General features: G+C 37.9%; 1 protein-coding gene across 2 annotated transcripts; it reads left to right on the top strand.

Annotated features, from left to right (window-relative positions):
* Positions 1–16966: 16966 nt before the first annotated feature.
* Positions 16967–129537, top strand: POLQ (DNA polymerase theta). 2 transcript variants are annotated; one of them, XM_055436418.2, is made up of 30 exons: positions 16967–17453; positions 17904–18083; positions 20237–20367; positions 21834–21990; positions 24339–24447; positions 34722–34941; positions 40922–41069; positions 43126–43272; positions 45705–45917; positions 54011–54153; positions 55163–55367; positions 55655–55797; positions 64809–65002; positions 65879–66003; positions 67249–67492; positions 77219–80274; positions 82702–82845; positions 85421–85617; positions 88573–88813; positions 94855–95048; positions 96963–97100; positions 98387–98561; positions 101507–101633; positions 102569–102690; positions 107515–107699; positions 112243–112354; positions 117438–117562; positions 125367–125520; positions 127845–127960; positions 128433–129537. In XM_055436418.2, exons 1-30 carry the CDS (start codon positions 17273–17275, stop codon positions 128544–128546), a joined length of 7740 nt encoding a protein of 2579 aa, XP_055292393.2. In that variant the 5' UTR covers positions 16967–17272; the 3' UTR covers positions 128547–129537. The 2 variants fall into 2 exon arrangements, with proteins under 2 accessions (XP_055292393.2, XP_088693519.1); XM_088837393.1 differs by lacking the exons at positions 101507–101633; positions 102569–102690; positions 107515–107699; ... (3 more) ...; positions 127845–127960; positions 128433–129537 and having other exon boundaries at positions 96963–97095; positions 98387–98530.
* The last annotated feature ends 1225 nt before the right edge of the window (positions 129538–130762 follow it).

The following is a 130762-nucleotide window of genomic DNA, read 5'->3' as shown; positions in this document are numbered from 1 at the left end:
ATGACATTCTCAGATTAAGAGAAACTATCAGGTCTGTGCCCATTAGTCCTGTTCTTTAGAAATATAAAGCAAGTTCTTCAAGCTAAAGGGAAACTTGGAACTTTAGGAGTGAAGAGCCACAGAAATAGTAAATATCTGATTAATATAATAATATTTAGAGATGTTTTCCATGTCAGACATCTAAATGCTTCATATACATGATTCATTTAAACCTCAACAAACACATGGGGAGAAGTACAGTTGTTAGCATGCTCTTATAAATGAAGGAAAATTAAGATCTTAAAGTCTGTGCAGTTAGACAAACTGGAAAAGGTTTTATTAACTCCTGTGTACAGAATATAAATCCCCACACACTTCCCCAAGAAGAGCATCCTGAGAGTCTACACCTTATACGTTCTAAGTTGCCTCAATCATGTCTGACTCTTTGCGACCCCAGGGACTATGGCCTGACAGGCTCCTCTGTCCATGGGATTCTCCAGGTAAGAATACTGGGGTGGGTTGTCATTTCCTTCTCCAAGGGATCGTCCCGACTCAGGGATTGAACCCACATCTCTTGAGTCTCCTGCATTGGCAAGCACGTTCTTTACTACTAGCGCCACATGGGAAGCCCGAGTTTTAAGCCTGAGCTTAAACTGGCATATTAAACAAAGAAGCATAGGTTTCATCAGGGCTTCCCCTGGTGGCTCAGTGATAAAGAATCTGCTTGCCAATGAGGGAGATATGGGTCCAATTCTTGGGTTGGGAAGATTCCCTGGAGAAGAAAATGGCAATACACTCCAGTATTTTTGCCTGAATGCCATGGACAGCACTTACTCAGGAAATATTTATTGCCTGCCTTCTACAGCCTGTTCTTATCAGCCTGGTGATTCTGCAGTGAACAAAACATACAAAAACTGCTTCTATGATGGAGCTTCTGATGATGAACAGTCTAATGATGTGAGCCCTGTGAAGCAGACACCAACCTTCATAACAAGGAGTCTCACATTTACTCCCTGAGTTTCAGAAAGCAATCAGGCCACCAGATCTTCCCTCTGTCCTTAACTTACAATGCTGTATCAGTCCCCTCCAATGGGGATGGAGCTGAGTGATTTGCATTTTTATCTTTGGGTGCTCTGGTCTTCATTGCTGCCCGCAGGCTTTCTCTAGTTGTGGCGAGTGGGAGTTACTGTCTAGCTCCAATGCTTGGGCTTCTCATTGCTGTGGCTTTAGGCACGTGGGCTTCAGTAGTTGTGGTTCCCTGGGCTCTAGAGAGAGGGTTCAACAGTTGTGGTGCTTGGGTTTTGCTGCTCCACTGTATGTGAGACTGAACCTGCATTCCTGGTATTGGAAGGCCAATTCCCATCCACTGTGCCACCAGGGAAGTTCCCGATTTGCATCCTTAATCTTGCTCCTTTGGTCGTTTAAATTCTTTTTGACCACTTAAACCCCACATTTTTGGAGCCCTCCCCTCCACCCGTTCCCGTGCTCACCTGTCATGAATTTCCTTGGAGTGCCCATTTTCAAGACGATTTATGTGCCTCTTTATGCAGTTCCTTAAGTGTGTTCTTATGGTGAAATACCCTGTATTTAAACATAACTTGATATCATCAGACCCTTGCACCACCCGGACACATCCCTATTGTCCCACCCTTCTTTCATTCCATCATTTATTTATTCAATAAAAGTCTGCTTGGAGACTAATTAACTGTTGCTGGAAATAGTAATTATTCTCTTTATACTCAGACTACCTACCTTTGACCAACCCTTTAAGCTGGCTCCTGTGTCCTTTGATACCACTATTTCCTTACTTTTACACTTGCATTATTTAAAGTTATAGGTCTGTCTCTTTAAAACAGCAGTTCAACTGGAGACTTTTAACTTGGATTAAGTCCATTAATGTTTGATAGGATAATGATTAGTAATGTATGTGGACAGATTTCTACTTCCTTATCTTTGTTGTTTTTTGTTTTCTTTTTTTTTTTTTTTACTTTTCCTGCCTTCTATTGGATTGATTACATGTATTCCCCACCCCCTCCCACAATGGTGTATAAGTTATATACAGGGCTTAAAATTAACATTCATTTTTTCACATAAATACTTAAGATATTTTGACTTAAAAATTCAAACATTAATCTGTTTCTATATATTTCTTCCAAACAATAAAATGCTCTTTGAATTTTTAACAGTGAATTCCCCATCTTCAGTCTTTTGTATTATTTTTGTCTACTATTTTGCCTCCTTTTAAAAAATTTTGTTTAAATATAGTTGATTTACAGTGTTACATTAATTTCTTCTATACAGCAAAGTGACCCAGTTACCAAATTTGCTTTTATACCCTTAGAAGTCATCATTATTATTTTTGTCATAAATATTTATTTGGATTTAACCATAGATTTATCAAGTTCTTTGGTCATTATTGCTTTTTTTCATCCTCCTTTTTCCTTTTGGGCACAGTTTTATTTTTTCTGGAGTAGCATCATTAGTAGCTTTTTTGTGATGGTTTATTAATTGTAAATATTTTAAAACTTCCTTTGCCTGAAAATATATTGACTACATTGCCAATCTTGCATAATAAATTAGATGACTATAGAACTCATTTGGGATGTCTGTTGGAAGGCAAACTTTTATTCTTTTATAGGTAATTTTTCTCTACTCTCTGCTGCTGCTGCTAAGTCGCTTCAGTCCTGTCCAACTCTCTAGTTGCTTTTAAAAGAATTATGCTTTGTCTATAGTTCATATTTTTACCTCACAGTGTCTAGGTTGGATTTATATTTATCCTGTCCATATCTCACTATATGTCTTCAATCTAAACAGTCTTGAGTTTCTTCAATTATGGAAATTTCTGAGTGATTAATTCTTTGAATATTGGCTTTTTCTGTTATCTCTACTAGCTTCTTCTGGGATTGCCATTAGATTTATACTAGACCTTGTCTTTCTTAATATTTTTTAACTGCTATCATCTCCTTAACTGTCTGAGCTCTAGTTTAGCCATAATGCTCTATATTTTATAACTCTGGCTGATGCTTACTGTTGACCTTTAATTTTGATTTCTCTGTTGTGCTTTGCCCACCCACCCCTGCCACCATTTTCTTCAAAATGATTGAAGGTGTACTCGTTCTTTAGTTTTTTTCATTCATCCACTCATCACTTATTTTCCCCTCAAATTTATTAATTTATTATTGACATAATAACATATTAGTTTCAGGTATAGACATAATGATTCAGTATTTGTAAATATTTTGAAATGATCACCACAAATCTAGTTAACATCCTTCACCACACATAGTTACAAAACTTTTTTTTCTTGGGATGAGAATTTTTAGATTTACTCCCTTGAAAAGTGAAAGTGAAAGTTAGTCACTTAGTTGTGTCTGACTCTTTGTGACCCCATGGACTGTAGCCCACCAGGCTCTTCTGTCCATGGAATTCTCCAGGCAAGAATACTGGAGTGGGTTGCCATTTCCTTCTCTAGGGGATCTTCCTGACCCAGGGATTGAACCCAGTTCTCCCACATTGCAGGCAGACTCTTTACAGACTGAGCCACCAATAGCTTAGCAAGTTTCAAATATGCAATACAGTATTACTAACTATAATAATGAATAATGTATATTCTGTACATTATTCATCACTTGTTTATAGAGTGCCTACTGGGTGACAAACACTATTCTGGCATTGGGTTCCGTTCTGTTCCGTCGCTCAGTCGTGTCCGACTCTTTGCGACCCTGTGGACTGTAGCCTACCATCTCCGTCCATGGGATTCTCTAGGCAAGAATACTGGAGTGGGTTACCGTTTCCTTCTCCAGGGGATCTTCCCGACCCAGGGATCGAACCGGGTCTCCCGCATTGGAGGCAGATGCTTTAACCTCTGAGTGGGGGGAGTTAATTAGGACTTTAATAGACTTGACTTCTACTTCAAATCATAGTAGCTATCACTGGCTTGTTAGTCTATGCTTCTTTATACTGGGGAGGAGTTCTGACCATGGCCCTTCCCACTCCTCCCATCAACTATCCCAGAGGGCATAGGTTTTAGATTAAGCCACTGATCTAGAAACAGAAGACTAGATTCATATCTTGCATTGTGCCAGAAATAGAAGACAAGAAATTCACCATGTGACAAAAGAAATGTACCCAAAGTAAAGCAAGACAAAATAGGAAAGAAAAGATTTAGGCATTAAAGAGATAACCCAGGAAATGGGATAAAAATTGATGCTCCAGAAAGTGAATACAATACAGAGAAATCTCACAATTTATGCCAGCATCTTCCTCAAAATCTCTTATTCCCTCTCAGGACCTCATTCTTACTTTCAGTATCTCTCAGTTATCTATATTTACCAATTTCTGTTTTTCTTCTCATTCTCTTGTACTCCTTACCTTATATCCATTCAGTACCTAAGAACTGAGCTCAACTACAGTTTGCTTAACATTTATTTCTGTATATTATTTATCATGCTCCATGTTGTGTGCAGCGTGCTGAGTGACAAGCAAGAATTAAAATGTTTCTGCCAAGAAAGAATTTGCTATCTAGTGATTTGATTGGCTAATAAGAATATAAAAAAATAATTAAAAGGAAATGCCATTCAATACAGGAATTCAACTGTTTTTTCCTTTTCCTCCCCCCCGTTCAGTTATAATATGAATAAAACTCAGGAGTCACAGTGCAAGGTTAAACACTAGCACTTTCACTCACTTGAGGAGAATGTTAATTTCTTTAATTTTTTGGAAACTATTATAGGTTACTGTCATTAAAATTATAAATATTTTAAAATATTTATATGGCATTCAAAATGTCATATAAGCTTTTAGCCCATTTTTCATATTTAAGAGAGTTTATAAAAATATGTAAAAGATGTTGTGAAAAAGAGAATATACAATGATACTTATTATGTTTTATTGTCAAAATTTTAAAGTGAATCAGAATGTTTATTAGTAGAATAGATAAATTGTGATACATTTACTATATGTATCACAGCAATAAAAAATGAATTTGGAAAACCTACCTTAAAGTATAAGAAATTAACATATCTAAGTTTCTTTATCTCCTTCAAGTGAATGCAAACTTTTTTTCCTTTCTTTCATGTTTGTGGGATCTTAGGTCTCTGACCAGGAATTGAACTCATGCCCCTGCATTGGAAGCACACCACTGGTCGGCCAGGGAGGGTCCTGCAAGCCTCTTATATGTAGTATTTTGTTTACTGCTATATCCCCAGAGTCAAGCCCTTGATTTGGAACAAAGTTAAAAAAGCAGTTATTTAATGAATGAATAGATGGATGAGTTAATAGGTACTGATTGGGATGATTCTATCAGAGCTTTTATTTTTAACAATATATTATACTTAAGCAAATTGTTAATAGGGATTATTTTAAAAGAATGGGATTCCTATGAACATTCACTTTCTTCATTATATTTTCATTATTTACAATAATGAGAAAAAATGAAAGTTAAAAAAAAAATCTCATTTGCTGAACCCTTCCCCATCTCTCTCCCATTTTCCAGCCTTCCTGGTTCTATTCTGGGTTTTACCTCAAGTGGATCCAGAGCAGAGCCTATCCCAGCCCTCCCTCAGGCAGCTCCTCCCTCCTTTTCTCTACCCCTCTTCTTGGCTGGATGAGAAATGCAGATACCTCCTTTGCAGACAGAGGCCTGTCTATGAAGAGGTAAGGCTGCAAAGTTGCCCTGGAGCATTGAGAGGAAAAGAATGTGCTGGGTGATGGTGCCATCCAGGACATTAGCAAGGATTTCTAGCCTCAGAAGTGAGCGAGGAGAAAATTGTTGGCAGGCATGGAAACACATGGCATGTGCTGAAAGGATGGAAAATTGTCTGGAAGGAGCAGTGTTGCTTGTTCTCTACTCTTATCCTGGAAAGAACCTGTGCAAGTTCTGTGGCATTGTTTTCAGTCACTAAGTTGCGTCCAACTCTGCAACCCCATGGACTGCAGTACAGCAGGCTCCTCTGTCTTCCACTCTCTCCCAGAGTTTACTTAATTTCATGTCCATTGAGTCTGTCATGCTATCTAACCATCTCATCCTCTGCTGCCCCCTTCTTTTGCCTTCAATCTTTCCCAGCTTCAGGGTTTTTCACAATGAACAGGCTCTTTGCTTTCATTGTGTATTGAAGTATTGGAGCTTCAGCTTCAGCATCAGTCTTTCCAATGAATATTCAGGGTTGATTTTGTTTGGGATTGACTGGTTTGATCTCCTTGCATTCCAAGGGACTCTCAAGAGTCTTTTCCAGCACCAGAATTCAAAAGCATCAATTCTTAGGCCCAAGCCTTCTATATGGTCTAACCCTCACATCCATATGTGACTATTGGAAAAGCCATAGCTTTAACTATGTGGACCTTTGTTGACAAGGTCTCTGTTTTGTGTGGCATGGTTGTTGAGGACATTATGCCTTCATTCCATTTAATCCATTTATTTATTCTAGGTGGCTGGTTCTCCAGGGACACACCCTTATCCTCTGGGCAAGTCCTGTTTTTGAAGGTCTGTTTGGCTCATTCTTCCTCCTTAATCCCAGGGTGGCTCTTTTCCATCTTTCTTCTTAGCTGGGCGGAAGTCTAAGACTCCTGTTAGTCTAAGACTCTAAGACTAAATGTTGCCTGTTGTTGCTCTTGGTAAGTCAAGTCCAAATCTTTTGGGAACCCACTGACTGTATGCACCCCTCCAGGCTCCTCTCTGACAGGGTCCTTTTTCAAATATGAAAAAAGAGAAGGCAAAGATATAAAACAGGAATTTTGGCACTACTCCCAGGAATCAAAATTGTCTGTAAAGTGCTGGGGGAGAGGGCGTGGAGAAGGGGGAGCAGAAAGAGAAGGAAAAGGAGAGTGGGAACATGTAGAGAAAAGGAGAATGGATTCTGGAACCAGACTGTGAGCATCTAGGCTGCACTATAAATGTGTGTGTGTGTGTGTGTGTGTGTGTGTTAGTCGCTCAGTCATGTGTGACTCTTTGCAACCCCACGGAGCCCGCCAAACTCCTCTGTCCATTGGATTTCCAAGGCAAGAATACTGGAGTGGGTTGCCATACCCTTATCCAGGGAATCTTCCTGACCTAGGGATCAAACCCAGGTCTCCTGCATTGCAGACAGATTCTTTACTGTCTGAGCCACCAGGGAAGTCCATAAATCTGTGACCTTGGGCAAGTTACAAGGTCTCAGGGTGGTTATAACATTAAACCAATTCATATCAGTAAAACAGTTAAACGATTGTTTTTATTGTTTATTTAATACTGCGTTCTCCCTTGGTGAATGAAATCCTCTTTATCTTTAAAGTTTTTATTGCTATTCCCACTCTCATCCCAGGAGGAAGAAAAAAAAAACAAATCAGTTTGAGGAGATCAGGGCCCAAATATGAAACTCTAGGAGATTTAAAGTTCAGGAACCCTTCTCAAATGCTCACAGTTGATGTCCCTGGTGTAAGGAATTAAATTTGCATCTCAGAGAACATAGTATACTCAATAAAGACTTCCTTAGACTAGTTTCCAGATCAAATAGCAAAACTGAACAATTTCAGAAAAGGAGGATGATTGGGTTGAAATTCAGATACACAGGAGAGGATAGGTGTTTCTTTCCTTCATTATTGTGTTCCAGGCCCCAACAAAATGCTTGACACACAGCTATTTTACCCATCTCACAAATAATTGAGTGTCTGCTATGTGTAACACATTGTACTAAGTTCTGAAGATAAAACAAGAAAATATTCCTGCCTTCATGGATTTACATTCTGATGAGGAAGTCAGTCTATAAACATATGAACAAATAATACATTTCAGAGAGTTACAGGTATTATGAAGGAAATAGAGCCAAGGAAGGGAAAAGACAGTGCTGAGATAGAGGATGATATTTAGAAAGAAAACTTCCTCTGAGAAGGTCACTGTTAAAGCGGATTTGTTCAATAATTGCATGGATTGATACAATCTTTTTATTCCCTCTCATTTAATGAAAGAGATGGGTGGGCCTCCATCAACCAAATTTTGGGGATGACAAAATATTTTAGGAAAACCCTAAATCAGTGTTTAAAGATGGTCTTACATAACTGTATGAGTCAAAAAAAATTCCAAGTTCAAAGAGTTCCCTGAAAATCTGTCTTAAAATAAACAAGTTAGTCTATGGGAAGAGGACATTTCAAAATCTTTTGGTGCCATCTCAGCTGCTGGGAATACCCTTTTTCCAGTGAGGGATGGAGGGAAGGACTAAGAGACAGGGATAATAGAGTGGGAAAGTCTAACATACTTCTAACCGAAGATCTGGAAGAGAGAGACAGACAGAATATGGTTGAGCAAATTTTCCAGAGTGGATTAATCCAATACTTAGATTCTAGGAGCCTGTTAAATCTCAAAAGATTAATAAAAAATCCTCATCTAGACACACCATGAAAACTAAAATGCTCACATATCTGAATTCAAGGAAGGAAAAGAAATATAAGCTGTATGGTAGATTAAAAATGGCTACTTTTTTTTTTTGCTATTTTTTCAATTGAGAGGAGGAGACTGTGAGATGAGAGCAGTTTCTCATTTGTAGTTATGGACTCCCAATTTGTCTTGGCAGGTTTCAGTTTGTTCTGATGCTTCCCTGTTTCACATCCAGGCTTTCTTCCCAACTACTGGCCCTGCTGACTTATCGGGACTGCTGACCTCAGCCTCCAGAAGCAGAAGTAAAGCAGTTTTCACCATATCTCACTTTTTAAAGGTCTAATCTCTGCAATAAATCTCTTATTCTATATCACTCATACAGTTAAGCCTTCCTGATGAAACCCTCATTGATATTCCATGTTTTGGATGATCATCGGCCAGATAAAATTTCGGCTTTCTGTTATCATGCTAGAAGATGTGAACAGCTGCTACTGCTGCTGCTAAGTCACTTCACTAGAGGTTGACTATTGGTGGGTTTTGCCACATACAATGTCCAAGGAAGAAAACGAGTTTTTCACAGTCCCCATTCATTTCAGTTTACTCATTTATGTTACTTTTTTTTTTGGCCTTTGTGGGCATGGAAATGTTTACATGTAAAGAAATTAATGTAAAATGTTAACAGCTATGGAGACATTGCAAGATTGAAATGCTATGGTCAGTTGAATTATGCCAAAGGGGCTTTTTTTGGTCGTCCCTGATCTCTCTTTCTTTTGCACCCTACATTGACTCCATAAGCAATCTACTTTCAGTATAAATGCACAATCTTATAATTTTCACTATTTCCGCTATTACTAAAAAGGCACCAATATTTATTTAATGGAGAAGTACAACAGTCTTATAATTCATTTCCTTCATTCTGCTTTTGCTCCTGTACATTTTTCTTCTTTTCTCTTTATATCTTTTTCATGTAAGACCCATGTCATCTTTTAACATAAATTGTTGTTGTTCAATCTGTAAGTCCTGTCTGACTGTGCAAACTCCACTGACTGCACAACACCAGTCTCCCCTGTCCTCTACAATCATGCAGAGTTTGCTCACATTCAGGCCTATTGAGTTGGTGATGTCATCTAACCATCTCATTCTCTGCTGCCCGCTTCTCCTTTTGCCATCAATCTTTCCCAGCATCAAGGTATTTTCCACTGAGTCTGCACTTTGCATTAGGTGGCCAAAGTATTGGAGCTTCAGTTTCAGCATCAATCCTTCCAATGAATATTAAGGGTTGATTTCCTTTAGGATTGACTGGTTTGATTTCCTTGCAATCCAAGGGATTCTCAAGAGTCTTCTTCAGCACCACAATTTGAAAGTAGAAATTCGGAGAATGGCCTCCAGAAGTCTCCACGGTAAGACTCTCCAAACCTGTCCCTGTGTCTTGTCAGGTCTGTGACCTGAGAGGCAGGGCGTGATGAATAGTGACTTCCAGATTTCTGGATGGATGCTAAGGCTATGAATGTGTGGAAAACATTCTGCAATTCCTGGTGATTTATGTCCAACACATCCAGGAATTCAAGAGAAAGAAACTCTTGCTAGTGGAGGTCATTAGCAACTGCTGAAGAAGGAACTGACCCATCTCAAAAAGGAGAACCCCAAATCATTGAAGTATGGAAAATGATAAAACCAAAGTTAGAACTGCAGGAAATCTTAAAAGAATGAGATTTTTCACTGATATTTTTACATTGTGTAAATTTAATATTATAATATGTGGATTTGATACATTATATAATATGATTGTCATTGTACCTATAATACACCCCTATCATATCACATAATTATCATTTTTGTGTGTGGTGGGAATAATTAAGATCTAGTCTTTTAGCCAGCTTGAAGATTATAATAAAATACTGCTGTCTGTGTTCCCTTATAAATTTATTTAAAAAAAAATGAAAGTAGCAATTCTTTACTACTTAGCCTTCTTTGTGGTCCGGCTCTCACATACATGATTACTGGAAAAATCATAGTTTTGACTATACAGGCGTTTATCGGCAAAGTGATGTCTCTGCTTTTTAATACACTGTCTAGGTTTGTCATAGCTTTTCTTTCAAGGAGCAAGTGTCTTTTAATTTTATGGCTGCAGCCACCATCCACAGTGACTTTTGAGCCCCCCCAAATAAAGTCTGTCACTGTTTCCATTTTCTCTTTATCTATTTGCTATGAAGTGATGGGACTGCATGCCATGATTTTAGTTTTCTGAATGCTGAGTTTTAAGCCAGCTTCTTCACTCTCTTCTTTCACACTCATCAAAAGACTCTTTAGTTCCTCTTTGCTTTCTGCCATAAGAGTGGTGTCATCTTCATATCTGAGGTTATTGATATTTCTCCCAGCAATTTTGATTCTAACATGGCCTCATCCTGCCTGGCATTTTACAAGATGTACTTTGCATGTAAGTTAAATAAGCAGGGTGACAATATACAGCCTTGACGTACTCCTTTCTCAATTTTGAACCAGTCATTGTTCCATGTCCAGTTCTAATTGTTGCTTCTTGACCTGCACACAGGTTTCTCAGGAGGCAGGGAACGTGGTCTGGTATTCCCAACTCTTGAAGAATTTTCCTGTTCGTAGTGATCTATACAATCAAAGGCTTTAGCATATTCAATGAAGCAGAAATAGATGCTTTTTTGGAATACTCTTGCTTTTTCTATGATCCAATAAACTGATGCATGTTTTTTCCTAGTTCTTCAATTGTATATGTGTGTGTGTTTTTCACAGCTGAGTGGCTTGTGGGATCTTAGTTCCCTAACCAGGGAATGAACCCCTGACTCATGCAGTGGAAACACTGAGTCCTAACCACTGTACCACCAGGGAATTCCCTTTCAAAATTTTTATTTCTTTGAATTAAAGAAAAATTAAAATATACGAATTTTTTGGAAGGGGAAATTTTTTTTTTTAATGTGTACATTTCTTGCATTGCAGCCAGAGAATGAGATCAGTATATATTTACTTTGGTATTTGTTGACCTTCCTCCTAGGATTAATTTATAGTTAATTTTAATAAATATTACATTGTTGCATGCATGTTTGAAATGAGAGTGTTTTGTTATTTGGGTACAGAATTACATATAAAAGCTACATACATACAGCTCATTCACTCACTGTATTACTCAAAATTTTATATCATAGTTATTTTGCCTGATTGTTCTATCAGTTTCTTGGTTGTATTAAACTCTATTATGTTGGTAGATGTTTTTCTTTCTCCTTTTAATTCTATTTTTGTTTTAAATATTTTGAGTCTTTGTTTAAAGGTTATACTTTTCTAGAAATTAATAAAAATAGCTCTCAGCTTCCCTCTCTCTCTCTCCAAGTCTCCCAGGCTGCCTGTGTGTCAAGATAGTCCACAAGAGAGACTTTCATTATTTCACTGCATGTGCTGCTCAATCCTCTCTCCAATTTTTAATTCACACCTGGTCTGAGAGTGTGCTCTTGCCTGAGAAGATCTGAGCATTTTTCCACAGGAGACCAGGACAGAGGCAGGGACTCTGATGCAAAAGGAACCGTAAGAAAGGTGGCCGAGAAAGGTGCAGGAGAGACACAAAGATGGCAGTAGAAAGGAGTGAGATGCGCTCTGAACTGAGACAGACCAGGAGCAGAGGAGTGAGACAAGATGAAGGGGCTTGAGGGACCAATGGAGGGTTGGCAATTCTTGGCTGTGCTGGGAATAGTATTTGAACAGAGAAAGTAATGTATAATTTTAAAAACCTGAAACATAAAATAGAGGTGGAGGATAGGTAACACACAAGATCCTGGGACAACTGAATTATAGATAAAAAAAAAAAACCTTGCTCCTTCTGATTGCTTCTCATTAGGTTTTAAACCCTGTGCCAGTGTGTGTAAGTGCCTATTTTCATGGAACCCCTCCGCTAACACGTGAGATTACCCCCCTCTTTGCTGATTATATCACTGAATCTCAGAGAGCTGAAGTGAGTTGGGACTAGCTCTCTTTTCTTTGACATTACAGAAATAAATTTAGAGAAATGGAAGGGTAAGATGGAAAGCAGGGAATTAAGTCACAAGTCCCACACCAGTGTTCTTGCCTGGAGAATCCCAGGGGCGGCGAGCCTGGTGGGCTGCCATCTATGGGGTTGCACAGAGTCGGACATGACTGAAGTGACTTAGCAGCAGCAGCAGCAGCGTAAGTTCCAATACCTTGGCCACCTGATGAGAAAAGGCAATTCTGGGAGAGATTGAGGACAGGAGGAGAAGGGGACGACAGAGGTTGGATAGCATCACCAACTCAATGAACTTGAGTTTGAACAAAACCGGGAGATAGTGAAGGACAGGGAAGCCTGGTATGCTACAGTCCAAGAGGTCATAAAGAATCAGACATGACTTAATGACTGAACAACACCACCATGAAAAGATTATCACAGTAAGTTTAGTAAACATCCATCTTCTCATGTAAATGCAAACTTAAAGAAATAGAAAAAGTTTTATTTTCTTGTAGTGAGAACTCTTAGGATTTAATAACTTTTGGATATAATATACAGCAATATTCATTAGATTTATTATGTTGTATGCTACATCCCTGAGAAGCACAGAATTTATTCAGTCTGGAAGATTCTGTTTTAGTTAATTCACCAGTTTAGTTTGTGTAAATTTCATTATTTTTCATATAACCTCAGCAATTTCAATAGGTAAATCACTCTTCATTATTTGTGCAAACTTATTAAAATAATCAGATGACATCTTTAAAAATATACAAATTGCTACTGCATTTCCCTTACTTCTGTGTTTAGCAGTATCAGTCCAAACGACTGTCAAACAGCACAGTTTCCTTAAAATTTTGGATATTTTTATGAAATATAAAAACATCTTTTAAAATTCGAGACTAAATTGGTAAAATCAGATAATTCCTTATCAGACAGAAATGTCAAATAATCATGGAACTAAGTAGAGAAGTAAGTGAAGCATTAGAATCAAAACTTTGCATAGTGATGTCTGCTGATCCCTGGTGGTCTGGAGTGTGGATTTCAATAGATTATGTGTTCTGGGGGATAGGAATCTGAGGTTACTAGAAGGTCCTGGGGTAAGATCTAAAATCCCCCATGTAGAGCCAAACCCCAGAAAGGACAGCCCCCTCAGAAAGAGAGATGAGAAATATCTGTACTGAAGACTGAGATGGTGAGTGTGGAAGCTGTGCAAATTTGGCTCTGGATGTCAAACAGTATGCTAGTGATCGTGCTTAGTTGATCACTTATGTCCTACTCTTTGTGAACTTTTGCACTGTAGCCCACCAGGCTCCTCTGTCCATGGAATCTTCAAGGGATCTTCCCTACCCAGGGGATTACTCCTGCCCTGTACAAAACATAATAGAGGTTCAAAGATTAAGGTCTGGCCTTAGGCAAGGTTGAAGACTTTCTTCTCTGGTATTTGGAATTTAGGCTGCAGTTCTTGTTTTTTAAACCAGATTTGAACAGGAGAATGGCCACTTGGCTCAGGTAGAAGGAGATGAAGTGTTTGGTTTCATGTGTCACATGACTTCTACTATGTGGTGTCAGCTGGGGTTGTACTTCTTGTCAAACTCCTTCTTGATATGGGCTGCAGTGTCCTTCTCTATATTTAAAATTGGCCGTAATTGATATGTCTCCTAGGTATCTGTCAGAAATACACGCAAAAAACTTTTCAAGTGCTTTAAGGCAGACCTTGGAGATTTATCACAGATAAAATTCAAGGAACCCAAGCTCAGACACAGTTAAAAGACAAGGGGGAAATACTTCAGGTGTATTAATTAGCATTAATTATTATGGTAACAGCACACAAATATTTAACATTTTTGAGAAGTAAACTTCTCTTTTCTATTTTCTAAGAGCTTTAAAAATATTTATTTTTAATTGTTTGATGATTGCTTTACAATATTGGTTTGATTTCTGTCATACAACTTGAATTAACCATAGGTGTACATATGTCCCCTCTGTCTTGAATTTTCTAAGAGTTTTTAAAATTAGAAATTTATGTTGAATGTTTGAAATAAACTATACATTTTAAAATATTCTCCAGACTTTTCAGAAAGATGACACAAATCATGCCTTTCAATTTCTTCCACGTTATTTTTCTCAGTTGATCATAGTTCACCTAATAAGAATAGAATAACTTCGTGACAGATTTCTTTTGTTTATTCTTTTTACATCAAAGTGCTGGATTTATACTGGGAGCAATATTAGAACATTTATAAAGCATTTTCTCTGAACAGTACTTGTATGTAGTGAGGACTGTTCTAAGCAGTTTACACCTATTAACTTAGTGCTCAAAATAACCAAATATTAATAGTTGTTATTCTTATTATCTCCATCATAAAGAAAGAAAGTGAAGAAAGAAGTCTCTCAGTCGTGTCTGACTCTTTGTGACCCCATGGACTGTAGCCTACCAGGCTCCTCTGTCCATGGGATTTTCCAGGTAAGAGTACTAGAATGGGTTGCCATTCCCTTCTCCAGGGGATCTTCCTGACCCAGGGATCAAACCTGGATCTCCCACATTGCAGGCAGATGCTTTACCTTCTGAGCCACCAGGTAAGGTAAAGGTAAAGGTAAGGTAACCTTCTGAGCCCCGTTTTCATCATATAGATGAGGAAAAGGAAGCTCAAGGAGTTAAGCAAGGATCACACAGCTACTAAGTCTTCAAACACAGACTGACTGTCTTCAGAGTTACACTCTGGACCCTTTTGCTACACTGCATCTCAGAAAGATCTTCCATGACTATATCTAAATTCAGTTCAGTCGCTCAGTCGTGTCCGACTCTTTGTGACGCTATGGACTGCAGCACACCAGGCCTCCCTGTCCATCACCAGCTCCTGGAGCTCACTCAAACTCATGTCCATCGAGTCGGTGATGCCATCCAGCCATCTCATCCTCTGTCGTCCCCTTCTCCTCCCACCTTCAATCTTTCACAGCAGATTTAACATCTAAATTCAGTTCAGTTCAGTCGCTCAGTCGTGTCCGACTGTCCGCGACCCCATGAATCACAGCACGCCAGGCCTCCCTGTCCATCACCAACTCCCGGAGTTCACTCAAACTCATGTCCATCGAGTCGGTGATGCCATCCAGCCATCTCATTCTCTGTCGTCCCCTTCTCCTCCCCCACCAACCTTTCCCAGCATCAGAGTCTTTTCCAGTGAGTCAACTCGTCGCATGAGGTGGCCAAAGAATTGCAGTTTCAGCTTTAGCATCAGGGATCCCTTTTATTTGATAGTACTCTTTTTTTTTCCTCCTGAGCATTAGTACGATTTTAAATTATCAATTAATTTTTCAATTAGTCTAATATCTGTCTCCTTTAGTTTGTTTCTCTTTGAGAGCAGGAACCATTTCTTGCCATTTCCCTGTATATACCCAGTGCCTGGCACAGCAGACTCAACAGTAGATGCTCAGTAACTAGTTGAGTAAATGAATGAAAGCATAAAAGGTAACGAAGAAAAATGTTTCCTTCATGGAGTAATGACTCCATCGTGTGGAATTTTAGAATATTGTCCAAAAATTTTTTTTTAACAAGATGCTGCTGCTAAGTCACTTCAGTCGTGTCCGACTCTGTGTGACCCCATAGACGGAAGCCCACCAGGCTCCCCCATCCCTGGGATTCTCCAGGCAAGAAAACTGGAGTGGGTTGCCATTTCCTTCTCCAATGTGTGAAAGTGAAAACTGAAAGTGAAGTCGCTCAGCCGTGTCCGACCCTTAGCGACCCCATGGACTGCAGCCTACCAGGCTGCTCCATCCATGGTATTTTCTAGACAAGAGTACTGGAGAGGCTTGCCATTGCCTTCTCCTTTCATAGAACTGATTCTCCTATTGCCCAGGCTTGTATTAGAGGCTTTGCTGTTGTTTGACTGGTCCTTTGAGATTTTTAGAGCTATAGGAAAGCACCGTCTCTTCAGGGCAGGCTTTCCCTTACTAGATTTGCTTAGTGAAATAAATTGTGCAATTAGGTGAATAGCAGGTATCAGCTTAAGTCCAGAGCTCACTTAATTCTATCTTGCCAAAAGGTAAAGCATAGATCCACCAGTAAGCTCTTGGTTCCGAATGATCACTCTGGCACATCCAGAGCCCCTTCCATGCAGCGTTCTACTATCTAAGAAGTCTATCGGTGGCAGTACCATACTCTCCATCACATATTCCTGACAGTGTATAATGACTAAAGTAGAAATTTGTGTACAGAAATAGCTTCTGCCCTACAATCATACACCAGGAGAAAGTAAATTGCACTCCATTCTAAATCCTAAATTTTACTGGTATAATGTTTTGCACATATTGTTGTTCAGTGGCCAAGTCGTGTCCCACTCCTTGCTACCCCATGAACTACAGCATGCCAGGCTTCCCTGTCCTTCACTATCCCCTGGAGTTTGCTCAAATTAGTCGATGATGCCATCTAATCATCTCATCTTTTGTTGACTACTTATCCTGCATCAGGGTGTTTTCCAATGAGTCAGCTCTTCGCACATACAACCTATAATAATTATTTTTAAAATACCAATATGTTAAATAGAACTACGTCTCTAATCTTATGGGCAGTTCATTTTATGAAGTTAGCATAACCTTGCTATTTAAACTAGAATTGGACAAAAAGAAAAGTAAAAATTTTAAGCCAGTATGATCATAGTTGGAGATTAAATATACTGAGCCTGTTTTTTCCCCCGTTCAAACTAGGTCCAACTCCGTTTCTATCACACTAACCATCAACAAGAGAGACGCAGGAGGTCTAAACCGAGCGGAAGCCGCTCCTTCCCCTCGAGTTTGTGGTCCTCGGGTCACTCTCGCCGCTGGGAACTCTATGGTCTCGGGCGGGATGGGCGGCCCGCGTTTTAAAACCGTGGCGGGAACATGGCGGCCGCGTTGGTCGCCAGGGTCAGTGGTTCCCGAGCGGGAGGACGCTGGGACTCTGCGTTTCCCTGAATGGCGGAGAGTATTTCGCGATGAATATAACGCGCTGGAGTGGGAAGCAGCGACGTTCAGCAGCAGGCTTAGACTGCTCTTCGGGAAGCGGCGCTGACGGCAGTGACAGCCCCTGGCTCCTTTCCGGGCCGGTGCTGAGCCCACCTCCGGGCCTGGGACGCAGCTTGAAGGACCGCGGGCGCCGGCCGGCCGGAGCTACAGGTACTCCCGGGGCTCCGTGGGCGGCCCAGCCGGGCTCCTAGTCGCGAGGTGTCCTTTCGGCGCGGAGCTCGCTCGTTTGCAGGGCCCACTCGGCTCTTACTCCCTTTCTGTTTGTGACTCTGGCCCTGAGCGGCATGTCACTTTCTGTTGACAAGGAAGAGCTTTTAGTCCGTGTTCAGAGACCTCCTGTATGAGTCTTCAAGTGGTCTCTGAGTTTTTATTCTTTCGACATTTATTTACAGAAACAACTTACTAGTTGGCCAAATCTCATCACCTGTAAGGGATTCACGCCTAACAGTGCCCGTACTCCTTACAGATACTTATATTGGATGTGTTTTATGGCAGGCTATATATAAAACGTAGGAATTCCAAAACTCAGTGGAAGGCTAATTACTGAAGTCTTACATTAAAACTAACTACGTCCTTCCTTTTTTTTTTTTTCCCCAAAAGGGGAATGCAAGCAGACGTTTCCTGATGATCAAATAGACAAGCTGCTGTTGGCAAATTGGGGACTTCCTACAGCGGTTCTGGAGAAATATCACAGTTTTGGTGTAAAAAAGATGTTTGAATGGCAGGCAGAGTGCCTTTTGCTTGGACAAGTCCTGGAAGGAAAGAATTTAGTATATTCAGGTATTCAAATTTGTTTAAATTAATTTCTGTACCATTTTTAAGACATTATGAATGTAAAGAATGCTCTACTGAGGTAAGGCAGATGAAATTTATAACTAGAGTAAGTCTTAAAATATATGAAAAGCAGAGTTTCATCATATGCATACTTAAGTTATGAAAATTCCATTATATGGTGGGGTAGGGAAGGCAAAACCCCTGCAGTTTAAAGAGGGTCATCTGCTTGCCTTTCCTCTCAACAAACATTCTTCCCAGTGTGAGCATGCAGTATGAGATGTAAATGTGTTCTTCCCGCAGTTGATCTCAGTTGCCTTTCAGTGTGTGAGCATTTTACAATACATATCTGTTTATAAGTTGACCTGCTCATACAGGAGTATATACATAAAACGCTATGTAATAATATACTTTATGAAAGGTTATATGGGCTTTCAAGAATAATTTTGACTTATACAACTTTTAACCATCTGTCTTTAGAATACTGACTTTAGAATCTAATCTCTTGGTAAGATGTACTTGGTTTGTATCAGTTTTCTCTGAAGTTGTGAGTTATCCAGATATTTCATTATGGCTGCCAAAAATAGCTAAGAAATTTACTATCAATAGATATAAATTCTCAATGGATATGATGAGTTTGAATAAACTCCGGGAGATAGTGAGGGACAGGGAAGCCTGGTGTGTTGCAGTTCATGAGGTCCCGAAGAGTGACACGACTTGGTGACTGAACAGCAAGATACAAGTTCAGGCTGTTTACTGGCTGTGTAACCTTGCAGATTACTTGAGAGAGAGGAGGAGAAAGAGAGGGAGTGAGAGCGCACACCGAAAGCATGAGTGCCTGGTTGTGGGCTAAGGAAAGTTTTTGGCACATAGGAAATACTCTGTAACTGCTCGTGGCAGTTAGTGGTTAGAATGCCCTGACAATTTCAATTGCTTAAATACTTGGGTGTCATTCATAACTCTGGTCATCAACTCGCATAAATTTATCACCAGGTCCAGTGTCTGTTACGTCAGATATCTTGATTCTGACCAATACTGTTTGTTCTTGGGTGCATTACCTCGTTTACTATCATCTTCTAGATGACGCAGTAGCTTTATAATCTTTTCTTTCTGCTCTTCCTTTGCTTCTGCAACCAAAGTGAGCTCTGAAAAGTACAGTTATGAATTTGTCACTCCTTTTCACGTTCACCTAGCTCACTAATCTCTCTCCATTGCTTTCAGGATAAATTTCTTACGTGGTAGGATTATAAAACTTTTTCTCTTGTGGCACTTTCGTGTCTCTTTACTCCCCTACTTGTGACAACCCACTCCAGTATTCTTGCCGGGGAAATCCCATGGACAGAGGAGCCTGGCAGGGCTACAGTCCATGGGGTCTCAAGAGTCAAACACACTGACCGACTAAACCTACCTACCTACTTGTACTTTTTGTTTCAGACATTGAATTACCATCTTATGAATATACCAGGCTTTCCTTTAGACCTTTACACATGCCATTTTTCTGCTTGGGATTCCTTTCTTTTTCCCTTTTTTACTCCTTTGAAGTTCTGTTTCCTTTCCATAAATCCTTATAGCTCTTCTCCTTCAACGTCTATTATAGCTTCTATCACAATGTATTTAAACTGTTTATTTCCTCACAGCAGGGCTTTTAACTATTCAGTACTTAAAGGAAAGGATCTTTAGGTGTAAGCTAGGTACTCAGTAATATTCATCATTTATTGCTGATATAAAGATTTCTTTGTCTCTGTTTTTCACTGGGAGAGTATTTAGAAAGCTGGTTTGAAGTTGGGCATTTCAGGGTTATAAAAGTTTCAAATGATAGGTGGTGGCAGTTTAGTTGCTAATGTTGTGTTCTACTCTTGTGACCCCATGGACTAGTCCTCCAGTCTCCTCTTTCCATGGGATTTCCCAGGTAAAATACTGGAGTGGGTTGCCATTCCCTCCTCCAGGGGATCTTCCCAACCCAGGGATCAAACCCACATCTCTTGCATTATCAGGTGGGTCCTTTACCACTGAGCCACCAGGGAAGCCCTAATGATAGTTTTTGTTGTTGTCCAGTTAGCCTTGGGCTATTTAGTTACTGGATATGATTTAAAGCATTTATTAATGCACTGTATCAAATATTACTTATTTTTGTGATGATCTTGTGGAATAACATCTTTTAGCTCCTACAAGTGCTGGGAAGACTCTGGTTGCTGAGCTACTTATTTTGAAGCGGGTTTTGGAAATGCGGAAGAAAGCTCTTTTTATTCTGCCCTTTGTGTCTGTGGCTAAAGAGAAGAAATACTATCTCCAGGTAATTTTTTTTTTTTCACAAAGTTTGAAATTGTGAGAGGCCTATTATTGGTAGCTTTGGCTTTACTCATTTGAAATAGAATTATAAAAGCAATTGGAAAGTAAAATTTCTTTTATTATATCTCAATCCATGGGATTACAAGAGAGTGGTACATGACTTAGCAACTAAACACCACCAAGGTAGCTTTAAAAGTTGACCATTTATGAGAGGAAACTTTAATAAAATTACTGCATAAAAGAGAAAGGACAGTTAAATCAAGAGTAATTGGTGAAAACTATATAAAAACTTACAAATATACCTTAGAAAATAGGTGCTTTCATTAACATATAAATGTGCAGATTAATAATCAACATCTTAAGTGAATAGTAGGACTAAGTTGAAGCCTGGAAAGGAAGTATGTTTGAGGAAGCATATCCCATCCTAACTGAGGGAACATTTGGGAACATTAGAGGATGAAGAACAAAATCCATTGCTGCTTATGTACAGCTCCAGTTGTGTGTTCTGTTCCGCTATTCTGCAAAAATGAATAGTAGCAGTATACATTTGTGTGACATGTGGTCTTCAAGGCCTTTTTACAAGTGTAATACTTCATTAAATAGAATAAAATTTATCTTGATTTCTGCAGTGAAACAATATGCTTTTGGGATGGCAAGATTATTGTGCTGGTGATCCAAAAGGTCTGAGTGCTAGTCCCAGGTTTGCCACTTACTGTGTCTTCAGGCCAGATACGTAATCTGCTGGAGTCAGGTTTTCATTGGTAAAGTGAAACTATGGGTTAACTCAATAAATACTCAGAAACATTTTATTGAATGAATAGCTCTAAAATTCAATGGTTCTGTAAATTTTTTTAATGTTATTTCAGAGATCAAATAGCCAGCAAAGCTGGTTCTACATGGTAACATCTTTTCAACTTTAGACCAAAGTAGGAAAATGATGTAAGGATCCTTTTTATTGAGAAGGTATGTTAGTTAAAGTTAAACTAAAAAAAAAAAACACAAAAAAAACAACACCCACTGCATTTGAGTTTTGAAACCCTTTCTTTTGTTATATAAAAAAACTAGTTTTTAGAGAGATAATGAAAATATTTTCCTCATGAAGTATAAATTTGTTTCTGAACATAGTATTACATTAATGTTAAAAAAAGAACTAGTTTTTTGCTTGTTTATTAGATAAAAGATGTTAGTGCTTAAGGTAATTTTTGTTTTCTTCTATAAGGAGCTCGTAGGACTCATTAAGAATGCCATTTTATTCAACTCTGTCTTAATAGAAAATCTCTCTACTGAGTTCTGTCAATTCTAAATCTTATTTTTAGTGTTTGATTCTAGAAAGAACCAATGTGCCCTGACCAGGAATAAGCAACAGTTGTCTGATAAATGTCTTTTGATAATTATATGTATGCTTGGGGAAAGAACCAATTCAATATTCATGAATTTTCAACTCTTATTTTTCCGTTTTACTCAAATCAGAGTCTATTTCAGGAAGTGGGAATAAAAGTAGATGGTTATATGGGCAGTACCTCTCCAACAAGGCATTTCTCTTCTTTGGATATTGCTGTATGCACAATTGAGAGAGCCAATGGTCTGATCAATCGCCTCATAGAGGAAAATAAGATGGATCTTTTAGGTAAGTAAATAAGGAAATAAGTGTGTACTTTCTCTGTTTTTGATAGAATGGAGTGGAGCTATTATGATTTCTGTGTATCTTATGTTTTATTCTAATGTCTATCATCTTCTGGAGGTAAGAATTGACATTTATAATGTTAGGAACTCTGTTAAAAAAAGTTTTGCATCCTGCTGATGTTAATGACTCTACTTACTTGTATTTTTGCACTTTACAGACCATAAAGATAATCTTTGAGTCCTCTAGACATTTCTCATTGCTTCTTTCCTGATAAAGTTTACCAGGAATAGTAGGAAATAATCTTCCATATCTGCAATTAGTGTGTATGTGTTCAGTATCATATTCTGGTACTGTGATATCTAGATCAGGCCTGGACCCAGAGACTACCATTTAGCCGGCAGATGGTAGGGAGCTATAGAAATTAGCACTATATTTGAGCTTGGGACTGTTCTGTCTGAATCCTTTTTTTTTTTTAACCACTTGGGAAAGCTCACTATGTAGAGGTAGCAATAGGAAGAGATTGGTTTTAATAGCAATGGAAACTGCAGGAATATCAGTTAGCTATTCATGTTATCTTGGTGAACTTAAATGGTAAAATTAGGGTAGGATAGAGGTGGGGAGTGAAATAAAAAATTAATTAGACATGGGCTTTGCTCTCTCAGGCTTAGAGAGAGGAATCACATTCATCAGTTTGTATCAGAATTGTGAGATTCTGTTATATCAGGTTAAGTGTTATATCAAGTACACTTAGCACAGTGCCTGGCACACTCAGTTCAGTTCAGTTCAGTTGCTCAGTTGTGTCCGACTCTTTGTGACCCCACGAATCACAGCACGCCAAGCCTCCCTGTCCATCACCAACTCCCGGAGTTCACTCAAACTCAAGTCCATGAAGTTGGTGATGCCATCCAGCCATCTCATTCTCTGTCGTCCCCGTCTCCTCCCACCCCCAATCCCTCCTAGCATCAGACTCTTTTCCAGTGAGTCAACTCGTCGCACGAGGTGGCCAAAGTACTGGAGTTTCAGCTTTAGCATCAGTCCTTCCAATGAACACCCAGGATTGATCTCCTTTAGAATGGACTGGTTGGATCTCGTTGCAGTCCAAGGGACTCTCAAGAGTCTTCTCCAGCACCACAGTTCAAAAACATCGATTCTTCGGCAATCAGCTTTCTTCACAGTCCAACTCTCACATCCATACATGACCATGGGAAAAACCATAGCCTTGACTAGACGGACCTTGGTTGGCAAAGTAATGTCTCTGCTTTTTAATATGCTGTCTAGGTTGGTCATAACTTTCCTTCCAAGGAGTAAGCGTCTTTTAATTTCATGGCTGCAATCAGCATCTGCAGTGATTTTGGAGCCCCAAAAAATAAAGTCTGACACTGTTTCCACTGTTTCTCCATCTGTTTCCGCTGAAGTGATGGGATCAGATGCCATGAGCTTTGTTTTCTGAATGTTGAGCTTCAAGCCAACCTTTTCACTCTCCTCTTTCACTTTCCTCAAGAGGCTTTTGAGTTCCTCTTCACTTTCTGCCATAAGGGTGGTGTCATCTGCATATCTGAGGTTATTGCTGTTTCTCCCAGCAATCTTGATTCCAGCTTGTGCTTCTTCCAGCCCAGCGTTCCTCATGATGTACTCTGCATATAAGTTAAATAAGCAGGGTGACAATATATAACCTTGACGTACTCCTAGAATAAATATTTTTTGGATGAATGAATGAATTCTGAAATAACTCATCATACAATATGATTTTGAAATAGTTTACTGATGAGGAGGTAGAACATCATGTGTTCTTAGGAAATAGTCTGAGAGATCTGTATTTTCGTAGGGGGATTTGGGCTAGGTCAGAGACACCAGTGTACACGTAAATTAAAATGTTTAACTAAATGAGGCATTGGTTGATAACTAGATTTTTGGTAATTCTTGAGCATTATTCCAAGTACATAGACTAGTTTCTCCAAGTAGAGGAAAAGAGAATTATTATATTTATGTTTTATAGTAGGGTAAGTCACTAGTTTACCATAACCAAACAAAAACATCCCCTTAAAATAACTTATTGCTTCTTGATCTGATTCTGTTTTCTTATGCACTTGCTAACATCAGTATGGTCGCCCTGGTTGTTTTCCACATAGAAAAGTCAATCCTTGAAAATTATTCATATAAAATCAAATGTCTTTGATTTTCTTTGTACATGTATTTTACAAGGTTGCCAGTTAAGAAGCATCTGAATTTTGTATTACCTGCAATGTGCTGTAATAACAATTATTTATAGTACAAGATTAAGATGCTCAGTCTGTCAAAATTCTTTGACTTGTGAGATTCTATAAAACCTAGTATCTGGAAAATCTCTTTAGGAATGGTGGTTGTGGATGAATTACATATGCTGGGAGACTCTCACCGAGGGTATCTACTGGAGCTTTTGCTGACCAAGATTTGCTATATTACTCAGAAATCAGCGTCTTGGTAAGTACCTGAAATAGTCAAGTTCTTGAGATTCCAAACAATGTTGAGAAAGTGCAAAAGTGTTTAATAAATAGTTGTTAAATACGTTAAAGGAGGGTAATACTTATTTAGAACAAACTCATGTACAGCAGTTTATTTTTTTCCCAAAAGAAGTACTTCAGTCTAGGAGTGATTTTATTTTGGTAGAATAATTTGATTTTTTTCTAGAATGAAAACATTCTTAAATTTTTGCTCACCACATTTATGACAGGATTTTTAAAATCCAGTTTTTGTATTTGTTAACAATACACACATGTAAGTAGTCAGTGCTAATTATGAAAAATAGCATTTCTTTGTCCCCTACTTTCCAAAGGTAACTATTTTCAACTCTTACTGCTTTTAAAAAATTTGACTTACAGTAATGTCTCTGAATATAGTTACTTAAGTTTTTAATTTTATACATTATATATTGACTTTACTATGGAAAATGAAGATCTAGCTCTTTTTTATATTCTTTATTCACCCCACCCAATTTCCTCCTCTACCCTCCTTAGTTTTTCTTTATTCTCTGATTATATTCCCATTCTCCAGATATGTTTATGTCCTAATTTTGCTTAATTCAGTACTCAGTGTTACCCTATTATGACTGTATAAGGGCCATTATCAATGAGCCATGTGTTATAAATATTTTTACTTTCTAAGTAACTTTTTGTTTTCTCTGAAATTAATAAATGTCTTTTCTTTGATGGCTTGATTTTCTATGAACTTATCACTGATTTATCTCCAGCTTCTTCCCGCTTTTGTAAATTTCCATCCAATATGTTTCAACACATTTGCTGTTCTGCAAAATTCATTTTCTTGAAGAAGTTTCTCCTAAAGTCTCCTGGGTTGGTCCAGCTTAGTCTATCAATGTGCTGGCAGCAGTTATCTTAAAATCTCTTTTCATTAGTAGTATTCATTCCCATTGCTGTTTGCTTGAGTCAGAGCCCCCTTTTTTGTGATCATATGTATTTGTCTTGATTTACTTTCTAGTTTCAGTGAGGATATCTTCCAGGAAGTTCTACTTTATTTAAAGTGTATAGGCTATGATGGGTATAAATTTTTCAAAAATTAGCATCTCTGAAAATGCCTTACAATTATTTCATAGATTTTCCAGGTACGAAAGTAAAGAAAATCTAAATACTATTCTAATACTAATAAAATCTAAATACTTTTAGAGTTTTTAAGATAGTACTTTATTTTTCTCATTCAGTTCAGTTCAGTTCAGTCGCTCAGTCGTGTCCGACTCTTTGCGACCCCATGAATCACAGCATGCCAGGCCTCCCTGTCCATCACCAACTCCCAGAGTCCACTCAAACTCATGTCCATCGAGCTGGTGATGCCATCCAGCCATCTCATTCTCTGTCGTCCCCGTCTCCTCCCACCCCCAATCCCTCCCAGCATCAGAGTCTTTTCCAGTTAGTCAACTCGTCGCATGAGGTGGCCAAAGTATTGGAGTTTCAGTTTCAGCATCAGTCCTTCCAGTGAACACCCAGGATCTCCTCTAGAATGGACTGGTTGGATCTCGTTGCAGTCCAAGGGACTCTCAAGAGTCTTCTCCAGCACCACAGTTCAAGCATCATACCATGCTTATCCTTCATTCTTTGTATACATTTTAAAAATTTTTTCTGAGAGGTTTTAAGACCTCCCTTTCTTCTGAGTATTGTGAAATATCACTGATGTATCTTTGTGTTGGTTTGTTTTCTAACATTGGGCTGGGTACTCAGTAGATGCTTTTATTTATTTATTTTTTTTAATTGATGAATTTATATTGACACATAATAGTCACCCAAAGGCCATAGTTTACATTAGAGTTCACTTTTGGTTTTGTACATGCAATTGGTTTGGACAATGTCTGATGATATAAAGCCATCATAATGGTATCATACAGTATTTTCACTGCCCTAAAGACTCTGTGTTCTATCTATTCATATTTCCCTCGAAAAATTCACCTCTTGGCAACACTGATCTTTCCATGTCTCCACAGTTTTGGTTTATCAGAATGTCATATAGTTGGGATCCTACAGTATGTATCATCTTTATATTGCCTTCTTTTAAAGTGGTGGTGGTGGTTTAGATGCTAAGTCATGTCTGACTATTGTGACCCCATGGACTGTAGCTTACCAGGCTCCTCTGTCCATGGGATTCTCCAGGCAAGAATACTGGAGTGGGTTGCCATTTCCTTCTCCTAGTAGATGCTTTTAATCTAGGAACTGTTGTCTTTCAGTTTGTGAGACTTTAACACATCTTGTACAGTATGTGGGAAAACATACAGATTATCATCTATATCCCAAATTAGTAGTGATATAGAAGATATGACTAATACAATTAGCAAATTTGACCTAATGCATATGTGTAGAATAATTACCAACGATAAGCAGGATGTATATTCTTTTTAGTTACATATGAAACATTTATAAAAAAAAATCTGTATGCGAAACAAAATATCTTAAAGGATTTAAGTTATTTAAAATATAATCTATGATAGCAGTCCAATTAAGCAGAAATAAGTATAAGAAAAGCATAACTAAAAGATGCCCACATGTCTAGACCTTAATAGATACATTTTGACCCATTTTGGAGTGAAAAATATAATCAAAAGAAACAGGATGGTAGTTTAGAATTAAAGTATAGTAAAAATACCTCATAATAAAATGTGTGAAATGCAGCTAGAATTGTTTTTAAAGGGAAATTGCTAGTATACAGTGTGTATATTATTAAAGAAGAGAGACTGGAAAATTAATGACTTATCCATCTCTAAAACTTAAAAAAAGGAATAGTAAAATAATGTCACAGAGAGTGGAAGGAAAGGAATAATAAAGACCAGAGCAAAAATAAATGAAAGAGGAAAGTCATCCTGACCATTAAAAACACTCTGCAAGTCAGTGAGAAAAAGTACAATCTAATATATCAGTGGTTAAGGAACTTGAACAGACATTTTTAAGAGGGTATCCAAATGGTTTCTGAACATGAAATGGTGCTTAATTTCATTAGTAATCAAAGAAATGTAAATTACCTCATCAAAGAGATATTACCACACACTGTCCAAAATGTCTAACATACTGAGCGTGCTAAGTGGTGACAATGCTAAGTGGAAAAGTAAGGAAGTTCTAGCGACAGCAGTCAGACAAAAAGAAATAAAAGAAATCCAAATTGGAAAGGATGAAGTAAAACTGCTGCTGTTTGCCTATGACATGATACTATAAACAGAAAATCCTAAAGATACCACCAAAAAGCTCCTAGAACTCATCCATAAATTATATAAAATTGCAGGATACAAAAGTAATGTACAGAAATCTCTTACGTTTCTTATACTAACTGAATTATCAGAGAAATTTAAAAAACAGTCCCATTTATAATTGCATCAAAAAAAAAATCCTTAGAATAAATCTTAAGGAGGTAGAAGGCCAATACAATCCTTATCAATTACCAATGGCATTTTTTGCATACATAGAACAAAAAATCTTAAAATTTCGTGGAACCACAAAAGACCCCGGGTAGCCAAACCAATGCTGAGAAGGAAAAATGGAACTGGAGGAATCAGGCTCCCTGACTTGGTACTATACTATAACGCTTCAGTAACGAAGACAGTATGGTACTGGCACAAAGACAAACTTATAGATCAGTGGAGCAGTATAGAAAACTCAGAAATAAACTGATACACCTATGGTCAGTTAATCTATGTCAAAAGTGTCAAGACTGAACAATGGAGAAAAGACAGTTTCTTTAATCAGTGGTTCTGGGAAGACTGAACAGCTGCATGTAAAATGATGAAATTAGAGCATTCTCTAACATCATATATACAAATAAACTCACAATGGATTAAAGACCTAAATGTAAAACTGGATACTCTAAAACTCGTAGAGGAAAACATAGGCAGAACACTCTTTGGCATAAAATGCAGCAAGATCTTTTTTCACCCACCTAGAATAATGAAAAAAACAAAAATAAGCAAGTGGGACCTAATTAAACTCAAAAGCTTTGAACAACAAAGAAAACCATAGACAAAATGAAAACTCACAGAATGAAAGAAAATATTTGAGAATGAAGTGACTGACATGGGTTTAATCTCCAAAATAGATAGCTCATGCAGCTCAATATCATAAAAACAACAACCCAATTAAAAAATGAGCAAAAGATCTAAATAGACATTTCTACAAAGAAGATCGGTGGAACAGATTAGAAAGCTCAGAAATGAGCCCTTACTAATTGTTGTTATTTTTTTTTCTTATCTGTTTTATTTATTCACTGATTTATTTTTGTTCTGGGTCTTTGTTGTAGCATATGGGCTCTTTCTTGCTGCATGCAGACTTCTCGTTATGGGGGCTTCTCCTGTTGCAGAGCATGGGCTCTAGAGCATGGGCAGTAAGCTCATATTTATATGGGAAATTAAGCTATGACATAGGCAAGAATACACAATGGAGAAAAGACAGCCTTTTCAGTAAATGGTGTTGGTAAAGCTGGACTACTCATACCATGCACAAAAATAAATTCAAAATGGATTAAAGATTTAAGAACTGAAACTGTAAAACTTCTAGAAGGGAACATAGGCAGTATGCTCTTTGTGTCCGTGAATGTCCAGGAGTCTCTGGTGGAGGCGTGGGTTGGCGGTGGCCTGCTACAGGATTAGGGGCACTGAGTGTAACAGTGCCTGCATGGGACCTTTTGAAGGAGGTCTCCATCATCTTCATTACCTCCACCATAGTTTGGCCTCAGGTCGAATAACAGAGAGGGAACAGAGCCCCACCCTCCAACAGAAAATTGGATTAAAGATTTACTGAGCATGTTCCCACCTGTCAGAACAAGACCCAGTTTACCCCTCAGACAGTCTCTCTCATCAGGAAGCTTCCATAAGCCTCTCTTATCCTTCTCCATCAGAGGGCAGACACACTGAAAACCACAATCACAGAAAACTAACCAATCTTATCACATGGAATGCACGCAGCCTTGTCTAACTCAGTGAAACTGTGAGCCATGCCCTGTAGGGCCACCCAAGACAGGTAGAGAGTTCTGACAAAACCTGGTCCACTGGAGAAGGGAATGGCAAACCTCTTCAGTATTCTTGCCTTGAGAACGCCATGAACAGTATGAAAAGGCAGAAAGATAGGACATTGAAAGATGAACTCGCCAGGTTGGTAGGTGCCCAACATGCTACTGGAGATTAGTGGGGAACTAACTCCAGAAAGAACGAAGAGACAGAGTCAAAGCAAAAACAACACCTAGTTGTGGATGCTACTGGTGATGGAAGTAAGGTCCGATGCTCTAAAGAGCAATACTGCACAGTAACCTGGAATGTTAGGTCCATGAATCAAGGCAAATTGGAAATGATCAAACAGGAGATGGCGAGAGTGAGCATCGAAATTTTAGTAATCAGTGAACTAGAAAGGACTGGAATGGATGAATTTAACTCAGATGATCGTTATATGTACCAGTATGGGCAAGAGTTCCGTAGAAGAAATGGAGTAGCCATCATAGTCAACAAGAGTCCAAAATGCAGTACTTGGATGCAATCTCAAAAACGACAGAATGAACTCATCGTTTCGAAGGCAAAACATTCAATATAACAGTAATACAAGTCTATGCCCTGACCAATAATGCTGAAGAAGCTGAAGTTGAATGGTTCTATGAAGACGTACAAGACCTCTAGAACTAACACCCAAATGAGATGTCCTTTTCATTATAGGGGATGGAATGCAAAAGTAGGAAGTCAAGAAACACCTGGAGTAACAGGCAAATTTGGCCTCGGAGTACAGAATGAAGCAGGGCAAAGGCTAACAGTTTGGCCAAGAGAACTCACTGGTCATAGCAAACACCCTCGTCCAACAACATAAGACAAAACTACACATGGACATCACCAGATGGTCAATACTGAAATCAGATTGATTATATTCTTTGGGGCCAAAGATAGAGAAACTCTATACAGTCAGCAAAAACAAGACCAGGAGCTGACTGTGGCTGAGATCATGAACTCCTTATTGCCAAATTCAGACTTAAATTGAAGAAAGTAGGGAAAACCACTAGACCATTCAGGTATGACCTAAATCGAATCACTTATGAATATATAGTGAAAGTGACAAATAGGTTTAAGGTATTAGATCTGATAGAGTACCTGAAGAACTATGGATGGAGGTTCATGACATTGTACAGGAGGCAGTAATCAGGACCATCCCCAAGAAAAGAAATGCAGAAAGAAAATGGTTGTCTGAGGAGGCCTTACAAACAGCTACAAAAAGAAGAGAAGCTAAAGGCAAAGGAGAAAAGGAAAGATATACCCATTTGAATGCAGAGTTCCAAAGAATAGCAAGGAGAGATGAGAAAGCCTTCCTCAGCGATCAATGCAAAGAAATAAAGGAAAACAATAGAATGGGAAAGACTAGAGATCTCTTCAAGAAAATTATAGATACCAAGGGAACTTTCCATGCAAAGATGGACACAATGAAGGAAAGAAATGGTGTGGACCTAACAGAAGCAGAAGATATTAAGAAGAGGTGGCAAGAATACACAGAAGAACTATACAAAAAAGATCTTCACGACTCAGATAATCATGATGGTGTGATCACTCACCTAGAGCGAGACAACCTGGAATGCAAAGTCTAGTGGGCCTTAGGAAGCATCACTACAAACAAAGCCTGGTGGAGGTTAAGGAATTCCAATTGAGCTATTTCAAATCCTAACAGATGATGCTGTGAAAGTACTGCACTCAATATGCCAGCAAATTTGGAAAACTCAGTTCAGTTCAGTCGCTCAGTTGTATCCGACTCTTTGTGACCCCATGAATCACAGCACGCCAGGCTTCCCTGTCCATCACCAACTCCCGGAGTTCACTCAAACTCATGTCCATCGAGTCGGTGATGCCATCCAGCCATCTCATTCTCTGTCGTCCCCTTCTCCTCCCGCCCCCAATCCCTCCCAGCATCAGAGTCTTTTCCAGTGAGTCAACTCGTCGCATGAGGTGGCCAAAGTATTGGAGTTTCAGCTTTAGCATCAGTCCTTCGAGTGAACACCCAGGACTGATCTCCTTTAGAATGGACTGGTTGGATATCCTTGCAGTCCAAGGGACTCTCAGGAGTCTTCTCCAGCACCACAGTTCAAAAGCATCAATTCTTCGGCGATCAGCTTTCTTCACAGTCCAACTCTCACTTCCATACATGACCACTGGAAAAACTATAGCCTTGACTAGACGGACCTTGGTTGGCAAAGTAATGTCTCTGCTTTTTAAAATGCTATCTAGGTTGGTCATAACTTTCCTTCCAAGGAGTAAGCGTCTTTTAATTTCATGGCTGCACTCAGCATCTGCAGTGATTCCGGAGCCCAAAAAATAAAGTCTGACACTGTTTCCACTGTTTCCCTATCTATTTCCCGTGAATTGATGGGATCAGATGCCATGATCTTAGTTTTCTGAATGTTGAGCTTCAAGCCAACTTTTTCACTCTCCTCTTTCACTTTCATCAAGAGGCTTTTTAGTTCCTCTTCACTTTCTGCCATAAGGGTGGTGTCATCTGCATATCTGAGGTTATTGCTATTTCTCCCAGCAATCTTGATTCCAGCTTGTGCTTCTTCCAGCCCAGCGTTCCTCATGATGTACTCTGCATATAAGTTAAATAAGCAGGGTGACAATGTACAACCTTGACGCACTCCTTTTCCTATTTGGAACCAGTCTGTTGTTCCATGTCCAGTTCTGACTGTTGCTTCCTGACCTGCATACAGGTTTCTCAAGAGGCAGGTCAGGTGGTCTGGTCTTCCCATCTCTTTCAGAATTTTCCACAGTTTATTGTGATCCACAGAGTCAAAGGCTTTGGCATAGTCAGTGAAGCAGAAATAGATGTTTTTGTGGAACTCTCTTGCTTTCTCCATGATCCAGTGGATGTTGGCAACTCAGCGGATGTTGGAAAACTCAGCAGTGGCCAAAGGACTGCAAAAGGTCAGTTTTCATTTCAATCCGAAAGAAAGCCATTGCCAAAGAACGCACTACTGCACAGTTGCAGTCATGTCACATGCTAGCAAATTAATGCTCAAACTTCTCCAAGCCAGGCTTCAACAGTACGTGAACTGTGAACTTCCAGATGTTCAAGCTGGATTTAGAAAAGGCAGAGGAATCAGAAATCAAATTGTCAACATCCACTGGATCATCGAAAAAGCAAGAGAGTTCCAGAGAAACATCTGCTTTATATGCCAAAGCCTTTGACTGTGTGGATCACTGCAAACTGTGGAAAGTTCTTAAAGAGGTGGGAATACCAGACCACCTGACCTGCCTTCTGAGATATCTATATGCAGGTCAGTAAGCAACAGTTAGAACTGGATATGGTACAACAGACTGGATCCAAATTGGGAAGGTAATTCGTCAAGGCTGTATATTGTCACCCTGCTTATTTAACTTATTTGCAGAGTACATCATGAAAAACACTGGTCTGGATGAATCACAAGCTGGAATCAAGATTGCCGGGAGAAATATCAATAACCTCAGATATGCAGATGACACCACCCTTATGGCAGAAAGCAAAGAACTAAAGAGCCTCCTGATTAAAGTGAAAGAGGAGAGTGAAAAAGTTCACTTAAGACTCAGCATTCAGGAAACTAAGATCATGGCATCCGGTCCCATCATCATGGCAAATAGATGGGTAAGAGTGGAAACAGTGTCAGATTTTATTTTGGGGTGTTCCAAAATCACTGCAGATTGTGACTGCAGTCATGAAATTAAAAGACACTTGCTCCTTGGAAGAAAAGCTATGAATAACTTAGCATATTAAAAATCTGGGACATTACTTTGCCAACAAGGTCCGTCTAGTCAAAGCTATGGTTTTTCAAGTAGTAACGTATGAATGTGAGAGCTGGACTATAAAGAAAGCTCAGTGCAGAAGAATTGATGCTTTCGAACTGTGGTGTTGGAGAAGACTCTTGAGAGTCCCTTGGACAGCAAGGAGATCCAACCAGTCCATCCTAAAGGAAATCAGTCCTGAATATTGATTGGAAGGACTGATACTGAAGCGGAAACTCAAATACTTTGGCCACCTGATGTGAAGTACTGACCCATTGGGAAAGACCCTGATGCTGGGAAAGATTGAAAGTGGGAGGAGAAGGGGATGACAGAAGATGAAATGACTGGATGGCATCACTGACTCGATGGACATGAGTTTGAGTCAACTCCGGGAGTTGGTGATGGACAGGGAGGCCTGATGTGCTGCAGTCCATGGGGTCGCAAAGAGTTGGACATGACTGAGTGACTGAACTGATGCTCTTTGATGTTGATTTTTATCAGCATAATGTTTTTAGGATATGTCTCCTCAGGCAAGGGAAACAAAAGTAAAAATAAACAAGTGGGATTATGTCAAAGTATAATAAAAAGTTTTCCACAGTGAAGGAAACTTACAGCATAACAAAAAGGCTGTATACTGAATTGGCAATCTTTGCAGATGATGTATCCCATAAGGCATTAATATCCAAGAGATATGAAGAATTCATATAGTTCAACATAAAATCTGTTAAGAAATGGACAGAGGGTATGAATAGACACTTTTCCAAAGAAGACATACAAATGGTCAACAGGCAAGTGAAAAGTTGCTCACCATCACTAATTCTTAGTGAATTACAAGTCAGAACCCTGAGATACCACCGCACATCTACCAGCATGATTTATCAAATAGACGTCAAATAACAAATGCGTCAAGGATGTGGAGAAAAGGGAAACCTTGTGTACTTTTGATGGGAATATAAATTGGTACAGCCACTATGGGGAAACAGTATGGCAAACAGTATGGCAAGTCTTCAAAAAATTAAAAACAGAACTGCCGTATGATCTAGCAATTCTACCCTTGGGTGTTTATGTGAAGAAAACAAAAACACTAATTTGAAAAAGATATGTGCACACCTAGGTTTAATACAGCATTATTTACAATAGCTAAGATATGGTAGCAACCTAAGTGCCCATTAATAGATGAGTGGTGTATTTGTATACAGTGAAATATTCAGCCATAAGAAGGAAATTCTGCCATTTGCTACAATGTGGATGGACCTGGAGGTTAGGACAGAGAATGACAAATGCAGTGTGATTTCATTTGTATATGTAATCTAAAAAAAGAACAAACAGTAGTTTGACATTAATAAATATAATATATGACCCAACAATTTTATTCCTAGATATATACCCTATAGAAATTTATGCATATTTGTGCCAAACGACATGCCAAGTATATTGTTAGCACTATTTGAAATTAATAGTATGTGACTTTTTAACATCATTTTCATTTGTTTTTTTGCAGCCAGGCAGATTTAGCCATTCCTTTGTCTAATGCTGTGCAGATTGTTGGCATGAGTGCTACTCTTCCAAATTTGGACGTTGTGGCTTCCTGGTTGAATGCTGAACTATACCACACTGACTTTCGGCCTGTACCACTGCTGGAATCAGTAAAAATTGGAAATTCAATTTATGACTCTTCAATGAAGCTTGTGAGGGAATTTCAACCCATGCTGCAAGTGAAGGTAAGTCATTTGTTGTTGTTCAGCTGCTAAGTCATGTATGTCCAGCTCTTTGCGACCCCATGGACTGTAGCATGCCATGCTTCCCTGTCCTTCACTGTCTCCCATGGTTTGCGCAAACTCATGTACATTGAGTTGGTGATGCCATCCAACCATCTCATTCTCTGTTGCCCCCTTCTCCTGCCCTTCTCCTCCGTGTTTCCCAGCATCAGGGTCTTTTCCAACGGATCAGCTCTTTGCCACAGGTGGCCAATGTATTGGAACTTCAGCATCAGTCCTGCCAATAAATATTCAGAGTTGATTTCCTTTAGAATTCACTGGTTTAATCTCCTTGTTGTCCAAGGTTCTCTCCAGAGTCTTCTCCAGCACCACAATTCAAAAGATCAGTTCTTCGGTGCTCAGCCTTCTTTATGGTCCAACTCCCACATGTGTACATGACTACTGGAAAAACCATAGCTTTTACTAGATGGGCCTTTGTCGGCAAAGTGATGTCTCTGCTTTTTAAAACAATTTTTTTTTTTCAAGGATAGTTGCTTTATAGACTTTTGCTGTTTTCTGTCAAACCTCAACATGAATCAGCCATCATTTCAGTTCAGTTGCTCAGTCGTGTCCGCCTCTTTGTGACCCCATGAATCACAGCACACCAAGCCTCCCTGTCCATCACCAACTCCCGGATCACTCAAACTCATGTCCATCTAGTTGGTGATGCCATCCAGCCATCTCATTCTCTGTTGTCCCCTTCTCCTCCCGCCCCCAATCCCTCCCAGCATCAGAGTCTTGTCCAGTGAGTCAACTCGTCGCATGAGGTGGCCAAAGTATTGGAGTTTCAGCTTTAGCATCAGTCCTTCTAATGAACACCCAGGACTGATCTCCTTTAGAATGGACTGGTTGGATCTCCTTGCAGTCCAGGGGACTCTCAAGAGTCTTCTCCAGCACCACAGTTCAAAATCATCAGTTCTTCAGCGCTCAGCTTTCTTCACAGTCCAACTCTCACATCCATACATGACCACTGGAAAAACTATAGCCTTGACTAGACGGACCTTTGTTGGCAAAGTAATGTCTCTGCTTTTTAATATGCTATCTAGGTTGGTCATAACTTTCCTTCCAAGGAGTAAGCGTCTTTTAATTTCATGGCTTCAGTCAGCATCTGCAGTGATTTTGGAGCCCCCCAAAATAAAGTCTGACACTGTTTCCACTGTTTCCCGATCTATTCCCATGAAGTGATGGGACCAGATGCTCTGGTCTTAGTTTTCTGAATGTTGAGCTTTAAGCCAACTTTTTCACTCTCCTCTTTCACTTTCATCAAGAGGCTTTTTAGTTCCTCCTCACTTTCTGCCATAATTACAGAAAACTAGTCAATCTGATCACACGGACCACAGCCTTGTCTTACTCAATGAAACTAAGCCATGCCATGTGGGGCCACCCAAGATGGGCGGGTCATGGTGGAGAGGTCTGACAGAATGTAGTCCATTGGAGAAGGGGATGGCAAACCACTTCAGTATTCTTGCCTTGAGAACCCCATGAACAGTATGAAAAGGCAAAATGATAGGATACTGAATGAGGAATTTCCCAGGTCGGTGGGTGCCCAATATGCTACTGGAGATCAGTGGAGAAATAACTCCAGAAAGAATGAAGGGATGGAGCCAAAGCAAAAACAATACCCAGTTATGGATGTGACTGGTGACAGAAGCAAGGTCCAATGCTGTAAAGAGCAATATTGCATTGGAACCTGGAATGTTAGGTCCATGAATCAAGGCAAATTGGAAGTGGTCAAACAGGAAATGGCAAGAGTGAACATTGACATTCTAAGAATCAGTGAACTAAAATGGACTGGAATGGGTGAATTTAACTCAGATAACCATTATATCTACTACTGTGGGCAGTTCAGTTCAGTTCAGTTCAGTCGCTCAGTCGTGTCCGACTCTCTGCGACCCTATGAATCACAGCACGCCAGGCCTCCCTGTCCATCACCAACTCCCGGAGTTCACCCAAACTCATGTCCACAGAGTTGGTGATGCCATCCAGTCATCTCATCCTCTGTCGTCCCCTTCTCCTCCCACCCCCAACCTTTCCCAGCATCAGTGAGTCAACTCGTCGCATGAGGTAGGAATCCCTTAAAAGAAATGGAGTAGCCATCATGGTCAACAAAAGAGTCTGAAATGCAGTACTTGGATGCAATCTCAAAAACGACAGAATGATTTCTGTTCATTTCCAAGGCAAACCATTCAGTATTACACTAATCCTAGCCTATTCCCCAACCAGTAACGCTGAAGAAGCTGAAGGGTTTTATGAAGACCTACAAGACCTTTTAGAACTAACACCCAAAAAAGATGTCCTTTTCATTATAGGGGACTGGAATGCAAAAGTAGGAAGTCAAGAAACGCTTGGATTAACAGGCAAATTTGGCCTTGGAGTACGGAATGAAGCAGGGCAAAGGCTGATAGAGTTCTGTCAAGAGAATGCGCTGGTCAGCAAAGGCTGATAGAGTTCTGCCAAGAGAATGCGCTGGTCATAGCAAACACTGTCTTCCAACAACACAAGAGAAGACTCTACACATGGACATCACCAGATGGTCAACACTGAAATCAGATTGAGTATATTCTTTTCAGGCAAAGATAGAGAAGCTCTATACAGTCAGCAAAAACAAGACCAGGAGCTGACTGTGGCTCAGATCTTGAACTCCTTATTGCCAAATTCAGACTGAAATTGAAGAAAGTAGGGAAATCCACTAGACCATTCAGATATGACCTAAATCAAATTCCTTATGATTATACAGTGGAAGTGAGAAATAGATTTAAGGGACTAGATCTGATAGATAGAGTGCCTGATGAACTATGGCCTGAGGTTCGTGACATTGTACAGGAGACAGGGATCAAGACCATCCCATGGTAAAGAAATGCAAAAAAGCAAAATGGCTGTCTGAGGAGGCCTTACAAATAGCTGTGAAAAGAAGAGAAGTGAAAAGCAAAGGAGAAAAGGAAAGATATAAGCATCTGAATGCAGAGTTCCAAAGAATAGCAAGGAGAGATAAGAAAGCCTTCCTCAGCGATCAATGGAAAGAAATAGAGGAAAACAACTGAGTAGGAAAGAGTAGAGGTCTCTTCAAGAAAATTAGAGATGCCAAGGGAACATTTCATGCAAAGATGGGCTCGATAAAGGACAGAATCAGCCATCAGTTCAGTTCAGTTCAGTTGCTCAGTCGTGTCCGACTCTTTGCGACCCCATGAATCACAGCACGCCAGGCCTCCCTGTCTATCACCAACTCCCGGAGTTCACTCAAACTCATGTCCATCGAGCTGGTGATGCCATCCAGCCATCTCATTCTCTGTCGTCCCCATCTCTTCCCACCCCCAATCCCTCCTAGCATCAGACTCTTTTCCAGTGAGTCAACTCTTCGCATGAGGTGGCCAAAGTATTGGAGTTGGTACACATATATCCCCTCCCTTTTGAACCTCCCTCCCATCTCCCTCCCCATCCCTCCCCTCTAGGTTGATACATTGTCTTGGTTTGCCATAGCTTTTCTTCCAAGGAGCAAGCATCTTTTAATTTCATGTCTGTGGTCACTGTTCGCAGTAATTTTTTACCACCTGTACTGTTGTGTTTGATTGCATTTTCTAGCAAGTTTTTAACAATTTTTGAGCTGGGGGTTGCAAAGTAGCTGGATGTGTATCACATATCCATTAGAAGGATTCCTGTTGTTAACCTAGTTGGTTTCATGAAAGAATCGGTGCTGTTGATGCGAGAGGAAATGTAGTTGTCTTCAATTTAAATATAATCATTTCCTATAAGTAATAAAATTTTATAGATTTTTCTTTTTAACTGGGACAGATTTTTTTATGGCTTTGTTTACATTCACGTGGAAAACTGACCTTTTATTACGTGATTTATGTACAATATGTGCTCTTCTTGGTTGCTTCACTTGTATTTGACTCTTTGTGACCCCATGTATATGATAGTAGAAAAAACATTTTTGGGGGTCAGAAAGACCTATTTCTGATACCTTATATAGGGAAACTTGATATGGCTGTGATAATAGTTGAATCACATAACTTCTCCATAGTATCTTCATCTATAAAATGGATATAATATTTGTCTTTAATGTTTTAAGGATGAAATTTGATTTTTAAAAATTGCCTAGCATCTAGAAAGTGGTTGATAAATACATTTTAAAACATTTAGTTCAGAGTATTTTTTTCTAGGGCTGATTCTTCAGTCCTGAAGTTAAAGGAACTTAATCTGGTATGAGGCATCTATTTTTAATGTAGATCTGTGCCTCTGAATACTGAAATAGTTAAGGATAACTTTAGAACTGGAAATAGGACTAAATTCATGTGTGTTAGTACACTCATAGGTGTATTTGTAGCTTCTTCATGCCTGGTATGGAATCTTATTTAGTTGCTTTTCTCTGTACTCCCGAATTTCATTTGACTGTGCCTTGGTTACCTCAATAAATATATCAGTAAACAAAGTCATTTACTCTCCTGTTAATTTTCTATTACCATGTCTCTGCCTCCACCCTATTTAAATCAGTTTCAACTCTTACTTGGATCTATGCTTAAATCAAAAGCTAATCATCTATTTAAAATGAACATCTGATGATGTAACCATTTTTCTAAAAAATTTGTGATGGTTCCCATTTCATGTGGAATGAAAGCCAACATCTTTAAAGTAGCCTATAAGCCATATATGATCTGTCCCACTCCTTTACCCTGACTTCAGTTTCTATGTTCCGTACTTCCTCCATAGCCTCTTTGCTATTCTGTATAATATGCCAAGAAATCTCCCACTCAGATTCTCTTTATGTGGAATACTTTCCCCTCTAGACATCAGTAGGGTTTACTCTTTGACCTTTGGACCTTTACTCTAATGTCACTTTCTCAGACCTTCCCTGGCCACTTTATTGAAATTACAGTGTTCTCTCATTCCTGGTTTCTGTTTTCCCTGTTTTATTTCTCTCCTTTGCACTTTGAGCATATTTTGTGTTTTACTTATCTTGTTTTAATCGGTTTCTTCCTACCTGAGTAGAAACGTTCTGAGGGCAGAGCTTTTTTTCTGCTTTATTCTCCATCCCCAGTGCCTTGAATAATATATGTGTGTGCTAAGTTGCTTCAGTTTTGTCTGACTTTCTTGTGACCCCATGGACTGTAGCCCGCCAGGCTCCCCTGTCATGGGATTCTCCAGGCAAGAATAGTGGAGTGGGTTGTCATTCCCTTCTCCAGGCGATCTTCCTGACACAGGGATCTAACCTGTGCCTCTTATGTCTCCTGCATTGGCAGGCTTGTTCTTTACCACTAATGCCACCTGGAAAGCCCATGATAATATATGGCACCCAGTAAATAATTGCTTAATGAGTGAATGTATTGATGAATTAATCTAGTTACACACACTGACCTTCCAGTTTTGGTCACCACTGGAGTGTGTACAAATGCTGTTTGTTTTGCTTGAAATGTGTTCCCTGTTCCTCAGTTATCTTTTATTAAGATAATGTTTCTCCTTCTTCACATCTCATCAGTTTCTCACCATTATATCCTTATTACCTTTGGGTTAAGTTAAGTGGCTCAGTCGTGTCCGACTCTTTGCGACCCCATGGACTGTAGCCTGTCAGGCTCCTCTGTCCATGGGATTTTCCAGGCAAGAGTACTGGAGTAGGTTGCCATTTCCTGCTCCAGGGATCTTCCCGATGCAGGGATCGAACCCAGGTCTCCCGCATTGTAGGCAGACGCTTTTACCGCCTGAGCCATCAGAGGTCAGTAAATATTAGTTGAATGAATATAAAAGATTTCCTACTCACCTTGCATCCTAAGGAGGTTCATTTTCTTTTCTCTTTTCTGGTTTTTCTTTGTTTTATTACTGAATTTGTAACTGATTTTTATCATGCTTTTGAGTAGAAAATCCTTGCCATTCAAGCAAAATGAGTGACTTAAACTGATATGAAAATGTTTTGAAAGTTTCACTAGAATGGCTACTTCTCTTTCTTTTTTAGGGAGATGAGGATCATGTTGTTAGTTTATGTTATGAGACCATTTGTGATAACCATTCAGTGTTACTTTTCTGTCCATCGAAGAAATGGTGTGAGAAGCTGGCAGATATCATTGCCCATGAGTTTTACAGTCTGCACCATCAAGCTGAGGGTAAGTTAGTGGAAAGGAGAGGAAGTGATGAAAGGAAACCCTCCATTCTTATGACATTTGCTTGAAAGTAATGTTAATAATTATATTAGCAAAGCATGGTTCTTTTCATCATTGCCACCACCTGGATGGATCCTTTGTAAAAGTATGTTTTTGTGACTAATCATCTCCTATCCTCCTTATAGATAATATGTATACACATTCAGACTAACTAATCTTCAGAATTTCAGTATATTGGATTTATACAGGTATATACTAAGGTTCTTCATTTAGGATCCATGGGCTTTGAGAAGTTAACCTCAAAGCCCCTAAATTGTATAAGGAACTTCACATACATACATTTTTTTCTGCGGAAGGTAGTCATATCTTTTTTTATATTTCCAAGCTCTTACTCTAAAGAGAGTCATGCATACACACACACACTATACACATGTAGTTTAAAATCAACTTTATTAAGGTATAATTTGTCTAGAATAAAATGTGCCCACTTGAAGTGGAACTTAATGAATTTTAACAAATGTGTTCCCCTGTTGGACTCCTGACTGTGATCAACGTATAGAACATTTCTGTCACTCCAGAATGTTCTCTGTTGCTCTGTGTCCCTCCCTCTATGCCCAGCTTCAGGCAGCCAGTCATACATTTTCTGCCACTCTAGGTTAGTTGTGCCTTTTCTAAGCACTTCATTAGTAAATGAAGTCATAGTATGTGTACGTCTTTTGTGTCTGGCTGCTTTCACTCAGCATATTTTTAAGATTCATCCAGATTGTTACTATTATCAAGTCGTTTCTTTTTTATTGCTGAGTATTGATCTATGCATATTGCTATAACCATTAGTGTATGTTTTTACTCACTCTGGGGTGAGTAGTGTTCCCTCACCACACTAGATTGTGGGCCCTTGGGATCAAAGATAAGTGCAGGGAAGACAGGGACAGTTCTGGTTACAGTACATTAGGATATTTTATGACTTTGTTATGTTGGTGGCATCGTGAGGATAGGTAATGAATATCTCAAGCCTAGCTTCAATTAGTAAACTTTGCCTGAAGTTTATGTTAAAAGACTTTGGTCCAATGTTATAATATCTCCTTTAGTTCTCTCTTAATCAATGCTTTCTTACTATGCCAGCTTATATTTTTTTGTGGCAACTGTGATAACTTACATTCCTTAATGACCAGAAACATTATTTATATTTTCTTTGCATGAGCTTCTTATGATTTATAGCAGTGGTTTCCAAATCCTAGGACTAGAACTGGAGTCCAGGCTGTGATGAACTTTCACCAGAAAAGTAAAAACAAGGTAGCACATTTTTCATAAAGATGACATTTAAATTTTGAAATTTTCCCTACTAATTTTTTTTATGTTAAAATTACTTTTCTTTTTAAATAAGAGAACAATGAAAATTTTTTAAAAATTTAAATTGTTTTTAGAGAAGTAAAAAATTGGCAACCTTCTTTGGTCCTCAGAATTTTAGAAGTTTACCTAAAAAATTTAAAAATTATAAAATATAAGATACATTCTTTGAGAAATTTTACTAGTTCAGAAATCCAAAGTCTAAGTTATTTTTAAAGAAAATATTGTTCTTGCATCTAAGAAAATCTTCTGGGGAAGTTATACATAGAGGCAAAAAACAGAGGGTAATGTATGATTAATTACCACATTGGTGCCAAAAAGTTAGAAGAATTGTCACACAGAACTAAGCTCCTATGTGATTCTGACACAGCTGCTTTGGTGGGGGCACACGTTGAGCAAGGATTTATTTTAGGCTCTGAGTGATGGTATTTGTAATTTTCTCCTCCTTTCAGCTGGTTCTTTTGATCTCCTGTGGGCAACCTTACAGGAGGTGCACATTAGAATTGCCTAGGGAGATTTAAAAATCATTATGTCCAGGTTGCATCATATCACGGAATCCAGGGGTGAGAGCCAGACGTCAGTATTTTAAAAATATATACAGGTGATTATTAAGTAGTTTCAGAACCATTGCCTTCTGTCATGATTTAGGCAGATAGCAGTAAAAGAGGTCCAAGGGGAGGTGAACAGTGTTGACAGTTTTCTTTTGTGACAGGATTGGTAAGATCATCTGAACTTCCACCAGTGATGCTGGAACAAAAGGGCCTCCTAGAAGTGATGGATCAATTAAAACGTTCGCCTTCAGGATTGGACTCTGTATTACAAAAAACTGTGCCATGGGGAGTAGCATTTCATCATGCAGGTATCCGTATATTTAATATGTTATTATGAAGCCCTGTCCAAAATGCTTATAATTTCTTTATTTGTATGTTTGATTTGCATTTGATTCCTCATTAACCACACTTAATACTCTTTAATTTCCTTTTAAGACATTGGGTGATTAAGATTGCTGCTGCTACTGCTAAGTCACTTCAGTTGTGTCCGACTCTGTGTGACCCCATAGATGGAAGCCCACCAGGCTCCCCCTTCCCTGGGATTCTCCATTTCCTTCTCCAATGTGTGAAAGTGAAAAATGAAAGTGAAGTCGCTCAGTCGTGTCCGACCCTTAGCGACCCCACGGACTGCAGCCCACCAGGCTCCTCCATCCATGGGATTTTTTAGGCAAGAGTACTGGAGTGGCTTGCTATTGCCTTCTCCGGTGATTAAGATTAAACAGGAATAAAACACATGCAGGTTTATTTACTCATCTGTATGGTATATAAGTACTGCTGCTGCTGCTTCAGTCATGTCCGACTCTGTGCGACCCCATAGACGGCAGCCCACCAGGCTCCCCTGTCCCTGGGGTTCTCCAGGCAAGAACACTGCAATGGGTTGCCATTTCCTTCTCCAATATAAGTACTAGATACAAGCTTTTTTAGTACCACTGGGGTTGTGAATTCTAAAGTGATTATATTTCTATACTTTGTTTCCTTAAAACTTAGGTTGAAGTGGTACTTGCTATCCTAATATTATGCCACTCTGAGTATTTCCTTTTATCTCTAGGGGTATATTCTTACAAATAAATAAAAATTGAATTAATTTTAGAATTTTTCATATTGTATTTTGAAATAGTTACAAATGTTTAAAACCTCATACCTACGTTGTCAAAATTGCAAGGATTATGACAGTGAATTAAATAGCTTCATTCAGGGAGTGATCTGTCCATGTTGATATGTGCTAAGGATATGATTAAGAATATATAGTTTCTATTCATGTATGGATGTGAGAGTTGGACTGTGAAGAAAGCTGATCGCCGAAGAATCGATGCTTTTGAACTGTGGTGTTGGAGAAGACTCTTGAGAGTCCCTTATACTGCAAGGAGATCTAACCAGTCCATTCTAAAGGAGATCAATCCTGGGTGTTCATTGGAGGGACTGATGCTAAAGCTGAAACTGCAATACTTTGGCCACCTCATGCGACGAGTTGACTCACTGGAAAAGACTCTGATGCTGGGAAAGGTTGGGGGCGGAAGGAGAGGGGGACGACCGAGAATGAGATAGCTGGATGGCATCACCGACTCTGTGGACATGAGTTTGAGTGTACTCCGGGAGTTGGTGATGGACAGGGAGGCCTGGCGTGCTGTGATTCATGGGGTCGCGGAGAGTCGGACACGACTGAGTGACTGAACTGACTGACTGACGATTAGGAACTTAACCTTTTTAGTTTATTTAAAAATTTTATCATGCTATATTAAAATAAATTAAAAAAATATATCTACACACAAACACATAAAAATATTTTCATTGTATATAAACTATAATGCATGCTGCTGCTGCTGCTAAGTCATTTCAGTTGTGTCCGACTCTGTGTGACCCCATAGACGGAAGCACACCAGGCTCCCCCGTCCCTGGGATTCTCCAGGCAAGAACACTGGAGTGGGTTGCCATTTCCTTCTCCAATGTGTGAAAGTGAAAAGTGAAAGTAAAGTTGCTCAGTCGTGTCCAACCCTTAGTGACCCCACGGACTGCAGCCTACCAGGCTGCTCCATCCATGGGATTTTCTAGGCAAGAGTACTGGAGTGGCTTGCCATTGCCTTCTCCGATAATGCATGCTAATAAAGTGAATATTGGTGGACCCACCACTTAATTTACAAACTAAGAACCCCAATTCTCTTGACTTTTTAAAAAAATGAAAATAAAAAATAAGCAAGATAAGTTTATATTCTGTTTGCTGTTTTTCATTTACTCATGTATTTGTCCTTCAGACATTTATTTATGTCCCTGACCACTGTGTTGGATACACCATCAGATATTGTTTTGAGTAAAGCATGTCTGTATCGTCAGGGTGTTCTTTTCTAGAGCAGGTTTCGGCAAACTATAGTCTGCTGGTCAAATCCAGCTGTTTTTGTAAATAAAGTTTTATTGGAATATAGTCTTGCCCATTTGTTTTATGGCTGTTCCATGTGATAGTGGCAGAGTTGATTAGTTGCAACAGAAATCATCTGTCCTGCAAAATCTAAAATGTTAACAGATAAAGTTTGACAGCCCCTTGTCTAGAAGGAGATAGAACTGTACTAGGGTTGGCAGATTATACTCTTAAATTGGTAGACTGTGATTACTTGTTTATAGTCATAACAGTAGCTTAAAAAATCTTTAGAAGGTTGTATCAGATTCTCAGATCCATTTGTAAGTGACCAAGTGTAATGTTTTCCTCATATGTTTATAAATATATGCTATTATAATTTCTTTTTTTTAGGTCTTACTTTTGAGGAGAGAGATATCATTGAAGGAGCCTTCCGTCAAGGTCATATTCGAGTCTTGGCAGCAACTTCTACTCTTTCATCTGGTGTGAATTTACCTGCACGTCGTGTAATCATTCGAACTCCTATTTTCAACGGCAGACTTCTAAATATTCTTACTTATAAGCAGATGGTTGGTCGTGCTGGCAGGAAAGGAGTAGACACAGTAGGTGAGTTTGAATTTTATGATAGTGTTGCTGAAGGATAGGGTCAGTCTACTTGAAATTGAATAGCAACTTATTTCTCATCATGTTATATTTCTTTGTTATCCAAAACTAATGTCATCCTTTTGGATTTACTTAATATTTATATAGAGTATAACTTAAAATCTTCATATCATCAACTATTGGTTTTCTAGTAATGTAAAAAAATCTTCGTTAGAAGATTTTCTTTTGTGTTATATCCAGTGAAATGATTCAGTATTATGTTTATCAGATGGCATCACGTTAGCTGGAAGATGACCTTTAATTTCCAGTACCATCTGCTATTTTGTGCTAATGAAGGGATTGATTTTTATGGTTATTAATTCTTTTTAGGTGTCTGGTATTATTAGAGTTTAACTAGGGATTCTGAATGGAGAAGGCAATGGCACCCGACTCCAGTACTCTTGCCTGGAAAATCCATGGACGGAGGAGCCTGGTGGGCTTCAGTCCATGGGGTCGCGACTTCACTTTAACTTTTCACTTTCATGCATTGGAGAAGGAAATGGCACCCCACTCCAATGTTCTTTCCTGGAGAATCCCAGGGATGGTGGAGCCTGGTGGGATGCCGTCTATGGGGTCGCACAGAGTCGTACACAACTGAAGCGACTTAGCAGCAGTAGCAGCAGCAGGGATTCTGAGAGCTGGGAAGTGCTCTCTCACACTTTTGAAATAGGAACTTCATATACCCTCTTTCTCTTTCCAAATTAATGCTGACTCTGAAAACACATTTTCAGTTTTTTGTATCAGCAAGTAGTGATAATATTGCCAGCAGTGTAAACAAAACTTTTTTTCTCAAGTAGTAGGGAAAAGACTTGTTTAAATTAAATGTCAAGACGGCAGCAAATATTCTTGCCTGCTATATTATTCTGGGTATGACTAAATTGTTGGGTCTTCTAATATCTAAGAACTTTGAGAGGAATGTTCTCTGACACACTTTCTTTAGTTTATTTTTCCATGTTCAAGCAGTAGCATTTCTATCTTGTGGTATAAGATGGCTACTGCAGTCTCTGTTATCACGTGTGCATTTCAGCTGTCAGGATGGAGAGATGAGGAAATAAAGGGGCACATCCTGCCCTTTAAGGGCACTTCTCAGAAGTTACACATAGTATTTGTTCTTACATACAGTTGGCCAGAATGAAGTCACATGTTTATATTCCCCAGCTACAGGGAAGCTGATGAATATAATCTATCTCAGTGGTCATCAGTTCAGCTAACATTTAGGGGTTTTATTAATGAAAGAATGAAGAAGTGAAGTGAAGTCAGTTAGTCGTGTTTGACTCTTTGCGACATGGACTGTAGCTTACAAGGCTCCTCTGTCCATGGAATTTTCCAGGCAAGAGTACTGGAGTGGGTTGCCATTTCCTTCTCTAGGGGATCTTCCAGACCCAGGGATCCAACCCGGGTCTCCTGCATTGCAGGCAGACACTTTACCGTCTGAGCCACCAGGGAAACCCAAAGGAAGAATGAGAAAATGGCTATTAGGGTCAACTATCAGTCTCAGTCCTAGTTGCAAATGATTCATCTATCTATAGTCCCTGAGGGCCATTGGTCTTTTAATCAAAGTTTGTTGTTTAAAAAAGCCTTGTAACTCATTAGATTTCTATTACTATAGTCATCAAAGAAGTTTATCCTGCTTCTGTGTCTTACTTTAGCTATAAAATATGCACATTTGACCTAAATCAAATCCCTTACGTTATACAGTAGAAGTGACAAATAGATTCAGGGGATTAGATCTGATAGACAGAGTGCCTGAAGAACTATGGACAGAGGTTCGTTGTACAGGAGGCAGTGATCAGGACCATCCCCAAGAAAAAGAAATGCAAAAAGGCAAAATGGTTGTCTGAGGAGGGCTTACAAACAGCTGTGAAAAGAAGAGAAGTGAAAGGCAAAGGAGAAACGGAAAGATATACCCATTTGAATGCAGAGTTCCAAAGAATAGCAAGGAGAGATGAGAAAGCCTTCCTTAGCGATCAATGCAAAGAAATAGAGGGAAAAGAGTAGAGATCTCTTCAAGAAAATTAGAGATGCCAAGGGAACATTTCATGCAAAGATGGGCACAATAAAGGACAGAAATGGTATGGACCTAATAGAAGCAGAAGAGTTTAAGAAGAGGTGGCAAGAATACACAGAAGAACTATACAAAAAGATCTTCATAACCCAGATAATCACGATGGTGTGATCAATCACCTAGAGCCAGACATCCTAGAATGCGAAGAAAAGTGGACCTTAGGAAGCATCACTACAAACAAAGCTAGTGGAGGTGATGGAATTGCAATTGAGCTATTTCAAATCCTAAAAGATGATGCTGTGAAGGTGCTGCAGTTCAGTTCAGTTGCTCAATTGTGTCTGACTCTTTGCGACCCCATGAACCGCAGCACGCCAAGCCTCCCTGTCCATCCAGCTCCCGGAGTCTACCCAGACCCATGTCCATCGAGTCGGTGATGCCATCCAACCATCTCATCCTCTGTCGTCCCCTTCTCCTCCTGCCCTCAATCTTTCCCGGCATCAGGGTCTTTTCAAATGATTCAGCTCTTCGCATCAGGCGGCCAAAGTATTGGAGTTTCAGCTTCAACATCATCAAATTTGGAAAACTTAGCAGTGGCCACAGGGCTGGAAAAGGTCAGTTTTCATTCCAATCTGAAAGAAAGGCAATGCCAAAAAATGCTCAAACTACTGCACAATTTCAGTCATCTCACATGCTAGCAAATTAATGCTCAAAATTCTCCTGGCTTCAACAGTACATGAACTGTGAACTTTCACATGTTCAAACTGGATTTAGAAAAAGCAGAGGAACTAGAGATCAAATTGCCAACATCTGCTGCATCATTGAAAACATCTGCTTTATATGCCAAAGCTTTTGACCTTGTGGATCACCACAAACTGTGGAAAGTTCTTAAAGAGGTGGGAATACCAGACCACCTGACCTGCCTCCTGAGATATCTGTATGCAGTTCAAGAAGCAACAGTTAGAACTAGACATGGAACAACAGACTGGATCCAAATTGGGAAAGGAGGACGTCAAGGCTGTATATTGTCACCCTGCTTATTTAACTTATATGCAGAGTACATCATGAGAAATGCTGGACTGGATGAAGCACAACCTGGAATCAAGATTGCTGGGAGAAATATCAATAACCTCAGATATGCAGATGATACCACCCTTATGGAAGAAAGTGAAGAAGAACCGAAGAGCTTCTTGATGAAAGTGAAAAAGGAGAGTGAAAAAGTTCTCTTAAAACTCAGCATTCAGGAAGCTGAGATCATAGCATCCAGTCCATCACTTCATGGCAAATAGATGGGGAAACAGTGGAAAACAGTGTCAGACTTTATTTTTTTGGGCTCCAAAATCACTGCAGATGGTGACTGCAGTCATGAAATTAAAAGACACTTGCTCCTTGGAAGATAAACTTTGACCAACCTAGACAGCAAATTAAAAAGCAGAGGTCTGTCTAGTCAAAGCTATGGTTTTTCCAGTAGTCATGTATGGATGTGAGAGTTGGACCCTAAAGCTGAGCCCTGAGAATTGATACTTTTGAACTATGGTGTTGGAGAAGACTCTTGAGAGTCCCTTGGACAGCAAGGAGATCAAACCAGTCCATCCTCAAGGAAATCAGTCTTGAATATTTATTGGAAGGACTGATGAAGAAACCGAAACTTCAGTACTTTGGCCACCTGATGCAAAGAACTGACTCATTTGAAAAGACCCTGATGCTAGGAAAGATTGAAGGCGGGAGGAGAAGGGGATGGCAGAGGATGAGGTGGCTGGATGGCATCACCAACTCTATGGACATGAGTTTGAGTAAGCTCCAAGAGTTGGTGATGGACAGGGAAGTTTGGTGTGCTGCAGTCCATGGGGTCGCAAAGAGTCAGACACAACTGAGCAACTGAACTGAACTGATGCAGATTACATTTATGTGTTTAAAAAGGATGGGAGGAAGATACTAAATCTCATTTTTAACTGCCTCCTTCTACCCTTGATTTCTCAGTTAGACTCAAGTCTGGAGAGTGTTGTGTCAGTGTTTTTAATACAGGTGCTCTTCTCTCAAGTCCAGAGGGTCTTTAAGATAATGTAGAAGATAAAGAGGTTTTATTTGCCTTGCCAATAATATCAAGCATTAATAACATTCAAACAAAGCTGAAATATACCACAACAACTTTGTTTTTGAGGTCTTGGAAACTTCTGAGATTTTGACTTTGTGTAGTGCTCCATTTCAGGGCTTCCAATGGTAAAGAATCCACCTGCCAATGCAGGAGACTAAGGTTTGATCTCCTGGGAAGATCCCATGGAGATAGAGGAGATAGAGGATCCCGTAGCTATATAGAGAAGATCCTGTAGATAGAGGAGCCTGGTGGGCTACAGTCCATGGTGTTGCAAAAGAATTGGACACAACTTAGCACCTAAACAAGAACAATGACAGTGCTTCTTTTCAGGATGACATATGGCTTGATCAGAATTTCTTAAGTGTGCAAATAAAGGTTTTCATGTCAACTATGAAGATTTAAATACCTGGTCATGCTCTTTGGACTATGTAGCGTCTTTGTAGCTTCTGTGCATTTTATAAATGATATTAATACTTCCTGGTGTTTTATTCAGATGACTGTTTAATATTTCTGTGGATTTCTTGGAACCTTCCAATGTAGGATGATGGTGCTTTGTGAGAAAACAATGATTTACAAGTTAAATGGTTTGTGGATCTATCTATATCAAGTCTATGCATGATTTGATTCAAATTGACTTCTCTATTATGAAGTGGATACAGCATCCCTAGGCAAGTGCGAACAGGACCTAGAAATATATATTGGCATTATTTTTGGCATTTTCATAAATCTAGGTTATCCTGAAAAGTGGTTATCTATTTTGTTGAAGAATCAAAGCCTAGAAGAGCTGTACACAGGTCAAAGTGGTTTTTAACCTACTGCTAATGATAGACAGGGAGGCCTGGCGTGTTGTGATTCATGGGGTCGCAAAGAGTCGGACACGACTGAGCGACTGAACTGAACTGAACTGAATGTTTTTTGTAATTATATTTGGGATAAGTAACCAACAGTTATCAAGTTTATAGTTCCTTATATTTTTCCTATCTTGATTCTTAATTTGGCATTGAGTGTTGGGAAACCATCATCTATATTTTCTCTTTGCCTTGGTGGTTAGAATAGTCCACCACAATCTACTTTTATTTTTATTGTTCTGTAATGCAAGTGGCCTTCATTTTACCTCTTGAGCATCTTATTTACTGCTTCCTTTCCCCTACTATTGAATTCATTTGGGAAAAAAAAGTGTTTTCTCTAGTCTTAATTGTTATAGTAAGTGTTTATATTTTTATAAATTGTATATTTGTATATGTTTTTAATTAATAAGTGCTTTCACATATTTTTGTTCATTTGACTGTCTCAGTAGCCTAAAGCATTTGAATTAGTGAGTTTTATATTGTGATTTTTAGGTATCCAGTAATATTTTTGATTTTGTATTATCATCATGTATAACTGTTAATGGAGCTCAGGTTGGGCTACTCACTGCACGATAGGCCAGTAAGTCAAGTGACAAGGTGTTGAGTCAAGGAAAGTGACCTTATTTGAAACCAGCTAACTGTGAAGAAGAATGTGAACTGCTGCTGCTGCTGCTGAGTCACTTCAGTCGTGTCCGACTCTGTGCGACCCCATAGACGGCAGCCGACCAGGCTCCACCGTCCCTGGGACTCTCCAGGCAAGAACACTGGAGTGGGTTGCCATTTCCTTCTCCAATGTGTGAAAGTAAAAAGTGAAAGTGAAGTCGCTCAGTCATGTCCGACTAGTAGCGACCCCATGGACTGCAGCCCACCAGGCTCCTCTGTCCATGCGATTTTCTAGGCAAGAGTACTGGAGTGGCTTGCCATTGCCTTCTCCGAGAATGTGAACTAGTGTCGTTAAAAACAATGTTAATATCTTGGTGCAGGCAAACGGCTTTTTAAAGTCAGTGTGAGGAAAGGGGGTTCAGGGTGAATGAGCAGCTTGTGCACAGTTCTCATATTGGTTAGCATCAAGGTGAAGTTTGAAGCATCACCAGTATTCTGGGTTCAACTGGTTGGGGTCTATGTACTTGTAGTCAACAGTTTTTATCTGGGAGTCTGCTTCTTATAAAACAGCTTAGGAATATGTGTCAGACCTTTTATCTATACCTTTGAATGAACTGAGAGTTCAGTGACTCTGCTTTGTATCTGGTTTATACTCTAAATTGTTAGCAGTTTCCCAGGCCAACAGTTATTCTTTGTTTCTGTGTCTTCACGTTTACTAATCATTAACTCTTCAGCCAGACTTTTGAGACTCAAGGGAGGCCTGGGAGACTGAAGACCTATGTACTCAGTTGTGTCCAGCTCTTTGTGGCCCCATGAACTCTAGCCTGCCAGGCTCCTCTGTCCGTGGAACTTTCTAGGCAAGAATGCTGTAGTGGGTGCCATTCCCTTCTCCAGGGGATCTTCCTGACCCAGGGATTGAGCCTGTGTCTCTTGTGTCTCCTGCATTGGCAGGTGGATTCTTCACCATTAGCAGCACCTGGGAAGACTAAAGCAAAAGCTTTATACTTCAAAGGACAGGGACACAGGAGATGGTATGCAGTTTCATAACTAGTAATAATTTGTATATACATTTTCCTTTATAGTTTTCAGAATACCTATTACTATTACATACTTAATTATTCAATGGTAATAGTACTGTATGGAAGGAAAAAAATGTTTACCCTCTTAGGGTCTATGCCTTGTGCTTGCAAATTAAACCAACAAATTACAGAGTAACAGGAAAAAAAGCTGTACATATTTGAGTTGATGTTTAATTTTTTACATACATGTTGTACTTAATTGAAATAAAAATCCAAAGAAGCAGTTAGATGCTGGGGGTTTATGTATCCTTTTAACAGAGAGTGATAAATTGTAGAGAAGTGACAAGACAAAGGAAAAGGGATTGATCCTAATTGAAAAAGACATGTGTACCCCAGTGTTCATTGCAGCACTATTTATAATAGCTAGGTCATGTAAGCAACCTAGATGTCTATCAAGAGATGAATGGATAAAGAAGTTGTGGTACTTGTATACAATGAAATATTACTCAGCCATAAAAGGAATGCATTTGAGTCATTTCTAACAAGGTGAATGAACCTAGAGCCTTCAATACAGATTGAACCTTCAATACTGATTGAAGTTAAGTCACAGAAAAAATATTGTGTATTAATATGTATATATGGAATTTAGAAAAATGGTCTAGATTTTGGTCTAAATTGATGAACTTATTTGCAGGGCAGCAGTATAAACGCAGACATAGAGAACAGACTAGTGGACACAATAGGGGAAGGAGAGGGTGGGATGAATTGAGAGGGTAGCGATGAAACATATACATTACCATATGTAAAATAGATAGCTGTGGGAATTTGCTATATGATGCAAGGAGCTCAAACCTGGTGCTCTGTGACAACCTAGAGGGATGAGATGGTGTTGAAGGTGGAAGTGGAATTCAAGAGGAGACGTGTATCTATGGCTGATTCATGTTGATGTATGGCAGAAACCAACACAGCTCTGTAAAGCAATTATCCTCCAATTAAAAATAAATTAAAAAAAGAAAAGGGGTTTGGGCTTCTAGGGGGTGGTACATTGTGGAAGGGTAGGTATGTGCTGGAAATTAATGCAAGTTAAGCTTTATATAGTAAGGTCTGTGCACACCTATGTCAGTGCTGGATTTTTGTTTCTAGTGATAAGAATTTTTCTCCTGATATGAGAGACAGGAAGAGGAACACATTCACAGAGATTTTTATGTCCTGCTTCTAAGAAATAGGGAGAGGGCAGAGAGCTCTGTTTGGTACTTCTCAGTTGCCTTCAGGTCAAAATAATCCTTATGCTAAAGTGGCATATTTTGGCATAGTATATTGTGATCCCTTTCAATCCAAAATTCAGAAAATAAAAACATCTGTGGTAATTCTATAACAGCCACTGTCATCTGTTGTCTCCTTTTAAACAAGTAAGACAATTTCAGTTCTCTTTAGCAGATATCTTATGGAGATGTGTTGGGATTTTTCAAAATTTTTTTTTTCCGTTATAGGTGAGAGTATCTTAGTTTGTAAAAACTCTGAGAAATCAAAAGGCATAACTCTACTTCAGGGATCTCTGAAACCTGTTCGTAGCTGTTTGCAAAGACAAGAAGGAGAAGAAGTAACCTCAAGCATGATAAGAGCTATTCTGGAGGTAAGAGGGAGTTCACTAAATTACCATTCACTTTTTTGTTCATATAGTACAATGGTAGAGCTCTAGTGTGTTAAAAATCTTAGCTTTCTGTTTCTTTATGAGATTATTTATAACCTTCCCAAGTCTGAATCTCTTTTATTTTATATAGTTATTTCCTGGAGATTAATACAGCTAGTCCCATATAAATCTACTTCAAAATAGTGGATTGAAACCCAAATGCCAGATGGTTCTGTTTATTTTTTAGGTGTTCTTTATTATTTTCTGAATTTTTTTTAAAAAAGATGACAACAATGGACCTTAGTTCCTCCATCCAGATAATGTGTGTGTGTTCAGTTGCTCAGTGTGTCTGACTCTTTGTGACCCCATGGACTGTAGTCTGCCAGGCTCCTCTCTCCATGAAATTTTCCAGGCAAGAATACTGGAGTGGGTTGCCATTTCCTTCTCCAGGGGATCTTCCCGACCTAGGGATCAAACCTGTGACTCTTGTGTCTCCTGCATTGACAAGCAGATTCTTCACCACTAGCACCACCTAGTGTGTATATATATGTGTGTGTGTATATATATGTATATTATTATATTGTTCCTGCATTTTAGATAGATAATGATCCATCTATTTTCATTTGTGAGAACATGTTGGATCTACTTAAAAAAAATTTAGCAGCACATGGGATCTTTTGCTGAGGCACATTGACTCTCTAGCTGTGTGCTTAGTTGCTTCACAGCACGTGGGATCTAGTTCCCTGACCAGTGATCGAACCCATGTTTCTTGCATTACAAGGTGGATTCTTAACCACTGGACAACCAAGGAAGTCCCTGAATCTACTTTTAAGGAAAACTTTCTATGTTGTCAATACATGTTATCTATTTTTGTAATGAATGATGACGGAAGAGTTAATAAAGAGTCTCTGCATTAAGATGCTGATAACATTTTAAGAGAAAAAATAATTTATTTTATGAGGTCCTGTGTCTTATTAAAAAGTTACAGAAGATTTCAAACTTCTTTTCTCAGATAATAGTTGGTGGAGTCGCAAGTACATCGCAAGATATACAGACTTATGCTTCTTGCACATTTTTGGCTGCAAGTATGAAAGAAGGGAAGCAGGGAATTCGGAAAAATAAAGATTCTGTTCAACTTGGAGCAATTGAGGCCTGTGTAATGTGGCTACTAGAAAATGAATTCATCCAGATTACTGAAGCTAGTGATGGAAAAGAAGGTAAATATGACTTCTGAATTGCAGCTTACTTTTTTATCTTTAGTGTGTTAGAGTATCTAAGACTGTTTTAGTAAAAGGAAATTGACTTATCAACTCATTTTAAGTAAATCAGTGCTGTGTTCAGCAACATTGGACAAGTAGCATAGAGCCTGCTGATAAATATCCATTGGATTCTATTTGTAAAATTGATCAGAGCCTGAAAGATTGATTACAGAATGCCAAAAGACAGTATTTTGTTTTATTTTTAACATTTGTCCTTTATTTCCCCACCCCTACTCCCAAACCAGGAAATGTATATCATCCAACACACCTTGGTTCGGCAACTCTTTCATCTTCACTTTCTCCAGTTGATACTTTAGATATTTTTGCTGACCTACAAAGAGCAATGAAGGGCTTTGTTTTAGAGAATGATCTGCATATTGTTTATCTGGTAAGTTCTGTTTTCTTCATTATTATCTTTGTGAAAATGGGGAGAAAATAACTATAAAGAATCCTGAACATCAAAAATACCCCAAGGGAATATATTGTCTGCTTTCCTTGACTAGGATAGTACTGATGGGAATAGAGATGAAGTAAGACTAATTGTAATAAGTAAGACGAAGTAAGATGGAAAGTAATAAGCTAAATGTTTTAGTGACCTTTTAAATCTGCTTGCCTACTTGTCTGTTTTTTCCAGTTTTTTTTCAAAAGGATTTGAGGTGATTTATTAAAAACATGTATTATACAGTTTGTAAGAACACAGCAAGGGGCAATGAGATATCTGGAAATTAAGGATAAGATCATAATGTAAAACCCATCAAAGATTGGTACATAAACAAGAACACCAGTAAGTCATGTACAATTATTGTACCCAATATTGATTCTGGGCTGTCTGGCAACTGTAGCAAAGAGTAAAGCTGGTTAGTCTTAATAAGATAAAAAACAAAAAAAATTAGAAGTATTGCATTTTATTGCCTAAGAGAAATGTAGTCCTAAAAATCACACTATGGGACTTATATTTTTGATAAATTATTTATAATGCAATGAATAATTTTAAAAGCTTATTTACATTAGATCTTTTATAAATATTATTTCTTAAAACAAAGATTTTTTTATAATAATTGGATAAAATACAGTTTGAGGTCATATTCTCTGGCAAGAACCTGACTGGAAATACTTAATTTTGTAATTAAGAGTAGATGTGGGGAGTGATGTAGGCAAGATGGTTGTAAAAGAGATCACTGACTCTAGTCCTCATCAAAGATATGAATTAGCAACTATTCACAGTCAAGAACACTTTCTAAAAATCCTAGAACCTGGTGGTGAGGTTAAAACACTCTCTTAGAGTGCAAAAACTGAGAGAAGCCACATTAGAATGCTAAGAGCAGTGATTTCACTTTGACTGTGTTGCCCCTCCTTCAAGCAAGCATAGTGCCTCACTGGAGAATCCATGGTTTCTCTAGTGGGGAAAAGAGAGTCAAGGTTGGCATCCAGTTTCCTCAGCATTCTGGAACATTCTTTGGGAAGGTCACTTCTGTCTCGCCTCACAGAGAAACCTAGAGGAATTGGCAAGGTTAGATAGACCACCAACGGTCAGCTAGGAACAAAGAAACAGATGGGGCTCACAGTGACCAGTATTTGGATCATGGCAGTGGTACTGCATCTCTCTCTCAATCAGAAAGACCATCGTCAAATGATTCCATTCTCTGTGGCATCAGAATGATGTCCTCATTTGATTGGGAAGCAGGGCAAGCAGTTCTGCCCAGCTGGCATCCCTAGCCTGTGCCTATGTATATATTTATAAATTTTTATTTTTTATAAGAAAAAAATTTTATATTTTTCATAAGAATAAAAAAAATCTGGGGGGAATTCATAGAGGGAAAATGTAGTAACAGATTAAGAACATGATTTATGAGCTCTTATGGCAGAAAGTGAAGAGGAACTCAAAAGCCTCTTGAGGAAAGTGAAAGAGGAGAGTGAAAAGGTTGGCTTGAAGCTCAACATTCAGAAAACAAAGATCATGGCATCTGGTTCCATCACTTCATGGGAAATAGATGGGGAAACAGTGGAAACAGTGTCAGACTTTATTTTTGGGGGCTCCGGAATCACTGCAGATGCTGATTGCAGCCATGAAATTAAAAGACGCTTACTCTTTGGAAGGAAAGTTATGACCAACCTAGATAGTATATTAAAAAGCAGAGACATTACTTTGCCAACAAAGGTCTGTCTAGTCAAGGTTATGGTTTTTCCCGTGGTCGTGTATGGATGTGAGAGTTGGACTGTGAAGAAAGCTGATTGCCGAAGAATTGATGCTTTTGAACTGTGGTGCTGGAGAAGACTCCTGAGAGTCCCTTGGACTGCAAGGAGATCCAACCAGTCCATTCTAAAGGAGATCAATCCTGGGTGTTCATTGGAAGGACTGATGCTAAAGCTGAAACTCCAATACTTTGGCCACCTCGTGCGAAGAGTTCACTCACTGGAAAATACTCTGATGCTGGGAGGGATTGGGGGCGGATGGAGAAGGGGACGACAGAGAATGAGATGGCTGGATGGCATCACCGACTCTGTGGACATGAGTTTGAGTGAACTCCGGGAGTTGGTGATGGACAGGGAGGCCTGGCGTGCTGTGATTCATGGGGTCGCAAAGAGTCAGACACGACTGAACGACAACTGAACTGAATAAAAAGTTATAATAAAAACTTCAATTAAAAAAAGAAAAGAGAGGGAGCCAAGCCAGCAGCCCTGCCAGCTGCAGAGCTTGCCTGCAGCCTTGCCTGCCCAAGGAGTCTGACTCTGGAGTATAGCCTGGAATCCTGCATGAATACAGAGTTCATCCTTTGGGCCCACCCAACTGTGGAGCACAGTCTCTGCCTGTATCTGAACACAGAATCCAGCTAATGGCACCAACTAGCCAGGGAGTGCAGTTTGTTCCTGCTTGACTAGTGAACCCAAGGAGCAGCCCTACCCAACCTCAGAGCTCAGCCAACCTGTGTGAGCACAGCCATGGGTCATGCCTATCCATGTAACCAGGCTAGCAGTTTCACCTGACCAGGCAGCTCAGGCAGTAGTCCTGTTTGACTGCAGAGCTGAACTAGCCCCCCCAACCAGAGGCCCTGCCTGTTCCCTTATGAATTCTACCAGCTGGCTCTTTACCCAGACTAGCCTGACTGGTGAAAATCTTTTCTCTGGAAAAGCAAACATTAAGATCGGAAGCAGTGACCACTTCCTCAAATGGACGCACACCAACACCAGCATGCAAGAATAATGAATAAAAAAAATAAAAAATAGGGAATAAAAATAAAGGGAAATGGGAAACATCAGGGAAACATGACACCACCATCATCACCAAAGAAATTAAGAAATCAATAAAAACTTCAGTAACCAGACCTAAGAGATCTATGAACTGACTGACCAAAATTCAGAATAATCCTTTTAATAAAATGCAGTTAACTTCATTAAAGAAAACACAAATAGGCAACTGAACAAAATTATGAAGTCAATACATGAACAGAATGCGAAGTTCAACAAAGAAGTAGAAACCGTTTTACAAAAGCCCCCACCCCACTAAGGTCCCCCAAACCCAGAAATCCCAGAGCTGAAGAATACAGTGAGTGATCTGTAAAATTCAAAAGAGAGCTTCAAAAGCAGAAGAAAGAATCAGTGAATTCAGATAGGTCATTTGAAATTATATATCCAGTGGCAGGGGTGTTGCGGGGTTGGCTGGAAAGAAAGTACAGAGTGAAAAAACCCCACAAGACTTATGGGACACCATCATATATATTATTGAAGTCCAAGATGGAGGAGGGAGAGAAAATGACAGAAAGTCTATTTAAAGACATAATGGCTAAAATATGGGGATAGATACGGACATGAAGCTAAGAGGACCTCAAACAGGTACAACCCAAAAAGGACTTCATCTCGATACATCAAACTGTCAAAAATTAAAGATGAGAATTTTGAAAGCAACAGGAGAAAAGACTGTTGTCAAGTACAAGCAAACCTCATAAGGCTTTCAGATTTCTCAGCAGAAACTTTGCAGAGAGATTGGTATGATGTATCAAAATATTGAAAGAAGAAAACTGCCAACTAAGAATACTATACCTAACATGCTGTCTTTCTGAAATGAGGGTAAGATAAAGATTTTCTCAGACAGACAAAAGCTGAAGAAATTCATCATCCCTGGCATGCATTTATAAGAAATGCTAAAGGAAGTTCTTCAAGCTGAAATGAAAGGATGCTGTTTAACAACATAGAACATGAATGTATAAAACTTACTGGTATAAATTTATAATCAGATTCAGAATTCAGAATACAATGGTGATATGCAAATCACTTATACGAAAGTTAAAGACAAACATTGAAAATAACTATAATTTGCTAATGAATACATAAAATTAAATTGTAATGTTAACTGCATTATGAGAGGGGATGGAGAAGTAAAAATACAGAGTTTTTGTATAGAATCAAAGTTATCAGCTTAAAATAGAAAGTTAAAGCTATGTATACAATGGAACATCATTTATCTATTAAAAAAAAGAAGAAACCTTTCCATTTGTGACAACATGGATTAACCTGGTGGGCATTGTGCTAAATATAATAAACCAGACAGAGAAAGATAAACTTTGTATGGTTTCACCCTTGTGGAATATGAAAAAGTTGAACTCAGAAACAAAGTGGAATGGTACTTGCCAGGGGCTGGGGTACGGGTGATATGGGGAGATGCTGGTCAAAAGGTACACTTTTTCAGTTACAGGCATACTTGCTTATTTTATTGTGTGTTGCTTTGTTTTATTGTGCTTTATAGATACTGCATTTCTTTTTTAGAAATTGAGGGTTTGTGGTAACCTTGCATTGAATAAGTCTCTTGGTGCCATTTTTCTAATAGCATTGTTTTTATTTTTTAATTGAAATTTTTTAATTTATTTATTTTTGGCTGTACTTTGTTGGCTTGTCTTCAACCAGGGACCAAACGCCAGTCCTCAGCAATGAGAGCATGGCATCCAAGTCACTTCACTGGACTACCAGAGAATTCCCTAACAGCATTATTATTTTGAAAAAATATTTACTTGGCTTTGCTGGGTTTTAGTTGTGGCACATGGAATCTAGTTCCCTGACCAGGGATTGAACCTGGGCCCCCTGCATTGATGCGGAGTTTTAAACACTAGAACACCAGGGAAGTCCCAGCATTTTTTTTGTTTTTTAAAATTAAAAAAATTAAAAATTTAAATTTATTTTAGTTGCACTGGGTCTTTGTTGCTGTGTGTGGGCTTTCTCTAGTTGTGGAGAATGTGGACTACTCTCTAGTTGTGTGCACGGGCTTCTCATTGCAGTGGCTTCTCTTGTGGAGCAGAGGTTCTAGGCAAACGGGCTCCAGTTGTTGCAGCACAGGGGCTCATTAATTGTGGCTCACAGGCCATTGAGCCTGCGGGCTTCAGTAGTTGCAGCACATGGGCTCAGTAGTTGTCATAAATGGGCTTCACTGCTCTGTGGCATGTTGAATCTTCCTGGACTGGGGATTGAACCTTTGTTCCCTGAATTGGCAAGGAGGATTCCCATCCACTATACCATGAGGAAAGTCCCCAGAATTACTTTTAAATTAAAGTGTGTGCTTGGATTTTATTAGACATACTCCTATTGCATACTTAAGAGACTACTTTTATATGTACTGGGAAACAAAAAAACTTGTGTGGCTCACTTGATTGTGATAATTACTTTATTGCGATATTTTAGAATGAACCTACAGGATCCCCAAAGTATGCCTGTGTAAGATGAATAAGTTCTGGGAATTTAATGTACAGCATAGTGATTATAGCTAGTCATACTGTGTTGTATACTTGGATTTGCTTACAGAGAGAATCTCACCATACACACACACAGTGGTAACTATGTTAGGTAATAGATGTGCTAATTACCTGATTGTGATAGTCATTTCACTGTGAATACATATATCAAATCATATTATTCTACCCTTTAAAGAAACATATTTGATTTCATTTGTCAATTACCTCAATAAAGCTGGGAGGAAGGAAGGAGCAAATACATGTGTTTTGATAGTCAAGTACGTAGGGGGTAAGTCTGAAATTACTGTAAGAATTAGGAAGGCTTATCAGGACATGTATTTCAGTAAAAACACTGTATAGGGGTGAGCACTAGGAAAAATGTCTGGACAGGGCCGTTTTTTCCCCCTTCTAGTGAACATGTGTACTTCTCCTTCACATGTGTTCTTCATATGTTCAAAGTTTTGTGCCTGAGAATGTGGCTAAGAAGAATCTCAAAGCTGGTCTTACCAGTTATCTGGCATGGCCTTAAAAAAAGTCTCACTTATTGTACAGGAGTTATGATTATGAGCTCTAGGGTCAGACTTCCAGTTTACTTCCATGAAAATTAGATTTAATGCAAGAGGCCTGCCAGGAGGCACAGTGGTAAAGAATCTACCTGACAGTGTGGAAGATGCAAGAGACTTGGATTTGATCCCTGGGTCGGGAAGATCCCTTGGAGTAGAAAATGACAACCCACTCCAGTGTTCTTGCCTAGAAAATTCCATGGACAGAGGAGCCTGGTGGGGTTACAGTCCATGTGGTCGCAAAGAGTTGGACACGACTGAGTGACTGAGCACACACGCATGCTATATACATTATTTTCTACCTGTTTTTCCCCTTTAACAATATATCTTGGAAAGCAGTCTTTATCAGTTCATGAAGACTTTTATTCTTTTTCTGTCCGTATAACTCCATTGTGTATGTGGATATACCATTGTTTATTCAGTCACTTCCTCTGATGAATATTTGAATTGTTCCCAGTATTCTGGTATGGCAAATGATGCTGCAGTGAATAACTTTGGTGTATAATATTGTAGTTTTGATGGAGGTGTATCTTTAGGAAAGAATCCAAGAAGTATGATTGCTGAATAAAGTGTAAAGACATGTGATTTTGGTTTTGCAAAATTGCTCTCCATAGAGTTAGTATGATTTTCCAATTTTTCCAGTGCTATATGAGGTGGTTATTTTTCTACAACCTCATAAAAAAAGGTATGTTGTCAAGCCTTTATTGTTTTTAAGCTTTTCTATTTTGTGTATACTTTTAATTTGCATTTTTATTATGGAAAAAACATTTTTTTCTGTATATTTAAGGCAGTATGCTTTTATTTTGTATGAATTGTCCGTGTCTTTTGCACATCTTTCTATTGTGTTTTTGGTCTTTTTCTTAAGTTTTAACAGTTCTTTTATATATATTAAGAGAGTAGTTCTTTGTGGTGTAAATACTTTTCTCCTAGTTTTCCACTCAGCTTTTGATTTTTTTTTATTGTGTATTTTGTATAGCATTTTAAAATATATACTTGAATTTTGAACCTTAGAATCAGTGAGAAATGATTTGCTCACTCTGGGATTATAAAGAAATCCTCTCACATTTTCTTCAAATAATTATATGATTCTAGTCTCTCTCTTTTGAGCTCTCTGTTCCATCTAAAGTTTATTCTAATATAAGGTTCTTCAATTTTATTTTTTTTATAATGGCTATCTGTAGTCACATCTTCATTTATTAAAAAGGTTTGATTTATACACAGTGACTGAAAAATTTTCTTCTGCTTTCATTTAACTTTTTTCCCCCAGTTTTTATGTTCTAGTATGCATCTATATTTAGGTACATTTTAATTTCCATTTGTTGTTGGTTATATTTTTATTTCATTTGTTGACCTAACAATAGACCAATTTTACTAATATGTACACTATTACCTTTTTTTTTAATTAAAAGCTTTTATTGTATTATCTAGTAGGGTTTGTTTCACTGTTCTTTTCTGATGTTCATACCTATTCTTGCTTGCTTACCTTTTAGTATAATGCTTAGAATTAACTGGGTATTTTCATTGACATTGTTAAATTTATACATTAACGTGGAGGAGAACTGATTGACATCCTTCTTTTTTTTTCGATTGGTCTTATTCATGAACAGAAATGTTTCTTTGAGTCTATGTTGGGGCTTTCAAGAGTGTTCTGAAAATTTTCTCATAGAGAATTTGAGTTTTTTTGAAAATAGCTTTGTTTCAATACAATTCACATAGTATATCATTTAATGTGTACAAGTCAATAATTTTTAGTATGTTCAGAGTTGTGCAATAATTAACATCTAATTGCATAGCATTTTCATCACCCCAGAAAGAAACCTGTACTTATTAGCAGTCACTCCGCATTTTCTTTCAGCCTTCTCATTATCCCCTACCCCTGAGCAACCATTAGTGTTCATTCTGGTTTTCTGTAGGCTTTCTACTCTGTTCTTATTCAGTAAATAGAATTATATAATATGTTATCTTTTACAGCTGGTTTCTTTCACTTAGCATAATGTTTTCAAGATTCTTCCACGTTTTATCATGTATCAGTATTTATTTAATGCAGAATAGTTTTCATTGTATAGGTGGTGGTGGTGTTCAGTCTCTCAGTCATGTCCAACTCTGCGACCCCATGGACTGCAGCACGTCAGACTTCCCTGACCTTTATCATCTCCTGGCGCTTGCTCAAACTCATGTCCAGAGAGTCGATGATGCCATCTATAGCCATCTCATCCTCTGTCACCCTCTTCTCTTGCCTTCAATCTTTCTCAGCATTAGGAACTTTTACAATGAGTCGGCTCTTGGAATCAGGTAGTTAAAGTATTGGAACTTCTGCTTTAGCATCAGTCCTTCCAGTGAATGTTCAGGGTTGATTTTCTTTAGGATTGACTGGTTTGATTTCCTCGACTCCCAGAGACTGAAGAGTATTCTCTAGCACTACATTTCAAAAGCATCAATTCTTTGGCACTCAGCCTTCTTTATGGTCCAACTCTCACACCCATACGTGACTTTTGACCTATTTGTATTTTTGAATCTGTAATGTGTCTCTTATAGACAGCATATAGTTGGATTCTAAATCTAGTGTTTTTTTTTTAATCTAGTCTGTCAGTCTCTATCTTTGATAGATTATTTAGCCCATTCATATTTAATGTTACTGTTGATGTAGTTGGATTTACATCGTCCACATTTTGTCTCTTTATTTTCTATGTGTCTCATGTCTTCTTTTGTTCTCTTGTCTTTTTACTGGTTTCTTTTGAGTTTAGCAAACACTTTTGTGTATAACATTTAAACTTCTTTAATTAATTTTTCTCTATATTTTTTGAAGTTATTTTCCTAGTATTTACTCAAGTGGTTAGCATATAGAGTTTAAAAATTTATACTAACTTAATTCCATGACAAAGAGAAACATTATTCTTATATATCTGTATTCTTATTCCTTTTTTGGGTGGCTGCTATTAGTGTTTTTCTCATCTGTGAGTTGCTTGTGATTAAATGAAGTTTCCATATTAATGAGACATTATCCTATTTAGAAATCCAAATATTGAGGCTTTTGTTTTTAATATGAAGTTCGCATCCATAATTTTGTCCCTTTTGTAATGCAGTAATTTTAAGTAATGATAGATATTTCTTTCCTTTAGGTTACACCTGTGTTTGAGGATTGGACTACTATTGACTGGTATCGATTTTTCTGTTTATGGGAGAAGTTGCCAGCTTCTATGAAACGGGTGGCAGAGCTAGTAGGAGTTGAAGAAGGGTTCTTGGCTCGCTGTGTGAAAGGAAATTTAGTAGCCAGAACTGAGAGACAGCACCGACAATTGGCCATCCATAAAAGGTAAATATCAAGGAGCCTGGAGTATTCTGTTTTTAACACAGTATTGGATATGCAGCAGATGTCCAGTTTTGACTGATTATAGTAAAATTTTCAACTTCTTGTATTTACTAAATTTATTGATATTTTAATTTCTTCTTTGTAGCTTATAAGAAGCCACTGTATATTGAGATTTTTTTAAAGTAGAACATTTAATAATTACTTCTTCCCTTAAAGAAAATGTGAATCAGAACTGCCAACTTATTGTGGCTTCATTTGAGGATATGATTTGTATTACCGTTAGAAGTGATTAATTACCAGTAGAGAAGAGCCATTTGAAAGATTTCAGGTGGAGAAGTTAAATAGGCTTTAGCTTTTTTGAAATATAATAAAATTGCTTTTCTTAAAGCAATAGTTTCATATTATTTACGTCATACTCAAGTGTAAATTTTGTAAGGATTATATACAAATACATGTAATCCAAATATACTTGGATGATTTGTGGCACAATTGCCTTTCACATCAAAAGGCAATTGATTCGGTTTTTAATAACCAAATTTCGGTTGAAACATGATTCGATGATATAATTGATATAATATCAAGCATTCTTTAAAAAAATGTTTGTGCCATCACCTTTCTTGAATTAAGTCTCATTTCTTAAAATTAGTTAGTAGTATTGAAATATGGAAGAAATCTTTTTGTTATACAGATATTAGTTTTTTGCTATAGTGCCAACATATATTAGAATTTACTTTTACAACCATTGAGTTCTTTGTCCACTAATGCTATATCCTATTAAGAATCTTCTCTTTCTCAGAGGTGTAAACCCTTTACACCTTATGTTGTGCTTTCATAAACATAAGTGACCTGTTACTGTACTTTTGGTAATTTACTTTCCAGGTTTTTTACCAGTCTTGTGCTATTAGATTTAATCAGTGAAGTTCCCTTAAAGGAAATTAATCAGAAATATGGATGCAATCGTGGACAGATTCAGTCATTGCAACAGTCAGCTGCTGTTTATGCAGGTCAGTTAACTAAGCATTCCCACATTTATTTAAGACTGTGGTTTGAGGTCAGGATCACTTTTTTTCAAATTCCATTTTACTGCAGGCTTCTCTAAAAGTGATGCGATCATGTCAAACCATAATTTTGTATAGTCCCTGTCATCATCAGAACACCTACAACAGTGACTCCTCTGGGCTCAGTGGCCCTGCTATAGGAGACTGGCAGCTAGCCGAGGGTCTGTATCTCGGTCCCTTTCTATCTTTTGGCAACCTGCTGACCATCTCTCTTCTGTTTTTCTTTTTCTTTTTATGGGGGAGGGGTCTTGAAAGAAGGAGTAGACGTAATTCTCACTTATCTTGCTTTTTTCAAGTTACTGATTAATACTTGTTATTGCAGAGGATGGCAAATGAAGAGGGATTTCTGGACTTCTGTCTCACTGTTCTAAATATTTTCTCTAAGGAAATACTGGTCTTCCTTAATAAAATTAAGGTTATTTTTTCTAAGGTAGGCAAACAAGGGAGGTTCTAGATCTGATTTTACTAAGAAATCCTTAAGCCATTAGGAAGGCAATCGTGGGCTACTGGAGACTGTGTTTGTAAGTTTCATTGTGAGGTGTGTGCGTATGTGAGAGAGTACTGAGGGAAAGATGCTGAGAGAGGGTAGTAAGAAGGGAGAGACTTGTCTTTAACTCACTGGCATCCAAGATCTCAGATTACCTCTAGAATTAATATTCTCATAGGGAAGTGATTTTCTTAATGATTTGACACTTGGCTGCTCTGGCCTCTTTAAGAGAGTATAGCTATCAAGCTGGGCAACTTTTTTATTTTTTAAGAAAATATCAATGGGACCTTTACTCTTTGGAAAGAGCCCTCTTAGCACTTGACAATTTAAATTAGTTCTCTTGTTTTCTCTAGGTGGAAACCAGAGTACTTTCTTCCTTAAAGAAAATAAGGAAGAGTGAGAGAGAGAAAGAGAGGAATGAACTAGTGAGGGCTTTTTGTTTGTTTTGTTTTTATGTGCTGTGCCTCAATTTTTTTCGAATGTAAATTTATGATTAAGAATAAACGAGATAATAGTTAATATGTCTAGTCAACTAGCTAGGCCCTTAATATAGGTCTATTCTACTATTAATTTACACTGTGGGCCTGTTAAACTTTATAGTTCTATAGGGGAAAAAAAAGAGTGAAACCAAACTACCTCTCAAGAAATGGAGAATTGGTCTAGAAAGAATTTTTAATTCAGTAATTATTCCATGAATATTCCAGGGATGATTACAGTGTTTTCCAACCGCCTGGGCTGGCACAACATGGAAGTACTACTTTCCCAATTTCAGAAGCGTCTTACATTTGGCATCCAAAGGGAGCTGTGTGACCTGGTCCGGGTATCATTGCTTAATGCACAGAGGGCCAGATTCCTCTATGCATCTGGTTTTCTTACTGTGGCCGATCTTGCTAGAGCAGATGTTGCCGAGGTGGAAAGTGTTCTGAAAAATGCTGCACCTTTTAAAAGGTAAGAAAATCCCCTTGTCTACATAGGTTATTAAATGAAACAGGCTAATTTGTAAGTAGTAGATAATTTGTTAAAATATTTTTCTCTTAGATAATATCATGCTATATTTGGTATAAGTGGAAGAGTATCTGGCTACTTTTTCCTCCTCGAGGATTACTTTTTTGTGTATATATATTTAAAATATATTTTATGACTTTAAAGGCAATTTTAATAAGTATCATAACTTTCTCCTAGAAAGACTGAATAAAGCTAAGTTACCAACACTTTCTGCTTTGATGGATTTTAGTTCTCAGTATATATCCAGGATTCATTTTAGACTACTTCAGGCAAGAACACTTTAATATTTACTCTTCTTGAATATTCTTTGGAACCCTAGTCCCTCAAAACCAGTTTATGAAAGAGGACTCTTTGACATATATGTGTGTTTATGTGTGTGTTTAAAACTAATTCATTGAATGGGCTGGCCTCAGGATATTATCAAGGAATAGGTTATTTTCTCAACCACTATTCTTTGAACTCTCTGTTATATGGAATCTCATCCAGATCCTGTAGCTATTTAGGCACTTTGAGGTGTTAACAGTTTTATTTTCAGGTTTTAAAAATTTGTTCTAAATTAGAGCATTAATCTCATTTCCAGTTCAATGCTTCTTTCCTCCCACTCATTTTAAGTGCAGATACTCTCATTTAAGAATCTTGACACAGGGCTCAAGGGGTGCCTTTGTTTTTAGTGATAGCTGCAAAGGTGCAAGGGCTTCCCTGGTGGGTCAGAGAGTAAAGAATCTGCCTGAAACGTGGGAGACCTGAGTTCGATCCCTGGGTTGGGTAGATCCCCTGGAGGAGGGCATGGCAACCCACTCCATTATTCTTGCCTGGGGAGTCCCCATGGACAGAGGAGCCTGGCGGGCTATAGTCCATAGGGTCACAACGACTGAGTGGCTAAGTGTAGCACAGCACAGCAGAAAGGTGCAAATACAATTTTTTTCTCTTTAATTATCCTCATTTTTTTTTTTAAACCAAAGATAATCACAGTATCACAGTAAAACTAATTTGTTTGCATTAAACTTGATCTGATTATTGAAGTGCAGTAAGAATAGTGATTAACCGTGCAGGTCCTTTTTTAATACTGCTTTGCTGGAGCCTTGTAAACAAGGTACCAGGTTGAGAAGTAGAGTGAACTTCATCTATACTTGCCATAGTCTTATAGATTCTGCTGCCTTTGTATGAAAGTCACATAGGTCATTTCTCTGTTACTCAGGTTCAGTATTTTTAGTGTGAGCCTCAATTTTGATGACAGAAGTTTTAGAAAGTAAGTGAACAGCAGTAAGAAAATTGTTTACTTGTTACCTATTTCTTATTGGGGTCCCAGAGGATTGTCATACACAATTTTAAGATAACGACTGGAATTATCAGTTAGGATTATACCACGTTATACCAAGTATTTAGGAACTTCACACAATTGCTGGAACACTTATGTACCTATACAAATGCAACATAAAGAAGGCTAACTATTACTTCTTATTTGATAATATTTCCCATGTGATGTACTATCAAATAAGTCTTTGTTCCAGAGACACTCTGGAAAATTTCAAAGTTTGTGGTCAAAAGACTTCATTTAAAATTTGATTTGGGGAAGTTTGTCGAAGACATTAAATTTTTGGACACTTGCCTTAATAGGATCACAGGTCAGTATGAAATAATACTTGTCTATTTAGCAGATGAAGAAAAATTAAGTATTAGTTTTATATAAGTACAGTATTGATAGTAAAACTTGATTTTTAAAACCCTTATAATAATTCAGTTTTAGCCAGCTTGATTACACATGGTAAAATCTTATCTCTCTTCAGCTTTTTGTATAACTTTAGTTTATCCTTCGTAACCAGAAGCTCTAATTCGGACAAAATTACTCGCATTTCCCTTAACAAAATGCATCTTTATTACGCATGCCTTTTCTTAGCCAAGAACACATCCTACTTTCCTTGCATAGGGAGATGTTTCCTTTGTTGTTTCTTGTAGCTTTAATTACTTGTATTAGAATTTGTAACCTTTGAAAACCTTAAGTTCTGGTGAAAATTTAGAAACTAAACAATTGTGGACTGCCTCTTATACTAGGATTCTGCAGCTTGGCAAAATCATAAAGACTTTATAACTTCTAGGAACATATGCTTTCTCATAGAAAAATTTCTCAGCATGGCACTGTTGACTGAAGAAAATAAAAAAGCACAATATGAGAGTTGTGAGTTAAGGTTTATTTGGGACAAAATGAGAAGTATAGCCTAGAAGACAGTATTTCAGATAGCTGAGAAACTGCTCGAATGAGGTAGAGGGGAAGGTCAGTGTTACATATGATTTTAGTGAAGAGGGTATTTGCAGTCAAGCACACGTTTTGGCAGAGGCTTGCTGCTATGGTTTTAGTGTTTTTCTAGATAGAAGGAGTTGTAAGAATTGGGCCCGTAAACTCTTCTAACTATCTGAAGATGTGTTCTGCCTGTTTTTCCCAGAGCACTATGTGCCTGGAAAATTCCTGATTTCTCCACCCTGAACTCCTTTCAGGGCGTGTTGAAGGTCACATCTATAGCAACTCAGGATTTAATCCTTATGGAGGTAGATGGAAAGTGCCTATATTTGGCATCAACAAACATGCTTACTAATAATCCCAAGTTTTATCTCTAATTTTTCAATAATAGGAAGCCAAAAGTAGATAAACCTACATAAAGTAATCTTTCACCTATTGTGTCTTATTTGGAATGATCTAAATTTTCAATAAATTTCTATTACTTAACCTAGTCTTGGCAAAGCTTTAGAGTTTTAGACTAAAAATTCAGGAAGCTTGTTTGAAAAGTTCACCTAGAAAACTTTTAATTGTCCTTTTATTTATTTAGTTTACTTGTTTTAAATCAATGGTCCTAACTGTTTTAGCACCAGGGACTGGTTTTGTAGAAGACAATTTTTTTTATAGACCAAGGTGGGTGATAGGGGAGGTTTTAGGATGATTTAGGAGTGTTATATTTATTGTACACTTTATTTCTATTATTATTACATCGGCTCCACCTCAGATCATCAAACATTAGATCTTAGAGTTTGGGAACCCCTGCTCTAAACAATTTTATTTAGATTATACTAAACATTTTACCATGCCAGATTGTTTTTCTTACTGACAAATTTGTCAGCTTAGGTAGAATAAAAGTATTATAATAATACTCATAATTCTTAAGACAGCTCGGTTTTAATTAAATCAATAAGCTTATAGATTTATTATAGATTATCTTAGATAACATAATCTTGAAAAGCATCTGAGTTAGTTATATTCTTTAGAACTTTGGAATAGCGAATCCTTAAAACTTGTCTTTAAACCAAAAAAATAGAGCTCTTATTGTAGACAATACTATACTTCCAAAAAATTTAAAAAGAAGATTACACTTCTGAGGAAGATTTTTAACTCTATTTAGGTTATGTATTTAATCTGGACTTGGTATCATGAGTTTAGCACAAGTGATGCCATTTGGAGCCTCTGGTTTTTCTCTTTGACAAACAGATTTTCACTTTTACTAGCCAGATAGATGAAAAGTTATGTCTTGGTATGGTTTTAATATGCATTTTTATAAATGTGCAAGATGGTAAATTTTTTTTTTTAATTTTCAGAATTATTTAAAGAAATATATCTGAATTATCTGGTTATGTCTTTTCCTTATGTTTCTACCAAGTTTTAGTCTTTCTCCTTCTCTTTTTTAAAGCATCTTAGAATCTTTTCTTTTTAAAACTGATTAGGGTTCCAGCCATTTGTTTGACATGTACAGTTCATAAATTTTCTCAAAACTTACCAGTTGTATTTTGACTTTATTGCATTATTTTTGCCATGCAGAATTTTCATTTATTTTTTTAGTGATCTTTTTTTAATTTTTGCTTCTCAATTGTCATAGTTAGAAAGTTTTTCATACAGTGAGATTAAAGAGATTTTCACATATTTTCTTTTAATATTCTTAAGTTTGCATTTAGATTCCTGATACATTTAGAATTTAGTTTTGTGTATCGTGTTAAGCCTGAATCCAGTTTTATTTCTCAGTGGCTCTGATTTATAAAAGAGTTTATCTTGGTCCGAGTGATTTGAGATGCCACCATCATATATTAAATATCCATATGTAATTAAGTCTATTTCTGGACTTTCTATTTTATTTACTATTCTTTCTGTCAATTAATGAGCCAGTACCATGCTTTTATTTATAAAGGCTTTATAGTGTATTTTTTATAAAGGCTGTATAGTGTCTTTTAATGTCTGGTAGGGTAACTGCTGTTGCTGCTGCTGCTGCTGCTAAGTCGCTTAAGTCGTGTCCGACTCTGTGCAGCCCCATAGATTGCAGCCCACCAGGCTCCCCCGTCCCTGGGGTTCTCCAGACAAGAACACTGGAGTGGGTTGCCATTTCCTTCTCCAATGCATGACAGTGAAAAGTGAAAGTGAAGTCACTCAGTCATGTCTGACTCTTTGCGACCCCATGGACTGCAGCCTACCAGGCTCCTCCATCCATGGGATTTTCCAGGCAAGAGTTGGAGTTGGGTGCCATCGCCTTCTCTGAGGGTAACTTCTACCTTATAGTTTTTCAGTATTTTCCTGGCTATTCTTGCATGTTTGCCCATATGAAACTTAAAGTGCTTTTTGATATTTTATTGGAATTGGGTTGAAATTTAATAGAACTGATTTGTCAGGAGTTTTAAAATATTTTCCTCATACAGATTTTTAGGAGTTTTAGTTTTCTTCCTACCAGTTTTGTACATTTCTTGTTAAATTTATTTCTATTATATTTAATCATTATTCTGTTTTTAATTGATGGTTGTCTTCTGTGCTTTCTACATAGTTATTATTTGAGTATGTAAAGGCTATTAAGCTTCATGTATTTTTTATCCATACTTCCGTTGTTTAAATTACTTATCATTTACCGTTAAATCAATTATCATTGATTCTCAAGGAGTTTCCAGGTATTGTCATATCATTTGCAAATAGAGATATTTTACTTTTTCCCTAACAATTCTTGTGCTTCTGACAGATTTCTTTTGTCTGATTGAATTCTCTATTAATAATAGAGCTATATAGGTAATGGTAGTAGATAGTGGTAACAGAGATAGTGGACATTTTTGCTTTGTTCATGATCCTAGTGGAAATGCCTCTGCTACCATAATGAGATACTGGCTTCAGGATTATGATGTGTGTTTGTGTGAAAAGTGAAAGTCGCTTGGTCATGTCCAACTCTTTGCGACCCCATGGACTATACAGCCCATGGAATTCTCCAGACCAGAATACTGGAGTGGGTAGTCATTCCCTTCTCCAGGGGATCTTTCCAACCCAAGGTTTGAACCCAGGTCTCCCTCATTGCAGGCAGATTCTTTACCATTTGAGCCACCAGGGAAGTCCCATGTGTGTGTATGTGCAGTCATTTTAGGAAAATGTCCATTAATTGCAATTTTCTCAAATATTTTGTATCAGAAATGGGTACTAAATTTTGTTAAAGGGTTTTTCAGCATCAATGGAGATAATCTTAGGTTTTTTTTTTCCCCTGTTACATCTGTTAGCATGTTATAGTAATAAGATTTCCTACTATTGAATCAGTTTTATATTCCAGAATAAATTTCAGTTGGTTGTGGTATATTATTTTTTACATGATACTGGATTCTATCTGCTAATATTTAATATAGTATACTTTTACATTGTTACCCATAAATAATATTAGTCTGTAGTTTTCACGCGTGTGCTCATGTGTGTGTTTGCACTATCTTTACTCAAGTTTTGATATGATTGTTTGGTATCAGACATGCTTCATGAAAAACAGGAAGGTTTTCCCTTATTTTCAGTACTTTGGAACTGGTTAAAGTTTTGATATGATTACCCTATGAAACAATCTTGGATTGTGCCTTTTAGTAGGATTAGTTCTTTGACCAGCTTCTCTGTTTTATTTTTTCAGAAATCAGTCTCTTTAAACTTTCTACATCTGGTGGGGTCAGTTTTGGTAACCTTTCCGAACAAAATTATTTATTTCATCTGGATTTTCAAATATATTTTCTTAGAGATCTGTAAATAAGTCTGATAGGAATTTAAAATATTTCTTCCTTTTCTCTTTTTGATTTGTTATTTTGTAAATTTCTACTTCTTTTTTTCCCTTGATCAGATCAACTTGTGGTCTATTTTGTAAATTTAAAAAATCAAAGTTTGTTTTACTGATGAGGTCTACTAACAAAAAATCTTACCTCATTCATTCCTTATTTTTGAATTTTATTACTTCCCACTGCTTTCTTTTGTTTTACTTTGTCGTACTGTTTCTAGAGTTTTTTGTTGTTTTTGTTGAACTAGGAATTTAATTTGTTGACATTTATGTTTTTATTGTGAAACTCCAATACTTTGGCCACTTCATGTGAAGAGTTGACTCATTGGAAAAGACCCTGATGATGGGAGGGATTGGGGGCAGGAGGAGAAGGGGATGACAGAGGATGAGATGGCTGGATGGCATCACCGACTCAATGGACATGAGTTTGGGTAAACTCTGGGAGTTGGTGATGGACAGGGTGGCCTGGCGTGCTGCGATTCATGGGGTCACAGAGAGTCGGACACAACTGAATGACTGAACTGAACTGATGTTTTTATTGATAAATTGCTGTGTTTTTAATTTTGATACTATAAATTTAGTACTGTGAATTTTCCTATGGTCGCTTATTTTAAATGTAGCCAGACATCTGATATTTAAGGCTTTCATTATTTTCTTTATAGGAATTATGGAATTTGCATATTTTCCCCTTTTGGCTGCGTGGAAGTTCTTTTTTTGTTGTCGTTAGTAATTTCTAGTTTTATTGCATTGTAATCTAACACATGGACAGGGAGGCCTGGCATGCTGTGATTCATGGGGTCGCAGAGAGTCGGACACGACTGAGTGACTGAACTGAACTGAACTGAATCTAAGTGTGTTTTATAACATTTCTGCATTATGAAATTCACTAACAGTTTGTTTCCTAATACAGAATATGATCAATACAAACTGGATAGATATATTCTCTATAATAAAAATAAAATGAGATGTTTTCACAATATCTTCTTATTATGTTAATTATGTCTTATTCATTCCCCAATGCCAGTACTTCATCTGTCTCTGAATTATTTATTAAGGTCTACCAATTGTTAGTGTACTTCTCTCTTTGTCTCCTTGTGTCCTTTACAGTGTTTGCTGATTGCTTGTTATTTAGAGTGTAAATATTCACAGTAAATATGACTGATAGATAGTTATCTTTATTGTGCTTTTGGTTTTGAGCATTAAATTATACCCATCTTGGAGTGCCCCTCTCTGGTTTCTTCTTGTTTCCCTTTACCTAGAAATTCCTTTTTTCCATCCCTTTCATATTTTTAGCCTTCTTGAATCGCTTTGTTTTAGATGTGCTTTTTGTGTACCACATTGAGTTGTAGTAGTGTTTTGCTTTCTGATACAAATTGAAAATCTTTTTTTGTGTGTGTGTGTTTGAAAATTTATAATGTAATTCCTCATTTTAATTTTTTAGTAATTAAAAATAACAAATGAACATCTGAAGATCTTTTTAATAGATAATTTAATTCTGCTCACATTGATTGATATGAATAATATGTCTGGTGTAAATTCTCAAATTATTTTATAATTATGTATTATGTAGTTGCTATGTTTCTTTATCTCAGGGTAGTCTTTGGTACTTTATTTTTAAATTTAGAAAAGTATATATTTTTGTTTTATTGGGTACCTTTTATTATCTGGTTTGATAAGATTTTAATTATATTCCATAATTCCTATCTATTGCCTTAACAACAGTCACTGACATTGAACTTACTTTAGCTTTCTTTTACCCTCTACCTTTTCCTTCCATTTTCCAAGTGCATTATTTCTGCCTTATCTCAATATATAAATTTTGTATATTAATTTTCCACCTTTGTTTCCTTGTAGGAATGGAAGATTAATATAATCTACATTTTTAGTTGTTCAGTTCTTTACCATTGTTCTTACTGCTGAGGTGTTCCTTTCTCTCTTTGAACAGATGAAACTTATCCTCTAGTAGATTTAGATTTCATGAGGAGGGCTTATATAATATAGAATTCTCCAAGGTCTTGTATGTTTAAAATTGTTTTTCCATAACCTTAATATTTGAAGCACATCTTGGTTGGACGGCCTATACTTTCGTTTATTGGGCTTTTTGAAAATGTTATCTCTTTGCTTTGTATACTGTTTTTGAGATTTCTGATTCTTTTGCCCTTCCAGATTCTTTTGCCTTGAGGTTTATTTTCCATATCTTTGAAGTTTGATAGTTTTCCTAGGTGTTTTAACTATTTCTTTGGAACAAAGTATAGTGTCTTAAAAGCAACTAGTATTATGTACTCGGAGAAGGCAATGGCAAGCCACTCCAGTACTCTTGCCTAGAAAATCCCATGGATGGAGGAGCCTGGTAGGCTGCAGTCCGTGGGGTCGCTAAGGGTCGGACATGACTGAGCGACTTCACTTTCACTTTTCACTTTCACACATTGGAGAAGGAAATGGCAACCCACTCCAGTGTTCTTGCTTGGAGAATCCCAGGGACAGGGGAGCTTGGTGGGCTTCCGTCTATGGGGTCACACAGAGTCGGACACGACTGAAGTGACTTAGCAGCAGCAGCAGTATTATGTACTATCTCAGAGTTTCTGCAAGTCATGAATTTGGGAGCAGTTTTCCTTGTATTTCTGGTTTGAGTTTTTCATAGGGTTGTAGTCATCTGAAAGATTGACTTACATCTGCTTTTAAGATAACTCACATACATGCTGGCAATTTGGTGTTCAGTTCTACACATGAGCTTCTTCATAGAGCTTCATGATACCCTTATGCCTTGATGGTTGGCTTCCCTCAGAGTGATTGACCCAAGAGAGAGCAAAATGGAAGCTGCAGTGTCTTGTGGCCTAGCCTCAGTGTTTTAATTGTAGATGAGACGCTAAATTGGTCCCTGTTCTCCTTCACTAGAAATAGAAGTTTCTTGGCTTCCATAATTTTTATGGAAAATTAAATTTTCCTCATCCTGTTCATCTTCTCTTCGTGATATTTCAGTTACATATATGTTTGACTATTCAGGGTGTGGAATCTATTATTTTACTACGAAGAGCACTGATATTTTATCAGTCAGTTAGCTTAGCTGAACTCAAACTTTTCTCGGCAATAGCTCAAATCTCTGTTCAGTTGTGTAGACTTTTACCTGGCTGCTTGGATTCTGAACACACTTGCATAGTTCTGAGGTCAGCTAGGTATTTGGGCAGAAATTATATGAAAAATTTTTGGTTCCCCTCTGTATCTCTCAGTTCTGAATTATCTCACTTCATTTTGTGTCTCTTGTAGTTACACTGAGCTCTGTTTCACATTCTGTCAATAAACTCCAGTTTTCCATTTAAGGATTCTTTCTTAGTGAGGCCTTCCCTAATGATGCTATTTAAAAATTTCAGAGCCACTCATATCTTTCTGGTGCTGCTGCTGCTTCTTTTTTTTTTTTTTACACAGCTGTTATCTATCAACAGTTAACACAGTATGTGTTTTAACATTTTTTTATTTTCTGATTTCCCCAACTAGAATGTAAGCTCTTTAAGAGTTGATGTACTTTCCTCTTGTTCAGTGCTATTTCTTCAGTTCCTAGAAAAGCTCAGATTGATGCTTAATAAATACTTATTAATGAATGAATCAATGCATTAATTAATTTCATTTCTTGTCTCTTGTGTAGTACTCGAAAGGCAGTGGATGAGGAAGAGGAAGCAGTTGAAGAGCGTCGAGATATGCGAACTATTTGGGTGACAGGCAGAAAAGGTTTAAGTGAAAGGGAAGCAGCAACCCTTATAGTAGAAGAAGCCAGAATGATTCTGCAGCAGGACTTAGTTGAAATGGGAGTGCAGTGGAATCTACATTCCTTTCTAAATTCTGATACACACTCATTGACCAGCAGTGAGTCAGAAATAAAAGAACACAAATTTATACCTCAAACTAAGAGTTCTTATAAAAGATTAACATCAAAGAAGAAAAGTGACACAATATTTAGTGATTCTGTTAATCACTTACCAGATACCATGCAAGATTTGGATAAAAGTAGACAGCATACAGATTCCTTTTATTATAAATTTCAGGATGGGCATCAAGAGTGTCATCATTCCATCTCCAGAGCAAAAAAACAGGCTTCTTTGAGTATTAAAAAAGGAAAGCTAGGAACCTCTCTGAATGAAGGGAAAGCAAGCACTTCAAAAGTTGTTCGGACTCTCTCATCAGGGAAAACAAAAAGAGAAGCTTTAAATCTTAGTTCAGAAAAGATGAGATCTTGGAAACATGGTAAGCATCGAAAACGATCCAGAGACAGTAGCCCTGTGAAAGACACAAAGATGCGTAGAATCAATTTACAAGAACAGACTATGTCTAATTCTATTCATTGTGAAGACTCTTTTACTTTAGATGAGACGAGTATGAAATTTAGAAATCCAGAGCCATTCGCTAAAAACGTATCTTTCTGTGCTGAGAGAAGATATAACATAATACCATTTGCATCACAAACAGAACAAAGTTGTTTAAGGAACAATAAAATACCTAGTGATATTCTTGGGGAACACTTTATCACAGGATCTCAGAGTAAACATGTGATTCAGGCCACTAGTGTGGTCAGTGAAGATGGAAGAGGATTAACTGTTGAATCAGAAAAAAAAAATAAAGTGGTGATACAAAATGATTCAAAAATCCAGAGTGTTTATGTGAGACACCATGACACCCATCCAGTTAACCAGTGCCTGGAAAAGCAGTTTAATAAAGAGACAAACACTCACACCGAACTGAATAAAATAGTAGCAAAACAAATACCCTATGAGACAGACAGCAATTATATGAATAGAGCCTCAGATGTTATTATGAAATGTGAAAGTACAAAGTTTAATGCTGAGGAAAATAAATCAAGTAATCTTAAGGCATCAGGAGATACCATAAGCAGCACTGAGATACCCAGTGAAGTACATCTTCCAAGTGGAGCATTTGGTAAATTAGGAGGCCAGCCTGAGAATATTCTAAATACTCCTAGAGTACAAGGAAGAACAGACGCTTATGCAGCAGACAGAACTAAAAATAATCATGTTTCTGACTTAGGTTTAGATGTCTGTGATCTTGAAGATAGTTTCTACCTGGATACTCAGTCAGAGAAAATAATTCAGCAGATAGCAACTGTAAATGCCAACCAAGAAGGCCCCAAGGATACCAACCTGGCAACAGGGGTGATTCAAAAGAACCTAGACAAACAGAGCTCAATAAACTCCTTTCAGAAAGAGACTCATGTTGCTTTTCCATCTGAACAGCATTCACTAGGAATGACAAATCATTTGAAGCATAAGACTGTAGGAGTTGTGAAGCAAAGCACTGATTCACATGAGGTTGATACCCTGACTCCAGGAGGCCCAATTTTTTATTCTCCACTACTAGTAGGGGAAAATGGCCCATGTTTTAAAGGCAGTGAACTTTCTGTTACTGACTCCCAATTAAATAGTTTTCTTCAAGGTTATCAAACACAAGAAGCTGTGAAGCCAGTTATACCTGTGGTTCCTCAAAAGAGAACTACTGGTACAGATGTAGAGTGTCTGCCAGTTCCTGAAACAAGTTTGAATTTGAGTGGTAGTTTACTATTTGACAGTTTCAGTGAAGACTGCCTTGTGAAAGAACAACGACCTGATGGACAAGAAAGAGAACACCTTACTTCTGAAATAACATCAGTCCATTTCGATGACTCTCTGTGTCTACAACCAGAGGGCGTAATTAAAAAACCAGATATGAATGAGAATCAAGATAATCCGCAGCCATTGTCTTGTTTCAGTGATGAGTCTATTATATTTTCAGAAATCGATTCTGTTCAGATGGTTGCAGCTTTGGACAATGTAGACATATTTCCTGTCCAAGAGAAACATGATACTGCAGAATCTCTAAAAATACTGAAACTGGATGATCCAGTGACTGTAGGTAATGATTATTCCGAAACAGGAGTAATTGGAGGAGATAAAGATAAAAGGTCTCAAAAATCCAAGTTAACTGGCACAAGGCAAGATAATTCATTTCTATGGTCAGGAGCATCATTTGATTTAAGTCCTGGACTGCAGAGGATTTTAGACCAAGTGCCCAGTCCTCTAGAAAATGAAAACCTTAAATTAACTGCTACAGACTTGCCTGGTTTGAATGTAGAAAATGCAGAGGTAAATGACAGACAAGAAGTGATTTCAAATATGGAGCCAAATCAAGTACAAAGAATTCCATTTTCCCCTAAAATTGTAATAAGAGGCAATATTGAGGCACAACAGAACAATGTCATTCATGGTGAAGCCTCCCTCTTGCCTTGTAAAGAAGACTGTGTAGTTCATGATAATGGACTCATTCCACCTACACCTATTCCTTCTGATTCTAAGTTGGCATTTCCAGATATTCTTGGAACAGCTGTGAAACTTAAAAGTTCTTCATTTGGCTCACCTTCGAATAATAAAAACCATGATTTACATCCAGAGAGTAGAAATGGTTTTGAAGATAACAGTTCTATTAGAGACACAAGTTTTTCACCGCAGTTACCGCAAAATGGATCACAGTTAACTCTAGCCTCATGCAGTCCTGAAAGTTTGGCCATAATTGATGTAGCAAGTGACCAAACTCTCTTTCAAACATTCATGAAGGAATGGCAAAGCAAAACTCGATTCTCCATCTCACTGGCTTGTGAAAAGATCAGTAATTTGACATCTTCTAAAAGTGCTGCTATTGGTGGTATGTTTAAGCAAGGTAAGATTTTTAAAAAAAATCTTTTACATTTGTATGTAAAACAGTGTGACTGAGACTTTGCAGAATTGTATATTAAATGTAATAAATTTGGTCAAAGTTTAATAAGCTTCTCCTGTGTAGGTTTACATGTAGAACAACCTTATTGTTCAGTGCAACTCAGTTAATAATAGTAACCCTCTGGTATAAGAGATGGGGGACATCTGGACACATGGGTAGGAGAGCTGAGCAGTGAGGCCAAGAGCTCAAAGCTGGTAGAATGAAAAAGTGCAGACCACTAGGACACTGTTTGTTCCTCTGGCTCTGATCTGTTGTTGTGCCTGGGGTCTATCAATCCTGTGTCTGCCTTCTTCCAAGTAGGCCAGAGAGCCCATCTGAACAGCCTTACTATAGCAGCTCCCCATAGGAGTTCCATACCAGCGTTGTTGCCCAAGTCACTGACCCAGTAGCCAAGCTTATTGCTACTGGAGACACCATAGCTGGTGTGTCTGAGTCAGAGGCCAGAATTAGAACAGTGTTTGACAGCTTAATGCTTGGTTATGCCAGGAACCTGTCTCTCAAATAGCAGCTCTTTCTTCTATGCCATTCTGGGCTTTCCCCTGGCTGAGGCCATAGGGCTTTTCTGTTTGGTTGTCTTGCTCATCTCTTTATTTTGTGAGACTCTGTGGAAGTTTCTCATATATAACTGCTGCCTTAGCTCGTGGTCATGCCTGGCGTTAGTGTAAAATGTGCCGAGGTTTACCATTAAACACTTTTCTCTTAAATCATATATATATATATACATATATATGTAATAATCATATATGTATAAATATATTAGTTTGAATATGTTTCTAAAATTTAAGGTGTATATTTTGAATATGGTTCAGCTTTTTTGTGGCACCATAATGATATGGTTTTAATTAATTAATTAAAATATGACTGATTTACAATATTGAATTAGTTTTGGGTATACAGTGATTTGGGTATATAGTGATTCAGTTTTTTATAGATTATACTCAAGTTAATGTAATTGTAAAATAATGGTTCTATTTCCCTTTTCTGTATGATATATTCTTATGGCTGACTTATACATTGTAGTTTGTACTAATTAATCTTCTACTGCTATCTGGACCCTCACACCTCCTTTTCCTCAACCACTGATCTATTCTCTTTATCTGTGAGTCTGTTTATCTTTAGTTATATTCACTTGTTTAATTCTTTAGGCTCCACATATAAATGATAATATACAGTATTTGTCTTTCTGTCTGACTTATTTTACTCAGGTCCTTTCATGTTGTTGCAAATGGCAGACATGATGGTTTGTATTATCATTGCTCATGAATTATTTTCTCTTAAACTGTAATATCCTAATTCACTTATGTCATAACAGAAGTACATAACAAATAGGCACTATATTTTCACAGTGTGTATTAGCTATGTTTTCCAAGACTTATCTCAAGTAGAATTTATAACTCCACTGATAGTCATGAATTCTATACTGCAATGTTGACCCCATAGCCTCACAGGACTCTTCCAAGTTTTCAGAGAATTGAAACTTTTGGTCAGATAATACCATGTATTCCTGTCTTATTTCATGACAGTAATGATTCAGTATTATGAAGGGTAGATAGCTGTATTCAGCTTGACAACATGTTGTGGAAATCAAAGACTTGATGAAATTTCTTAAATCTCTGTATTTATGAATGAATTTGTTCATAAAGATCTATTTGTTTGCTACTCAATTCAGGAAGAATATGTGTTAATGACAAGTTTTATGTACTTTCAGTGTTAACTAGCTCTTTCTATTTTTCATCCAACAAACAAAATTGAGTACATTTCCTGTGCTAGCAGTTAGATTAAAAACATTCCACTAAAATTTAACAAATATGTGCCAGTTATTTTCCACGTATTGGGGATATCATTATGAATAAAATAGACTAGTTGTTGACCTAATGTTTTTGACCAACGTCTTTGGAATTGAAGATGTATTATTTTAGGAAAAATGTTGACTGCGTATACAAAATCATACCTAATTTTTAACTAAGAACTAAGACTCTTGGTTTTTCTAAGTGTTAAAAACTCTTGGAGTTTCTAAGTGTTAAAAGTTGCTGAGTTTGCTGTAAAATTTTTGTGGTGTGCAAATGGTCTTTATTTTTGAGTTATAAAAATTCAAAATGCAGCTTTTGAAAAACTTGAAGTTAATTTTAAACTTAGTCATTATTACAGATCTCTTTTTAAGAAGTCTTTGGTAGATTTTTCATAGTGACAATTATCTTAATTGATGGGATGCCTAGAAAGATCTTATAAATATCTACAAATGACTATCCATTTAATGCATATTTTAGGGGATCTGAAAAATTTGCTCATCAAATGTATTTATTATTATATTTAATGTTCAATTTAATGACTTTTAGAGATTTTTAACTATTTCACTTTGGATTTACATAGTTAGTTTCCCTCAAGAAGCCTCTATTAGAGATGATGGATTTCCTGTTAAAGATTGTGATGACATCTTGGTGGTTGGGCTTGCAGTATGCTGGGGTGGAAAAGATGCTTACTATTTTTCACTGCAGAAGGAACAAAAGCATTCTGGTAAGTAATCACTATTTGGCTAAGTTATTATGTAATTTTAATGCAACCTCTATGAGGATAGTGACTTTTTTGTTGAGAATAGTCTCCTGATACTTACCTAGACTTTATTTTCAGTAATAAGAAAATCCTTTTCATTTTTTAAAAAATCCTGGCTATTGTGTACATTATTTCACATATTATCTGGAATAATGTTTTAAGAAGCACTCCCCAACCCCCCTTTCTCCCTTCTGCTTGTCACATGGAGCTATTAATACTATGTTTTCTTTCTGGGGGTAGTGGAGCCTTAAGGGCTTGCTGGCCACCTAGAAAATTTGTTTCTGAAGACTGGATCAAAGCAGTTTCTTTACAGGCTTCTTCCCTCCGATTTGGTATATCTGGAACTCATTTAGAGGCAGTGAAGAGCTAGACATCTACAGTAGTTGAATCACAGAGCCTTTGGAAAAGTCTTAGAGTTAAAAGGATATGATCTAGAAATAATTTGTGACCTGATTATGGTGATTGGATACCTAGTTGATTATTAGGTTTTAGTAACAGAATTAATAAGGAAACATTTTAAAAGATGCTGTGTAATGTCTATGCCTGAGTAACCATGAAATATTTTCAGTTGTTTTGTAGGAAAACATCTTATTTTAGATGTAGTTTTATACATTCATACTAAACTTCCCTGTAAAATGAGTTCCTTTTTAAAAACTTTATTCCAAATAACTTTTTTTGTCTTTAATTTTACATTCTGAGAAATGTAGATTTATTTTTAGAATCTTAATGTTTAGAATTTTCTCCCACCTAATTAGAGCTCATTCCTGTTGAGCTATTTCAAATCCTAAAAGATGACACTGTGAAAGTGCTGCACTTAATATGTCAGCAAATTTGGAAGACTCATCAGTGGCCACGGGACTGGAAAAGGTCAGTTTTCATTCCAATCCCAAAGAAAGGAAATGCCAAAGAATGCTCAAACTACCGCACAATTGCACTCATTTCACACGCTAGCAAAGTAATGCTCAAAATTCTCCCCAGGCTTCAACAGTACGTGAACCATGAACTTCCAGATGTTCAAGCTGGTTTTAGAAAAGGCAGAGGAACCAGAGATCAAATTGCCAACATCTGCTGGATCATGGAAAAAGCAAGAGAGTTCCAGAAAAACATCTATTTCTGCTTTATTGACAATGTCAAGGCCTTTGACTATGTGGATCACAATCAACTGTGGAAAATTCTGAAAGAGATGGGAATACCAGACCACCTGACCTGCCTCTTGAGAAACCTGTATGCAGGTCAGAAAGCAACAGAACTGGACATGGAACAACAGACTGGTTCCAAATAGGAAAAGGAGTACAACAAAACTGTATATGGAGAAGGAAATGGCAACCCACTCCAGTATTCTTGCCTAGAGAATCCTGTGGACAGAGGAGCCTGGTGGGCTGCTGTCCATAGGGTCGCATAGTGTCGCAAGCAACTTAGCATGCTTGCATGCAACGCGGTATATTCACCCTGCTTATTTAACTTATATGCAGAGTACATCATGAGAAATGCTGGGCTGGATAAAGCACAAGCTAGAATCAAGATTGCCGGGAGAAATATCAATAACCTCAGATATGCAGATAGCACCATCCTTATGGCAGAAAGTGAAGAAGAACTAAAGAGCCTCTTGATGAAAGTGAAAGAGGAGAGTGAAGAAGTTGGCTTGAAGCTCAACATTCAGAAAACTAAGATCATGGCATCCAGTCCCATCACTTCATGGCAAATAGATGGGGAAACAGTGGCTGACTTTATTTTTGGGGGCTCCAAAATCACTGCAGATGGTGACTGCAGCCATGAAATTAAAAGATGCTTACTCCTTGGAGGAAAGTTATGACCAACCTAGGTAGCATATTAAAAAGCAGAGACATTGCTTTGCCAACAAAGGTCCGTCTGGTCAAAGCTATGATTTTTTCAGTAGTCATGTATGGATGTGAGAGTTGGACTGTGAAGAAAGCTGAGCGCAGAAGAATTGATGCTTTTGAACTGTGGTGCTGGAGAAGACTCTTGAGAGTCCCTTGGACTGCAAGGAGATCCAGCCAGTCCATCCTAAAGGAGATCAGTCCTGGGTGTTCATTGGGAGGACTGATGTTGAAGCTGAAACTCCAGTACTTTCGCCACCTAATGTGAAGAGCTGACTCATTTGAAAAGACCCTGATGCTGGGACAGATTGAGGGCAGGAGGAGAAGGGGATGACAGAGGATGAGATGGTTGGATGGCATCACCGACTCAATGGACATGAGTTTGTGTAGGCTCCAGGCGTTGGTGAGGGACAGGGAGGCCTTATTGTACTGCAGTTCATGGGGTCGCAAGGAGAAAGAGATGACTAAGTGACTGAACTGAACTGAACTGAATTAGAGCATTATAAATCATCTAGCCCAAACCTTAATTTTTAGATTACAAAATACTGCATCTGTATAGCCAACATGACCTGAATAATAAGGTCATGCCAAACTAAACTCTGAGACTTTTGAGTCTTTATCAGTCTTAGCACTGAAGATTGCTACTTCAAATGAATGTGTGTACTTTTTGCCTTAAAATTTTTTTTCTTTTTTTTTTGAAGAAATTAGTGCCAGTTTGATCCCACCTTCTCTGGATCCAAGCCTGACTGTGAAGGATAGATTGTGGCACCTTCAATCTTGCTTTCACAAGGAATCTGATAAAGAACGTTCTATTATCATCTATGACTTCATCCAGAGTTATAAAATTCTTCTTCTGTCTTGTGGCATCTCCCTGGAACAAAGTTATGAAGATCCTAAGGTTTCTTGTCTTATTTAAATAATTTTTGTATACTTCAACAAGTATTTTAATGTTTAGGGTTAATTCTTAAATGACTTGGTGTTTATTTAGCTTCAACACTACTGCTTAAGTAGTTTAGGGTAGTCACTCCTTTGTCCAGTAATCTCATTCATCCAGAACAGATTATTATTAACACCAGATGCCTTTATGTAGATAAAACCAGAGATGTTATAAATTCTAAGCACTAAAGTTCATACCTTTTTCAGAGACTTAAAAAGTTTTCATTTTGGTTATATGTTCTACATTTTCTGTCTCATAGTAAGTTAGAAATGAAAGGAGAACTGTCAGATTTAGATACATGATAGTAGGATATTTCAAATATCCATGAGGATAGAGGCAGAAAATAGTAAAAGCGTATATAGATATAGGAGATCACAAAGGATAGTAGTTAGAGGTCATTTAGCATAGGGATAAATGGCCTTATTAACCCATAAGAACTTTTCCATATAATAGCAAACTGATACACTGTTTATAAAGATGACTGAATTATTAAGGAAGGAGTACCCTTGTACCGCTTCTTTAGCTTTTTTGGCAGAGATTTTTGAGGGCACTGGGGCTTCCCTGGTAGCTCAGCTGGTAAAGATTCCGCCTGCATTGCAGGAGACCCCAGTTTGATTCCTGTGTGGGAAAGATCCACTGGAGAAGGGATAGGCTACCCTCTCCAGTATTTTTGGGCTTCCCTGGTGTCTCTGCTGGTAAAGAATCTGCCTGCAGCGCAGGAGACCTGGCTTTGATCCCTGGGTTGGGAAGATCCCTTGGAGAAGGGAATGGTTACCCACTCCAGTATTCTGGCCAGGAGAATTCCATGGACTATATAGTCGCAAAGAGTTAGACACAACTGAGCGACTTTCACTTCACTTTGAAGGCATTATCAGGTAAACTAATGACACTGTCTTTTCCTATATTTCAAACCAGCCTTTGTTTATGTGATACATTTCATATAGTTTCTAAACTGACTTTTTACTGGATATAAAAGGTTATCATTTAATTTTGATGTTTCAGAGTCCAAAATGAGAATATGGGTAGTATGAGCTTCTTAAAGCTACAGTAGCTTCCCAGATTTATATAGCAACTTTGGTGTAAACCATTTGAAATAGTCCATACTTGGTTTTACTAATCATAGCATTTTTGATGTAAGAGAAACTGTTAATTTATAAAATTTCACTTTTATAAGAAACATTTGCCAACTTTTACATCAGACTATCTTAATCAGTACCTCTAAAAGGGTTCTGATCACTAGTTTGCTGTACCACTAACAGTTCTCTGGCTACCAGCTGGATGTCCAACAGTTCAGCTCAATTCTGTCACTTTCTATCTGGAAATAGCATCAGGTCCCATAGGCTAAGGACTCAGTCCCACAAGCCCCCAACTTCAGGCACTAGTTGCAAGCCCAGCTTATTAACTGTGCTTCTGGTCAACCAACTGTAAATAAATTAGATTCCCATAACCCCCTGCTTGAGTTTGGTTAATTTGTTAGAGGAGCTAACAGAACTTAGGAAACTGGTTTACTCATTTACTGACTTATTACAAAGGATATTAAAGGACATAGATCAGCAGGCAGATGAAGAGATGTATAGAGCGAGGTTTGTAAGAAGAGGTGTGGAGCTTCTGTCCTTTCTGGGCTTGCCACTCTCCCCGAGCCTTCATGTGATTACCACCCCAGAAGCTCTTTGAACCCTTCCTTTTGGGTTCCTGTGGAGGCTTCATTATATAGGTACAACTGATCAAATCATTGGCCATTGGTGATCAGTTACTGTTTAGCCTCTTCCTCTAACCAGGAATTCGGGGAGGTGGAACTGAAAGTTCCAGCCCTCCTGTCACAGGATTGATTACCCCTGGCAACTAGCCTGTGTTCTTAGGTGACTTAGGGGTACTCCAAGACACTATATTAGCATAACTAAAGATAACCTGTATCTCTCTTGCGAGAGCTCATTGTGTCCAACTCTTTGTGATCCTTTGGACTGTAGTCCACCAGACTCCTCTGTCCATGGGAGTTTTCAGGTAAGAATTCTGGAGTGGGTTCCCATTTCCTCCTCCAAGGGGTCTTCCTGACCCTGGAATTGAACCCGCATCTGCTGCATCTCAGACATATTCTTTACATACTGAGCCATCTGGGAAGCCTGCCTTATCTCTGTTGGGAAGACCTAATTTATATTTCTTATTATAATATACAAGATTGTGCCCCCTTGTAAAACTGAATTCTTAGCCTATAATGGAAGTAACCAAGTCATTTAGTAATGCTTGAAATTATGAACAAGGTTTAGATTCCTTATTCTAAATCCAATTTCAAACTGCTTGAATCTAGTATTAGAAAATGCAGGTCTTTTAGTCTCATAGGGAAGCTAAGAATAGCAGTCAAATCACAGGTTGGATGGTCATGGTGACGGGTCCTCATCTTTAAGAGAAAGTCTTATGCACTCTAAAATACTGTATGTGAACTTGTAATGGTTAAATGTTTATGTCTCACTTTTTCCCATGTTGAAAATTAAATAAAACTATATTGGCCCATCTTTATTATAATAGTAGGTAAGCCAGAGTCAGCCTCAATGGAAAAGAAACCCAGCTGCATTTTCAGAAATATGATTTTTGTTAGCTCAAAGGCATTTGATTTTCAAGTTGACTTCTGAAGTAAATCAGCAGGCACATTGCAGTAATGGAAAAGTATAACCTTTTCTTCTTTGACGGTCACTGCTCTTATTGGTTAAAAAAAAGGTTATTTTTTATACCAATTATCCTTTCCTTATCCTGGTGCAGTTGTCCTTTCCTTCTCTCCTGGGAAGACCACTGAATAAGTATTAAGTGTATTAAGTAAAAATGAATGAGATTAAAAATGAGCTTTTTTTCCCCCTTTTAATTTAAAGATACAGAAATGTCTTTGAAAAATCAAGAAAATATTCTGATTGTTATCCCATTCAGGTGGCATGCTGGTTACTAGATCCAGATTCCAAGGAGCCGACTCTTCACAGCATAGTTTCCCGTTTTCTTCCTCATGAGCTTCCACTCCTGGAAGAGATAGAGACTGGCCAAGGAATTCAAAGCCTAGGGCTGAATGTCAGCACTGAGCATTCTGGACGATACAGAGCATCTGTAGAGTCCATTCTCATCTTCAACTGTATGAATCAACTTAATTCTTTGTTGAAGAAGGAAAACCTTCAAGGTAAAGAAACAGTTCCTGGCATTTTTATGATGTTGTAAGACTGGGGATGGTTCTGTATTTAGCCACTCTGTCACAGATGGATAAATTACACTTTTTAAAAAAATATAAGTTATACTTTTTATGCAAACCCTTTCTTTTGATTGTCTAGTGCAGGAGTCAACATAATTTTTTCTGTAAAAGTCCAGATAGTGACTAGTTTTGGTTTAGTAGGCTAGATGATCTCAGTCATGAATATTCAACTCTGCCATCATAGCATGAAAGCAGCTATAGACACTGTGAAAATGAGTGTTCCAATAAATCTTTATTTACAAAAACAGACATCTGGCCCCAGATTGGCCATAGTTTACTGACCTCTGGCTGTACTATAATGAAGTAAGTTAGAGCATTTTATTCATTTATTCATAATTTTATATTTGAATGTTATCGAATGGTTTTAGAAATACACTTAGAATGTATCTGTTTTGGATTTAAAACAATGAACTATTTTCATTTTATTTTATTTTTATTTTATTTTTTTCAGCAAAGCATATTCATGTGAATCTTTTTTTCCCTTATGAGAAATAGTGTGGATTCATTGTGCAGGCTGCTGGCCCAGATTGTCTCCCTTGACTTCAGAGAGCATAATATACACTTATGGTGAAAATGATGAAGTGAAACAAGGTTGGCTTCATTGTGAGGAGATATAAACCATGGATTGGCTGATTAATTAACATTACAAACAGGAGACTGATGAATTCATGAAGAGTAGGACTTGAAACGGCATTATTTATTTATGAGGGACCTTGGGAAAGCTACTTTAACTCTCTAAGTCTGGTTCTTATTTTGAAAGTGCTAAATGAGACAGGGAGCTTAGTACTTGTCACACATTAGGGCACTTGTTGCTGTTGTTCTTCCGTTACTAAGTCATGTCCGACTGTTTGTGACCCCGTGGACTCCTGTGCACCAGGCTTCTCTGTCCTTCACCATCTCCTGGAGTTTGCTCAGATTGAGTGGTGATGCTGTCCAACCATCTTATCCTCTTCAAGGTCATTCCCTTCTCCTGCCCTCAGTCTTTCCCAGCATCAGGATCATTTCCAATGAGTTGATTCTTCACATCAGTCATCAAAGTATTGGAGCTTCAGCTTCAGCCTCAGTCCTTCCAGTGAATGTTCAGGATTGTATTAGTTGATGATTATTATTACTTCTAGCACAAACCCTCTGTGCTGGCTATAAAGTTCTCCCTGATATTACTGGGATAAAATAACACAAAAGGACAGACTGACTTATTTGCTTCCAGGAGACTTGATTAAGTGATGTTAGTTAGCAGCTCTTCAACAGGCATTGGAGTATTTCAAACTTAGCCTTTCTAAGCCAGAGTAGGCAGATAAAGAAGTTGGAGTAAACAGCACACCTTCCTCAGGACTACTTCTACATTCATGGACAATAATGCTCAATGAACATAGCTAATTTCCTCTTAGTTTGACTAGTCTGCCTCTAGGATAGGCATCCTGGGTAGTCTGTATAATTGCTAGATGCTGACATTTGATGATGGTGATATGAATTAGTCTGTAATTTTTTGGACATTTATTGCCCATTACCAGATTTGTAAGTTTTTCAGTCTAATTGGGAGGGGACTGTTCCGTTACCTAAAAGATAATTTTTCATCTGTAAAAAAAAAAAAAGACTGATATTCCTTTTCAGAAAAGTGTAAGAAACCCTCTAGATTTATAATTTTTAGCTTTCACAGTATGTTTTCTATGTGCCTTCAAAGCTTTTTTTCCCTGCAAATTTTCAGAAGTGGGTGACCTGGAGGTGTTAAATACATTCTTGTACAGTGTTAAATATTTCTTATTCAGAGAATACATAGACTTGAAGTACATTGAAATAAGGGAAGTTTTGGGAGAGAATGTGGACATCCATCACATTTTATTTGGAAATTATTATTTCAGGATACACCTGTTAGTTTTAGTAGGCCTCCAGAATCTTCATCTTTTTCTCGTCTCATCATCTTGCCTGTTGGGGAGGTGTGTTCTAGCTGACTTTCTCCCAGTAGAGAGCTGATTTTTGTTTGAGTATGAATAAATACTAATGACAATGTGTCTGCTTAATTTGACCCCAGAACAAAGTATCCTGTTCTCTTCATATTGATCAGTTATTTCCTTTTTAAAGTAGTTTGAACATAGAGGAGATGATTTTTTTAGGTATGCCACACAGATTTATATTAATCATAATCTTATTTTTCATTAACTCTTCATCATTGGTCCATTTAGGTCCTCTTTTTATTCACTGTTATTTTAATAATATAATGAGTAACTGTTAACTCACATTAACAACTTAGACATTTGCCTACCTGAGTACTCCTCTTTCCTTATCCATTGTAAGTTTTATGTTAATCATTCCCTTATATTCTTAATATGTATAAGTCCAAGCAATGTATTATTTGGTTTTGCTTGTTTTTGAACTTTATAAAATATCTGTCACACTATGTCTTGTTTCACTTGCTCAGCATCATGTTAGGAAGAGTCATGCATATTATTGCAAGTATCTATAGTTTACTTATTTTCACTGCTGTGTAATATATCACAGTGTGTGTGTGTGTGCGCGTGCGCGCACATGCATGCACACTAAAATATATTTGTCCATTTTCCTATTGATGAATGCTTAGATTGTCTCTAGTTTTCTTTTATGTTTTGTTCTGCTATACTAAATAGTTCTATATAAATATTCTTGTAAATTTACATGTCTCCTGCTACACTGGGTAAGAATTTCTTTTGGTTGTAGAATTGCTCCATCTTGGAAATGGGAGTATTCAACTTTTCAAGATTATGGTAAGCTGTTTTTCAGAATGGTTGTACAAAATTTGTCCTTTCAACAGCAATGTGAAAGAAATCTTGCTGATTACATTGTCTCTACTTTGCAAATTCATTGGTTGTAAAATGATTGTAATTTTTCTTTCTTGTGCTTTGTTTTTGGTAAGACTTATTCCATTTTCATGGAATGAGTTGATGAATATAGCTTCTTTTTATTCTGGAGGAGTTTATGTGTCATAGGGATGATGTATTCTTTGAAAGTTTGCTAGAATTTGCCTATAAACTTTGTTTGTGGAAGTATTTTTAACTACTACTTTGACTTCTTTAATAACTGTTAGATTATTCAATTATATCTTTTTGATTTTGTTTTAGTAGCCTATATATTTTTAAAGAATTTATCTAAAGGTATTGCTGATTTCTTTTTTATATCTCTGGTTTGTTATGTCTTTTTCTTTCGTAATATTATTGTTTAATCGCACTAGAAGTTTATCCAATTTTTCAGTGTTTTCAAAAAACCAATTTTTACCTTTGATCTTTCCTGTTGTTTTTGTTTTCTGTTTCATTGATTTCTGTGAACTTTTATATAATCTCTTTTCTTCTAGTTCCCCTGACTTTATTTGCAGTCCTTTTTCTAAAATCTTAAGTTTGATATTATGCTCCTTTTCAAATCATATTTTTCTTTTCTAATTTAAGTATTTAAGGCTATAATTTCCTCAAAGTTCTACTTTCATTATATCTTACAAGTTTTGACATGTAATGTTTTCGTTGTTTTATCCTAAATATTTAAAGTTTTCTGGTGTGACTTTTTTAGGTGGATAAATTATAAGATTATTTTTAATTCTCAAATAGTTGAAAACATATACTTTTATTATTACATTCAGTCTCTATTGTGTTGTTGAGAATATGTTTGTATGATACCGATTCTTTGAAGTTCTTTGAGAATTGTTTTGTAACCTAAAACCTGAATTATTGTGTAAATGTTCAGTGTGAACATAAGAATATAGGTATACTAATTCTGGATGCAGACTTTTATGCTGCTGCTGCTGCTAAGTCACTTCAGTCATGTCCGACTCTGTGTGACCCCATAGACGGCAGCCCACCAGGCTCCCCCGTCCCTGGGATTCTCCAGGCAAGAACACTGGAATGGGTTGCCATTTCCTTCTCCAATGCATGAAAGTGAAAAGTGAAAGTGAAGTCGTTCAGTCGTGTTCGACTCTTAGCGGCCCCATGGACTCTTAGCAGCCTACCAGGCTCCTCCATCCATGGGATTTTCCAGGCAAGAGTACTGGAGTGGGGTGCCATTGCCTTCTCTGAGCAGCAGCAGCGTACAGGTTTAAATTGGTGTATTTTCCTGATACATTAAATCTGTCATTATGTTTGACTAGCTCTACCACTAATAGGATTTTTATTCTTTATCATCTGTTTTTTTGGAATGACTATGGCAGCATCAACTTTCTTTTGATTAGTTGCTTACCTCATACATCTTTTTTCTGTCCCTTTAAATCTTCTAGATCCTTATGCTTTCGATGTGTCTAGTAAACAAAGTATAGCTTATTTCTTTTTCAAACTATCAGTTTTTTTCCACAAATTTGGCAATTTATAATTATTGATGTGTTTCTGTTCATTGTGATTATTGACATATCACATTTTCCTGCTGTTTTGTTTGTATTCATCTTGTTTGATTTTGTATATAGTTTTTATAATTTATTTAATTTTTAATTGAAAGATAATTGCTTTACAGAATTTTGTTGTTTTTTGTCAAACCTCTGATTTTATATATAGTTTATTCATAGCTGTGCTCTGTTCTGAGTCTAATGATTCTATAACTGCAAGTCTTAGGGAATCAGTGCAGTGCTCCAGGGTTTGCTGGGTGGGGGATGCCTTCCTCTGGAAAGACTTTGCTCTGACTTCAGCTTGTTACTAAACTACACTGCATTTAAGGCCTGCATTAGCTTTTCTTGGGAATTTTGGTTCAGAACAAGAAACAACTTCTTCTCTTGCTACTCCAAAGACATATTATCCCCTCAACCTTTTTGGGGTAAGACTTCATTCACATTGCAGCCCTATTTCTTCCTAGTGTCTGTGAATCCAGGCTGGCTTCCTATCACTCTTGACTCTTCTTTCTCTGACCCTAGTTCTTTGTTTCTCTAGTTGCATATCCTGTGAACTTCTGCTCTGACTTCAGGCCTGTGAAGCCGGGCTCTGACTGACCGTATCTTCTCCTGACCATCGGAGGCTAGTAGCTCTCACTTGTTTGTTTGCTTTTGGTGGTGGCTACAGGTATCATTTGGGGTTTCTCCTACTGATTGAGACCAGGAGTTCCTTAAAGAATGTGTGTATGTGAAACTGGGGAAGACAGGCCAGGGTTACACAGAGTACTAGTGACCCGTAACACTGGAAGTAGAAATCTTTGCTGTGGATTTTTTTCTTAATAAATTTAGGATAACATTTCCCATAGAGTGTTCTATGAACACTCACTTTTCACGATGTTAATAACTATTAAACAGATAAAGTGCTTTATAGTCAAATGATTTCAGTCTTTTGATTAAAAGAAACATTAAAATAGTTGTCTTTGTTCAGTTCTACTCAGAGCCTTTGATATATTAACAGCCTTCATGAACATCTAAGAGTAGTATATAGATGCTGAAATTCATAGTATACAGTGTCTCTCAATCCTAACCTTTCTTAGAGTATTTTTGAGACTAATATGCTAATGAACGTACTAGGGAAACTGACTTAGAATGACTATTCTGTTGAGAAATGTCAGCAGATGGAAAAATACTCTGATTTCTTATTTCAGGAATCTTACTTATCCTTTCCTCTTAGAACACTGGAAAATATAAAACCTTTGTATTTAGCTTTGTGCAAGTCTGCATACCATGGGACCAGGAGTACTGGAAATTATTTTGGGGAATTAACCTTTTATAGTCAGCTTAGCAAATAAAATTGGCTACCTTGTTTTTTACTAAGAATAGAAACAGAAGCATCATCTTGGGAAAAATGAAGTCACTTACAATTCAGACTGTTCATAAGGTTGCCTGTTTTACTCTCTGAATAGACACAGATAGTAGTCCAAAGCTTAAATGGACAAGTGGAAAGTACTTTAATACCTTTCACTGACGGTTTGAGAATGTGGCTCAGGAGACTGGATCTTGAAGGATAGCTTAGTAGCATCTCTGATTTTCCCAGAAAAATGCTATGTATATAGGTAATGTGAATTAATGTTCTTTGCTTTCTTTTTTTTTCTTCCAGATGTTTTCTGTAAAGTGGAAATGCCCTCCCAGTACTGCCTAACCTTGCTCGAACTAAATGGAATCGGCTTTAGTACTGCAGAATGTGAAAGTCAGAAACACATAATGCAAGCCAAATTGGATGCAATTGAGATGCAGGCCTATCAACTAGTTGGCCATAGTTTTTCTTTCACCAGTTCAGATGACATTGCTGAGGTTGTATAATGGGAATGGAGAATTTAGAAAGTCATTTTCAGAGCAAAAAAATGGTTTGTGTGTATATATTTCGTAACCACTAAACACCAAAGATCAATAAAATAAAACGGTTAATCAGAATACTTTGGAGATGTATTCCAATATCTCCTTTGTATGTTTTTATTTATGAATAGGTAGCGACTCCACTTCCACTTTTCACTTTCATGCATTGGAGAAGGAAATGGCAACCCACTCCAGTGTTCTTGCCTGGAGAATCCCAGGGACGGCAGAACCTGGTGGGCTGCCATCTATGGGATCGCACAGAGTCGGACACTACTGAAGCGATTAGCAGCAGCAGCAGCAGGTAGTGAAGGAAGTATCCTAGAGTGTGTGTTTCACGAGGAGATTTGCCTGGTACAGAAGAAGCACTCAGTAAATATTTGTTGTGCAGATGAGACCTGTAATAGTAGTTGTATAACAGTGTAGATGTTTCTCCATGAAGTTAGTCATTTCATGAACTCTCACTCCTTCCTCACTGCAAAATTAGACACTTTTCTTAGACGTTAGTGAAAAAGTGATTTGGGGACTCTCTGCTTTTTTAAGCTACAATATTTTTATCGCCTTATGTAAATTTTTACGTAGTTTGCCCTTTTCTCCCCCAGTAGTTTGTATTGTGTTCTTTCCCCATACTCTTTAAAGGATGGTTGAGTTGTTTTGGAAGTTACTGATAGATGGATGCTTATACTTGATAGCTTTGAAGTTTTGTTGTTTTCTAGATGTGATTCAGTTTTATAGCATGTTGGTAAATATTTTAGAGACTCTTCTATTTATTCCTTAACTCCTTGACTTTGGGCCACTTTATCAAACCTTTACATCTCAGTAAAATACTTCATAGTAGAAATACCTCATGGAGTTGTGAGAAATAAAAAATAAGTGTAAAATACTTAGAACAATACCTGTCTGAAAGTAAATATTCAATAAATATATAAAGGACATAAAAATGACTCCCCCTTTAAGCCACAGAGTTCTGTGTTTTTAAAAAATGCGAAACTAGCTAATCTTGTTCAGTTGCTAAGTCATGTCTGACTCTGTGACCTCATGGACTGTAGCACACCAGCCTTCTCTGTCTTCTACTATCTCCTAGAGTTTGCTCAAATTTGTGTTCATTGAGTTGGTGATGCTATCTGACATATCTTAATGAAAGTATATAAATGTATGAGTTGAGAGAGTCGATAGTGTTCTGAATTGCCTAAGTTGAACCCCTCTAGTATGAACTAGTGAATTTTAGGTATCCATGTTTTAGGGAACTTCCTCTGCTCTAGAGCTTAGATCTCTGTTCCGTGTAAGCCTTCTTTCTTTAGTAGGTGCTTACTAGCCACTTTCTAGCTTTTGTTATTGCTACATTAGACCCTCTCCTGGCTTTTTGTTCAGGGATTCTCAGGATGTTGCTTTGTGGTGGTGGAATTAGATGGCTTTTTGGATCCCTTCCAACTTCAGTGTTCTCTGATTTTTGTGATCACACAATAGCCACAAAGGCTCCCATGTCTATCCTCTATGGGGCTTAAATGATCAATCAGCCACATTGCTTACCATATCAAGAAATATTTGGGTGAGCTTACAATCCTTGGAGCAACTGAAGTCTCACTGCTGATAGTTTATTTGTTAGTTGTTCAGCACAAAATATATGTTCTTGTGTTTTGACTGTTAAGAAGAACCTGGTGTTAGAATTAACCTGATACTGACTAAATTAGGATATGGACAGTCTACCTAAGATTTTTATTGCCATTACTTATTAAATGTGTTAATTCCAAGTTGTCCAAAAAAATTCTTTCAACTCATGTTGAACTATATGGGTTCTTTTCTTGAATGCTTTTTAAAATGTTTTCTGAATGATAATACTTGTGATTTTATTAAAGGGGCATAAATTTCTTGCAGGTTTTATTTTTGGAACTAAAGTTGCCACCAAATGGAGAGGGAAAAAACCAAGGCTTCAAGAAAACTTTGGGTTCTACCAGAAGAGGAAATGACAATGGACGGAAGCTAAGGCTGGGAAAACAGTTCAGCACTAGTAAGGTGCTCTTTGGGGCAGTCACATGCTAATCTGTTAGCATTTGGTGTCTTGAAATATTGCTGATGCAATCAAAATCCAACATAGTCCACCATTTGAATTTATCTAGACAGAAACAAATTGATTTCTGGTTTAGCTGCCCACAAACACTGTGGAGAATCTGGATCATAATCTGACTTAACAGTATTGCCTTCCTATCCTTAAAAGAGTATATAAAAGTTTGTAAATTTAGATCTATATAGACATTATTTAATTACTGATATGCACTACTCTTGGACGGACATGCTGTACTCTCAGACTGCAGAGTATAGTTTTTGTAGTTAAATGAACATGAACAAAGGTATGGAAGAATTTATAAAGAAAAAGTTAATAAAAATTTTGTTTCTTTAATTTCAGAGTGAAATAGTTTTCCATGAATTTATTTTGAGAATCTAATCTGTTAATTTCAAAGTAAAATTGACAACTCACGGAAACTGTATGCATAGGCCAAAAGAGAGAAAAGGCTTAATTTTACATTTTTACTGAATGAATTATCAATGGAAAATAAGGATTGAAAGTACAGCCACATGGAGAGACCAGTCCAAGTGGCCATCCTATATAGATTCCTCCCCCAACCTTGCATATCTCATGGGGTCTTAGTTCCTTAGAAACCAGGGATTGAACCTGTGACCTCTGCATTGGAAGTGTGGAGTCTTGACTATTGGACTGCTAGAGAAGTCACATTCTGTAGAATTTTGACCGTAATATTATTAACTATGACTTGCCTCCCCTGGGGAAGTTTCTACAACTTCATTCTGTAGCAAAACTTATTGGATTGCATTACCCTTTTATTTCACAAGTTTTTATCCTTAATGGTTCATTGAAATTCTGTAGCATAAAAATTCAAAGTTTTAAAAATAGATTTCCTTGATACAAAATCCATGAAAGTATTACGACAAAAAGGAAAAAAAAAGCAACTGGGAAACTTAAAATCACATGAGCAATGGAGAAGAAAAATGTAAAGAAAAGAGATGAGGCAAACACTTGGGTAGGGGGTAGGAAGCAGCTACTTTGCTAAGATCTAAATTGATACTACTCAACATTAACATATTTAAATTTAATAATCTATAGTTATTGTGGATTTATCATTATGGTGATTTCTAAAGAAAATAGTAATTTTATAATAGTTAAGTTAGATATAGGAGTTACCAAATTTAATTTTGAGACTGTAATTTTTGCTTAAAATAGATTCTAGTTTGCTATGGAATTTGGACAAGGGTCTAATTTTACTTGATTATAATTTTTTTGGCAGGATGTTTTAAATAAATTAAGGGCATTACATCCTTTACCAGGCTTGATCTTAGAGTGGAGAAGAATCACTAATGCTATTACCAAAGTGGTCTTTCCCCTGCAGCGGGAAAAACGTCTGAATCCTTTTCTTGGAATGGAAAGAATCTATCCTGTATCACAATCACACACTGCTACAGGTAATGAGAAATCTTAAATGTGGATAATATCCAAAATATATTCGTATGTAATATTTGCTTATGATGACCAAGGAATTCAAGTGTTCGTCATTGGATTTGGTGAAGGTTTATAAACATTTATGAAAGACATGTGAGTGCTAAGTCGCTTTAGTCATGTCCGACTCCTTGTAATTCTATGGTCTGCGGCCTGCCAGGCTCCTCTGTCCATCAGATTTTCCAGGCAAGAACGCTGGAGTGGGTTGCCATTTCCTCCTCCAGGGGCTCTTCCCAACCCAGGGTTTGCACCCATGTCTTATGTCTCCTGCATTGGCAGGCAGGTCCTTTACCACTTGTGTACTGCATCCAAAGCATGGATGGATATTACCTAGATAAAGAGGTGAAATTTAGTCTAAAGATATAGTTCCTTTTTTCAAGTACTCTATAGAATAACTTGGATGTCTGAGATTGGATGAGAGTTGGAGAAGGCAATGGCACCCCACTCCAGTACTCTTGCCTGGAAAATCCCATGGATGGAGGAGCCTGGTAGGCTGCAGTCCATGGGGTCACGAAGAGTTGGACACGACTGAGCCACTTCACTTTCACTTTTTACTTTTCATGCATTGGAGGAGGAAATGGCAACCTACTCCAGTGTTCTTGCCTGGAGAATCCCTGGGACTGGGGAGCCTGGTGGGCTGCCGTCTGTGGGGTTGCACAGAGTCGGACATGACTGAAGTGAAGTAGCAGCAGCAGCATACCCAGGAATTAAATCTTTATTTGAATTGATGATCTTATCTGACTTTAGTCCCAGCCCTCTCCTAAATCGCCTCAGAATCTCTCCAGGTTGAATCTAAGTAGGGCTGTGTGGCATCTGTATAATAAGGAGTGTCTTATTTTACTCAATCACGAGAAGAAAACGGTAGAGTCTGTTGTGTGTCTCTCTTGGGATAAGTATACATGTAATCTCATGAATGGAGAAGGAAATGGCAACCCACTCCAGTGTTCTTGCCTGGAGAATCCCAGGGATGGCGGAGCCTGGTCGGCCTCTGTCTATGGGGTCGCACAGAGTCGGATACGACTGAAGCGACTTAGCAGCAGCAACAGAATCTCATGAAGGAAAAAGCATTCTTTTTCTATGTAATGTACAACTCTACATATTTGCCAAAATGCAATGTGCAGTAAAAGAAAGGGCAGCATTATCTCCTTCGTGGAGGAGGCATTTTAGTTTGGTGGTATGGAATGTGGGCTTTGATACCACATTTTCACAAGGTTTGAATTTTGGTGCTTTGAATCTTTAGTTAAGGTACTTAACCTCTCAGTGCCTAAGTTTCCTCATGTATGAAACAAAATAATGAGAGTCCTACCTCACTGGGTGATCCTGAGGATCAAAGAGGGCAATATATGTAAAGTGTTTAGAATAGTGCAGGGTCCATCATCAGTTGCTGCTATTATTGAGACTGAGGGCACCGTCAGGAACTGCTTTTCTCTTTGCTTGCTTAGTCTCTGTTCCAAACAATTTCTCTTTCTCTTCTTCCGTATTTAGCTAACTTCTTGGTGCTTCTGCCTATTTCTTGCCCTGTTTTAAATTTCATTTTGAAACATATGCTAATGCTGTGAACTTCTGTAAAATAAATCCTTGTTGGTAAAGAAACAAAGTCAACCTAGAGTTTTCAAAGCAAATTTGTTTTTTGCTTATAAAGCAGAAAATCATCAATTCCTTATTGTTTTTCTGATTGGTTTTCATTATACTATGCTTGCACTTAAAGAATATTTTAGAAACAGAAGCTTATGTTAATAAAGTCTATCGTTATAGAATTCATCTCCGTGAAACTGTTCATGTTTTGTAATTTATTTTTGCCATTTTATTTGTCCACCAGTGCTACCTCATTAATTCAAACACTAGGTCTGAATATTAAGTATTATCATAGAAAAGAAGGCAGAAAGAGACTTGGATTCTTTTCTGTGCTACTTGTTAGCTTTGTAAAATTGAATAGGCCATTTAATGCTAGTAAGTATGTTAATATCTACCGTTAATGGAGCATTAATTTTTGCTAAAATTAAATAACAAGGGCATAATATTAAGAGTTTATTCAGTGAAACTGTATCTGAGATACTTAAAATGTCTGATTCATCAAAAGAAGATGGAATTATATACAGAAGGTGGTAGAGAGCCTGTTACAATGAAGAGTATCATAAAACAGAATTTTTATCTCACTGTATGTGTATTATAAAAACTGTGGTAACAGTTACCCAAACTTTTTCAACAACACTTGTGTTTTTGGAAAATTCATCCAATAAATAGATAAATAAAATATTTAGGGGAAAATAAAGCCACAAGTATCAAATTGGTTTCTGTTTCCTAGAAAATTTCTTAGCCACCTGATTCTGGTTTCTAGCCATGTCATTGCTATCTACCATTGGTTCTTGTGATAAGTGATGAGGAGGAGGAGGAGGAGGAAAACTGGCCGGGTGGTATCTATAAAGTAATGCTGTACTCACCATCCTTCACTGCTACACCATCTCCTGCATTGGTTAACTCCTGTGGCCCCCGTTGTCCCTGTTCAGGACTCAGTTGCTCTTCTGCTTCAGATCTTTCTGTGTCTTGTGCATTCCTGGCTTTTAAAGTCTTCCACAGTCATTTCTCCTAAGATCCATTTGTTTTGTCTTTTACTCATTAGTTAACTGCTAGTGTTTTATAGGGCTGACTTCTGGTACATGTTTTAGTGTGGAAATAGTATGATTTATCATATTACTTCTTATCATGGGATTGTTTCTGTAGAAGTTAATATAAAACACTGTATTATAGCTGATTCATATATTCACTTACAACGAGGTTGTTCTTTAGTTTAAAAATAATAGAGCATGCATTTTAGGATAATTCAGAAATAGTATTTATGTTAAAATAAATGTCAGATTTCCCCTCCTCCCTTACCCCTCTAATTTTATGTCTTCATTCTGCTTAATTTTAGGACGAATAACCTTTATAGAGCCAAATATTCAGAACGTACCAAGAGATTTTGAGATAAAAATGCCAACAGTAGTAGAGGAAAGCCCACCTTCCCAAGCTCTAGGCAAAGGCCTACTTCCTACGGGCAGGTAGACGATTATTTGTCTTCATTTGTCTTTTGGGAATATGAATGACTCAAATGTATTTATTTGTTTTAATATACTTTTGGGAATATGAATGGCTCAAAAACAGCCTATTGCGTAAAATAATGAAATTAGTTTAATTTTCCATTCTAGGCATACACATTTCTATTTCGAGCACTACCCATTTCAAATCTTGAGTCTGTCTATGAAGAAACTAGTTGGCAGTAAGAAGCTGAAATCCTGCGTCCCTAATTATAATCCTAATTATATCAACCAGCACTGTATGCTTCTTTGTTAGATATTAAAGGGACAAGTTTAGCAATGTCTGAAATATCTCCCTTCCTGACATCTCCATATGTCCACAAAAGGAAGGAAAAGCACAGATCATTTATATTAGGTACGGTCAATGAGATTTATTGAGTTGAGTGAAGCAGTTTGTGGGAAAGGTTATTACAGAAATACCTTACATCCTGTTCAATTGAATGTTTGCTGAACAAGGTCTAGTATCTTTATTAAGCTTTAAAGTGGGTTTCAAATAAGGCTTTTATATTTCTTAGATGGAAATATTGACTTACTGAAAAGCTCAGACCCTTTTCATGTTTGAGACTACCTCATGTCCGACTTTCAAAGAAGGCAATGGCAAGCCACTCCAGTACTCTTGCCTAGAAAATCCCATGGATGAAGGAGCCTGGTAGGCTGCAGTCCGTGGGGTCGCTAAGGGTCGGACACGACTGAGCGACTTCACTTTCACTTTTCACTTTCACACATTGGAGAAGGAAATGGCAACCCGCTCCAGTGTTCTTGCCTGGAGAATCCCAGGGATGGGGGAGCCTGGTGGGCTGCTGTCTATGGAGTCACACAGAGTCGGACACGACTGAAGTGACTTAGCAGCAGCAGCAGCAGCAGCATGTCCGACTGATGGATGTTTTTTGCACCAACAGAGGAGGAAAGAAAAAGGGCTGTGGCATGAATGCCAGGTGCCAGGAAAAGATGGAAGAGAGAACCTCAGACAGAGGAATGCCCTTCTCAGTTAGCATGCGACATGCCTTTGTGCCTTTCACAGGTAAGGTGACTGATGATGGTTTTGAGCTTCTTATTGTTATGGGAATGGTTTTCAAAGCAGTGATAAAGCGAATTATGAATAAGACTCAAAAGAATGCATTGTTTCTTCCTTCTTTCCTCTCTTTGGTGGAGCCTATTTTTCCCTTTTGCGTTGCCGGATTTGTAACAGTCACTCATAGCTGTCTTCATGATCTGCTCTGTGGGAAACTTCTGGGGCATTTGCTCAGCATCCTGCTGAAATCATGTTATCCTCTGTCTTTGTCAACCTTTTTGTAGAATCCAATGAAGTTTGTTAGTCCTCATCCTCTTTGACTTCTCTACAGCATTTATCATTCTGTCAACCCTCTGTTTCCTCAGTTTTTCTCCTCCCTTGACTTCTTTTTTTTTTTTTTTTCTTTTTAACATTTTGACTTTAGCCTTTATTTCAGAAACTTTTAATCTGTTAACCAATCAATACGTGACATTTGCTAAAGGATAAATTAAGGCTACACCACAAATCAATGACCTGAAAAAGTTGTTTAACTTTATGAGTTCATTTGTGGGCATTTATCCATAGAATGTTGGACGATATAGCAGAGTATGAGTTCATTTCAATGGAGCAGGCGGGTGGATGTGTAAACTTTACAATTTCTGCCAAGGTCATTTGGACAAAGAAGCATTCTGGATTTCCCTGGGGAAAAAACCTCAATTGTTTTAGTACTTTTGATGATCAGTAATATTTTTTATATTTGTTGTTCAGTCACTCAGTCATGTCCGACTCTTTGAGAACTGATGGATGCAGCAGCCAGGATTCCCTGTCCTTCACCATCTTCTGGAGCTTGCTCAAACTCATGTCCTTTGAGTTAGTGAAGCCATCCAATCATCTTGTCCTCTGTCTTCCCTTTCTCCTCCTGCCTTCAATCTTTTCCAGCACCAGGGTCTTCTCTAATAAGTCGGCTCCTCATATCAGGTGGCCAAAGTATTGGAGCTTCAGCATCAGTCCTTCCAATGAAAATTCAGGGTTGATTTCCTTTAGCATGGACTGGTTTGATCTTGCAGTCCAAGGGACTCTCAAGAGTATTCTCCAGCACCACAGTTCAAAAGCATCAATTCTTTGGTGTTCAGCCTTCCTTATGGTCCAACTCTCACAACTATAGCTGACAACTGGAAAAACTATAGCTTTGACTATATGGACCTTTGTCGGCAAAGTATTGTCTCTGCTTTTTGATACACTGTCCAGTTTTGTCATAGCTTTTCTTTCAAGGTGCAAGCGTCTTTTAATTTCATGGCTGCAGTCACCATCTGTAGTGATTTTGGAGCCTAAGAAAATAAAGTCTGTCACTCTTTGCATTGTTTCGCCATCTCTTTGCCATGAAGTGATGGGACTTGGAATATTAATGTGCTGTATTCAGCAGAAGTTACAAGAAAGGGAAGGACTGAGCTTGTCCATCCACATACAGGGTACCATGAGCCCTTAAAGGAAGGCATGCTGCTTCAAGAGTGCACTCCGCCCTCTGCTTCAAGACCAAGCTCATTCCAAAGGCTGAGAGGTCAGTTGTGGGTTCCTCGTCTGCTCCCCAAGACAAGATAGATGTGTGTGGGATTCTGTATGTTTATCCTGCTGCTGTACAGACTGGTGTCCAACTTGGCCACAAGGAATTCTGTCCAGCTACCCCCTGGCAGGGTTGATTAATGAGGCAAGCCTTTGGGCATGGTACATGCTACATCTGCTGGAGGGCAGTGATGGGCTGGAAGGGGCCAACAGACTATTACTAGAACTTACTAATGGCTTGTAGGAGCTCCTTTCCTCAAACAGGAGGACTGTGGATCTTATGACGCTCTTCAGTCTAAACAGTGTCTGGCCTTAGACCTAACCTCAAAATGAGACACATTTCTCTTCAGAAAGGTTGGGCCTCTAGGCCCTCTGACTAGAACCAACTGAGAACACTCAGTGGGACCATGCCACCCACTGCTAAATCTTGCTTTGCTGCTGCTGCCAAGTCACTTCAGTCATGTCCGACTCTGTGTGACCCCATAGACGGAAGCCCACCAGGCTCCCCCGTCCCTGGGATTCTCCAGGCAAGAACACTGGAGTGGGTTGCCATTTCCTTCTCCCTCCCTTGACTTCTAAAGGCACTTTTTTTTTTTTGGTCTCTTTTTAACTTGTTTTGCTCTTTCATTTCTTCCGCAGTTCTCCCCACTGCTGCTTCCTATTGCATGGGTAGCCCTCAAGGCTGTCTTCCTTCTGTCTGACTTCTCAGCACTCATCATCAAAACCTTTTTAAGTCCATGATCTAACTCCCAAAGTGAAAGTCACTCAGTCGTGTCCGACTCTTTGTGACCCCATAGACTATACAGTCCATGGAATTCTCCTGGCCAGAATACTGGAGTGGGTAGCCTTTCCCTTCTCCAGGGGATCTTCCCAATCCAGGGATCGAACCCAGGTCTCCTGCATTGCAGGCAGATTCTTTACCAGCTGAGCCACAAGGAAAAGCATCAGCCCTATTAGTACACATATTTTCTCTTGTATCTTTTGCCATCTGGCAGGTCTGGGTGAGTGCAGTTAACCAGCTGAATTTATTTAGTTCTGTCAGAAGTTTATATTCTAAGGGTAAAATCATCTCTATGTTAGTGTTATTGCCATTTGACAGTTTTCAGTTTTGCTTTTTAAGTATGAATTACCAGCACTTTATCATTGTAACTGTGTTAAAGTATTCAGTTCTGTGGTGCAACCATTACCACCATTCATCTCCAGAACTTTGCATTTTCTCTAACTGAAACTCTGTACCCATTAAATATAACTCTGCCCCCTAACTCCCACAGCCAATGGCAACCACCATTCTATCTAGAATTTGACCATTCTCTATACTTCATATAAATGAAATCATATAATATTTGTACTTTTGTGCGAGGCTTATTTCACTTAACATGTCTTCAAGGTTTATTCATTTGTGTCAGATTTTTCTTTTTTAAAGCTGAATAATAAGGTTTATTCATTTGTGTCAGATTTTTCTTTTTTAAAGCTGAATAATATTTCATAGTATGTATTTATTCTTACTTAAGTAATAAGATTGTGTTGAACACAACAGTATTTTGTACTGCTTTTGTTTAAAATTTAAAAATTAAGGTAATTTAAATGTATATGGATTTAACCTGAAAATCTCTGCCAATTGAATACATTGTTTAGTTAACTGTCTAGAGTAAGTGTTGATGTATGGTTGGATTTAAGTCTGTTGTCTTGTCATTTGTATTTTGTTCTATCTGTTCTTTATTTTTTAAAAACTGTAAATGAATTTTTATTATTGTTTTATTTCTTTTAAATTCTGTATCTTAGATACTTCGGAGTTTACAATATGCATCACATCACAGACTGGCTTCAAATAATTTTATACCACTTCATCCATAATTTACATTTTGAATGTTTTTTCCATTTCCCTTTTCTTTTAATAGATTTAGCTCCTATGATTATTATAAACTTGCTCTGTAGTTATTTTGGGGGGGCACAGTTACCATTTACTTCCCAGTAACAATATATGAGAGTTGGACTGTGAAGAAAGCTGATCACCGAAGAATTGATGTTTTTGAACTGTCGTGTTGGAGAAGACTCTTGAGAGTCCCTTGGACTGCAAGGAGATCCAACCAGTTCATTCTAAAGGAAATCAATCCTGGGTGTTCACTGGAGGGACTGATGCTAAAGCTGAAACTCCAGTACTTTGGCCACCTCATGCGAAGAGTTGACTCACTGGAAAAGACTCTGATGCTGGGAAAGATTGGGGACGGGAGGAGAAGGGGATGACAGAGAGTGAGATGGCTGGATGGCATCACCGACTCAATGGACATGAGTTTGAGTGAACTCCGGGAGTTGGTGATGGATAGGGAGGCCTGGCGTGCTGTGATTCATGGGGTTGCAAAGAGTTGGACACGACTGAGCGACTGAACTGAACTGAACTGAACAATAATGAATGTTTCTTTCTCCACAGCCTTGCCACAGAATGTGCTGTCCAACCTCTGGATTTTTGCAATATAAGTAGAAAAAAATTGTTTCTTATTATAGATTTAATTTGCATTTCTTTTATTGTCAATGAAGTTAAGCATTCTTTAATATGTTTAAGGTTCTTTTGTTTTTATTTCTGTGAACTGCTTGTTTATATTTTGTTCTTGATTGCACCTCTTTTTTGTAATATATCAATGAGTCCTTTGTGGTATCAGTTGCAAATATTTTTCTAATTTTTCTTTAACCTGGCTTTTCTTTATTTTGTTTTTTGCCATAGGTAAATTTCTAGTCCATAAATAAATAATTTGAATCCCCTTAATAGCTCTTCTGAACATACAGACCACCTGACTTGTTTTTTGTTGAACGACTTTCCTGCTCCCTTAAGATGTGCACACGTTAGGAACCAATTTCTATATTCACTTATTCATTCATTCAATTAACATCCATTTGTTCCAACCTATTAGGTACCAGGAACTGTGTATTTCTATAGAATGCAAAGGAAGATTAAATATCCTGTCCCTAGTGGCTAAGTGTTATGTGGGAGAGGCATGAAAGAACCTCTCTGACATTTATATTTTGTCAGTGTTATAGGAACCCTGAGGAAAGCACTACCACAGTGGTTGAGGGGCAGAGGTCAAAGGTGTCTTTATATATATTACATACCTTTGAAAGCTAAGCAGAAAAAAGTTTTACATGTTATAGAACTGAACTGAGTCAAATTAAGAGCAAGGTTTTAGCTTTGGATGCATGATCTCAAGGTTCTTTGTTGGAACTGAATTTCTGTCATCCTGCTCAATACTATAAAACTTGGTTTTGTCTTTGTGCCAACTTTTCTAAAATCATTTGTTTCAGGTGGTTTAATATTAGCTGCTGATTATTCTCAACTTGAGCTGAGGATCTTGGCTCATTTATCCCACGATCATCGTCTCATTCAAGTGCTAAACACTGGAGCTGATGTTTTCAGGAGTATTGCAGCTGAATGGAAGATGATTGAGCCAGAGTCTGTTGGGGATAATCTGAGGCAACAAGCAAAGCAGGTAATCTTTAGTGAACATACTTAACATAAATGGAGAGAATTTTACTGATGCAAAAAATTTTTTAAACTGCCTCAATCATTTGCATTTGAGAAGTGATTTCTCCCTGTTTGGATTTTTCATGACATTCATCTGAGCCTGTCTCATGATATTCATATATTCCTTTGTAGACTCAATGTAAAGAATCCAATAGGCTTAGTCTGAAGCTACTTAGGATTGGGAAAACCATATGCATTAGTGATATTATGGTGGTGGTGATGGTAGATATATATTGTGTGTGTGTGTGTGAGTGTGTGTATGTTTCAAATCTCTAGCCTGTAAGCACACATATATTTGTCTTTCTGTATTCACACACTTTGAGCTATGGTGCTTTTTATAGAAAGGTGCTCTCTGAATGTTTTTTGAAAAATATATATTGCTGAACTGTGGATTATAGTAAGTAACTTAGCTTTTTAGTATTTTGAGACCATTGGTGGCTGGCTGATCTGCTTGTGAAATTTCACACTGCCCTTGGACCTTTCAAATAAGCCCATATTAGTTCCTGCTCCTGTTTGACTGTCAGGCACAGGGAAATGAAAGGCCACATTCACACCATTTCCTAGCCTGAATTAACACCATACTTCCTTACCACGTGACCTGTGGGAACTCTAGTGCTTTTCCCTACTTTCTTCAATTTCAGTCTGAATTTGGCAATAAGGAGTTCATGATCTAAGCTGTAGTCAATTCTGGGTCTTGTTTTTGCTGACAGTATAGAGCTTCTCCATCTTTGGCTGCAAAGAATATAATCAATCTGATTTTGGTATTGACCATCTGGTGATGTCCATGTGTAGAGTCTTCTCTTGTGTTGTTGGAAGAGGGTGTTTGCTATGACCAGTGTGTTCTCTTGGCAGAACTCTTTTAGCCTTTGCCCTGCTTCATTCTGTACTCCAAGGCCAAATTTGCCTGTTACTCCAGGTGTTTCTTGACTTCCTACTTTTGCATTCCAGTCCCCTATAATGAAAAGGACATCTTTTTTGGGTGTAGTTCTAGAAGGTCTTGTAGGTCTTCATAGAACTGTTCAACTTCAGCTTCTTTGGCATTACTGGTCAGGGCATAGACTTTGATTAATGTGATATTCAGTGGTTTACTTTGGAAACAAACAGATCATTTTGTCGTTTTTGAGATTGCATCCAAGTACTGCATTTCGGACTCTTGTTGACTATGATGGCTAGTCCATTTCTTCTAAGGGATTCTTGCCCATAGTAGTAGATATAATGGTCATCTGATTTAAATTCACCCATTCAGTCCATTTTAGTTCACTGATCCTAATATATCGATGTTCACTCTTTCCATCTTCCATTTGATCACTTCCAGATTACCTTGATTCATGAACCTAACATTCCAGGTTCCTGTGCAGTATTGCTCTTTACATCATCAGACTTTACTTCCATCACCAGTCACATGCACAACTGGATGTTGTTTTTGCTTTGGCTCTGTCACTTCATTCTTTCTGGAGTTATGCTATTAATTAATAGTAGTTTGCTTAACATCATAGCTATCTGCTAGAGCCAGGATAAGTTCAGAATACCAGAACTTAGACATTCTGACTCCATTATCTAAACATGCATGCACTGATGCTAAATAGCTGCCTCTATTTAGTAAGTTCTTGCATGATTTAATAGTATTTATCCTATATCATATTTTTTTTTTTTGAATCACCAGGCACTCAGCCATCTAATCTAGATCTCAGCATTGCCAAGGTTATCAGCTAAGCGATATCTGAGTTAGAAAGTGTAAAAAGACTAAAAAGAAAACAGGAGGGAATAAAACCATTCTAAATATGATGTTTTAAAAAAAAGTATTTTGAAATTTTGATAATCCCTTTTTTGCAATTTTTCTTTTTAAATTTTATTTACCAATATTTATATAGAACTTGCTTTGTGACAGATGGTGTAACATCTGACACAAACATATGTATATAATAACTCATCTAATCTTAACATATGTATAATAACTCATCTAATCTTAACACCCTGGAGGAGGGCACGGCAACCCACTCCAGTATTTTTTCCTGAAGAATCCCACAGACAGAGGGACCTGGTGGGCTATAGTCTATAGGATCGCAAAGTTGGACACAACTGAAGGTACTTAGCACAATCCTAACAATCTCCTGATGTAGGTATTACTATTGTCAACTAAAAATAGATGCACAACTTGGAGAGTTGTGAGTTAAGTTTTATTTGGGGCAAAATGAGGACTGCCACCCAGGAGGCAGCACCTCAGATAGCTCTGAGAGACTGCTTCGAACAGGTAGTGGGAGGAATGTCAATATGTAAGTTTTTGGTGAAGGTGGAGTTCAGTACCATTAAGCACTCATTTTACAAAAGGTTTTCTGCTAGTTACTAGGGTGTGATGTCACCATGAAGGGATTTAGTGCTTTTCTAGATATGGGGAGATGCAAGGATTGCGATCATAAAATCTGTTCCTAAAAACATCTGTCTAAAGACCTGTCCCACCAGATTTGCTGGAGCACAGAATGCCTCACTGTACCTTGAACTCTCCCAAGGGATGTTGACAGCTGTAGCAACACAGGCTTTAATTTCCATAGGGGCAGGTAGCAAACACCCTTGTTCAGTTGCTGGCAATGCGCTTGGCAAGTACCAATTTGTAGTTGACACTATCCTCATTCTCTACTTGAAGAAATGGAGATACAAGGTATTTTGTGCAAGGCCTCTTTTAAAACAGTGGAACTAGGATTTGAACCCAGGCAAAACACTGCAGATGCTGATTGCAGCCAGGAAATTAAAAGACGCTTACTCCTTGGAAGGAAAGTTATGACCAACCTACATAGCATATTAAAAAGCAGAGACATTACTTTGCCAACAAAGATCCGTCTAGTCAAGGCTATGGTTTTTCCTGTGGTCATGTATGGATGTGAGAGTTAGACTGTGAAGAAAGCTGATCGCCGAAGAATTGATGCTTTTGAGCTGTGGTGCTGGAGAAGACTCTTGAGAGTCCCTTGGACTGCAAGGAGATCCAACCAGTCCATTCTAAAGGAGATCAATCCTGGGTGTTCATTGGAAGGACTGATGCTAAAGCTGAAACTCCAATACTTTGGCCACCTCATGCGACGAGTTGACTCACTTGGAAAAGACTCTGATGCTGGGAAAGATTGGGGGCGGGAGGAGAAGGGGACGACAGAGAATGAGATGGCTGGATGGCATCACCGACTCTGTGGACATGAGTTTTAGTGAACTCCGGGAGTTGGTGATGGACAGGGAGGCCTGGCATGCTGTGATTCATGGGGTCGCAAATAGTCAGACACGACTGAGTGACTAAACTGAACTGAATACTTATTATTAAATTAGTTTGTTTTTTGACCTATTTAGACCATTTACCTACACTACTCTCAAAATTTTCTCAAGAGTTTGTGTTTAACCCAATGAATTCTGCAGTTGTGGGATTTCAGGTGGCTGTAAGATGAAGAAGATATTTATTTCCAAAGACATCCTCCCTATTATGAACCGTTGTAACCTCTTCTTTCTGCTTTTTTAGTCCTATTCAAAGGTGAGGAGAGCAATGTTTATCACACTTCTCTTTTCTGACTTCTAGGCATTTCCTTAAGGAGCAGGTTTTTTATTTTTTTGAGGCAAGGAATATGATTTTATTCAGAAAGCTGGTTGACCTAGAAGATGGCAGACTTAAGTCTCAAAATAACCATCTTGGGCGGAGGGGGGTTCTGGATCCCAGGTTCTTTTATAGAACAGAGAAAGGGAGAAGTTGAAGTAAAGACCATTGTCTTGCAAATATCCCCTGGAATGGCCAGCCTCAAGGAGGGAATGTATTAATATCTTCAAGCAGAGCAACAAGTTTCCCTGAGGCAGGCCTTTAGGGAGGAGATGTATTAATCTCTTCAGGCAGAGGGACAGGTCCCTGGTAGGTTATTATGTATGATTATAATAACAAAAGTAATGAAAAACAAAGGGTAAAGTCAAACAGATCCATCATGGAATCAGAATTGGCTCTTCCCTCCAACAGTACATGTCTTTGTCCCCACTGTACTGGTGTCAGAAAAAGCCTTGAGGGAAGCCAGTAGTAGTGTTAGTTGACCCCATGCACTGTAGCCCACTAGGCTCCTCTGTCCATGAAATTCTCCAGGCAAGAATTCCAAAGTGGGTTGCCATTCCCTTCTCCATAAGCAGCAGTTAATGAAGTATTATGAGGATTTGGAAGGTGTCTTGAAGACTTCTGAATAAATGACAGCCAAAAATAAATCTTCCCTTTTAAGTCACTAACATTGTTTTTTTAACACACACACACTCATACTCATTCATATTCTGCCCCTTCTCTTCTTCTCCCCCCACCTCAAAATGTATTGCTAAAAGGCGGAAGAGGCATTCACTGGATATCAGCTTCTATGGATCTAACCCATCAGTGCAAATCTAGTCATTCCTTTGACTTACTATGAAAAATTTACCAAATTTCTATCCTAATGAGCTTCTTAGGTTTGTATTTTATGTGGTTTTGAACTGTAATTTACATACTGAGTGTGATGAGTTCCTTTCAGATTTGCTATGGAATCATTTATGGAATGGGAGCTAAGTCTTTGGGAGAGCAGATGGGTATTAAAGAAAATGATGCTGCTTGCTACATTGACTCCTTCAAATCCAGATATACCGGTAAGGAAGTACTGAGTGTTAATTATATTCTAGATACTATTCTTCTCAGATGTTTCCATATTATATTTTTTAAAACTTGTGTTATAGGATTTTCTATTGACAGATGTTTTCATCAAGCATTATTAATTAAACGTCAGTAACTTTACTTATCATTATTTACAAAGATGTACTGTTTTCATAAAAGTAGGGACAGAACTGGAATAGCAAAATGAAGTTGATATATGTACTACTGTGTCACTGTGGAAATCTTAAACATCTAGGAATTGTCTGATGCTTTAGGATCTTCCCTGTAGCTCAGACGGTAAAGAATCTGCCTGCAGTGCAGGAGACCTGGGTTCGAGCCCTGGGTTGGGAAGATCCTCTGGAGAAAGGAATGGCAATCCACTCCAGTATTCTTGCCTGGAGAATCCCTTGGACAGAGGAGCCTGGTGGGCCACAGTCCATGGAGTCACAAAGAGTCGGACACAACTGAGCAACTAACACTACTACTGCTACTGAAATAGTAAACCATTGATTAAATATACCATAAACTAAGAAAGAACAATTGCTTTTATAGAGCAGTTTGAATATCATCGTTTTAAATTCTCTCTTCTTTTAGCAGTATATTGAGGTAATTTGTATACAGTAAAATTCACCTCTGAATTTTGATAGACGCTCACAGTCATATAATCTATGCTACAACTAAGATACAGAGTCATTCCCCCGTCATCTCAAAAAGCTCTTTTACATCCCTTTGTAATCAACTCTGTCCCCAATCCCCAAAAAGAAGCCCTATTCACTTGACATTATCTTGTACATAGAAAATCATGTGAATTCTACAAAAGCAACTACTAGAACAAATAACTAAGTTTAGCACAGGTTCCCACCATACAAGGTCAGTTTATAAAAGTCAGTTATTTTTATATACTATCAATAAACAGTGAATGAAGTAAAAATAAAACCATTTACAGTAACATCAAAAACATGAAATACTTAGAATAAAATAATAGAGTATGTGCAAGACTTTATTGAGAACCCAAAAGCAATCCTTTGGTGTTTGAGAGAAATTGAAGACCACTTAAGTAAATGTGAGGTTCACCATGTTACTTTACTAGAAGGCACCATATTGTTATGATGACAGTTCTCTATAAATTTTTGTATAGATTCAGTGCATTTCCAGTCAAAATATCATTAGACTTTGTGTCAAATTTGACAAACTGATTCTAAACTTATGTGGAAATTCAGAGGGTGTGGAATAACTAGAATAATTTTGGCAGGGAAAGGTACAGTGTTGAATACTTACTCTCCTTGGTTTCAAAATTTATTTAAAACTACAGTAATCAAGAATAGGCATAAGGGTAGTTTCAGGGAACAATGAAACACAAGAGTATCCAGAAATATGTCTATATGTACACAGTGAATTGATTTTCAGCAGAGTTGCTGTGGTAATTCAATGGAGGAAAGATGGTCTTGTCAACCAAGTGCTAGAACATCTGGATACCAGTATGGAAAAAAGATGAACTTCTACTGTTATCTCATACTATATTCAAAAATTAACTTGATATGAAACGTTAGCTTGAAAGTAAAATCTAGAACTATCCATCTTCCAGAAGAAAAGGGAGAGGAGCTTTGTGGACATTGAGGTAGACACCAGTTTCTTAGGTAATAATAATACTGAATTAACCATAAAGATGTTAATACTGATAAAAGGTACCATTAAGAAAATACAAGGCAGGTGATGGACTGATAGGAAATATTTACAGTTCCTATTATCTAACAAAGGACTTGTGTCCAGAATATATAAAGAAATCTGACAACTAAGAAGGTAAATAATGCAATAAAATAAAGTTTGAAAAATTTGAACATATACTTCACAAAAGAAAATATTTGAATAACTATAGCAAGTGTTATCATCATTAGTCCTCAGGGAAGAACAAATTAAAACCACAAAGAGATACCATCACAGAAACATTAGAATGCTAACATTTTTTAAAATTGTGTCTCTTTTACATTGCTGACTGGTCGTAAAATGGTACAACCACTTTGGAAAATAGTAAGGCTGTTTCATTTGAAGTTAAACATACTTTTAACTGTATGATTCTGCAGTTCTACTATTGGATATTTTCCCAAGAAAAATGAAAACGTATGTCCAAGGAAAGACTTGTATGTGAATGTTATAGCAGTTTTATTTATAACAGCCGAAGACTGGAAATGTTAAACAACAAAAATCCGAGTGAATAAAATTTCCTCAGTTTTATTGAGCTTTAATTGACACACAGCACTTTATAAATTTAAGGTGTACAGCATAATCATTTGATTTAAATACATTCTGAAATGATTACCACATAGATTTAGTGAGCAACTGTCTTTTCATATTGATATGACATTAAAGAAATAGAAGAAAAGATTTTTTCCTTGTGGTGACAATTCTCAGTATTTGCTGTCTTAACAGTTTTCATATATAACATTCTGCAGTATTAGCTTTATTGTGTTGTACATTTCATTCCTAGTATTTATTTATAACTGGAAGTTTGCATCTTTTGACCACCTTCACCTGTTCCTTCTCCTACCTCCCACCTCTGATAGCCACAGATCTAAATCTCTTTTTTATGAGTTTGGTTTTGAAATATAATTGACATACAAACTGTGTTAGTTCCTGGTGTACAGCAGTGATTTGATAGTTCTACACATTTTGAATGGTCACCATGATAATTCTAGTTGCCCATCTTATCTCCATGCAAATATATTAAATAGTTATTGACTGTATTCCCCACACTCTACATTTCATACTTGTGACACATGCGTCTTGTAACTGAAAGTTTGTGCCTCTAAATCTCCTACTCCTGTTTCTCTCCTCCCCTTTCTCCCCGCCTCTGGCAACAACCTGTTTGTTCTCTGTATCTATTACTCCATTTCTCTTTATCAACTGAGTAAATTTAAAGATCAAGTTGGTTTTATTCTGTGATTCATTAATTGAGCAACATCTCATCTAGCAATAGAAAGGAACTCCACTGAGCTGTAAAAAAGTTTTTTAAAGGTAGAAATAGGTAGGCAGATGAAGGAAATTATTAGCAAAGAGTGTAGTATTGTTTCAGGCAAGGTCACCCTCCTAAGGGCTTATTGGACAGATAACTTCACTAAAGCTGACCATGTAATTCCAGATTGAATGGTTAAAGGTTTTACTCCTGGGGGTATTGAGACTGCAGTCAGGTTAGGTATTAAGTCTTGGTTTGCTGACATAGGGTTTAGCCTAAGTGACTTCATTTTGGGCCTACTGTCTTCATTTTAACAGGAACAAATTATCTGTCAGCAGGATTATGGATAAACAAATTTTGGTATGTCTCTGTAGTGGAATGCTACTTAGCAAGAGAAGGCAGACATAAGTGAGAACATACAGTGAAATTCAATTTTTATGAAATTCAAGAACATGAAAAAGATAAGGTATATTAAAGTAGGTCCATGAATGTTTGAGGCTGATAATGGGGAGCTAACTGTGAAGTTGGTTAAAATGTTTTGCATCTTGTAGTGGTTTTTACAAAGGTATATACATTTGTTAAAGTGCTTATTGTATATACCTCAGCATTGATTGTTTTTTTTTTGGTAATTAATTTATTTTTTATTGGAGGCAAATTATTTTACAATATTATATTGGTTGGTTTTGCCATGCATTGACATGAATTCAAGTAGTTCTTGCAGTCTGAATATTTAAAGGCCTCCTGCAGGAGTCAGGTAAAAGAATTCGTAGAGGTGCAGTCTTTTAAATCTCATCCTTTTCTTTGCTCTTTCAGCTGTATCATAGTAATTCTTCTAGAGGAGAAGATGAGAGCCTGATTGCTTTCTGAAATTTCTATGCTAGTGGTCAGATATCACCAACAGCTTCACTTGCTGGTTTTCTAACCTTCCTGTCAGCCACAGTCTGTGCCACCTACACAACAGAAATCTTTAAAAGGGGTTTTAATTGCGAAGCATTAGTGCTTATTACTTAAGATGAGCAGAGCTGAGAGAAAGCAGAAATAGCACATGAGAATTAAGATTGATTGGCATTCTCTATACCTGAATGTGTTTTAAAGAGTATAGAAATAGAATATTTCAGAAGAGAAGAACTTTTCTAGCTCAGAGATAGGAGTGAACAATGAGGAGATTGGCCTACCTGGAGCAAAGAATTTGAAGACCTAAAAATGGACCTATATAGCCAAGGGTGAATTCTGGCATAGGGAATAGTCTTTTAATTTTAAGGAGTTGTATATGTTTCTAATGAAATGTTATAACTCATGCATCAGTTTCAGTTAGGTCCTGTTTGAATCGTAGCATAGATGGTAACAAGGAGCTGTGGAATGTATAAAGTCTAAAAGTGAGAGTGTAAGTTGCTCGGCCATGTTCAACTCTTTGCAACCCCATGGACTGTAGCCTGCCAGGCTCCTTTGTCCATGGAATTGTCCAGGCAAGAATACTGGGGTGGGTAGCCATTCCCTTCTCCAAGGGCTCTTCTCATCCCAGGAATCGAACTTGGGTTTCCTGCATTGCAGGCAGATTCTTTACTGTCTGAGCCACCAGGGAAACCCAAGCCTGGAAACTATAAGATCAAAGAGTGAAAGAGGATTAATGTGATCAAAGAACAGAACCCTGTGAAAAGTAGCATGGAATAGTCTTAAGGTCCTATAATAAAACCATGTAGGTTTTAGTACCTGCTCTGTCATTCTAGAGTTTAGTTTTGTATTTTTTGTTGTTGGTGGTGGTTAAAAAACAAAGAGATTTATGTCATTTCTAAAGTCCTTTTAGTTTCTAAGTTTAATGGCTATATGAGATGATGAGTGTTAACTAAACCTATTGTGGTAATCATTTCACAGTATATGTATACATGCCATCTAAGCAAGCACTTTTTCAAATACATGTAAAGCAAGCTGTCATGCTGCACAATGGTGTATGTCAGTTAATTCTCAGTAGACCTGAAAGAAAAAGTGAATGAAGGTTTACATGCAAAATTTTGATGCTGTGATGTTAGTGTTAATCATTGTCAAGTTTTGGTATGTTTCACTGTATTGAAACTAGTGAGTGAGATAAAGGATGGACGTTGATTGTAATTATTTCTTTATTTTCTTTGTAGGGATTAGTTATTTCATGAGAGAGACCGTGAAAAACTGTAGAAGAGATGGATTTGTTCAGACCATTTTGGGAAGGCGTAGATATTTACCAGGAATCAAAGACAACAACCCTTATCATAAAGCTCATGTATGTTGAAATTTCTCTGTATTTTTAACTTAATGTTTTAATCACATATACTTTTGCAGCAAAGACTGAACCCTGCTAATGTGTCTTTTAGAGATGACTAGCATATGAATTGGATCTTCTGTTTCATTAAGGACTTCTGAAGTGATGGTATATGCCAGTATTTGCTGACCACTGTCTTTAGGAGACTAATGTAAATATGGGTTCACTTAATAATATTCCAATTTAAGGTATTCTGTTTTAGTAAGGCAGTTATTTATTAGCTTTGGTAATAAGTTATATATATACTTAATTTTTGCATTTGCTAATTGTTCTGTGTTTCAGATATCATATACTAATTTGTCATATCACACCAGATTGCCAGTGTCTTCAGAGATTAGCCAGTCATTGAATTGTGGGTTTTTTTTGTTCTTTTGTTTATTTATTTATTTTAAAAATACTGGCTCATCAGTGGTTACTGGGATACCCAAAATATTTTAAAATGCTATTTTTAATATCATTTAGAAGATGTATTGATGATACTTACTCTCATTATGACCAAAATCTTTTTGTGAAATCATTGGGATCCAAAAAAGTATTCCATGTATTTTAGCATTTACGTTTCTGCTATAGTCCAGAGCTTCCTATTTTAACTGGTTGTATTTTGCCCTTACCCCATACTTTCATGTGTCATTGCCCACTACGCATTGTATGTAATGAAAATATCCAACCCTCAAATTGCTAAACTTCTGTCTTGAACTACAACCTCTCAGAGTAATAATGCTCTTAGGAACTATGGAGGAATAGTTGGGTTTTTGTTACTTCTTCACCCTCTCGCTTCCCATTTATCCACATACTAGTCCATTACCAGACTTTTACCATATTCACAACTATCCGCACTGTAATTGATGCACTAGGGAAAGTAAGTCTTAAAATGTATTGGAAGAGATAAAGCAAACACATATACGTATAGTCAATGATCTAGGCTCCTGGAGGAGATAGGACTTGACCAGATACCTGAAGACTAAAGGTTAGATTGCTGGGCATGAGGAAAAAAGAAAATCACAAATGAATAAAACTTTGGGTAAGGGTTGGCGAAAAGCCAATCTGATAGAAGTGGAGAATTTGAGTTGTCACTTAGGCATAGATAATTTTCTACTGGACACATGAAATCAGCTATTGGAACGTTTTTAAAGGCAGGCTATTACTTGAAATCATTGGTCTTTTTGATTTTAGCCATTCTGGTATCTGAATCTTTGTACCTCATTGTGCTTTTAATTTACTTTTTCCCTGATGACTAGTGATTTTGAACTTCATTTTTTATATGTTTATTGGCCACTTGGATATCTTTTTGTGACTCATTTGTGTAAATCTTTTTGTTTTTGAGTTGGCTGTCCTTTAATTGATTTATGAGAGTCTTTACATTTATAAGGGACTTCCCTGGTGGCTCAGAGGGTAAAGCGTCTGCCTGCAATGCAGGAGACCCTTGTTTGATCCCTGGGTCGGGAAGATCCCCGGAGAAGGAAATGACAACCACTCCAATATTCTTGCCTGGAAAATCCTGTGGACAGATGAGCCTGGTAGGCTACAGTCCATCGGGTTGCAAAGAGTCAGACACGACTGATTGACTTCACTTTCACTTTTACATTTATATTCCAGATATGAGTCTTTTGCTTACATGGATTTATCAGTCTTTTGTATTATTGTAATGCTTTCTATGATCTATTTAAGAAAGGTTTCTCTACCCCAATGTCAATTCTGTAGAAGTTTTTGGTTCTGACTTTTAATTTTATATCTACAATCAACTAGGAATTGATTGTTATACATTTAGGGAAATTGAGGGTCAAGATTTCTCCCTACCCCTATGGATATACAGTTGTACAAGCTGTTATTGAAAAGACTGTTTCCTCCCCCACCTCACCCACCTCACCCCTGCTTTGCAGAGACACCTTTGCCAAAAATTCGATCTACAAATATGGCTATGTCGGTTTCTAGACACATTGTTTTGTTATTTTGTGTTTACTCATATTCTAAGCAGTGCCATATTGTCTTCCCAGGTGGCACAGTGGTAAAGAATCTGCCTGCCAATGCAGGAGATGGAAGAGAAGTGGATTCAGTCCCTGGGTTGGGAAGATCTCCTAGAGTAGGAAATGGCAACCCATTCCACTCTTCATGCGTGGAGAATCCCGTGGACAGAGGAGCCTGACAGGCTTCAGTCCATGCGGTCACAGAGAGTCGGACATGACTGAGCAATTAAGCCTCCGTACTGCCTTAGTTATCCAGCTACTTTATAAGACTTTTTGATATATGGTAAAGTAGGTTTTCCCAACTTGCTTTTTTCCCCCGCTTGCCCCCCCAAGAATATTTGCCTATTCTTGGATTTTATGCATTTTCATATAAATTGTAGAAGCAGCTTGAGAATTTCCATACAAACACAAAACCCTGCTGGGATTTTTTAATTGCAGTTGCTTTGAGTTCATGGACTTCCCTGGTAGCTCAGAGGTTAAAGCGTCTGCCTATAATGTGGGAGACTCAGGTTCGATCCCTGGGTTGGGAAGATCCCCTGGAGAAGGAAATGGCAACCCACTCCAGTATTCTTGCCTGGAGAATCCCATGGAGGGAGGAGCCTGGTAGGCTACAGTCCACGGGGTTGCAAAGAGTTGGACACGACTGAGCGACTTCACTTTCACTTTGAGTTTATAGATCAAGATGGGATTAAGAGACATATTTATAAATTTGAGTTTTCCATTTGATAAACATGTTATATATGCCCATTTATTTAGGTCTTTTAAAATTCTTTCAGCGTGATGTATAGTTTTGGGGAAGAGATCTTACAAGGTTTTTATTAAATTTATAGCTGCTGCTGCTAAGTCACTTCAGTCGTGTCCGACTCTATGTGACCCCATAGACGGAAGCCCACCAGGCTCCCCCGTCCCTGGGATTCTCCAGGCAAGAACACTGGAGTGGGTTGCCATTTCCTTCTCCAATGTGTGAAAGTGGAAAGTGAAAAGTGAAAGTGAAGTCGCTCAGTCGTGTCCGACCCTTAGCGACCCCACGGACTGCAGCCTACCAGGCTCCTCCATCCATGGGATTTTCTAGGCAATAGTACTGGAGTGGCTTGCCATTGCCTTCTCAGAAATTTATAGCTAGATATTTGCAAAATTTAATACTCTTGTGAATGATATTTTTTAAAATTCTTTTCCTTCTCTTTTTACATTTTTTAATCTTTGCTGCTAGTATAGAAAGATAATTGTCTTTGTTTTTTGTCTAGAAACCTTGCAAATATTACTTGTTAATTCCAAAATGTTATCTGTAGATGCTTTCAGGTATTCTGTCTGCACAGTTATTATCTGCCCCTCCCCAAAATAGTTTTTTAACCGCCTTTCCAAGTCTTATTCTTTTTTAACCTTTGTTCGACTTACTAAGGGGACTTCCCTGGTGGCTCAGACGGTAAAGTGTCTGTCTACAATGTGGGAGACCCGGGTTCGAGCCCTGGGTTGGGAAGATCCCCTGGAGAAGGAAATGGCAATCCACTCAAGTACTATTGCCTGGAAAATCCCATGGACAGAGGAGCCTGGTAGGGTACAGTCTATGGGGTCACAAAGAGTCGGACACGACTGAGCAACTTCACTTCACTTCACTTTGACTTACTAGCTAGTACAGTATTGAATAGAATTAGTGATAGTGAACATCTTTGCCACTTTTCAGATCTCAGAGGGAAGTTTTAAACGTTTTACCAATAAGTAGAACTTCCTTTAGGTTTTTAGTAGTGCTGTGTCAGAAAAAGTCAGCTCTCTTGTAGGCCATGGAGTCTCCATCACAACTACTCAACTCTACTAGTGCAGATGCAGTCATAGACACAGTCTTCCAGGAAAACTTCATTTACAGAAACGAGTGATAGGCCAGACTTGACCTGTAGGCTGTAACTGGCCCACCCCGGTCTGTTTCTTCTTTAAATGTAATCTGCTTTTTTTTCTCTAGGTTGCTTTCAATACAGTATTTTTCTTTCCTTGTGGTTTCCAGCAGGTATTCTGTGATGTACTTAAGTTTGTGTTTGTTTTTTTTTTCTGCCTTTGTGTGTGGATGTGTGTTAATTGATCCTTTTTGGTGTGCATTAGACTGTGTGGATCACAATAAACTGTGGAACATTCTGAAAGAGATGGGAATCCCAGACCACCTGACCTGCCTCTTGAGAAACCTGTATGCAGGTCAGGAAGCAACAGTTAGAACTGGACATGGAACAACAGACTGGTTCCAAATAGGAAAAGGTGTACGTCAAGGTTGTATATTGTCACCTTGCTTATTTAACTTATATTCAGAGTACATCATGAGGAACGCTGGGCTGGAAGAAGCACAAGCTGGAATCAAGATTGCTGGGAGAAATATCAATAACCTCAGATATGCAGATGACACCACCCTTATGGCAGAAAGTGAAGAGGAACTAAAAAGCCTCTTGAGGAAAGTGAAAGAGGAGAGTGAAAAGGTTGGCTTGAAGCTCAACATTCAGAAAACAAAGCTCATGGCATCTGGTCCCATCACTTCATGGGAAATAGATGGAAAAACAGTGGAAACAGTGTCAGACTTTATTTTTTTGGGCTCCAGAATCACTGCAGATGGTGATTGCAGCCATGAAATTAAAAGACGCTTGCTTCTTGGAAGGAAAGTTATGACCAACCTAGATAGTATATTAAAAAGCAGAGACATTACTTTGCCAACCAAGGTCCGTCTAGTCAAGGCAATGGTTTTTCCCGTGGTCATGTATGGATGTGAGAGTTGGACTGTGAAGAAGGCTGATCGCCGAAGAATCGATGCTTTTGAACTGTGGTGTTGGAGAAGACTCTTGAGAGTTCCTTATACTGCAAGGAGATCCAACCAGTCCATTCTAAAGGAGATCAATCCTGGATGTTCATTGGAGGGACTGATGCTGCAGCTGAAACTGCAATACTTTGGCCACCTCATGCGACGAGTTGACTCACTGGAAAAGACTCTGATGCTGGGAAAGGTTGGGGGCGGGAGGAGAAGGGGAAGACCGAGAATGAGATGGCTGGATGGCATCACCGACTCTGTAGGCATGAGTTTGAGTGTACTCCGGGGGTTGGTGATGGACAGGGAGGCCTGGCGTGCTGTGATTCATGAGGTCGCGGAGAGTCGGACACGACTGAGAGACTGAACTGAACTGAACTGAGGACTTCTTGAATCTGTACCTTGAGATCTTTTGTTAATTTTGGAAAATTCTTAGCCATTTCTTCTTCAATCATTGTTTCATTGAAATCTCTTCTCTCTTTCTGGAACTTTTAGTACAAAATTTTAAAACTTGTCTTTAATTCCTCCTTTTTCATATCCTCTGGTTGGTATTTTCCATGTTTATATTTCATCATGATTAATTGTGGATATTTTCTTCTAAGTTGCCTAATTTGCAACTGTTGAACTTTTAAGTTCAGAATGATCTAGAACTTTTCCAGCACCCCAGAAGGCCTTTTTATGCTCTTTACAAGTCAGTACTATCTCCCTACTTCACACATACACCAAACTACAGAGAAAGCACTGTTTAAGTGCTTTAAGTTATGTTATTTTAATATTTTTGGTGGTAGAGTTTTTATTTTGCTCTTATGGGTGTTTGATTCTGTGCTGAAATATTCAGTTTTGTCTTTTATTTTCTTGATAGCATGATCATTTTATATTCTAATAAGTCTGATAATCCGTTTCCGTTCCGTTTGGTCGCTCAGTCGTGTCCGACTCTTTGCGATCCCGTGGACTGTAACCTACAAGGCTTCTCCGTCCATGGGATTCTCCAGGCAAGAATACTGGAGTGGGTTACCGTTTCCTTCTCCAGGGGATCTTCCCGACCCAGGGATCGAACCCGGGTCTCCCGCATTGGAGGCAGACGCTTTAACCTCTGAGCCTGATAATAGCATGTAGTTAATACATCTCATACTTGTGTTCCTATATTCTGTTCCTATTGACTTTTGTTTTTCTTAGTTTTCTATAAAACCAATTGTATTGTCTCTTTACCAGGCTTCCTCCTACTTGTTGGGCTGTGAACTCAAACGTTTGTTATCACTCCTCAAGACCATCAAGTTCTGCTCAGCTTTTTATCCTCTCAGCTGCCTCTTCTGGAATCTGTTGATTTCCCTAGGAAAAAGGGTGACCTTTATAGCTAGGGTCACCTCTTTGGTTTCATTTCTCTCCTAGTTTTTTAGGTTCTGTAATTCTTCACTTCCTTTCTCCTGTCTGATTCTTTCAAAGAGGCATTTTCTGACCAGCTTTTCTGGTTATCATCAGTGGGAGGGTTGGTCCTAATGACATAATCTCCTGCTACCAGAAAGCTATGTATTTGTATGTATGTGAAAATGCACTAGTGATGAGAAGGGACTGAGACTGTGGGATACAAAGCTGAGACTGCCAAGTTTTCTTATTTTGGAATAGTCTCAGTGAAATATATTTTGGTTTTATTTGCTTATGTCACAGTGCAAACAAGCCCTGAATTTCAGTGACTTATAATAAGAAACTTTATTTTTAATTCATGGTACAGTTTGGTTCTGGGTTGACTGTGGGTGTGTTCTGCATTTTCTTCATTCTAAATTTCAAAATGAAGAAAAGTCCCTATCTGGAATAAACCCTTTTTTCTGATGGTGTTAGATAGCTTCCAGAACTCCTTAACATGTGCTATATGTAAGTTTTGCTAACATTTTATTGGCCAAAACAAGTTAAGTCTGTGAGAGTGAAAAGCACTTTGAATCACATGGCAATGGATGGAGGCTCAGGACTTCACAGAGAAAGGTAGCAAGTTATAACAATAATTACAATCCACTACACAAAGGCATATGGTTTTAATAAAGGGAGTAATCAGTAGAACTTTGAAATTCAGTCACTCTTAAAACAGTGACAGCTGAGTGAGTTTAGGATGGATTCATCAGCATTTGACAAGTTATTAATTTTTTTTGTCTGTCTCTTTAACCAGTATTTAATATACTTGGAGTTGGATGTAGCCCAGGTGACAGGGAAGTAGAGAACACCTCTCAAATTACATAGATCCCTCCAGTGAGTAGACCCTTCCCATCTTCTGAGCCCTTTGGGGACAACAGGAGTGATAATCATAGATCAATTACACCTTGAATATTGTCCTAGATCCCAGTTCCTATAGCCCCAGGATGATCACTTTTAGCATCTGTGGTTGCCTGCCAAGAAGTTCATGGCAGCAGTAGTTTCAGGGAAGTTCTAATTTAATACCTTTGGATTTAGGATCTGCATTTTCACCAGCAGCTAATGACTAGCCCCAGCAACCTATAAAAAGCGCTGATTCATACCAGAGGGCTGCAGGCTTGCTGTGGCCTAACTCTGTGTAGGACTACGAGGCCACTGATGTGGGGGATGTACTTGAAACATTCCAACTCACATAACAAAGAATGGTATTCCAATTATATCTATTTAGGATTAAGAGGAATTGTATTTTGAGGAATAGATCCTTTAAGGTGAAGTTTAGAACATTGATAAAATATTTTTAAAAATAATTTTGAACTTAAAGAGACATTTTAAGTGTAATGTAGTTTTTACTTCCTAACCGAGTGTTGAAGCCTAAACTGAAGCAATCTGACCTCCTTTTTCTGTTTAGCCTGTCCTCATGTGAATGACAGCCCAGAATCTAGGGTTCTGGATCATTCTAGTTATTAATCTTAGGATGAAGCTTATAGTCGATGTCCTGGTTTACATCTGTTCCAGATTTCTAGTCTCGTTGCACATGTGAGCATTAATCTGTGGACACTAAAAGCAGTTATGAAAGTATGTTGGTGTATCTGATGGAGGACCTGTTAATCGTTGTTTTTCATAGGCTGAGCGTCAGGCTATCAACACAAGAGTCCAAGGTTCGGCAGCTGATATTGTCAAAATAGCCACAGTTAATATTCAGAAGCAATTAGAGACCTTCCACTCAACCTTCAAATCCCATGGTCATCGAGAGAGTTTGCTCCAAAGTGACAGAACAGGTTTGTTCATAAATGTGGCCCCTGTTATAACATGGTGAGACTAATTACATCAGAAAAGAAAAGGAAAGATTACTTACATTAATTTCTCAACAGTTCTCAAACATTTCGGTCTCTTGATGTCTTTGCAGTCTTAGAATTATTAAGAATCTCAAAAAGTTTTTGTTTATGTTCATTATATCTACTAATATATACCATATTAGAAATTAAAACTGATAATTTAAAAATATTTATTAACATTTACATTTAATAATAAACCCACCATGTGTTAACGTAAGTAACATAGTTTTTATGAAAATAATGACATTTTTTTCAGAACAAAAAAGATTGGTAATGAGTGGCTTTTACTTTTCTGAAAATCTCTTTAGTGTCTGGCTTAAGAGAAGACAGATTCTGTTATATATTTTTGCATTCAATTTGTAGCAATATTTCCTGTTTTGTAACCTCTGGTATGGAAAACCCTCTGTAGAGTCTAGGATGATAAATGTCCCAGTTTGTGGGAGACTGATGGTTTCCCATGATGTAGGACTTCCAGTGCTAAAACCAGGATTGGTCACCTTACCTTACTGTACACTTATGAGAGAAGGAGATCATAAAAGGAAAATACTCCTTGGAGTTCCCTGGAAACACTTTTTTAACTTAAGGTATGGTCTGTGGACCAAAGATGATCCCTGATACCCTTTCAAAGCATCTGCAAGTCAGATTATTCTCTTAATAACACTCAGAGGTTATTTTCCTTTTTTAGACTCCTTCTCGCATAAGTGTACAGTAAGGGTGACCAGTTATCCTGGTTTTATTACTGTAAGTCCCTACATAGAAACCTTAAAAAATATATGTGTATGTATGTATGCATATGTGTGTATATTTATATATATATATGTGTGTATATAAAACAAAGTAGTGAAACTGTCCAGAAATAAACTATAAATTTATGGTCAGTTGATATTCAAAAAAAGGAACATGTTTCCTGTTCATAACCTTCCTTGAACACATGTACACATTCACACTTTTGTATTTGTAGAAAGAGGATATATGGTCAGAACTTATTTGGAGGAATAACATTGTACTATGTGCTTTGGAGAATTTAGGAGGAAAGTTATCAACCTATGTTTGAATTTTAAATCTGTTAAGAAATGGAAGATATGATATATGACTGTGAAATAGTTACATGACTTTTCACAGCAGAATGATGCAGTGTCCAAATGAAGGTATAGATAGTATCAAGCTTTAGAATGAGTGGAAGACAATGTGGATATGTCATTAAGGGTGACTTCATTGTGTAATGCTGAGTTGAAAACAGTAGTAGATCAGGGAGATCAAAGGAAGCTGAGCCTGAGGAAGCTGACCACACAAGGAACAGGAGGATCATGGCATTCTGGGTCAGAAGCTGAAGTCACCAAGGGAAATCAGAAAGGACAAAGGTAGAGTGATCAAAAAGCAGAAAAACTAACCAATCCAGACAGCCAGTGATGCAAGAAAAGTGGAGTCCAATGGGGCAGATCAGATTTAAGCGAAACTGGCAAACATATGCACAGCCTTTGCAACCCTGGTATGGAAGCAACTTGCCATGTATCATCTGCCTTTGCTGTCTTACCCTGAGAGAGCCACCTCTGAGAAAATTTGGGCTGCAGGTAGTGGGAGTTAACGAGTTCTCCGAGGGAAGTACCAGATATTGAAGGAGATGGTTTCTGTGCTCTCCTGAAGAATAGGAAATTTGGATGGCAAATAAGAAGGACTGCTCTGAGAAATGGGCATACGATGAAAGGATGTTATTCCAAAAGTATTAATGTTGAAGCTTATTTTGGTGATCAGAGGGGCATAATCTAAACCACTTGGCCCACTAATTAGGAAATAGTGATTAAGTCTAGATTTTTAACTCTTTTTGTATTCATGAGTTCTTTTGAGAACCTGCTGACAATATATAGATCATCTCTACAGGAATTTGTATGTTCTCTGAAGTCCACAATTGGACCCTGGGTTGAGAATTCCTAGCCTAGAGTGTATGGTCCAACTGGGGACCAGTTATACCATGATGACACTCTGGCCAGAAAAAGACATCATCAGGGAGTGTCAGTCAACTCCATTTATTGACGTCTTTGTTAGAGTTCTCATTTCTGGGAGGAAGTCTGTGGAGATTTGAATTTACCTGATAGGTGGGCTAGGTGGCAACCAGCAAGTAGTTCTTTTCATTATAGTTCCAAATTTTATGTGTTTTACTCTCTTAATTATAATTTCTCAAGATTTCTTAAATCTCTCTTTAAAAAATACTTTCCCAAAGCCCAGTGACGTACTTACTGATCAGTTTTGCTGGTTTTTTCATGGATTAGGATTGTTGCCAAAGAAAAAACTGCAAGGGATGTTCTGCCCCATCAGAGGAGGCTTCTTTATCCTTCAGCTCCATGATGAACTCTTATATGAAGTGGCAGAAGAAGATGTTGTTCAGGTATTTTTGCAGTGTTTGTGTGCATTCTATAGAAAGCTAAGATACTAGGTCAGGCTAAGATACATGAGATTTCTGGAACCATTCTCTGGCCCCAGGATGGCTATAGAAAAGTAGAAACGTTAAGGGCAGAGAAAGTGCTAAGAGTGCTCAGCTTTAAACCCATTTTAAACGAAATTCCTGATGCAGGGATATTTTTGTCTGTGAGAAGTTAGATGAGAATTTGGAGTCTTTCCCTGCGGATTTCAAAGCTCTGAGCATTCTAGTAAACCTGGCAGAGCTCCGGTTCCTCAGTGCAGACTAGTGTGGGATGCTGGCTCTTTTCTGGCTTAGAGTGAAGAGCTCCTGTCTGCCTTATCACCTCAGTGGGTGGGCTGGCAAAGATTCTTTGCACAGAGTTTGAGTTTGTTAACCTTTTTTTTTTCTCTTTTTTTAGTTTTGCTTTCTTTGTTAACCTCTTTTTTTTTTTTTGTAGGTAGCTCAGATTGTCAAGAATGAAATGGAAAGTGCCGTAAAACTGTCTGTGAAACTGAAAGTGAAAGTGAAGATAGGTGCCAGCTGGGGGGAGCTGAAGGACTTTGACGTGTGATTGTAGGGAAGCCTGGAATAGGTAAAATCACACGGAAAGAACAGAGATTGCCCTTTCACCTACTTTATGAAAATAGAAACCCCCTCAAGTCTTGATGAATTTAGGATAGTAATTTTATAGTGAGAGTTTCAAAATGTATATCAGAGTTTAATCCTCTATAATGTAAAAAAATTACTTTTGAGGCAAAATACCGAGTTTAATGTTTATATTCACTCTCAAAAAGAGTATCTGAAATTGCCTTTTATAGTTTACTGTGACTTTAAACAGTTTCAGAACACATGCTTGAAATATGTAATTAGCACTTTGGGTCTAATCTGCCTGGTTGAGCATGAAGAAACATTTCTGCCTCAGGGGCATTTTATCCCAATCAGGATTCAGACACTTGTGATACAGCAGGAGCTAGAGGCAGATAAGGATTTGGTTTAACATAAACCACCAGGGTGAGGTGTTGCGTGTGATTTTCATACAATATGAGTGTAAGACTACTGAAGTAGTATTTTAAAACAGCATTGGCAAGTAAATTAAGAATTCTATAAAGTGGTAAGACTTGATATGGATGTAGTCTAGGTATGGATTTTCATGAATTGACACTTCTTCTTCCTTTTCCTCTTCCATATCATACAATGAATGTATTTCTAATACTTAGGTATTATAAAACAAGCTACAAGCTACACCTCTCCAAGAAGTGTTCTGATCTGTAAGATCGTATGTTTATATTGCATTATAAGAACACTGCCAGAGAAGGAAAACACTTCCTCTAATCAGTCCCTTATTGCCTCTTTCCCTGTGGCATGGTGAGAATACTCATGATAAAAGATTGTACTTTATAATCCCAGTCAGAGGTGAATAACCAACTTTTTTTTTTTTGCTGTCAATAAAATTAATTTATTTCAGACTTTATTCCAGCTGTTCAGTTTTTAAAATTGTGTTTGGTCTAAGTTTCAGAAGCTTGTGTATCCTCTTATTTTATAATTTGCTCAACAATGTCTGTGTAATAGGAAGTGTTTATTATATTCTCAATCAGTTATCAAAGGGCTCTTTTATGTTTGTTAATCACAATTTTAAAAGACAGTTGCTTTATAAACAAAATGTATTACACTATTAGTAGTTGGATATTAGTGCACATGCTCCTCAGACATGTTGATGGTTTGGGGAAGTGGGCAGAAGACGACAGAGGTAAGAGAAAAGTTACATCATTATTTCTTGAGTTTTTTCCATATTTACCTGTACCATGTTTCTTAGAAAAGCTGTAGTGCTGTTGGTAGTCTAGTGGCCTTGAAAATCTAGCACAAGAGAAACCTCAGTCTATTCACATGATATTCTTCAAATATGAGTGGAGGTGTATAGGTCACGTCCACCTCATTTTCTGCAGTCATGGCTCTGCATTTGTGGTTACATGCATTTTCTTAATCCTTTTTGACCTATCAGCTAAACTTAAAAAACAGGCACTCCTTGCTTTGTGAGATTCAGTTATGGAAAAATTCCAGTTTCCATGGCTTACTTACATAACACTAGTGTCCCTGCAACACAATTCAGATATCAGTTGACATGGTATATTAACTTAGTAATTGCATAAAGTTCAAACTTCACTAATAGCTGTTCAGTCCACAAATCACTATGTTAATATTAAATGCCCTTTGTGGTAGGTAGAATAATTCTTGTTCCCTCCCCAAATGTTGACATCCAAATTCCCAAAACCTATGAATATATCACATGGCCAAAGGACCATCACTTATTTAATTAAGTTAGAGATCATGAGATGGGAAGATTATCTGGTTGATTTCAGTATGAACACAAAAGTCCTTATGAGAGGAAGGCAGATGGTCTGAGTCAGAAGAGAAAAAGTGACAGTGGAAACAGAGTGAGATTGATCATTGAAAATACTTCATTGCTGACTTTAAAGATGGAAGAAGGAGCTGTGAGCCAAGGAATGCAGACAGCCTCTAAAAACTGGAAAAGGCAATGGAATGTACAGCCTCCAGAAAGGACAGAGCCCTGCTAGCACCTTGATTTTAGCACAGTAAGATCGTACTGGACTTCTGACCTCCAGAACTATAAGATAATAATTTGTGTTTTTGTTTGTTTTTTAGTTTTATTGAGATATAATTGACATATGGCACTGTATAAGTTTGTGTACAGTATAATGACTTGACTTACACATATTGTGAATGATTTCTGCAGTAAGTTTAGTTAGCATTCATCATCTCATTTAGGTA

Source organism: Moschus berezovskii, chromosome 1, assembly GCF_049115385.1.
Source record: "Moschus berezovskii isolate FMDL1 chromosome 1, NW_MosBer_1.0, whole genome shotgun sequence".
NCBI lineage: Eukaryota > Metazoa > Chordata > Mammalia > Artiodactyla > Moschidae > Moschus > Moschus berezovskii.
The sequence above is the reverse complement of the archived record's forward strand: the minus strand, read 5'-3'. Positions and strand labels throughout refer to the sequence as shown.

Bases quoted from the DNA above. Each gene is read 5' to 3' on its own strand.
- POLQ (XM_055436418.2), top strand. From the start codon at position 17,273: ATGAATATAACGCGCTGGAGTGGGAAGCAGCGACGTTCAGCAGCAGGC. The intron at 34,942-40,921 runs GTAAGTCATTTG...TTTCTTTTTTAG, and splicing joins AACCCATGCTGCAAGTGAAG to GGAGATGAGGATCATGTTGT. The intron at 54,154-55,162 runs GTAAGAGGGAGT...TTCTTTTCTCAG, and splicing joins TGATAAGAGCTATTCTGGAG to ATAATAGTTGGTGGAGTCGC.